The 144179-nt window shown below is 40.7% G+C and overlaps 1 protein-coding gene across 1 annotated transcript; it reads right to left on the bottom strand.

The window, feature by feature from the left end:
* Positions 1-54358: 54358 nt before the first annotated feature.
* Positions 54359-114801, bottom strand: JAG1 (jagged canonical Notch ligand 1). Its single transcript, XM_070933060.1, has 26 exons — positions 114522-114801; positions 113401-113706; positions 99921-99972; positions 88781-89035; positions 85158-85218; positions 80157-80287; positions 79803-79922; positions 78527-78640; positions 77337-77450; positions 76143-76256; positions 75587-75633; positions 72186-72359; positions 71611-71764; positions 69872-70036; positions 69170-69283; positions 67189-67302; positions 64828-64941; positions 64622-64738; positions 63706-63733; positions 62611-62696; positions 60987-61100; positions 60354-60463; positions 60015-60251; positions 59249-59380; positions 58527-58677; positions 54359-56390 (listed from the first exon to the last, which is right to left on the bottom strand). The coding sequence occupies exons 1-26, from the start codon at positions 114600-114602 to the stop codon at positions 55933-55935; spliced, it is 3663 nt and encodes a 1220-aa protein (XP_070789161.1). The 5' UTR covers positions 114603-114801; the 3' UTR covers positions 54359-55932.
* Between the last annotated feature and the right edge of the window lie 29378 nt (positions 114802-144179).

The following is a 144179-nucleotide window of genomic DNA, read 5'->3' on the forward strand; positions in this document are numbered from 1 at the left end:
CAATGTGTTTTCTCTAAAAACATTTACTTTTATTTATTGAGAGTTTTTAGTCCCTGCAGCACATAAAAAGAATACATTTCAAATAATAACGGAGCAAAGACTAGGGTGTACAGCATCTGAAATAGCTGGATTGTAAGGAAGAAAAGGTTCAGTGTTTTGGAAAAGATTGTGGAAAAAGAAATAGGGGTGTGTCAAGTACAAAAACACTTTGAGATCACAACAGGCCTCCATAGGCCTGTCTTGTGGTTTTGGAGAAGACTTTGCTGAACTCAGAACAGAATGATTCAGGTGCCAGATTTTGCTGAGAAGTGAACACCTGCCAGGCCACTCCAGATAACTCAGCCGCTGAAAGGCATTTTCCCAGGCTCCCAGGTGAATGGTCTTTAATAGCCGTGGGAGACAGCTTTCCCCTGTTGTATGCTATACCACAGACTCTTACTGGCAACCACACAGATGATCGAGTCATCAGCAAATAAGTGTTGCTAGCATGCTTATGGAGAAGGCTACCAATCAAGGTGGGGAGACCTCAGGAACTGCTTTTAAAAAAAAGGACTTAAGAGGACCACCAGCTGGAGCCTGTTGAAAAAACATTTAGAATTACATTTCTGGTTCCAGGAATTTATTAAGCCCCACATCTGAATAGAATTTTGGTAGAAAAACTACTGCTGGTTATTTGCCTCTATCCCTTTATTAGAAAGGGCATTCAGAAATCCTTTTTTTTTAATTGTTTAATTTTATTTGGACTGGATGATCAAACATTACAAACTTTAAAAATCCCAAACCTACACAGATAAAATGTTTTTAAAAAATCCTTGACTATATGTTGCAGATTGTTCAGAAATCAATCAATGAAATTAGAACTACTTGCTATCCATCACATTTTTCAAAAGCTCTTGTTGACTTTAAATTTTTTTAAAGTTGCTATTGAATGCCTCTCTTTTGAACCTAATTTTCTCAATTTTGATAAAATACTGTAGTGTTGTGACATAGGCTTACTGAGTCATTTACAAGACACAATTAGTCCCAAACAAACCTACTTTATTGTAACAGCTGAGAATTACATTCATTCCCAGCTGAGTCTCAATTAGTTGCAAAACAAGCCCTTCGGAAGAAGTCCTTCGGGATAACCACCAACCTTTATCTTCTTTCACACCCTGCCAAAGGCCTTACTTGGCAAAGCCCCACGAAGTTCAGAAACAAACAGGAGATGCCGACTGGAAACAGAGTTAGCAACGTTGCTTTCCTGCAAAAAGGCCCAAGTGCTTTTGTTTCTCTTTTAAGTCTTATGGGAGGGGCCAATCATCTCCTGGCCTTACTCCTGAGTCGCCCCTTTTGCTTTAGCTGCTCTTGCCTTCTGGCAGCTCTGCGCATGCGTGCACTAGGAACAGACTCCTCCTGTTCCTCTGCCTCTCTGTCCGACTCTGGGGGCTCCAGAGTCCGCGCATCACTCCCAGATAGATCTGACCCATCTGTGCCTTCGATGCAGAGCTCTCATCGGGGCCTTCCCCAGATTCCAGGACTGGCCCATGTTCCTCCCCAGCCTCCTCACTGTCCGACTCTGCTGCCAACTCTGCAGGCTGCTGGCAGACCACAACACGTAGCTTAAAATGGTGGAGGAAATTTCAGAGACTATTGCTGCTGCTTTTGTAGTAATTCTGATCTGAATGTCCCAAAGATGCTTTTTCAAGAGCAACTGGACTTTCTGGTTTTTCTTTGAAGACATTTTGCTTTTCATCCAAGAAGCTTCTTCAGCTCTTTGAAAAAGCACCTTTGGAACAACCATGACCTGGATGGCTGAGAATCTCCATAGATACTTTGAGCTGTATAAAAGCTAATGTAGATGATGGAAGTGGTTGAAGGATTGAACTTGGATGGGGGAGGTGCAGATTCCATTCCCTACTGCAATGTTTCTCAACCTTGGCAATTTGAAGATGTGTGGACTTCAATTCCCAGAATTCTCCAGCCACTGGAGAATTCTGGGAGTTGAAGTCCACACATCTTCAAGCTGCCAAAGTTGAGAAATACTGCCCTACTGGAATTGGGATTTTGTCATTGTCAGTCTGCATCCGGGTCTTTCCAGTTACAACACAAAACATGCCAAAATCATAGGGTGAGGCTGTTGATCAGCACAGTTTAATTTTCTGATTTAACCACAGGGGTGTGAACAGACTGATGAAGGCCTTTGTCTGCAGTTGTCGTTCCTGAGGCTGTTTTCCAAATGAAATTTGGAATCATATCAGCAAATTCCAACTCTTACCCCACCACCATCTCCAGGGTGTAGATTATCTACTTTCCTTTTAAGTCTACATGCTAATATGAATAGTTTGCTTTGGTAGAAGCTGTTCAAATTTTGGTGGGTATTTTTAACTATTCTAAAATGACAATGGAAACATCAGGTTTTCACATGGTTACAGTAAAAATGTTTTCAGTGACAGAAATATACATGATGCTCTGAGATGTGCTAATCACAAGAGAAGATATGTAAAAATAATATCACGTAGGTTTAGAGTCAGTGAAAATATATTTATTTCTGATCCAAAGGTGTGAAATTGTTACCATGCTTTTTTTGGGCACATAGTTGTGTACATCAGAAACTACATTTCTCCAACGCGCAGCTTGGAGAATCCAAAGCTTCGGGTAGTTCAGTAGTTGGGTAGCCTACACTGAGTGTGCTCCTTTAAGAGATTTCTCTTCAGACACGCCCACTAGCTCAACAGAGTCCCAGTTTAGTTCACTCAGTTGAGCCTGTGACACTGTCTGAAAATTTCTCTGGTTACTACTAAAACTATTCCAGAAGCTTTGGATTCTTTAAGAGTGTTACCACCGTTGCATCAGACGCCGGGCATGGAAGATTTCCCTGAGGCGTTTTCGGCCCACTGCACAGGACCGGTGGACCTCTCGCGCAACACCACTCTTTCTCGGCGGTCTCAGCCAGAGGCAACCTTTACCCCCACGGCTGCGGGATTGCGCGCCACGGAGCCAGCCCCTCCGCCTTTTCAGTATGACATTCAGCAGATCATCTCTGACACGGTTACCAAGACACTGGCAGCAACTTCTCAACATGCTGCACCATATGGGGCTTGGCCTCAGCCACGTTTTCCTCCTCCTCCTCCTCTGGCCCGGGTCTCTCAACAGGCCCCTATCCAGTATCAGGCTATGACGCATGGGTCCGATCTGTATCTGGACCATGGTCACCGCGAGGAGTCGTCTTCGGAGGAGGGATAGTGCGACCCCTCGGATATGGACTTATCTGATGACGCCGATATGCCACCCGAAAAGCCAGCCTTCTCTGGACTCTTTAGACCCTCGTTATTCAAGTCACTCCTGCATAAGGCCAAGTTGGCCACGAATATGGCAGACCCAGCCCCTCAGGTGGATCAGCCTGGTCCTTCTCAACAACATGAGGCTTTATTTACAGCACCTAAGGCAGAAGCGGACTTTATTCCATGTCCACAGCTCTTTTCTGAGGTGGTCCAGCGATCCTGGTCCACGCCTTCCTCCTTGCCCGCCCCTTCGGGGCTAGACAAGAAACTTTATTGTTCGGCGCCTAGTCTCCAGGACCTTCTTCAGTTACCAATAGTAGACGCACCAGTGGCCAATCCAACGGCTTCCTCTGTAATTTCCAACGATGTCGCCAATGGCTTGCGCTCCGAGGATCGGAAAGCCGAGTTTACCTTCCGGCGTACACACAATGCGGCCGCCTGGGCGGTTAGGGCAGCCACCTCGGCTTCCTTCTTCAGCCGTGCCTGCTTAATCTGGCTACGCCAGCTTCACGAGCGCCTTCCGCCCGCGGATTCACGCCTCCGCCAAGATGTCAACAAACTGGTGGCGGCTACTGAATATACGGCAGACGCTTCGCTCAATGCCGCAAAGTTCGCTTCGCGCGCCCTGGTGTCATCCGTCACATCTCGCCGTTTATTATGGCTTAAGAATTGGAGAGCGGATGCCAAGTCTAGATGGCGCCTCGCTTCGACTCCGTATAAAGGTTCCCGCCTTTTTGGAGAATCCTTAGACCCCATCCTTGTCGAGGACAAGGATAAACGAAAGGTAATGCCATCCTCCTATAAAAGGGCAGACCGTAAACCATCGTCCTACTCCACCAGGCAGCCCTTTCGGAACAACGCCGGACCTTTGGGGTCCTTCTCCTCAAGGCACTATTCTCAAGGCTTCGACCGTGCCTTCGATAGACCCTCCTTCAGAGACCGTGGTCGAAAGGCCCCAGCACCCAAACGGCCCTTTCGAGGTACGGGATCCCATAACTTTAGAAGAGGGAAGTGACTACATCCATCTTCCCATTGGCGGTCGTCTGACTCATTTTCTTCCCCAGTGGGAGATCTCGACAACGGACGCCTGGGTGCTCCAGACAATTCGTCTGGGCCTTACCCTGGAGTTCCACTCCAGACCTCCCTCACACTTCGTCCAATGCCCTGTTTCTCCCAACCTGGACAAGCGCCAGCTAATGGAGGCAGAAATCCATCACCTGCTTCAAATTCAAGCCATCGAACCGGTTCCCCACCATCATTGCGGAACCGGCTTCTATTCAATTTTCTTCCTGGTCCCCAAATCGTCCGGGGGTCACAGGGGCATCCTAGACCTCAAGAGGCTGAACGAATTTATCGTGTACCATCAGTTCAAAATGGAGTCCCTCCGATCGATTCTGGCTTCCATTCGACCATCGGACTGGATGACCTCTATCGATTTGAAAGAAGCGTATCTCCACGTACCAATACGGCTGTCCCATCGTCGTTTTCTACGCTTTGCCTACAACAACAGGCATTACCAATACAGAGCAATGCCCTTCGGCCTCTCCTCCGCCCCAAGAACCTTTACGAAGCTCCTGGCAGCAGTGGCGGCCCATCTACGTCAACATCTGATACGGCTCCACTGCTACTTGGACGATATCCTAGTGCTCTCCCCCTCCCCGGTCCGGGACTCTCGAGACCTAGAAGTGGTGTGTCGCTGCCTTCGTCATCATGGCTTCTCCCTCAACATCCCGAAGAGCCAGTTGCAGCCCACTACTCATATTCTTCACCTCGGGACAGTAATAGACTCAGTAAAGGGCCAGGTGTTCCTGTCACCGGACCGGTGCTCCAGTCTCCAGTCATTAGCCCTTCAGGTCTTTTCCTCGCGAAGGGTGACCTTGCTGCTCCTGTCCCGCCTGCTCGGCAAAATGATTTCCTGCCTGTCTGTCGTCCCTTGGGCGAGATTCCATTCACGCCAGCTCCAATGGTTCCTCCTCCCGTTTCAGAGAGCCAGGAGAAGCAACTCTTCCACACAAGTTTCCCTCCCGCCAGAGGTCTCAAGGTCTCTCCTCTGGTGGTCCTCCCAGAGCCTACATCAGGGCAGCTACTTCCAGAATCTACAGCGCCTGATAGTAACAACGGACGCCAGCCTGACGGGATGGGGAGGTCATCTTTTATCCCACGTTGCCCAGGGAACGTGGTCAGCAGAGGAGAGCCTCAACGGGATCAATTGGTTGGAACTCCGTGCGATCCGCCTCTCCCTCCAATGGTTCCAGCAGATTGTGTCGGGACACCATGTCCTGATACGCACGGACAATGTAACAGCAAAGGCGCACGTGAACCGCCAGGGGGGGACTCGCTCGGGTCCATTGATGGAGGAAACGACCCTACTGCTAATCTGGGCGGAGACGCACGTCCTGTCCCTTGTGGCGGAGCACATCGCCGGGACCACGAACATCACAGCGGACTGGCTCAGCAGGCAACACTTGGACCACGCCGAGTGGCGACTTCACCCAGATCTGTTCGCCGAGATCGTCCGCAGATTCGGCACGCCTCTAATCGATCTATTTGCCAGCCGCGACAACACTCACCTCCCCAGGTTCTTCTCCCGGTACCAGTGCCCTCAGGCGGAGGGAGTCGACGCCCTCGCCTCTCCCTGGCCCAGGGGTCTCCTCTATGCCTTTCCCCCTCTACCGCTCCTTCCTCGTCTAATCCGCAGGATAATAGCAGACAGGGCAGACGTCGTTCTGGTCGCACCCCACTGGCCTCGGAGGTCCTGGTTTGCGGATCTGCTGGACCTGTCGGTGGCTCAGCCGTGGAGGATTCCAGCGGACAGGATCATCCTCAGCCAGGGGGTCATTCTGCACCCAGACCCGCAATGGTTGCAGTTGACCGCCTGGTGCTTGAACGGATCTTGCTAAGGAGAGCCAACGTGCCTAGCAATGCGATCCCCATGATTCAGGCGTCACGACGGCTGTCAACATGCCGCATTTATAACGCAACCTGGAACTCCTTCTGCTCCTGGTGTGCTAAATCCCACCTGGATCCAACGTCTGCTTCTGTCCCCGAAGTGCTGGGATTCCTTCAGCGGGGCATGGACAAGCACCTTGCGCCTAACACTCTTCGTCGCCAAGTTGCTGCACTTAGTACGGTCCTTTCGACTTCTGCAAAGCTTCCTCTCTCCCAAGACCCTACGATTCGCGACTTTCTGCGAGGGGCATCCAACCTGCGCCTTCCTGTTATACATCGATACCCGACCTGGGATTTGACTCTGGTCCTTCAGGCCCTCATGCACCCTCCATTTGAGCCTCTCGCCTCCATCAGCCTCCGCTTTCTGACTCTTAAGGTGGCGTTTCTGGTCGCGATTACTTCGGCTCGCCGTGTATCCGAACTAGCTGCACTGTCTGTGAGAAGCGACCTTTGTGTCTTCCATACAAATCGCGTGGTACTAAGACTAGACCCCTCATTCCTGCCTAAAGTAAATTCCACATTCCATCGAGCCCAGGAATTAATCCTTCCGGACTTCTGCCCCGATCCTCGACATCCTCGGGAAGCAGACTGGCACCTCTTAGATGTCCGACGGGCCCTGCGCAGGTATATTAAACGAACACAGCATTTCCGGAAATCAGAATCGCTCTTCGTTTCCTTTCTGCCCTCCTCCATGGGCCGGAAGGTATCCTCCACAACCATTGGGAGGTGGATTAAGTCCTGCATCTCCAAGGCTTATTCAGCTCGGAATAGACCAATTCCGCAGAGGATTCTTCCACATTCTACCAGGAGCGCCGCCACAACGGCCGCCTGGGCCACTAATGCCTCCATCTCTGACATCTGCAGAGCGGCCACCTGGTCATCCTTGAATCCCTTCATCAGGCACTACAAGGTGGACTCCTTTGCCTCGGCGGAGGCATCCTTTGGCCGTCGGGTGCTCCAAGCTGTATGCAACTCTTCAGACGATGCGCAGCAGCCAGTCACCCTCCCTGTATAAACTTGCTTGGGTAAATCCCGAAGCTTTGGATTCTCCAAGCTGCGCGTTGGAGAACGGACGTTGCTTACCTGAACGTCCCTTCTCGACGCGCAGCTGGAGAATCCAACCCACCCAGCTTGGCTGCTGAACCTTCTTCTTTACGCTCTACTGCTCCTTACTTCGTGAACAAAACTGGGACTCTGTTGAGCAAGTGGGCGTGTCTGAAGAGAAATCTCTTAAAGGAGCACACTCAGTGTAGGCTACCCAACTACTGAACTACCCGAAGCTTTGGATTCTCCAGCTGCGCGTCGAGAAGGGACGTTCAGGTAAGCAACGTCCGTTTCACATTAATGGAGCCATTCCTTCCATAATAAGAATGACCAGGAACACTTCAGTTCAAATGTGCTTGGGAAAAACCATTGCAATAATATTTCAAAATTTTAGAACATACAAACCTTTGCTTGTTCCTTCTTTCTGCAACTATTATATTGCTCCTTTGGAATAAGACTTACAAGTCTGTATAGACCTTCTTTCACTTCAGTTAACAAATTAAACTGAAACAGACCAAAGTTTTCTTCCTCTCCATGTCTACCCCCACCCCACCCCCAGGCATTTAATCATACAACCTGATGAAGTACTACAGGTATTCAAAATTATCAGCTCTTTTTAAAATGTTCCCTTAGCCTCATGAAAATATTAACTTCATGAACCTGGTTTGTAATTATGTGACCTTTATGATCTCGGTTTTATTCTGCCAGTCTTCATTGTTCAGTTGTGCTGTCCCTTAATTCCATATATGCAGGAGTACAGCATAGCAGAGTTGATAGTCAGGAAAACAATAGACATGAAATCAAAGGTTTTTCCAGAGACAAAAGTTTTTGTTAGACAACTAACTTGTAAAGTAACGTAAGAGCAATTATCTGAGTCAGAAAAGGAGAGAAATTACTGTTTGGTATTAGCTCGTAAAGAAAGGAATTGCCATGAGAATTGGAAATCTTGAGTTGGAGAGAAAGCTTGTGAGGATACTCCTTTCATCCTTCATCTTTGTCCAAACCAGGGCATCGATGCAGTGATGCTTAAGAGACATTTTTGGCTCCACTAAAACTTTACCAGTTTTAGCCTACCGAGACTGGATTTTATAGAACCGAGCAAAGCTACAGTTCCAAGTCAGGCTGTGTTTGATTACTGTAGCAAGGCCGTGGAATTAAGGTTTCTTTCAGAATAAAGGATGCAGAAATTCCACTGGCCTGTATGAAGTCTATAAATATTATTTCGATCATTTCAGGATTCCATTACGAAATCTTAAAGTGCATTTCATCCTAGCTGGATTCTTTCCAGACTAGCTGAACTTGTCCAAAGAAAATGTAGCCTTTTTGAACCAAACTATGCAAAAGAGTGGCAAAGGGGTATTTTTTTTTCACAGTAAAACGACGGGATTAAATGCTAAAGAGCAGAGCATATCTTTCATTGAATTATTCATGACACTGATGTTCAGCAGATCTTGAGGTTCTTCTGCGCAAACACTCGATGTCTAAAAAAAAAATGCCAATCATTGCATTTGTGTTATTCCAGTGTAATATAGAATAAACTGCAAAGTCACCTTTCAATAGTGTAATATGATCAAGCGGTTAAAAAATTCAGTGACTTTTTTTTTTTTTTTTTTTGAGCGATGGCTTGGGTGCTTTGGCTTATAAAAAGAAGCAAATCAATAACTGTATAAAAATATGCTACAATATTTTTTTGGAATACTGTACCAGTCTGAACCAAATTCTCAAAATGGCTTTTTTTAAAAAAAAAAAAATGACAACAATGAGCATGTTTGGAAATATTTTAACACAACTTTATGATCCTTTATTTTCATGGAAATGGTCTCCAACATTTTTATGATATCCCCTTTTTCCCCTACAGAGTATGTGAAGTCCATCTATGTTAAATTAATCTAAAGAAGGATTCATATATAGAATTTATTATAAAAAAAAAAAAAAGCAAAAGGTTTGCTACATTGCTTAAAGATAGATTGGGCCAAGAATTGTGAAATGTGAGAAAGTGGCATTTGGCAAGCCTGGAGTTGAGTGATATAAGGAATGGATAAAAGGTTGTAGCTTATAACTGGTTCTCAAGCCTGCGCTGGAACATTTAAAACATGCAATTTTGGATTTCGTGGCTAGAGTTAAGGTAACGATGCACATAGCATACTTTTAAAAATATACTTAGCGAATTTTAATTGTGTTTTTGTATATGAATTTTAATCCAGACACATACTTGATAAACCTGTGTTGCCTGTATAAAACCTGCCTCGCTTTTATGTTGCAGCGGACGAGTTTCACATTTCAGCTTACTTTGTCAAAAGATGGGCTAATCTGCGATGTATTGGACAACGGCACAGTGGTAAGCTACCTATGTCTCCCTCTCTGAGTACTTTGGAGAAACAAGGTGAAAAAGCTATGCTTGGACCAATGGTATCTTTCAACAAACCATGTGTGGTGCAGAAAGATTTCAGGGGTTTTTGGTGCTCTCTGAGCTTGCTAGGTTTTCTTGGAGATGTTTCATTACCCAAACTAGCAGCTAGTTACCTAGGACCCCTCATTTTTACCCTGAGCTACAAATATTCTTTTTTTATTGGCAGAAAGATTTCCGTTCTTCTCTTTCTACTGCTTGACCATAACTTGCTGATGGCTTCCTGGATGGAAACCGCTATGTAAAAGTATTTACTTGTTCGGTTCTCTTACAAATAAATTAAAAGGCACTTATAATGCCAGTTTGTCTTAGCAACAGAACTGAAAGGAAGCATCCTTTAGCTTTTATTACCAGTTTTTTTTGACTTAGGGCCACTAGGAAGGTACATCCTCTACCGATGATAAGTGGGGGGAGCATGCTGACTTATCCATAGTTCAGGAACAGAATTACAAAAGAGAGTTGTTTCCTTTTATATCAGAAAGAACAATGAGGTTCAGCTGCTAATTGGCCACTGCCTTCCAGTTGAAACATTTGATATCTCAAGCAGGCATTTTAGGTCATATCAACAGACTTGATATTCATTCTAATCACAGGTATACTCTAAATAAATCAAATATTTCATGTTCTCTCTCTCTCTCTCTCTCTCTCTCTCTCTCTCTCCCTCCCTTCCTCCCCTCTCTCTTTCTCTCACACACATATTTGCTTCCCTTTTCTGAAGAAGCTTATTTCTTTGATTGGGGCAAATGTTTGTGTTATGAATTTCCTGCTGCTATTTTATTCCATGCTATTTACTTACGAATTAGTTCTTGAAAGAGTAATTAGCCCAGACTCCCTGCAACAATGGCTCAGCTCAGCATTTTATTGAGTCTTTGGATTCTGAATCAGTAGAGGTTGCCCTATGAGTCAGGCATATTGTCACAGGGTAGTTCAAATATCTGCCACAGACAGCTTTTGTTTATCTTTTTAAGTGATGTCATTGGACCTGATCGCTTTTCATATTTTTGCACCCAAGGAAGTCTAGAAGGGTATGACATCAAATCTTAGGCTGCCAAAAATAAAATGTTTGGAGCAGTTAATTGTTTGGCTGAAAACTTGTTTGAATCCCATTAAATATGGTATTTACAGTATTGTGAACATTTGTTAAGTCTATTAGACATGTAATCAGTGGTGGGATTCAGCCAGTTCGCACCACTTCGGGAGAACCGGTTGTTAACTTTCTGAGCAGTTTGGCAAACTGGTTGTTGGAAGAAATCATTAGGGCAGAGAACCGGTCGTTAAATTACTTGAATCCCACCACTGCATGTAATCTCTACTTTGATAACACCTTAAATCAAGCCCATTCTGCACCATTGCCTTTAAGCTCAGTGCTTTGGGATGAGATCATCTGTCTTAACTGGTCCCTTTAGGACCTACCCTTAAAAAAGTAGCAAAGACCATATTTACTTATATGACTTTTCCTTAAAGTGGATTTAAATTCTGGTGCTGTTTTAAATCTTACTGTAATCTGCGATGGTTTTCCAACATTTTTATCATCCTTTGAATTATAGCAACATAAGAAACTACTTTTTTGAAACTCCAGAATAACACTAAAATGATTTCGTAAGTTGGCCTACTACTATTCTGTTTAAGACATAATGAAACCTCTACAGGATTCAGCATAGGATTTCTCTGGAATATATCTTCTTCTTTTTTTTTTGTGGTGATGGTGGGGGGGTTGTTTTTGTTTTCATCATGATTGTGGCACAGCAGCGCAATGTCTCAGTGGTTAAGGTGTTGAGCTTGTAGGCTAGAAAGCCAACAACCCGAGTTGGAGACCTGAGTGCTGTGCGACGGGTGCCCATCTTCACTTAGCTCCTGCCCACCTAGCAGTTTGAAAGCATGCGAGTGCAAGTAGATAAATAGGTGCCACTTTGGTGGGGAGGAAATAGTGCTCTATAACGTCTTGCTGGCCACATGACCATGGAAGTGTTTTCAGAGAACACTGGCTCATGTCCTTGAAACAGAAATGAGTGCCACCCCCTACTATTCACTAAGGCTGCATTACTATTACTATTAGTCTTCCTATCGTTCCTATCACCCATCTCCTCTCACTTATGACTGCATGACTGTAGCTTTGTTGCTTGTATCCTTACAATTTATACTGATTGTTTCTTAGTATGATTTGATTGCTTATTTGTACCCTATGACTATCATTAAGTGTTGTACCTTATGATTCTTAACGAATGTATCTTTTCTTTTTATGTATACTGAAAGCATATGCATCAAAGACAAATTCCTTGTGCGTCCAATCACACTTGGCCAATAAAAAATTCTATTCTATTCTATTCTATTCTATTCTATTCTATTCTATTCTATTCTATTCTATTCTACAGTCGGCAATGACTAGCGGAGTAAAATCCACAGGGACTCCTTTCTTTTCCTTTCCATGATTCTGGCAGGGGAAGCCTTGGAGCTAACCTCTTTTATTATTATTAATAATAATAAAATAATAATAGTAATAAAATAAATAAAATAAATAAAATAATAAATCATTTTATTATCATTAAGAGTGGGCATTTATTACAGTCACAACATCACCTTTCATTCCGTTAGCTTGTTAGAGTCTAGTTCTAATACTGTACCATATTAATGCTGAGTTACAGTTCCCATCTGTTCCAATCTTTGCTCACTGAAAGCTGTACAGTATTATTGGTGTACCACCCAGGGCTGCTAACAGGGCTGAAAATCAATAAATACCACAAAGAAATGAAAATAAATACAATTAAAACTAGGCAAATATCTTTGTATTTGCCATAAAACAAATGGTTATAGGAATTCACAAGAATGTGACATCAATCATTTGGTTTTTTGTTTTGTGTCTCTGCTTGCCATCATAGTGAGATGATGTTATCTGCCATCAAACTTGCAGAAACATTGACATAAAAGTGTTTTTAAAATATTTGGGGAAAAAAATTGTTGTAAGATAGAACTGGAATAAGAGAAAAACCAGCCAAGAATTTTTGCATATTCCAATGGAAAAATCTTGGCGATTTTTTTTTTTTTCAAATTTAGTTCTTGACTTTAATCATTTTTGCCTGTCCACCAAAAACGAAACAGAAAAAAAAAAAAAAAGGATTATGGAACTCAATTGACCAAAAAAGGGGGTTACAGTGTTTAAAAACCTAAAGGGTTAGATAATATAGAAAGTGCTTCTGAAGTTTCATTATGTTAAAAAGCCTCCCAAATGTATATGTTCTTATACTTATACAGAATTACGTGTATTTCCGGATCGTTTTGTGATTTATGTCTCAAGATTTGAACCTGATCCATCTTCTTGGGTCAAAGAAAGTGTGGCATTGGTATGTATGAAAAATATTAACAGATAGCATATTTTACAGCATTCTGGTTAGAAACGTGGGTGGCTTCGTGTTAGCCTTTGCCATTCATGGATTCTTGGCATGTGGTTGAGATGGAAAATTTTACATAAATTCTTGAGCCAAGTGATTTAAAAATTGGATAGAAAAATTGTTCTCTGAATTCACAAGCTTCACACCCAGAAAAGAAAAATAGTGAGTTTCTGGTAAGTATTATTAATGAATTCAAATTATCCTTTAAAGGTGCAGAATAAAGAACACCATAGTGGCGTATTTCAAATATGAATGAAATAAATTAATATATTGTTGCCATCCATACAAAATTAAGTACTTTTCATCTTTTCTTTACTTATGGAAGCATTATTTTGGAGCATTCATTTGTTCTGCTGTATTTCATTATTAATATTATTCGTCAGACAGTCAGTCGGATGTTCAGACTGGATTTAGCATTTTAATCTACCTATCGAATCCTCCCCAAGGACCTGGGATAGGCAATTGTTGATGTTTTATGGTGTTTAGAGGTACTGACGCAGGATGTAAGCTGTTTCGAGTAAAGCTGCCTTTTCCAATTGACTGGTGGTGAATTTGTCAATGCCAATGGTATTCAAGTGGTACTCCAGTTTTGGGATTGCACCCAACGTGCCTATTACTATTGGTACTACCTCTGCTTTCTTTTGCCACAGTTGTTCTATTTCTATTTGCAGTTCTTTGTATTTTGTTATCTTCTCCAGTGCTTTCTCTTTTATTGTGCTGTCTCCAGGCACTGCCACATTCTATGTACTATCAAGACTTTATTGTCTTTCTTATCTTCAATGGTTAAGTATAGCATGTTATACCCATCTGTTTGAGTTCTAAAATCCCATAGTACTTTAGTTTCTTCCTTTTCTTTGATTTTCTCTATTTTATAGTTCCACCAGTTCTTGCTTGCAAGCAAACAGTAATTTTTGCAAATTTTTCTATGCGTTGTTGTTGTTGCTGCTGCTGTTGTTGTTGCTGCTGCTGTTTTGTTAGATTTGCTAGGGTTGGACACATGGGTTAGACTGCAACTGTCCTGCTCTTAAAGATATTAAAGTGAGAGAATTAGCCTTCATCTGAGCTGACATTTCTTCTCTGTGGGAGCCCCAGCCCTGTGGAATGAACTGCCCCCGGAAATACGTAAGATCTCCGACCTCCGGGTGTTTCACTGCGCACTGAAGACCCTGTTGTTCCGCCAGGCCAGGCTATCAACATAATAATTTTAAATTGGGGTATTTTAAATTCGGGGTTTTAAACCGGGCCAAATCTATTTAATTATTTTAATTTTTAATCATTGTTTTGTCTTGTGTTTTTAAATTGGCTGTACACCGCCCTGAGTCCTTCGGGAGAAGGGCGGTATAGAAATAAAATTATTATTATTATTATTATTATTATTATTATTATTATTATTATTATTATATTAATATTTATTATTATTAATAATAATAATAATAAATCAAACTGTCATTTTGTCAGATCACTGTCAGGCCTGGAAGCCATCTTTTGCATTAGGCCTTCAGACCTGCCATGTTTACTACGGTGGGAAACTGGGATGGGGATTGTATGGAGCACGGGTGATATATACTGTATTTTTTGGGAGTATAAGACGCACCTTTTTCCCTCCTAAAAGGGAGTGAAAATTTAGGTGCGTCTTATACACCGAATGTAGCCCCGCCCACACACTGGGCCCCACCCTTTGGCCTGTGCCTCACAGCAGTTACCTCCTTGCAAGCAAACAGCAAGAAAAAACAGCTTCTTTCAGCTTCAGCACAGCCTAATTAGCACAAGTTGATTGGATTGGCCTCCCGACTCTCAGCTGATTTGCTCTTAGCTGTTTTGCGCAGGGCTCTGCTGCTTGCTGCAAAGAGGTAAATTTCTGGAGCAGATTTTTTTTCTTTGTGCTAATCAAGCTATGCTGAAAACGAAAATGAAAGTAAAGCAGGCTGCTTGCTGTTTGCTGCAACGTCGCAAAATTAAGCAGAGGCAGAGGGAGATTTCTTTTTCTTCTTTTTCCTCACCAAAAAAGATAGGTGCAAACAATGGGAAATTTAGGGCAAAAGAGGAGAATTCAAGATTTTAAAACACAAAGGAAAAAAAGGAGAAAGAAAAAGGCAAAAATAAAAATGGGAAGGGAGAAAAAGAAATGAAAGAGAAAGATGGTATACATATTTAGAATTGAAATATGAATAGTAGTAAGAAATAAATGGGAAATCATGATTGTAAAATGAAATGAATAATAATTTGAATATTTGTCTTTGTATTTTTGAAATCTAGACAATGATAAGTTTTTATTTTATTTTTTTTAGAAATATGAATACGTATAAACTGTAACAATTGAAATACCTTTAATGGTATATGGTGGTGAAAGTAAAGAGGATTAAGTTGTAGCTTGGATAACAGCTAGAATATTTTTAAATTTAATTAGGGAAATTGTAACAATTGAAATATTGTGATGAAAGTAGAAATGATTAAGTTGTGATTTGGAGGATTATATGGGCAAAACTATTTGGGTTATTGGGAGAGTTTAAGATGTGAAAATGAGTAACATAAGGGGAAAGCTCTATTTAACTAGGGAATTGTAATAATTGAGATACTATTAATTGTATATTGTGTTGAAAGCAGAAATGGTTTAGTTGTGGTTTGGAGGAATATATGGGGAAAATTCTTTGGTTTATTATTATTGGTAAATATAATTAATTGATTTGTAAGAAATTGGATTGCATGGAAATAATTGGAATATTCATGTTCATATTGATTAATATGCAAAAAAAGATAGTTATATAACTAATTGATTTATATTAAAATGTTGAATTTGTATTAAACAATTGTAATATTACATAATTAACCAATGTGAGGATGGATATAAAAATAGATGACAATGGGAAGGGATATAATATAGAATAGAAGGGAAAAATTGAATTTGATTAAGATTAGAGATGAGGATGAAAGGTAATATTGTTTTTTTAAAAAAATAGATGAGGAATAATTATGACAAAAAGGAAATATAGAAATTATAAATTTAATTGAAATGATTAAACACTGTTTAAATTTGTGAACCGGCCAAATACTCTGTTCAAAGAAAATACATTGTATGTTTGTATGTGTGTTTGTCTAAAAAAATAAAAAAAAACTTTTTATAAAAAACAAAAAACAAAAAAGGTAGGTGCGTCTTATACTCTGAAAAATACGGTAGTCATAATAACATTCCTTTCTCAGAAAGTCAAGGACAACTTGCCCTACATCTGGAGGGCTGGGAAGCATCTCCAGTTAGGATGGTGCTTTGATTGGACCATTGATAGACTTATGGGTGTTGGGCAGGGACTTGAACTTTTCTTTGGGTGGGGAAAATCTGGAAACTTTCAGAGATTCGGGTTTTCCCAGATGTGCCAATATGACATCTCTAATAAAATGTAACTTTGAGGAAACTCAACCCTTGGAGGTTTATTTCATTGGGGGCGTTACTTGGAACCCTGACAGTCACTTGGCTTCATAGTACATAGTTGTTGGCACTTTAACCAAGCACAGGGGAAATTAAAGATATTTCAGATCTAGTTTTATTTAATCGGCTTATAACAATTCAAGATACCAGCCTTTTGCAGTTCTTAGGAAGAAAAATGATTCCTTTTTATTTTCTTGGCAACAATGCAATCCTGATTTGCCATTGTCTTCTACCAAGGTGTGGTTTCAAGCTTTTCAATCCAATTTGTACTCCTGGAATTTCCTTGTTATCTCTCCTCCAAGCAGTAGCCAAGCCAATTTAGTTTTCTTTTTAAAGTTCATCCAAGGTCATTTAAAATTGCCATCATAGGAATAATTAACTTCAGGAAACAGCTTTGCATTGATGCTTTTCCCCATGGGATCTGAAGACTGGACTATGCTGCCATATCCACGTGGATTAATAGAGGATCTCATAACATTAGAACACAATAGACTGCCAGAATTTTAAATACAGGTAGTTCTCAACAACTGAGCCCAAAATTTATCTTGCTAAGCAAGGCTGTTGTGCCTCATTTTACAACCTTTTTTTGGTCAAAGTTGTTAAGCGAATCATTGCAATGGTTAAGTGAATCATGTGGTCATTAAGCAAATCTGGCTCCTCCCCCCCCCTTTTTAACTTTGCTTGCTGGAAGCCATTTGAGAAGGTTACAAATAGTATCACATGACTGTGGGACAGTGCAATTATTGTAAATACATGCCAGTTGCCAAGCACCCAAATTTTGATCACGTAACCATGGGAATGCTGCAACTGTCATAAGTGTAAAAAACAATCGAGTCACTTTTTTCAATGGTTTAACCTTGAACAGTCAATACGCAAATGGCTGTAATTTGAGGACTACCTGTGTTGAACGGGCATTTGGGTATCTCTAGATTCCCTGTTGCTTCACTGTATGGCTTCATTTCAGTGTGCTCAGGACTACATTGCTAAATGTCTATGGAGATTCTCAGTCATCCAGGGCATGGTTGTCTCAAAGGTGCTTTTTCAAGAGGCAACTGGATTTGTTTTTGTTTTTTTTTAAGACGTTTCGCTTCTCATCCAAGAAGCTTCTTCAGCTCTGACTGGATGGTTGCGAATGGAAGGCTCCACTCCCATCGGCACTACTCAGGTGACCCTGAAGGTAACAGATAAACCTCCAAGTGGCCTCAATGACTCTCTAAAAAGAATGCAAATGACCAGCTGTCTGCAAGGAATATAAATCCTTTCACTCCCCACCATCCATTCAGAGCTAAAGAAGCTTCTTAGATGAGAAGCAAAATGTCTTCAAAGAAAAACAAGAAAGTCCATTTGCCTCTTGAAAAAGCACCTTTGGATCAGGACTATATTCATATGTCTTTTCAGTCTGGGTGAACCTTATGCTGATCAAGGAAACAAAAGCTTAGGTTTGTTGGAGAGGATGAGGAAGTTCTTCTGTTTACCTCTTGAAGTCCCTGCCTGAAGAAAGAACACACACCTTATTCCTTTCTCTTCGCTTCTTTGTGCCTGATTTTCTGCCCATGATGAGTACTGTGGCATTCACTTTTGACTTGTTTTTGAGGATGCAAAGGGCTTAATATTCACAGGGATAATGACCTTGGATATGAAATACACGTCTGTTGCTTGGGAGAAAAATATGACAAATCCAATCAAAATATTGAATGCAGAAACATCACAGTGACAGCAAAGGTGTTGTCAGGGTTGTGGTTTTCTCATTTATGACTGCGAGAGCCAAGTCATCAGAAAGGCTGAACAAAGAAAAATGGTTGTCTTTGAATTGTGGTGCTGAAGAAAATGGTTGAGAACATCACGGACAATAACAACAAATAATTAAGTACTAGATGAAAGTAAACCAGACTTTTCACCAGAAGCACTAATAATGAAGCTAAAGCTTATGTATGTTGGACATATAATTTGAAAGAAACAGCCACTGGAGGAGACCAGGATGCTGGGAAAAATGAAAGTATAAAGAAGAGCCCAACTGAAGACAAGGTGATTAGATAAGATCACTGAAGATACAAGCTATAAGAAGCTAACAAAGAATTAGTTACTGGCAGAAATCCTAGACAAAACATTGATTCCCAAAGAGTTGAAGCAATTAAAAGACTGAACAATGTACAATCCCATATGTATGTTTAGAAGTTTGAAATGTAAAACAAAAAAAAAAATCTTTTTCTGTTTTACATTTTAGAATTTGTTTCTTTGCTGCTTCTACTATTCATGACATCCTTTTTTGCACTTTGTGGTTAGTAACTGCTGAGCATGGGATGTTCTAGAACAGGGCTGTCAATCTCGCGGCCCAGATGCATCCCGTTCTGGCCACGGCCATGCCTGGTTTAGCGAAGGGGAAAAGGTCACGATATGTCATGTGATGCCACCGTGATGACGTGAGTTTGACACTCCTGTTCTACAAGAATCTGAAAACATTACATTTCTTTTGAATGACTATATTAATTTTTTAAAAAAGCACAGCATCCAGAAGTCTCGATGGAGGTCACAAGACCTCCTGAATTAAAAGAACAGTTGATGGAATCTTTCAACCAACAAAATTTTTGACTATCAGCTACCACTGTTCTCAGTTACTTATCAACTAGTAATTGTGCATTGTTATAAGCCACAATATTTCCTTTGTAGAACATACCGGTAACTTATGCATTCTGTATATTTGAAAGATATTTGCTTACCTCCTCGCCCTTAAATTGACAGCTTAGAAAAAATTCACTGACAACACACAATTACAGTGAAGCTATTTGGATTTCTTTTTAAAATCCTTTTTAGGTTTTATTGTTGAAAGTTGATGGGATCACCCATAACCCTGAAGATACTGTGTTCTAAGTTTTTTAAAAAAAATCATATAGAAATATATAAGTATTTTGAGCTCTCCAAAAGAGGTAGTGGAACATATCATTGAGCAAGTGAACATGGAGTGCTAACTGGAGTTATGTAAGGATGTTTAAGAGGAATTTCCTATCAAATTTTCTCGCTAAGTCAAGTGTTTGTACTTGACTAACCTCAAAATTCAAGAACAGAAACAATAGACTTTCTACTGGTGGTAAAAAAACAAGAGCAAACATGATTGGACAGGAAGTTTAGAACATAACATGCAGTTTTTGTGGCTTGTTGGTTGGAAAAGATCTTGGACTATATTTGTAATTTGTAGTATAAAAGCTTGAAAAAAAAAACAAAAGATAAAGCAATGTATGCCCATATATAAACTGATGGGAAAGAACAACAATTTCTCAGTTCAAAGAAAGGAAGTTTTTTTAAAGTAGAAACTAGCCAAACTAACTATAACTATAAGAAATCAGATAGAATAAACAAGCTCAGTAGATGAGAATAATAACTGAAAACAAGACACCTAGGGAATATTCTATACTTCTGGAACTCAAACATTTTTGGGTTCCTACCATTGAAACAGAAAAAATAAAAGATATTGTAGAGTAGAAGAGAAACTGGTGATCTAACAAATACAGAAGATACCACTGTGTTCTCCAAAAAGGCAAAGAGAAGAGTCAATGGTAGTTTGTAGTTCAGCTACCACAGGTATAAAACAAATCTATAGTAAAGGTAAAGGATTCAACTAATCCATTGAGAGGGGGTATACAGATGGGGACTGCAGCCAAGAAATTAAAAGGTGTTTGCTTCTGGGGAGGAAAGCTATGGCAAATCTAGACAGCATTCTAAAAAGCAGAGACATCTCCCTGCCAACAAAAGTGTGTATAGTCAAGGCTATGTTTTTCCCAGTTGCAATGTATGGCTGTTAAAATTGGACCATAAGAAAGGCTGAGCACCAAAGAATTGAGGCTTTTGAACTATGGTGCTGGAGAAGACTCCTGCGAGTCCCTTGGGCTGCAGGGCGATCAATTAACTAATTAATTAATTAACTAATTGGCATGCCAGGTGATTGGAGGATATCAATTCTTTTCCTGTTTTCCCAGGTAGGGAAAAATAGGACAGTTCGGCAAGCTACAGAGTTAGTCTCAGAGAGATGTAGTACCTGGAAAGATTTGAGAGCAGATGCTAAAGAAATCAATTTGTAAGGACTTGGTTAATAATGTGTCAGTTACCAGATGTTAGCTTAGATCTATCAAGAATGATTCTTGACAGGCTAATCTTATCTCATTTTTTTTAAATTAGGCAATGTAATAGATTATGGAAATGCTACAGGAATAATACATCTTGATGTCAAGCAAATCTTTTCACAAAATATGCCATGATATGCTGATTAACAAGTTAATTGAGCATGGGCTTGATGGCATAAAGAAATATATGAATTGAATACGAATTATTTTCCATTGAATTGGAGAAAGGTGATACAGGATTCTAGGTACTCTTCCCTTCAATATCTTATTAATAAGTTGGGATGAACGATGAAGAGAATATTGTATTTATTAAATTGATGGATAACACAAAATTATTGGGATTTCTAATACTCAAGAGAGAAAAATAACTCAAAACCCAATATATTTCAAGCAGTAGTAATCCTCAGAAGTGCTGCAAATGCAAAAATTAAAAATAAAATAAATATTTGTACAAGGTATCAACAAAACTAGAGACATTCATATATTTTTTTCATATTCCCATGTATTCTTTAAATAATTAAACACTATGAAACACAAATAAGAAATAGGAAAACAACCTCTTATTACTTAACTAATAAAAATATCAACAAAAACTCTCAAAGCATAAATAAAGAACAATTCCCCAAAGGCTCATTATCACATCAATAAATAAATAACTGAGAAACAAAACATTGCTGACAAAAGAAAGAATTTTCAACTATACAGATGTCTTGTTAAAAATCAAAAGTTAAAAAAGAATAAGTACTCCTGACCTTTGAAGTCACGACAGTTATTATTCATGCTACCATAATTAGATTAACAAACAGGCTTTTCTATTTTGAATTATAGTTTTAAAATAACAATGTTTATGACAAGTCCTTATAACAAAGGACTGTAAAATGGCATGTGGAACATTCTGATACCTCTTAAACTCATATTGCTCTAAGATCTGACTTCATTGGTACAAAATTAAGATTTAGGTGATTCTGAAACGAATGGTCCCAGTCTTGTTATAACATGGGACAATCTATGCCAAATAAGAAAGATCACAAGGATTGGGTGGCATACAGGCAAAGAGGCAGTGGGAGGGAGAATATTTAGTCTAGAAACCCAGTCAATATACTGTAACTTGTGTGTCAAACCATAGTTTTTAAAAACCAACTTCTTACATATCAGTGTGTACATATTTGCTGGTTATATTGCTAAACAAAATATTTGAGACGGAAAGCAGTAGGAAGAATGTTTCATGATTCCTTTAACATAGGGGTGTCAAACTCAGGGCCTGCAGCAGAGGACTGCAGGAGGCTATCGCGGCTGAAAATGGAGTCCAGGCGGGCCTTGCGCAGCCTCCCCAAGCTCCACTTTTGCTGGCAGAGGGCTGCAGGAGGCAGATGGTTGTATCCAAAAATGGATCCTCAATGAGTAACATCAAGCTAGCCACAGCCTCCTGCTCCCCCACCCCCACCTCCCAAGGTCAAACACAATCTTGATGCGGCCCTCAATGAAATCGAGTTTGACACCCCTGCTTTAACAAGTGCCTGTACCCCAATTTTATTGAATTGAATTGTGAACAGCTCCAGAAGGATCTCTTTAAACTGGCTGAATGGTCAACCAAATGATGATGGCATATGCATCATCCTGACAGCGTAATCACATTGTGTGAATCAGCATTTCTCAATCTTTCCAACTTGAAGATGTGTGGATCTCAACTCCCAGAATCCCTCAGCCAACATGTTGATGTAAATATTGTGATTATAAAATTATATTCTGATATCTGATGCACTTATGGTTTAGACCACCTCTGTAGGTTTCCAGATAAGGTTTTTCTTATGATCATTATTCCTTTACCAAGATCCAGTTCTTTTTTTAACCTTTCAACCTCTGTGGTAAATGTTCTGTATTTTTTAAGCTCAGAGGTTCTTTGCCTTGTTCCAGTGAGAGATTTTTACAGAATATGCAGAAAGAGCAATAAAGCTCCCTCAACCATTATGAAAGCAGATGCATGCTTATGCAAAACAACTTCCTTTTGTTCTGCTCCCCAAAATATCATGCTAACTTCGAACCCAGCATGTGTGTTGGGGACAAACAGAGATATGTGCAAACAGACACAACGGAATCCATTGTTCAATTATTGAATTCTCAAGATGCTCCCTGCTTAGAAGTGCAAGCCCAACCATGGAAATCCTCCTTAGAATTTCAAACTGTTTCAAAGTAAGGAAAGTAAGTACACAGCCCTCTTTCTGCCTGCCAATGAATCTATTCCAGTGAAGGGAAAACAATATTCAATCTGATGGAAAAGGAGTGGCGTGAGTCTGGTAGCTCTTGAGATCTGAAATTCATCTTCTATTTTGCAGCATAGCTATAGCATTTCAGCAAAAATTCCCGAGCAACGTCAAGAGGTGAATGAGAGATTCTGAGAACAAGAAGAGGTTTTGGCACTCTTGAGATTGATCAGATGGTTCTCTTCTTTGAAGGCCGTGCGAACCTCTAGATGACGTGGTTATATTGGAAACACAGTGTAGTGTAAGCAGGGGGGAGATGTCATTCGTCATCAGTAAAGTGACTGGCCCTTTTCCAATCAGCATCTGTGATATTTGTGCTACTGCTTTCTATGGGACTCTCCGAATTGAGGGAAACACTGAAAAAAAATGGAGGAAATTGAATCTCTTTGTCCTGCTTTGGGCAGGTGGTGCATTTTAAGTTTCATTTATTTGAGAAACAAATAAATTCCTTAAATCATAAACTAATTTTCTGGAAACACCCTTCTTTTCTTGATTGACTACAGTATCTGATTGTATGGTAAGGTGGAAGAACTGATCAGGGAAATACTTACAATATAATTATGAGTGGTAAGGACAGCCGAGAAGATCGTAGGAAGCTCACTTTCTGGTATTCAGGATGCTGCTTCTAAGCCAGTGGTTCCCAATGTGGGGCCCACATCCCAAGGGGGGGGGGATTTGATTTTTAATGGTGGCAATTGGAACCTTGTTTAAACCAGGTTAATGGCCTTTTAGGCTTCCTCCTGTGAGTAGGCGTTCACTTTTTGAATAGTAAGAATTATATGTCACAGAGGGGGGGCAGGGGTGAAATGCTCCTGGTTCGGACTGGATCACCCGATCCGGTAGCGATGGCGGCAGGTGGTTTGGAGAACCGGTAGCAAAAATCCCTGCGCCCCCCCCCCCCCACCATGGCCAGCTGAGCCGCACGATCATCAGAGGCTTTTTTTTTACTTTTAAAAGCATTTTTTCTACAACCTCTTCCGACGAAAAAATGCTTTTAAAAGTAAAAAAAAAAAAGCCTCTGATGATCACGCAGCTCAGCTGGGATTGTCAGAGGCTTTTCAAAGCATTTTTTTCTGCAACCTCTTGGCTGAAGAGGTGGTAAAAAAAAATGCTTTGAAAAGTCTCTGACGATCCCAGCTGAGTTACCTGATCGGCAGAGAGGTATTCTTAAAAAAGCCTTTCTGATGATCCCAGCTGAGTTGCCTGATCGACAGAGGCTTTTCAAAGCATTAGAAAAAATGCTTTGAAAAGTTAAAAAAAAAGTTGGCGACGCCCACCCCAGTCATATTATCCCCCCCCCACCAAGCCATGCCCACAGAACCGGTAGTAACAAATTTTACATTTCACCCCAGGGGGGGCATCAGGATTTTTTAAATGCTTAAGTGGGGCATGGCCAAAAAAACATTGGGAACCACTGTTCTAAGTGCTATGTGCTTAGAGCTCAAAGCATTGTTAGAGACCCCATACACCCACTTTATGGCCTGTTTCTGTTGCTCACTTCAGAGAGGAGGTTTTCGAAGTATTTCTAGCAGGACTACCAGATTCTGTAATAGCTTTGTTCCCTATGCCATCCGTCTGGTAAACTCGCAATGTACAGGTATCTGAACTAGACTCTGTATATGTATGTATGTATGTATGTATGTATTTATTTATTTATTTATTTATTTATTTATTTATTTATTCTGTTATATTACGTAGAATATATTGGAGGTGGTAACCCTTTGAGAATTGTATGTAACAAAATTTCACTTTAATGTATGCCGCTTAGTGTACATTCAAAGTGACAATGTTATTATTCTATTTTATTTTTATTATTCTATTCATGGGATATTCCCGCTGCTTTTCTGTTCAATACTCAGTGACTCTCAAGCCCAAGTCTGCCAAATGATCTAGAATGCTATCTGGGCACTGAGAAACTCAGAACTGTTAGGATCACATGATCTTAATCTACCTTTCTGCATAGATCATCTACTAAGAGGATAAAGTAGAGATGGTACCAAAACAATCACCTCCTTTACAACCTTACTCTTCCTAATCATTAATATTCCGCTTTTCTAGTTTTTTTCTATACCATGTTAACGGTTCATATAACGCTTATAAGCCTTTTTTTTATATTTGTATCTACTCTGTATACAGTATGGTATGGTGTGTGTGTGTGTGTGTGTGTGTGTGTGTGTGTGTGTGAGAGAGAGAGAGAGAGAGAGAGAGAGAGAGAGGGAATTTAGATAAGTAAAAGAATTTGGGTTTACTCAGCAGGATAAGAACTCGTGTTATATTGTCTTTCTTTTTTGCAAGCCATGTCATTCCCACAGGAAATAAGCAACTGTGTTCTCAAAACAAATCCCCTTAACTCTGTAACCATTCCTCTCTGCCTCCCTGATCTCCCAGTTCTTTAATTATGAAAATATCATTGTTAATACCATAATGGGTATTTTATGAAATGTCTATTCTGCTTAATTGTTGTCTTTATTATGGAATCATTCTATTTTTCAGGCAATTTATATCCCTCTTTTAAAAAAATGAGACTCTTTAGTTCTCACAGTGTCATTCAAAGAATGACTCACATTCCTCACATTAATTGTTCAGTTCTCAAAATATAACACAGGCAGGGTGTGGTTCCAAGGGGAAAATCTACTGTACTTGCAGGACATGTTGGGAAGTGTTTCACATAAAAATTTGTTATTTTGCAAAACATTAACTCCTTTTTGCCACTTTTTGAAAAACGGGCAGTTATTTTTCTTAACACAGCCAGTTTCAGCCACAAACAATTAATTTCAAAGCAGATGGAGGCAGCAGGTGAAATTATAAGCTTTATCAAGTGTCCTTGAAGAGTCTTAGTCATGTTACTAGGACCGTGGGAGAGACACAGGAAATATCCCAACAGAGTTTCCCTTGTGAGAGAAGCCTTCTCTAAACTTTGAATGGAACACCAGGGGAAGATAGATATGTCATCCCTTTCCTACAGGCTTAATTTATGGTCAAAATAAATCCTGAGGCTTTTCTCCCCCATTCAAATGCAAAAACAAAACAAAAACCCAATCTTTCTTTAGTAGGAAAAAACATCTTGAAAAAAGGAACAGTTTTGTTTATGAAAATGGATTACATGAAAAAGATAAAACATTGTCTCCTGCCTCTACAATTATTGCAGTTGAATTCAGAGCCCTTTCTAAAATTGCATTAAAATATAATACAAAACAAAAACAAAAACCCACCTATATGGCACTCAGGTGTTTTTCACATGTAGTTATGTAGACTAGTTAAATTTTAAGTAATATGTTTCAGTTATGGGTTAACTGTCTTGGGGAAAGCCACCCCAATGGGCCATAAGTTTCAAAAGTGGGTTTGCCATACTGTATATCACAACTGAAATTTGGTGAAAAATATTAAGGCCATTCTCAGACTTCTGCTTCCAGTTGTACAGACTTAGCTGAGTAGTTATTCAGATCTGAGGAACCATGATCCACGTAAAAACTATTGAATGTGCTCTTGGTGTGATACCTTCAAACGTGTTTGTTGCATTTGTACCACCTGTTGCCACAGATGCTATATTCGCTTTTTGTTGAGTTCTAAAAAATGCATTCAGTTAATTATATTATGTATTGATTTGCTCCCTGCCTCCCCCTTAGTTCAAGCATGAGAATATTGGGCTAAGAGAATGATCTTGAAATGCTCAGAGAACTAGTAGAATAGTAGAGCATATAAACAGAAACCAGAATGTCAGAAAATGCATTAATGGCAACCTATTTTGCTTCTTCTCAATGAAATGTAACAAACATTGATATTTACAGTATGTACTGTTCATGTGTACTTCAGATGCAGAGATAGATTTACCTGGCTGACACACTATTCTTAGGCATGGTATGATTAGGTTTAAAACCCCAAACCATAGATTAAATTGTAGTTAAAATGGAATCCCTTAACCCTCGTGGATTATCCTCATGATCTGGTTTTAGTTTACATGCCTTAATCATGGTATTGAACGTCATTGAAATCTCATCTTGGGCAATTACCATCCACAAGTGAGAGGTGAATAAGGGGCCCTTGGCATTGGCCATTTTTTGTTCCCCTGATGTGTGTGTGCCAGATGTGTGTATAGAGAGTGTGTATAGTGGTTAACAATGTTTTCACAACCATATAATGTATGGGATATTTAAAGATAGAAATGCAAATGGAAAACTTCTGGCATAAGATGATGGATGCAATACCTCTAGACGTATTTTTCCACTGTTCAGTTAATCTTAGCATGAAATATGAATCTGAAGGTAACTTACAACATCCCATAGGTGATAATGGGAATATTAAGAGAGTCATTTACCACGCCATCCAATTTCTTTAATAATAATTGGTGAAGTATGCTGCTGACTGTTTTACAGACTTTTGATAAATGTCATAATGTGAGCCATGCAGGCCCCAAGTATTTCCCAACAATTTCTTAGTATGACTGGAGTCAGGTTTATAGACCATATTTATTTGTGGTTCAATTTAATAGCTGAAAAAAATGTACAGCCAAAGAGTATTGCTAGCGGTGCAGAAAGCGTTTCACAGAATCAAGCATGTTTCTCTTCAGATTTGGCTTATTGGCATTTGAAACTATAATGAAGAGCACCAGTATTGTGTAACATTTGGATTAAGTAAAATAAAATAATGGATTTATATTTCAAACACTAGTATTAGGGTCTTTTTTGTTTTGTTTTTTTGGATAGGAGGAGAATCTATTCACCAAGGTGTCTGAATATTTTCAAGGTTCAGCTGAAGATAGAAAATGCCAGATTTCCCTGACTCAACAGGAAAAACAAGACACTCTAAAAAAGTTGTAAGTGCTCTTCCCATACGCCCCACAGCATGCACTTTTTATATAACCAAGATGTGAATACAAAATTTAATAATGTCAAAGCAGCTGTCTCCTTCACTCCAGGAGTATGTGGGGGTAAAGTTAACTTTGAATAAAATCAACTTTCTAAAAATAACGATTGTCTGGAATCAGCAGCAAAGTTAAATTATAATGGAAGTTGAGGGTCCATGATGGCAAAGCTATGGTACGCGTGCCACAGGTGGCACGCAGCTCACTCTCTGTGGGCACGCAAGCCATCGCCCCAGTTCAGTTATGCTGTACATGCGCGTGTGCTTCCCACCAGCCAGCTGGTCATCAGGTCTCTGCATGTGCAGAGGGCGGGGAACATGCGGGGTGGCCGTGCACGCATGCACTAGAGCGCATGCAGGGGGTGCATGCACGGGGTTGGGGCGTGTGGGGGGGTGCACACATATGTGCGGAGAGTGGGGTGCATGCATGGGAGGTGCACACTCATTGCATTTTGAGTGTTCCCAGGCACATGCGCGCGCTTTGGGCACTTGGTCCAGAAAAGGTTAGCCATCATTGTTCTAAGGTCTAAAGGCAAATTATATTTATATTAAGGGCTAATTTCACCACTACCCCATGCCCTAATTTCTTTCCACATGTCATTTAATTGTAAGTACATAGATGGTGGTAGTAGTACGATATCTATTTTTTTTTAAAAAAAAAAAATCTTGCTACTTTATTTTTGTAGATTCCAATATATTGTGCTTATTTCTAAAGAACTGATTTGATTAAATGTCGACTTCATCACAAAAACAAAATCAATATTTTCCAAGATATAAGAAAATTAGCACTGTTCTTTTATAATGGAAGATTTATTCTTCGGTCCAGCTAGGTGGTGGCATTTATCCAACCTTGTCTGATCTCAAAAACTTAAGCAGTCTCAAACCTGGTTAGTATTTGGAAGTATGAAAAACCTAAAATAATTGTTGTGCTATAACAATATCTATTATTTTTAGAAATCAAAGTAGAAAAACCACTAAACTGTTGAAAAAAAGACAACATGTCCAAACACACACACTCAAACATGGTGAAGAGTGAGGTAGAAACCTATTCTTCCTATGAAAGTATTTTTACTGTTAGTAGTCTGATTGTCTTTATCCTGCCACCTTTCCAATCTTTAGGCTATTGTAATGGTCTTTCTTATCCGAATCTTCATCTGCTGTGGATTCCATCAGCCAGGCTGATACTTACAGGTCCTCTAGTGACTCAAGAGTCCATATCCACTCTGAATTATCTAATTCCGCATTATGGATTTACCTGGACATTTAAAATACTGAGGAGAAACTTGTTTAAATTGTCTCTACTGTTCAAGGCCCATCTGTCACATAGGCAGAAGTGAGCTTTCTCCAATACTGTAAACTAAGGAATGCATTCCTCCATGCAAAACTCAACTTAGTTTACAACTTTCTATTGTTAGAACTATGAATAAGGAATACAGAGCTTTTGGACTTTAAAAAAAATGATTTGAGGTGTTACAGCAGCTCTGTTTTTGAGTAACTCTTAATTTATTTTTCCTTATTTTCCAGTTTTATTGTTAGAATATTGTAAGCTGTCTTGATTATCCTGCTTAGATGGAAAGATAGGATGTAACTTGAATGATAAGAGCTGTAGAAATAATTATATAAAATAAAATGGGGTCCTTTGATAGTTTGGAAATCGATGAGGGTCCTTTAGGCTGAAGAAAAGACTGCATAGTTCTTCTAATTCAATATATTTGGCTCAAAATAAAAATTTCTGAAGCTGGAGCAATGTTCGTCTTACTGTAGTTTAGAAATAACTAATTTATTATGACATAAGCTTTCATTAATTAGAAATATTCCGTGATAAATTCTTTAATCTTTGAGGAACTTCAAGACTTCTGTGTTGATCTTTGTAGTAAAAAACATTAAGATGATTTAAACTTCAGTTTCAGTTATTGACTTTTTCATTTCTGAGAAAGCTAATCTCACAATTCAAGATCCAGAGCGCTATTTGGCTGTGCTTGCGGTTAACACTTAGGCTGTTTAAAGTTCAGTTGTGTGTAACAGATGGTGCTATTTAACTTCATATTGCTTAAGAGTTTTCTTTTTCTACTGCTGCTCCCCGAATAAACACCCAGCATCTCAATTTTATGATTTTTTAAAATTTTGTGTCACTGGTTGCTTCTTATGAGTGTTTGTGACGGAGTTGAACAAATCATAGCAAACCAGATTCTTGTTTCATTCATTCAAGTTATCCAATAAACAATGTGTCATTGGGAAAAGGTACAGCCTTTAGATTCCGTAACTGATCACAGAACGTACAATCACACTCTTATATTGCTGTGTAAGAAATTTATCCTATTCCGCCATGGCAAAAGGCTTAAACTTATTAGCATTTAGGAAATTTCGAACGTTAACAACCACTTAGGCTCCAAATTCTACCTTTGACTCATCTTTCCATAGAATATTCCTATAAACAATTATCCAGGTGCTTTTTAATAAACTTGAAATGAGCATCAGTGTTCATTTTAGAAGCAATCAATGGCTTCTTTTCTCCCTTGACCTCCATTTGAACTTCCTTGAACTTCACTGTTTTTCAGTCATGATGACTGAAGTTACCTAAGGCCAGGGAGATCAACAGATCCATCGTGTTCTTCTGGGATTTGCTGTAATATTGTAGACAATTTAAACCTGCACTCTTGCAGAGGTTTTGACCCAGTGACCACTCTTGGAAAGATTAGCTATTGTATCTAATCTTCTCCAGCTCAAGACTTTGCTTCCAAATATAGTATAGAACCGTGATGGCGAACCTATGGCACACGTGCCAGAGGTGGCATGCAGAACCCTCTCTGTGGGCATGCGTGCCACCACCAGCTTCTCTTCTGGTTTCCAGCGCGCCGGCCAGCTGGTGTTCGTAGGTGCCAGAGCACTGGAAAATGGCCCAATAAATGGCCGAAAAACAGGCATGTGCGTGCCAGCTAGCTGGTCTTCGGGTTTCCGGCGCTGGGTTTTGGCACTCAGTGCCAAAAAGGTTCGCCATCACTGGTATAGAACAATGGAAACCTAGACTTTTAGAAATAGCTTTTCTATTTTTTCTAGACCCTTAGGCATTTATACCTTTTTATAGAAGTCTTCAGAAATTTCTTTTGAACAGGGCTTGATGTGCCTATAGGCTCTGTGTGCTGAGCACTTCACAGGAACATAGGGAACACGGCTTTATTAAATTTATATATGTATGAGCCATGGTGGCGCAGTGGTTAGAGTGCAATATTGCAGGCTACTTCTGCTGACTGCCGGCTACCTGCAATTTGGCAGTTCAAATCTCACCAGGCTCAAGGGTGACCCAGCCTTCCATCCTTCCAAGGTGGGTAACATGAGCACCCAGATTGTTGCGGGCAATATGCTGACTCTGTAAACTGCTTAGAGAGGGCTGTAAAGTACTGTAAAACGGTATATAAGTCTAAGTGCTATTCCTATTGCTATATAGGATAGGATTGCCCCAAATCAGGAGGTGGCTTATTGGCTAGGCAAGCAATCTCCAAGGAGCTATTGCAGATGTCCTGTTATGACAACAATGTTATTATGTTTTGAATCTCTGCTAGCCTTGTAACTGGAAGAAGCATGTTGAATTAGTAAATAGATACACCTCTAATATAAAATCAAGGCATCATAAGGCACATATCTTTCGTAATTCGATATATGCCGTATTCGTGAGAATGGAATGCTAAATACCCTAGAGTATCAAGGTGTTGAAAAAAGAATCCACCCCACTTAATTGAAGGCAAGTTTCCATTCTGAATGTTTGCACATCTTGCTTTGTTGGAAGCCATCGCTTAAGGGAAGCATTTCAAGATGACCTACATTGTGGGTTATAACTTCTGCATGGAATATCAATCTGTCCTGTGGATTTAAATTTTAACTCCTACAGAGCTCATTGTTTTACTAAATATCACTTCCCTCAGGGCAGATGGATATCTCTTAATCTGATGAATAATGGGGAAAAGTCATCAAGATCATTTTAACATTTCCAGTAGTGGAGGTTCTCCAAATTTCTAGAAACAATGAAGTGTTAAGACATCTGCATTATGAAAATAAAATGGTTTTAATTATTTTTATTTTTATTATTTAGAATGAAGAGGGCAACACATGCTAACAAGAAGAAACCTCAGCCCAGGGTGGCCACCACGAAAGTATATCTTGGCTCACCAGATTCAGACACGGAGTAGGAAGAATGCATTTCAACCAGTTTGATGCTCCAGCCTGAACTGAAAATGTAGGCGTAAAACACAATCAAAAGATTGCATAAATAGAGCTAAGAGCAGCTTGGGACTTCCTGTTTCAGAATGGGCAATGATGTGGACTGGAGACAGCCAAGCAACGCTAACAGCCAGCAAAAACTTCATTTGTGGAGTGGTTAGACATGACTTCTCTGCAGGAACCCTCAGCGGTGCTATGAGTCAGCACTGCCACATCCAAACCGAAGTCAAAGGGTGACTGAAAGAACTGAAATAGTGCGCTGAGCATGCAGGAGGAAGAAAGATGTCTCCAAGGCCAGGATCACCCGGTTCCCAGATGCAAGAGTCGTACTTGGTAGTTCAGAGCCCTCTTCTAGAGAAGTCCCCACCAAATCCCACATCGTGATCCGAATGAGGCTTGGCAGTATTCACGTCTGATGGAGAATTGCTTACTTAAAGAAAAATCTTCCCTTGAGACTGGTTTTATGAGAAGTGCTACAGCATTGTGCAGACAGACCCAATTCAACCACAGACACCAAATAGTCCTTAATGTTTCACTCCTGAAATATGCCAAGCCAGGGTTGAGAGAGAGGGAGAGATCCAAAAACAGGGTGAAAGGAAAAAGGTAAAAAATAAGGCAAGAAAATCTGTGCCTTCCTCTGGTGCTACCGTATCCCTTTTACATGTGTCACATGTAATGAACAAGTAGACTTTGCTGAAGATTTGAAAGCAATTCCTGAACTAATTAAGAAGTCTGAGATTTTTAGGGACACTGAAATAAGCAAAATTCAGGATGCATGGCAGTCAAGGATAGCTCCATAGCTTGAATCATAAGGAATCATTCTGAGTTCTGTTTCCTTGGCATATAATTGACTGATTTGAAGTTTCTCCATAACAATGACAGAAATCTGTTTTATGGTCCTTTGTCTGTTTAGCTCTTCATAGTCCTGTTTTTATTTAATAGTATAATGGAAAATAAATACTTTCCTTCTGTAAAATGTGTTTTTACACATCTTTTTTTCCCTGTGTCTTGTCTGATAAATCACTTTGCATATTCAAAACTTCTTTTGAAGAAATGATGCCGTATGCTTAAGTGAATAGATTTCCACAAGACACAGATTAAAGAATCGAACCATTAGTGCCTGAAATCCACATAAAGAACCTTTTTCTAACTATGGTCCATTTGAGGTTATCAGCTTTGCTGTTCCGTTGCCTCATTTTTCCTGTTGCAATAAATGTTGATGAGGAAATTAAACTGCATCAGGATTGCTTCAAGCAGGCTTAGCACCTTAATAGCTGGAGGGCTCATTGTCTAGACTCTAGGACAATCGATCCTAACAATAATATCCTTGGTTTGTTTGTTACTCGTGCACATTTCTTTTTACTCTTTCTAAAAGAAGTGTGGGAGAATGTTATTTCCCAATATAATCTCACAACAGCGCTGTACAGTAAGCCTGAAAGAAAGAAAACAAATGCCCCAAGATAAATGAAATTTAGGGATAGTGAAATTTCTGATCTAGAAATTCACTGTCCTCTTTGGTGCTGTGAACATAGCACCATCCTATGAATGTCAAAATGATACTTTTTTAAAAATCACATAATTGTTTCAATACAATGATTTAATGCTTTTAAAGATCTGTAGTATAAACTGTTACAAATTCAATCCAATGACATTGAAGATCTTGTTTACTTTGCATTTGAATTAAAACAGTACTGATACTATTTTAAAAAGTATATAAACTTCACTGTAGGTCCCTCCCACCCATTTTAAAATTCCTTTTGTTCCATTAAGAGATTCTCTGCAGTTGTCAAGATTCATTGACTGATTTTATTTTATGTGCCTTAGCATGTTTGAGCAAGCAAAACTGAAATGTTTCAGCATTCATTTCTTAAATAGTTTAAAGCCTTTCCATTTATACCAAGGAAAGTGAACAGAACTTAGAAAAGTACTTCCTTCTAGAAGGAAAATATCTGATCTCTCTTTCATGTACATTACTAACCCAAATATATTATCAAGGACATAGTTGAATCTACTTTCTGGCAGATGTTTCACCTTCATTAATCAGACTGAAAGACACGTGCATTATAAAGTTTAAGAAAGACATGAATCGGCTTCCGGTTTGGCTTCCATCGTCGCTAGACGGTCTTTTGGGACCGCCACCCCCCGCCGCCCGTAAAGAGCCGCCTTCACAGCTGAGAGGCGGCTCAAAAAACTCCGTTTCCTTAAGGAAATGTGAGGTGAGCCGGCGAGAGCAGGTAGAGCCCTCTGCGAAGTCCCCAGAGTTTTTTTTTTACTCTTGGGAAGGAAGCAGGATGAGGCTCCCTATCCAGCTCGCCACTGCTCCGGGCTGCGGGAGAACTCTGCGCTTTGCAGAGCTAGACGATGTGACCAACCTAATTAGCAAAAACTAACAGATTGCTCGAATAAGCAGGATGAAATCTGGATTTGGGACTAAATCACAAGTATTTGTAACAACCCTATGATTGATTTTACGAATGAGGAAAGAGTGAAAAGGGGGGGGGAGTTTAAAATGGCGGCTGGCTGAGGCTTGAGAAGAAAGCTGAAAGCGAAAGTCTTTCCGTTTGAATGGTTTAACTTGCTACAAAGTATCTGAAGCAATAGTGCTGGCTACAAGGGAAGAGAAAAATTTCTGTTTCATGCTTCTTCCTTTCTTAGAGACTTGATATTGATATTGTGTGGAGAAAAGACTTTTTCTTTCTTTAAAAAGAGTCTGTTTGGGTGGCAGGATGGCGTTAAAACTGACAAAGCCAGACAACCAAGCTGTGGGGGGGGGGGGGCTCCCCCATTTATAAATCACAAGAGCAATTTTTGAGCTCGCAGATGCAGAAGAATGGTTTTAAAGTTTTAAAGGAATTTGTTGTGGAGGAGTTGGCAAGACATGATGAGATTATGAACCAGAATCTTGAAAAATTTAGACAGGAAATTAAAGAGTTGGTTCAACAAAAGTATGATAACCTGAAGCGATATAACAGCTTTGAAAAGCTTTTCAGAAGTAATTCTAAAGATGGATAAAGATATTAATTTAGAAATAGACTCTAAAATGAAGGAAGCTGATTATAAGATTCATAATCTGGATAATAAAATGCAAAGAATTGAAAATGATTTGACAATGATTCAAGAAAATAGCTCAGAAGTAGAGTCTAAAATGAAGGAAGCTGATCACAAGACTTACAATGCAGATAATATAAAGCAAAGGATTGAAAATGAAGTTACAATGATGCAATTTAGATCAATGGAATTTGCAATCAGAATGAGAGGAATACAGGAAAATAACAGGGAGGACTTGAGAAAGATGTCTGCTGAAGTTCTGGCTGTGATCTTAAAGGTCAGCTCTGAAGAAGTATTTTGTAAGATTGATAAGGCCTACAGAGTAAATTCTTGGGTGGCAAAGCAAAGACAATTGCCTAGAGATGTGGTGGTTTATTTTACTGATAAAGGAATAAGAAATGATATTGTGCAAAAGTCTTTTAACTCCACCTTAGAAATGAATGGAAAGAAGATCTGGATATATAAAGAGCTGCCGTCCAAGATGTTAAAAGATAGAAAGGATTTTGGATTTTTGGTGACTGAGCTAAAGAAACAAAACATCCCATTTAGGTGGGATGCTCCAGTTGGTATAATATTGAGATATCAAGGAGAAAGATATCAATTCAACACTGTTGAAAAAGCGGAAGAATTTTACTACAAGGTTTTTAAAATGGGCCCAACATCTCCACGTATATCATCAGTGTCAGGAATACAGGAGGGGGATAAAGAAAAGCAAAATGAACAAGAGATTGAAACTCAGGCTAAGCAGATGGAGATGGAGGTAATGGAAAAACGACAAGTTATAGAGGGCTTTTTGGATGAGCCGCTTTTGGATTCTCCTTCAGAGGCTATCGCTGGATCACCTATAAATACAAGAGAGGCGGCTTCGGATCTCGATTTGATGTCTTATCAAGTTAAAGACCAGCATGTAATTCAATCAGCTGATATACAAGTCCTAGAAAGGCAACCAGGGTGGAGATTTAAACCACAACAAGTTAAGAAAAGAAGACGCAGGTTCTACAAAACTAAAAAATTTTAAACTACAATTTTTTTTTAGCCAACAGATTAATGCCAGTTATTTAAGAGACGATTAAATATAATAAGCAGGATTTATAGAAGGCTGATACATGAAAATATAGCTGAGGCAAATTACAGACTTATACTATTTTGAGAAGAATAACAGATCTCTGCAGTGCTGGTGCTTTTGGGATGTGGAAGATGGCCTGTGATTGACCGGATTGGAACTTTCTATTTTGGACTCTTTGAAAAATGGATTACGTATATGTTGAGCTACAAGGCAAGAGAACTATGGAATTGGGGCATGCAGATGATCTGGCTGTTACCCTAACGTGGTTGTCGGAATTAATAATCTAGACAAAAGACATTACAGAAGATACCATATGGAACATAAATATAAAGTCACTCGGGGGGGGGTGTTTCATATACAGAAATACTTATTAATGATGGGGGCAGATGGTAATTGAAGATACTGAATATACTGTTGGAAGCAGGACTTGATGTTACCTTAACATGGTCGATGGAATTAACAATCTAGTTGAAAAACATTACAGAAGATATTATATGGAATACAAATTTAAAGTCATTTGAGGGTTTTATTTATATATGGAAATATATTTTAGTGATACGGGCAGAAGAATAAAGATATTAAATATATTATGTATGGTAGACCTGTAGGAAAGTGGGTGAAATAAAATTGATATGGTACAAGGTGATAGGTAATGTTACTGATTGCTTAGTTTAGGAAAAGGGATGTTATGTTTAGATATTAATATACTTAAAAGATTTGTGTTAAGAGATATACGTATGGGGGTGGATTATGAATAGAATAAATGCCAAATTAGGATTTATTATATAGTTTCATAGCCGAATGTTGTTTGAAATGTATAGTATGCGGGGGACATAATAATAATGTTAGAAAGAAATGTTTAGCACATAGGAGGTGATGTAAAAGGGTGGTAAAGTATTATATAATGTGATATTAATTTGGATTTCATCTTGCAGAAGCCATGGGGGGAGGGGAGGGGGAGGGGGGTTAGGGAGTGGGGGGAAAGGGGGAAAATTTGTATTTGAAAAACTTTTTCAATAAAAAAAAAAAAGAAAAACATGAATCAATAAAATAAATGTTTGTATTTAAAATATACTGGTACATGTTGATAAGCTGTTTTGAAAGCTAAATAGGCCGAAACAATTAGAAATTCAGAAACATAGCACTCAGCTCTTGATTCTTAGCTGTCAGAAAGGTTCAGCAGTTCTACAAATTTGTCATACAAATGAACCATATTTTTCTGGGATCTCTTCAATTCATTGAGGCCTGGATTGCTTAATCTAGCAAGATTTGTGATCCTTCTGAAAGAAAGTATCTAAAGTTTGCAAGGTCCCACCAATAGTATTCTACTTTCCCATACAGTATTCTATTTTTACGAATCTGGTTTTATTACTTTGGTCATCAGATACATCAGACAATTGAATGCGTCATCCAATGATCCTGCCATTATTGCTACCCCTCCTTTACAACTGAATTCCGAATTGATCAAAACTCCTTTTCTTTGTTCTTTTTAAAAATCTGGTGGTTCTCCTTATCTCCTTCATGGTACCCATTCATGTCCCGACTCATATCACCAATTTTACTAGAGGTTTTAAAAATAATTGTAAGAAACAAAATTTGTTATTGTTTCTAACTGTGTAGCATGTTTCATTGTAGTGGAATACTAGTCTTTAATCCAAAAATATTGATGTGTGATTAATGAAATTATAAACACGTTGAATATGAAGAAGGAGAAGGAGAAGATGACGACAATAAAGCCACGGTAGTACTTCTTCATCTTTCCAAGTATTGGGGTAATCTCACCTTCTGGCAAGTGAATGCAGTTAGACAGAACCACATTTTGACCCTTTATTGAGGAATAGCATGGGAATACTTTGGTTTCTTCCAAAGCTTTTAACATCACGCCTTGCCCAAAACATCATAATACTTCTAAGCACTTATTGGGTTGGGAAACCCAGATCCTGGCTTGTTGGGCCACCATTTTTCAAGGTGATACCAAGAAGGTGAAAGGTTTGGGGATCTCTATGATACAATAAACAGTCTTCCATAGCATTAGGACAAGTCTAGGTAGGAAGAGGTTGTAATATGGCAGGTGGGCTTGCATAGCTAAATATATTGGAATAGAGAGCAATTAAGTGGATAAGATCAGCCATGGATGGGGGGGAAAGTGCTGTGAAGGTACTTAATAAAAAAAAAAATCCAATCTAGAAACCATAACTTAGATGAGTGGGTGTGCACGGTTAATCATCATGGAATGCTGTGGTCCAGATGTTTCTACAAGACAAGGGTCTGCCAGAAAACTAAATCTCCATTTTGTTGCAGGTCAGTGCCTTCTGAAGTTTGGCGCCAAGAAACCTTTGAGTTCCAGTGCAAACATAATTTGTATGCTTGCAGGCAATTCTGATTCCAAACTGATTCTGGCTTAATCTTGGCAAATTAAGAGCAGTGTGTGAAGAAAAACACTTTCTAAGAACATTTTCAGCAGCAGTTTGCCATTCTTTTATACATTAAGAATGGTTAAGGGATACATATCAGAACAATAGCATAATATTGTTGTTTCTGGAGCATCCTGAGGAATCTGGAATTAAATATTCCAGAAGGAGAATTGCCAAATTCAACTACTCTTTCTGCAAGAATAAACAGCTGACAAATACAGGAGCTTTCATATTCCTTCACTCAATTTTCTAGTAGTGGGGTTGCCATACAGTCCCATTCATTTTAGCATGACTGATGGAAGAGGTTCCCTGGGCAATAACACTGACTTAGCCTGTGATAAATAGATAATAACCTATTTATTTTAATACAAGCATTTGTATGCTACCTGATTTCCCAGAGAGTTGACATCTAAATGATTATGAATTATAAAAGTTGTTCAGCATTCCATATTAGAGAAGCAAGTTGAGGGTGGCACCATTGCTAGAGAAAATGCCCAAACTGTAATCTCATTTATTTCAATCAACAGAATGGACTAGAATCTCTTTTTCCTCCTTTTAAATGCTCTCTGGAAAGACTTTCCCCTTCTTGGCAGAGTCCCAATTTGAGCGACTTGCTGTGGAGTCTGTCATGGGGGGTTTCTTTGCTCTGAGTCCAGAGAAAACTTTGCTCCTGGTTATGCTGGTGAACCCGTCTGCATATGAAGACGCCATTTCAAAATTTAGTGTGGAAAGAAAAACATCTCTCAAGAGCGTGAGGGGTGGGGTAAATCTTTGCAGAATATTACTGGGCTGCTCTTGGCAAAATCAGTCAACAGTGTGGGAGAAGAAAACTTGCTGGAACACAAGAACATCAGAAGAGTCCCGCTGGGTCAGGTCAGAGGTCCCGTTAGATCAACACTCTGCTCCCACAGTGGCGAAAGGAATGCCAGTAGGAGGACCCAGCTATATGATCAATACAGGCCTCTTTAAAAAAAAAAAAAGCCAGCAGAATTTATGAATTTAACACATCTGCTTTGTATTTAAAATCTATTTTGCTGTTGCCAAATCTCTCCCTCTTATGAGATGATGTAGCCTCTTCAAAATCTATGGGTTTCTCTCTAGTCTTCATTCACTTGCATATTCTAGGCCCGAGCATGTACAAAGTTCAGTTTGAGAATTGGCTAAAAACGTGTATGTGTAAAAATCCCTCACCCATTACAACTGGATTTTTTTATAAACAAAAAAAATCACGAAGAATGAGCTTCGGTCTTAAAATTGAATTACATAAAATGATGTCTCCTTTCAGTTTATATACTTACTTTTTATATACTTATTTTTTATACTTATTTTCTTATATTCATGTTGCTTGTATCTATACAACTTATATTGTTTTTATTGTTTCCTAGTATGATTTGATTGCTTATTAGTATCCTATGACTATCACTAAGTGTTGTATCTTATGATTCTTGATGAATATATTTTATTTTTTCTTTATGTACACTGAGAGTATATGCACCAAAGATAAATTCCTTGTATGTCCAATCACACTTGGCCAATAAAAGAATTCTATTCTATTCTTTTTAAACTAATTGTATTCATTTTATGTATTCAATTCATGCTTATAACTTATATATATTATCTAATATGTACTCGACAAAATAAATAAAATAAAATAAAATATTATGCTTTATGGGGGCCTCTGATAGCATCTTTTCTCACTACTTGTTACAGCAGCTAATTCCACCCTTTGAAGGAAGGATCTGTAGGCATTGTCTACATTATCCAGAGCAGGGGTCACCAACCTTTCAGACCTCAGGAACCACTAAATTCATAATTTTAAATCCCACGGACCACTAATATGATCTGCCTATTGATAGGCTGGTTGGGTGTGGCTAGGTAGTCATGTGACTGGGTGGGTGTGGTCAACTCAATGTCACTCACGTTGAGGGGCACCTTGCCAGCCTCTCCTCTCCCCTCCTCTCCCAGCCCCTCCTCGCCTGCCCACCTAGGCTCCTTAGTGCCCCAACAGGAAGCAGTTATTGGAGCTAAGCAGCCACCATGAGAAAGAGTTGGCAAAACAGCTCAGTTCAAATTGGAGAAGGAAGCAGAAAGTGAGAAGGAGGCTTAGCAGAAGCACCTCACTGAGGACTAAGAGCATAGGCTTTCCAAGCAGAAGGAAGACCTGCAGGAGTGCAAGGCCAGGTACCGGCGCCTGGAGGCTCAGTGGGCTGAGATGGTCAGCCAGTTCCAGGCCATGATGCAGTCCCACTGGAACAAGGCCCTCCGGCTCTTCGCCACCAGGGGCACTTTCCTCCAGCCTTCACCCAAAGCCCCACACCAGGAGGCTGAAGCCGACCCCAAGTTGGAATTTCTGCCCCACTCCAACTCACACAAAAAGACCCTGAAGGGGGAGACTCTCCACAGCAACGCAAACATTTACTGCATGTATCTGGCCCAGAGGCCATAGTTTGAGGACCCCTGATTTAGTGCAATATATAAAATGCGAATAATTTTTCTGTGGACCACCAAAATTTTCTTGCGGACCACCAGTGGTCCATAGACCACCAGTTGGTGATCACTGATCCAGAGAACCTCATGCTTTCCTGGAGAGGAAGATATGAAAGTTGTGGAATAGCAAATTCAAGTCCCCAGACTCTATATCCTGCTCTAGGCCAGCTTTGTCATCAAACAGCATCCCAATAAACTTAAGAGGCACTTATTTTCTTCTCAAATTAAACCAAGCTGTTTGCATCAGATGTGGAAATTTATAAACTTTAGACAAGAGAAATTATCTTTTACTTGGACACAAGATTCTCGTTCTTGGTACTTAGCTCTGCTTCCACCCAGCTCTTGCCTATTGTATGTGTCTCTGTGTTAGAATGCTTCTGCTGGCCTAATTGGAGACCCAGTTTGGTCTAGTGGTTAAGATACCAGGTTAGAAACCAGGAGTATATGAGCTCAAGTCCTGCCTTAGCCATGAAAGCCAGTTGGTTGACTTTGGGCCGGTCACCCTTCTCAGCCCAACCCACCTCACAGGGTTGTTGTTATGGGGGAAAATAGGAGGAGGAAGGTGTGTTGGATATGTTTGCCACCTTGAGTTATTTGTAAAAAATAGTAAAAGTGGGATATAAATTAATAAGTGCTTCAAGGCCACAGGAATGCTGTTTACCTCATAGAATGCCCATTTTTGTCATGAAAGAAAGCTGTGCTATGTTGTGCTCCTTAGCTGAAAGGTTCAGGGCTGAACTGAGAAGTGAGCCTGTTCCTCCAGCATGGGGTGATTCCTTGGCTGTCATGGCAGGTTTGGGACAACTCGCCGCAGCCAACTTGCGGGGGCCATCTCACTGCGGCTAACTCACCATGGGACAACTTGTTGCAGGATAATTCCAGTGATGTTATCCGTCACTGTTTCTTTGATACTATTTTCATTTTTGCCCATTACCACAAAAATGGAAATAATGTTGAAGAAACTGTGGCAGATCACATTGATATTATTATCTCACATGGAGTTGACCCACGACGAGATGGCTGTGGTGAGTTGGCCACGGCATGTTGTCCCTTTCCAGTCAGGGCAGCCATCTCATAGGGCCAAGTTATTTATGGAACCATCTGCCCTCTATAGCTTCTGCTTGTCTATCTGATTGGGCAAAGTTAACATGTTCTAGTTGCAGGGCCGCCGAGAGGATTATTAAGTGATGGAACAAGACTAATATGCCCCCCCCACGCCCCCACGCCCATGTGCGTGCGGTCACCCCCGCACGCCCCCCGTACATGGGCGGCAGAGATCCAAAGACCATTTCCACACAAATTAAGTGTGTGACATCCACATGGACTTCCAAATTCAATAAATTACATAAATAACCGTTCACTGAGTTTCAGATTAATAAAGGTTATGTCAAACAAGGCTGCAAGTTGGTTTTGCTATACACACAAAGTATAGAGTATGAAGTATATATCCAATATTATTTTTCTTTTTAAAAATTTTGTTTTGTAAAAAAAATTTTTTAAAAAATTTCCCCTTCATGGGCCCCCTTTGAGCTCCATGGGCCCCGGAACAATGTACTGGTTGAAATCCCCTCTCCTCAGGCCTGCCTAGCTGCTTCTCTGTTTAGCATAGTCATCTAATGAAACATAGGAATCATGACTTCTCCATCACAGTGCCAGCTCTCTAGAATAACATTCTCCCTTAAGTTCATCCAGCTCTCACTCTGCTTGTCTTTAAAAGAGGTTTGAAAAAAATGCTTCTGTACCGGAGACAATCTCCAAGAGCAAAATATTTTCTTAATTTTTTTTTTCTCTCTCTCAACCCTGCTAACATCTTCCATCCATGCCCACTTTTTGGGAGCTGGCCTGTATGGAACAGTGGATTGCAAACTTCTTTGGATTTGAGGCTCTGGTTTGCTGCTCTGGTTCGGCATGTGCAAGCCTCCCAAGTTGAATTAATCTCGTGGACATGATGTCCCAGGACCTTTTATTTCTTCCTCTGGGCTTTCTCAGCCTGAGCTAAGTGCTATGGCTCAATCAAGAGTAGGATCATCCTTTGGTGCTCTGGTGAGAGTTCATTTCTTTCAGCTTCTGCTTGGGAAAGTCTCAAAACAAAGATTGCTTCAAATTTGTTATGATCACAACTGACCCTTGCTTGCCCTTGGTGTGGAAAGGAAAGCCCACTAAATGAAATAAGCAACTATATGAACTTCCTCCCAGGGATGAGAACATCATGAAATAAGGGTGAGTCTTGGATTTTTAGATTACTGGTATTAAAAGAGTCTTTAAAAAAAAAACACCAAAAAAACCCACCAAGAATGAAATATAGCTTGTTTCAGTTTACAAAGGAAAGCTGCCAGAATTTCTTTAAAATGCCCAAGTGTAAGCAAGCTGATCTGGCAGTCACATACTTGATTTGCTCTTTACTCCCTAACCCTCTGTCTGTGTATATGAATTGTGACTAACCAGGGAGGAGGATGACGCTAAACAGCACAAAACCTGATGACCACCAGATGGCAGCCTAGAGGTGTTTCTTTGTCTGCCCTCTAGTGGTTCCTCTGGATTTTTACAGCACAGATATGATATGTACTAGAGAAGGATACAATCTGCTTATTTTCAAATGCAGCTTTCCCTGTTCTTTTATTCAAGGGCCAGAGCTAAGCCCAAACACAGGTTTTGACCTCCTCTGTTAAATTCCAAAACATATTCCTTGATTCTATTTGGCTTGTAGTACAGAAGCATGGCTTCTGATTATCATTTTGTGGATAGGAGTGGGTGGGTTAATAAGAAGGATTATCTTACACGAGCATTTGAACAGTGCCCCTGTTATTTTTAGGATTTAATTCAAGATGTCTGGGCCTCACATGCTTTCTCTGTCCTTAAGTTTCTCATAAATGTTCCAATGCGCTATGCTGTTTTTGACCTATCACCATGTGTGTTCCAAGTTAGAACACCGAGCACAGCTGGAGAGATTTGTTCATTGGCTGCCCCTTGAGCGTTGTGGAGTGTTGGGTAATATATGTCTCTTTTCACTTGGAGAGCTCCTAGCTGGTTTGCTGTTCAGTCCAATCATCCAGTGTGCTCTTGGGTTGGCTCAGCACCTCAGCGAAATCTGGAAGTAAAGCAGGCATGACATTTGGCTCAAATATGAATCATGCCCACTGAAGTAGGTGAGCTTTGGTTTGGAAGCCTTGGGTGTAAATTTCGCAAGAACTACTCAGATGGAAAAGAAACTGGTTGGTTAAGTAACTCCAGAAAGAATTTTCCCAGGTTTTGGGTGAATCATTATCCAAAGTGCAAATGTGTATTATTTTATCCAAGGCCTCTTCTTATTTAAAAACAAAAACAAAATAAAACCCTTTCCAAATGTATCTTTTATTCTATAAGCTGCAAATTGGCAAGGGGCAACCCTTGATTGACTGACTGATTTACATCAACAGAAATTTACATGGAGCCAGTTAAGCAGCTTGCAAAGTGAGATAGAAAAGAAACAGCAAGTATCAAAATAGTACAGCTAGTCCTTGACTTATGACCAAAATGGAGCCCAAGATTTAGGTTCCCAAGCGAGACAGTGGTTAAGGGAGTTTGCCCCATTTTGCAACCTTTCTTGCCACAGTTGTTAGGTGAATGCAGTTCACTGCCGTTGTTAAGTTAGTAACATGGTTGTTAAGTGAATCTGGCTTCCCCATTGACTTAGCTTGACAGAAGGTCGCAAAAGGGGATCACATGATCCCGAGTCATCGCAACCATCATAAACATGAGTCAGTTGCCAAGCGTCTGAATTTTGATCACGTGACCATGGAGATGTTGTAAAGAGTTGTAAGTGGGAAAAGCGGTCATAAGTCACTTCTTTCAATGCCGTTGTAACTTCAAACGGTCACTAAATGAACTGCTGTATGTCGAGAAGTACAAATGGAATATAATCCATTTTCTTTGCCTGACTTCTGAAGAAAAATACATTATAATAACAATATCATGCTATTCCAAAGAACTTTGGCCCAACCGTGTCTTCATTGCCTTCCTAAAAACTAACAGGCGAGAGGCCAGTGTCACTTCCAAGGCCACAGGTAATTCCATAAAAGGGACCCTTACAGAGACTGCAGGGACACGGTGGCTCAGTGGCTAAGATGCTGAGCTTGTCGATTGAAAGATCAGCAGTTCAGTGGTTCGAATCCCTAGTACCGCAGTAATGGGGTGAGTTCCCGTTACTTGTCCCAGCTTCTGCCAACCTAGCAGTTTGAAAGCAGGCAAAAAATGCAAGTAGAAAAATAGGGACCACCTTTGGTGGGAAGGTAACAGCATTCCGTGCGTCTTTGGTGTTTAGTCATGCCAGCCACATGACCATGGAGACGTCTTCGGACAGCACTGGCTCTTTGGCTTTGAAACGGAGATGAGCACCGCCCTCTAGAGTCGGGAACAACTAGCACATATGTGCGAGGGGAACCTTTACCTTTACCTTACAGAGACTGCTCATATCTGCACTCCCACTTGCTGGATTTTGTGGTAAGTGGGGATTCTCAACATACCCTACCTATTAGCATAAATTGTGTACAAACTGCTAGCTAATACTGCTCCTGTAATACTAGTGTTACATGGCAATAACTGGGCTGACCCAGTAGTAAACAGGCAGCCATATTCTGCAACAGTTGATCTTCAAGTGCAGCTCTACATTACAGTAGACGAAGAAAGGTTACAATAGGCATGCCAGTCAAAGCTGGGCAAAGGATTTTACTCCTCTACTCTTCAATCAGGAGGCAAAAATCTAGGGCTGCTGTCAAGCCTCTGACAGCCACTCATCACCATGACAGTTAGAGTCTAACAGTCTTTTTAAACGGGGTTAGATTACAAGATATGATTCCACTTACCAGCAATTTAGCTAAGGTGGGGAATTCTCCAGTTCTCTTGCTGACCAGCTCTAGAAACTGTGGAGAGTAGTTTTTCACATCTGCAATGCAGGAGGAACATGTAGATATTCCAACAGTGTCATATTTTGCAAACCACTATCCTCTTTCCTGTGCGCTAAGAAGTGAATTGCAACTACCTCTAGACCAGGGGTATCAAACTCGATTTCATTGAGGGCCACATCAGGGTTGTGTTTGACCTTGGGTGTGTGTGTGTGGGTCGGGGGGGCATGGCCAGCTCGACGTCACTCGTGTCAGGGGCGATTGTGGTGGCCCAAGCACTCTACCAGCGAAAACGGGCTCCCAAGCTCCATTTTTTTCTGCAACGGCCTTCTGCAACTCTCTGCCAGCAAAAACAGAGTTCGCGAGGGCTGCGCGCGGCCCTCCCAAGCTCCGTTTTTGCTGGCAGAGGCACTGCAGGCTGGTCCTTCACTGTTTCCAGGGTGGCCCCACAGGCCAGATTCAGACCACAGGCCTTGAGTTTGACACCCGTGCTCTAGACTATGGACCTGCTTGTTCAGGGAAAGCACAGCTCCATCAAGAACCAAGTTGGGACCATTATGGATTCAGTCATTCCATATTGTTTGACTTGTGTCTGAGCCTTAAGTCTGTTTTATTCTGTCCAGCTCCTAATAGCCTTCAAGCATCAGAATAAGATTTCTACGTATCAGCCCGATTAGGTAGACCAGACCACAAATCCATCTTCACGGAAAAATACTTCATTAAAATGGGCTAAATTAACAGAATCTTGCAAGGCTGATTGTACTTACTTCCCTTTCTTCATATTCCACTGAATCAGGGATGAGACTGATGCTTCCAAATACTTTCTTGCTGCTTAGGATTTAAAGAGTATTGCAGCCCCCTTTGCTTATGAAAAGGTTCTTGTATATTTCTGTCAACCTCATCTCTCTTGCTCTTTATACCGGGGGTCCCTGACCCCCAGGCCATGGTCCACTACCGGGCCGTGGCCTGTTCGGAACCACTCGTGCAAGTGGCAAGTGCTTGTGCGTGAAGCTCCACTCGCATGCTGGCTGCTCACACAAGTGGAGCTTTGTGCACACACGTATTCACCACTCTCAGAGAATCATCCCCCCTCCCCCCCGTGCCGGACTGCCAAGCCAGAAAGATTGGGGACTACTGCTCTACACTGTCACATCTCCTGTCCCAAAGGTGCTTTTTAAAAGGCGATTGAGTTTTCTTGATTTGCTCCTTGAAAAAGTTTCGCTTCTCATCCAAGAAGTTCCTTCAGTTTTCCTCAGAACTGAAGAAGCTTCTTGGGTGAGAAGTGAAACATTTTCAAGAAACAAACGAAGAAAGTTCAGTTGTCTTTTGAAAAGTACCTTTGGGACAACTGTGACCCAGATGATTGAAACTCTCCATACACATCACATCTCCTATGATGCTTCATGCTGTTCTGACAGATGACTTTTGCCTCAGTGCCTGCATTTAGATGTCTCTCTCCCTCCTTTGTTTCACAAGATCCAAGGTCAACATATTGGATTGCCTCCGCACATATAATTACCACCTGAATGGCCCCTGAGGAAGGAGCAGAATCACTCTAAAAGGGGGGCCCTTTGCCCCAACCTTCAAACCTTGCAGGTGATTCAGAAGAATGCCATAGTCAATGGCATCACAAGTCACTGAGAGATGCCAAAGAACAAAGAAGGTCATGGAGCCCATCCAAAAGATGTCCATGAGAGAAACTAATGTGGATTCTATCCTATGCCCAGGACTAAATCCTAGCTAAAAAGTATCTAAATGGCTCACTTCCTTCAGGGCTTTTTATAGCTGTCATAAAACCAAACCAAACTTCTCTGTAAATGAAGACAGGTAGCCTGTCTCAGTAAGCATTTGTAGAGGGATGTTGATGTTGGTCCTGTGCTCAGAAGTGGATTCTGGATTCTGTTAGCATTTCAATAGCCTATCTCAAAGAAGACACAAACTTTACAAGTTATATTTTTAATTGATAGATGTTCCTCTTTTCCTTGCTCATCCTCATGAACCTTTGTAGATCTCTGGACTATTCTCCACAAACGTCAAAACATTTATTTTTCTGACCTTCAAGGAACAGAGCTGGGGGAAGGAGAAATCCAAGAGGAGAGTATGAGGAACTTTATCCTTTACCTTCCTTTTCTATTTACCGTATTTCTCAGAGTATAAGACACACCTTCCCCCCCCTCCAAAAGAGGGTGAAAAATTCGGTGTGTCTTATACACCCAATGTAGCCCTGCCCACCCACTGGCCCCCACCCTTTGGCCTCTGCCTTGCAGCAGTTACCTCATTGCAGCAAACAGCAAGAAAAAACAGCTCCTTTCAGCTTCAGCACAGCCTAATTAGCACAAGTTGATTGGATCAGCCTCCCGACTCTCAGCTGTTTTGCTCTCAGCTGTTTTGCATGGGCCTCTGCTGCTTGCTGCAAGGAGGTAAATTGCTGGAGGAGATTTTTTTTCCCCTTGTGCTAATCAAGCTATGCTGAAAATGAAAATGAAAGTAAAGCAGGCTATTTGCTGTTTGCTGCAACGAGGCAAAATTGTTCAGAGGCAGAGGTAGAGGCAGATTTCTTTTTCTTCTTTTCCTCACCAAAAAAAGTAGATGTGTCTTATAGTCCGGTGCGTCTTATACTCCGAAAAATACGGTACCCAAGACACCGATGAAGAACCTGTTGGGGCACAAGAGCTTGAGGGCTAACCAAACCAAGTCTGATTAAATCCCAACTTTCAAATTGATTCAAATATTGATTTGAACATCTGACCTGATTTGTAAAATCAATGCGATTCACTTGAGCTCGCTCAGCTGATTCAGACAGAAACACCAAATCTGAACTGACTTGATTGGATAATTCACTCTATAAAAGTGCCCAGGTCAAGCATGGAACATATATAAGTTGATCTAAATCAGTCCAAACAATTTGGATACATACTGTTTGATTTAACCGATCAGATTGATAGGAATGTGTAAAATATATCTTGTATGGATCAGAGACGTAAAGTTAAAGGTTTCCCCATTCCAATCGTATCTGAATCTAGGGTTGGTACACATCTCCGTTTCTTGGCCAAGGGAGCCAGCGATGTTCAAAGATACTTCCATGGTCATGTGGCCAGCATGACTATATACCAAGATGCATGGAACGCTGTTACCTTCCCACTGAAGTGGTATCTATTTATCTACTTTCATTTGAATGCTTTCAAACTGCTAGGCGGGCAGGAGCTGGGGCAAGTAACAGGAGTTCACCACATTGCATGGTGCTCAGGTCTCAAACCTGGGCTGACAGCTTTCCAGCTGACAAACTCAGAGTCTTTAACCACCAAGTCATTGCGCCCCCATGGATCAGATAGCATTAGATAAATTGTGCACCAGAGTAAAACAAGAATTGCTTCTTTCTATGCATGGACCTAGAATGTGTATGTTTTGCCAGAGAAGTTATGGGGTAGAAAACATTGGAGAATAGAAAGGCCAGTGGCATAGAGCAAGGTAGGATGGATGGGTCAGATGGCTGTAGAGTAGTAGCAGGGAAGGATGGTTCAGAAAATTGGGTGGTGGGGTGGCATATAAGACACCTAGAGAAGGGGGAAGGGAAGGATAGCAACCTTGCTCTGTTTTTCTTCATAACAAAACTATGGGATGTATCACAGTCAAAACCTGGATTAACACTAATCCTAGTTTTTCTTTGGCTAAATCCCAACCCACCCAGAGCAGCTCAGCCAAAACAGAATTTGAATCATTTTAGTCTGACCACAGTGTGGCCAAATTTTGTTCATTCTACAAATCTGTTTTCTCATTTTGATTTGTTGAACCCAAAGCTCTAAATGGAGCTGGAATGTTGAATACGCATTCATACCTATAGCCTTCTATAGTAACCCTTAGAATATTAAAGTAGTAGTAAAAACGGAGCATAATATCTGAAGTGTAAAGAGTGGAAATAAATAATGCATGAGAATCTAATGAGCTTCCTAGAAATGGTGAAACATTGAGAAGGGATAATAGATGATGTGGGTCTAGGACAGTGATGGCGAACCTTTTTGGCACCGAGTGCTTAAACCGGAATGTGCGTGCATGTGTGCGTGCCAGAGCGCCAGAAACCCAAAGACCAGCTGGCCGGTGTGCATGTGCGCTCCGGCCAGCTAGTCTTTGGGTTTCTGGCATGTGCATGCACACCGACCAGCTGGTCTTCGCACGTGCCGGAGCACTGGAAACCTGAAGACCAGCTGGCTGGCATGCACATGCCTGTTTTTTGGTCATTTTTGGCTGTTTTTCAGGGCGTTTTCTGGCACTCCAGTGCCCGCGAAGACCAGCTGGCTGGTGCGCATGTATGCACTGGAAACCAGAAGAGCAGCTGGTGAAGGTGCGTGTGCCCACAGAGAGGGCTCTGCATGTTGTGGCTCCGTCCTCTGAGCCTATCTTATCGGAGGAAGAAGGCTCCGAACATGAAGGAGAGGAGCTGGCCAGGCCTCCCTCTCCAGGTCCCTCTTATCTGCCAATGCCTCAGGTGTCTGCTGTGGAAGAGGAGATTGACCAGGAGCCAGGTGTCTCCGATGACAGCGATGGGGGTGATAAGTCGTTCCTGGATCCACGCCAACGAAGGTGAGATAAACGTTTGCAGCAGATGAGAAGGCGTGCCAGGGATTAAGCTGAGTCACTGGACCACACCCCACAGGCTATATAAGAGAGTGTGGTGGCCATTTAGACTCTGTGACGGACAAAGCTAACTTCTGGCTAGTCACTTTGTACAACGCCAAATCTGCTGAAGGTTTCATGTTTGAGCTGGACTGTTTTGAAAACTGTGTGTATTCGTTAGTGTTATCTGGTGGAGGAACACTCCCTCTTCTTGTAGTAAAGCACTTGGCAGACGGTTATCGTATTGCTGCCAAGTTCCTGATAACGAACCTTGTGTGAGTACTTCTTTAACCCCTGGCTGGCTGTTTGTGTGTGTGGGGATGGGGACAGAACACTGCGTGCCACCTCTGGCACACATGCCATAGGTTCGCCATCACAGGTTTAGGACAACTTGCTGCGGCCAACTTGCCACAGTCAATTCACCATGGCCAACTCGCCCTGGGACAATTCAACACTGTATTAATTGTTTCATTCAGATACTTTTATTATTGATGACCATTTTCTTGTTAAAATTATTGTAACTCTTTTATTTCTGGATTGATTTTTATTTTATTATTACTGGCCATGGTTCCATCAAAACTAATTTAACTTTTGCATTTGTTGAATTGTCCCAAGGTGAGTTGTCCCACGAGTTGGCCGCAGCAAGTTGTCCTGTGGCAGGTTGGCAGTGGCAAATTGGCCGTAGCCAATAATTAAAATCTAAGGATGCTTTATAGTAGATGAAAGATAGCAATGATCTTCGCAAAACTGTATGGCGAAGCAAAGATGCAATGGAATGCAGAAGAGAAATGAATGATCCTCTCAAGTAATTAAAAATGTGATTTCATTTCAGGGCTTTGAAACAGATTTAGCAAGGAAAAAAGTTTAGCAAGGAAAGATACACATCAGAATCCTTAATGCATCAGGAAGCTTGCTGTCTTTGGGGCAAAGAGAAAGAAATCCACAATAAAATTGGTTCCTGCTTGATACATTGCTTTTCATTTGGAAGCCGGAGCAGCAACTAAGAGAGATATGGTAGTAGCAACCCAGTTGAGCTGCATTGCAACAGGGACCTGTTCTAATGAAATATGACACATATAACCTTAAGCTGCTGTTTCTGGTCTTAACTGCTGCATTTTCCTTATTTCCTTGCACTCAGAACGCAAGAGTGTCCACCCCCACTTGGAAATCCATCAGTGAGATAGGGCATCATCTCCAGACAAAGAGAATGTGCTGTTCCTTCCTTATCTGCAAACATTTCTCCACTTTCTTACCCTAAGGTCTTCCCATGTCCCTTGGTAAGTCACCATCAAAATATTGTTTTGCACGACGAGCCTGTATTTTACAGGATTGCAGCTCAAGGTAAAAAACAAACAAACCAAAACCCCGAAGTTTTATCAGAAAAAGGTATAGTGCAAAACGTTGCTGGAGGTATCTAACCCAAGGAATTTTATCCACCCCCCCACCACGCCAAAGGCTCAGGGTTGACAAATTTCCCATTCTTGGTGGATCTTCATGATGATTAATTGCAGCGAATGCAATCTGGTAGTTTTGCGCCCCAAACTAAAAACAACAGAGGAGATTCATCATCCTGCCTCCAATGTCTTTCCAAAGGTTAAATTCATTCTGCCTTAATGTGCTGTTCCTCCTCCAAAGTGCTGGGACTTCTGTTCAAGAATTCTTAATTCACATAGTCCCAGCATGGTTAGAAGATAATGGATTGGGAAAAGTAGGCCGAATGGTCACGGCGTTTTCTTCTCCGTGGTATGTCCACCAACCATCAATACACATTTTGATGGAGGAAAGGATATGCCCAGGGCCTGTAGCATTCCTGTTTTTGCTCAGGGAATCCATTTGAAGTGCCAGGGGGAGCAAGAGACGTCCAATCATGCAAAGGCACAAGCCTCCAGAGTAGATGAGCTACTAGTAGACCTCTTCCACCTTGTAGAAAGACCCCTTCCACAGGTCGGAGACCTCATCCACCGAGCTAATCCACTTTGCTTGAGTGAAATAGGGTGGAATGCACCTGGCAGGATCAAGTCATTTGTTCAATATTCACTGAAGAGAGCGAGAGATTTCATAGAAAGAGATTTCACCATTAAAATTATCATGACTTCTCAGCTTTCTACCAGCTGGCACTCTTCAGGTGTGTTAATTGGAAATCCTGGGAGTTGTAACCCCAGCATATATGGGAAGTGCCAAGTTGGAGAAGACTGATCTCTTAACTGATTTTTATCAAAACCTAACCCTGTAACGCTAAGAAATAAAGGATAATGTTGGTTGGTTTAGTTTACGTAGTAGCAAGCAATAATCAGAAAATACCGAGTTCAAAGTGTTTGCTCATGGGGAAATTGAAATTGCTCTTGCCTAAGTTGTTTTGCAACACAGGGCAGGCTTGTTTATCTCATAAACAGCCCTCTTGGCTTCAGGCGTTCTTTTCAACACGGCTTAACTTTGTTGGAGGAGGCTGAACCACCTTTTTAGTTGTTTAGAACCACATCGGCTTTTAGTAACCACAGCCGCTCTTGTTTGATAGATCAGGCAGGGAAACCAGCCATCTTCTCTTGGTAGTCTACTAGAAATCAACATCTTAAAAGAATGCTTTATTAGCTCCTCCCCTGCCAGCCCTTTCTTGTTCTGGTGTCCTGGAAGGTAAACTTGGGAGTTCTACCTCCACAAAGGCTGGAATTGCAAGCCCAGTGCAACTCACAAAAAGCATTGGTAAAAGCAACAAAAATACTTTCTTATTGAATCGTTCAACGGGAACGCGTCAAGACTCATTAAGCCAAATAGGTCCAGCCGCAGTTCAGATATCCTCTGTCCCACCATGAGCTCCATGATGGAAGAAATCTCCGAATCACCAAGTTGAAAGGAGTTGGGCCAAAAGTTAGGAAAATATGGCCATTCTGCAGATCTTGGATCTTCAGTCCAAGACTGATGGTAGCAGTCAGGGAACATACAGAAGAAACTTGGAAAGTTCATGTTGAGAAAAACAGACATTTAATACGCTCCAGGGATGTAGTTCTGCTGGCTTGAGTTGAACTATTCCATAATCAACCAGATTAACACACATAATTGCTGAAACCTGGTATAAGGCAGACGGCATAAATCCACTTATTGGAAATACTGACTGGATTCACAAATCACATTAAGTTATAATTTGCTTAATCATGATTTAATAAATGATAATTTGCTAGGTTCACATAACACGCAAAAGCAAACACACCATATTATGGCTTCATATGCTGTCTGAACCCAGCCAAATCTCATATGTGAGTTGCACCATCATAAAACTCATAACGAAGAGAACACCATTGTGCAGCCTTACATTTTATTGTTGAGCTCTGTGAGATTGGAGGACAATCCTTCCTAATTGGTTGAACCTTAATTACGCTAAATTACAATTTCCAGATAGGACTGTAGTGAAGTGACCACTCCCCATTCCCACAACAGTGGCAGTGGGTGCACATGACCAATTGAGTCCCCAGTTTCTTCCAAGCAAAGGAAGCTGGGATCTAGTGCAATTACATGTACCTAGTGAAGACATAGTTGGATTGAATTTATCTGTGGAGACACAAATGCCATCTTGGATTATTGATGGCTCTATACCCTTTTAAACAGAGTAGAAGGTTCTACTCCGTATGTAGCATCAACCTGGCCAATTTTTGAGTTGTATTCCAGCGTATAGATGGCATTGAGTTGGGAAAGGGTCTTGATGCTAATGCTATGAAAAATATCTTTGCCAGACACTGAAGTCAGCAGCTCAATGAAGCTCATTTTTCACAGTTTTATACAAAAAAAAATTTAATAAATATTTTTCAAGATTTATTGCCAGGAATAACACATCAAGAGATGTATTTTCATGTTCATGTAACACTAATATTATCATACAAGTTATCTCTGTGATCCAAGTGGTCAATGTTTGAATCCTTTTTTTTTTTAATTATTTGATCATCCAACTTTTGTAATAGCACTTTGATTTCCTTATTTCTTTTAAGGCGGGCAGTGGAACCTATGCAAACCTGTACAGTGGTCTTACTGGACATTCTACTGTTCAAGTATTCAACGACTAGCTTATTAGAATACTTTCTACATACAGTAGATTACAAAAAAAAAAATCAAATCAAATCTACAGGTGGTTCAGTTTTATACTATTTTTGGTGGGGGGGGAAATCAAGAGTTTACAAAGTAAGATTTTGGTGCTTCCAACTTCACACACTAATTTTTTTTTTAATTACATGCAACCACTCACAACTCTCACATTTCATCTACAGAAGTTATAGCTCCTTTGTGTTCCCTTAAGCTGCTCTGAAGCAGATGATCTGCCTGTCATCCTTTCCTTCCTTCCCTCCCACCCCATCTTTAAAGCAGCCAGAAAAAAGAGAGAGAGAGAGAGAGAAAAAAAAACAAAAAACTAGATCTAACTGCCTTGGCTGGTATTTTACAAAAAAAAAAAAAATATGAATGTGATACTATGGAAGATGTTTCCAAAGGAATAAAAGAGACACATTTGACATCATACAAAAAAGTCAGCATCGAAGGCTCAAAAGCCCTTCCTATTGTTAAAAATTAAAAATAAGACAAAACAAAATTCAGAACATTTAAATTTTGGCATGTAGGCAACATGTAACAACGAAAAAAAAAAAAAGGTAAAAAAGTAAAGAAGCCATAAGCAATACAATGCTATGAAAAACCTTCAGCTCTAAACACATACATATAAATAAAAAAAGGAATGATATTTAAGGCTCTTGATTATTAAGTTAATAAATCAAATATACACAGTGATTAATAAAAAAGAATTATTTACATAACTATACAAACTTCTACTTTTGACACATTTTCCTCTCAATTCTTCATTTTTTTTTTTTACCAGCAACTGCTGACAATGAATCTTCCTGGTCCCTCCCTTCCCGCAAACAAAACAAAACAAAACAAAAAAAAATTACAATAAAAAAATAAATAATAAACTTTTTTTTTTTTTGATAGTTGCTGTGGTTCTGAGCTGCAAAGGCACTTTCAAATACAGAACTAGTTGCATGTCACCATAAAACCAATATACAAAAGAACTCTAATTCAATAAATAAATAAAACATATTTTTTGTTCTAAGACTACAGAGTGCGATGTCTCAAAAGAGAAGGAAGGAAAAAAACTAAACAAAACAAACAGACCCACCAATATGTATATATTTCTTTCCTGCTCCAGGAAAAAAAAAAAAACCAAAATAAAATCCTAGCGATTCCTTATGAAACCTTTCTGGGATGCGTCAGCTGCGGCTGAATTGACAGAGGGGGCACTTTTTGACTAGTTTTGCATAGATGTGAAATGCAGCACTTGGTAATCCAGCCAACCACAGCAACTATCACTGCCAGTGTAAGCCAGCTTGTCAAAACTTTAAATTAACACAGGGATATTAAGCAAATAATAGCCTTAGACTCAAAATATTACACAACCGTTTTAAGAACTACAAGCTCCGAGTTGCCTTAGATTGATAGGTAAAGGCCCTGCACGGCAGCACCTGCTGTCTGCTATACAATATATTCCATTCGATTTAGACTTTGTGCGCTTTCCAAGTCCCGGTTGTCTTGTTTGTTTGTCCAATTTGGGTGTTTTGTAGGCGTGCCGTTGGGTGGCTTTTCATCTCTGTCTACTAACGTGTAGGTTGCCTGTTTGGCAAATCGGGTTTTCTGCTGGTGCTTGTCCATGTCATCTTCTTCCACCTCTGAGTTGTGTGTCCTTATTTTGGCAATTTTGGAGTTCTTGTTCTCATAGTCTTTGATCGGCACAGCGTTGGCCCCGTGTTTCTCTATGGGGTTCTTGATCTGGTTCAATTGCTCCCGCACGTTGTTGGTGGTATTGTCTTCCGAGGCGGTGTGTGTATGAGTGCTCTGCTTTCGCCGCTTCCTGATGCACCAGTAAAAGGCAGTGACCAGGCAACAGATCCAAGCCACAGTTAAAATGGAGCTGAGTAATGGAACCAAGAAATCTGGAAGGCAATTGAGGTTAACCGTTAGTGCTTCAACAAGTGGGGCTGCTCCTTCCTTGAATGACAGACCTCTTTGCCAACCTTCCCCTACCTGGTGCTTCATAATGTCAAATTTGATCCTGGTGCCTGGGGAATTTGATGGTTGAATGCCAACATACTAGGGGTGGGTGGGGGGTAGAAAACATTTTCCCCGTGCTAATGAATTCATTGGCTTTTTTAACTTTTAAAAATTATTTGTAAAAGATGCAGACTACGATGTTACACAAATTTTTAAATACCAAAGCTGTGAGCAAGGAAGGCTTCCTTTTCCTTATGTTAGCGACAGGATTGTGCCATGGGAAATTCTGAAGGGTTGACCTAACTAGAATTGGCTCATAGGATTTGGGTCCAGACTGTCTCATTTACAGAAAACCTACCAAAATCAATGGAATCCAGACTAATTATGTCTAACATGTCTCAGAGATTTATAAAGGTGTGACTTAAGTATTACTAAGCCTGCATGTAATCCTTGATATCGGATATTGATCTTCCTACTTAAGGGTTATCGACATAGCCTAATTAACATTCTAAGAAGAGCGATGTTTTTCTTTTATTTCCTTGTTGTAATGTTAGTTCAACCAATGGGTTGAGGTCATATATGATACAGGGTCTGGTTACTTACTGCCTGTCACCCATTACATCTGTCTGGCTGATTTGATCCTGTAGCGTTGACAGGTTCTAGGTTCCTTTGATTAAACAATGTCTTCGCTCAGGACCTTGGAGCATCTGCCCTCTAGAACTAGGTCCCTGCCCTCCAAGATCTAGATGGCCTCCACACTGCTGTCGTTTAGAAGAGCTGTGAAGATTTGGCTCTTCACTCAGGCCTTCAGGGAAAGGGGGACCCTTCACTTCATTGCACTTATCTTTTCATTGTTTGTGTTAAATTTTAATTTGATTATTGTGAACCAGCCAAAATCATGTTGCATACAAATTTATTATTATCATCATTATTATTATTCAATTCCCCCTTCTATTCAAGACCAACATCTTACTCATTCAATAGTATGTCATTTGCAGAAGCTGAAGAATGGGGACAGTGTTTAGTAAGTTTCAGTACCTGAGCACAAAAGAAGATTATATCTATGGTCCTTGTAAGGCTAGTTCAACTTTGAGCTCTACCTAAGAACAACTTTTATTGGATCAAGCCAAAGGAGATTCGTCTCCTGTCAGCTAGAAACAGGGGCATTCAAAAGGGGAATAAAACAAAATTAAAAAGTTCGACTATTATTGTGCAATCTGTGTCAAGAGGCAGGGAAATCTGGTGATTCCGGTAGTTCAAATGAGTATAAAGATTTATTGCAAATTTGAGCTCTCTACAAGAATTGGACCGACTGATGGTCAAAGGAAATTAGGAGATAAGAAAGGCATCAAGATGGGCTGAACTTAGATCTCTTTTGGGCACACAGGGACTCCTGACTGATAACGCACTTGATCCCTTCCTCGAGCTCAGCCTGGTCATCTCCTACAATCAAAGCCTCACCAATGCATATAAAAGGGAGTCGGGCACTGGCAGCTTGCCTTTTCTGACCCCCACACCTAAACATGCCCCTTGAACCAGGGTGGATAAAAATCAATGATTTTTTTAAAAAAATCAAAAAAATCAGATTTTTTTGATTTTTATTGAATTTATTTTAATAAAAAACTTTTGGGGTAAAAATCTATTGTAAGATAGTTTTCTATTTAAGATACATAAATAATTTAGTTTATTCAGCATGAAATGGAGCTTAGTTATGTAGCACAAGGCTGTATATTCTGCAACACTGGGACTATCGGTGAGTAAACAGCGGGTCAAAGGAGTAGCAGAGATGACAGTTGCTCTTTAAAAATTATGATTTAAATCGAGTTGATTTAAATCAAGTCTTTTTACTAGTGATTTAAATCATGATTTAAATCGACTCGATTTAAATCAAATCCACCCTGTCTTGAACAAAATAAATTCAAGCCGTGTATTAGAACTACTATTATATTTGGAAACACTTTTATCTTACAGTCATCAAAGGCACCACTTCTAAAGCAGATTTGAGAGAGACTGGTTTGTCGACTTTGTTTAAGAAAAAGAAAAAAAAAAGTAACCAACCACGTCTCAAAATAATTTACCTGTTTTGCTCTTAATTGGCCGCCTCTGGACCCGGACTTCTGCAACAGCTGCAATAAGTGTGCTATTCCCATCACGTTTGCTGACCAGATCGATAATTTTATCAGTTATTTCCTTTACTGGATTATTTTCCTCCTGGATATCTTCAGCAGACTGAAGGGAGAACAGTACAGCTATATTTTAGGGAAGGCAGAGTTTAAAAATCAGCTGCTACTTGAAAAAAGACAAAGGCCTTTGAGAACAGTATGGAACCCAGGGTAACCCAATGTGGGAAGCTTTCGTCTGAATCAATACAGTACAGGCATGGATTCTGCTAATTCAGCAAAAACAAGACTATTAATTACATGCAATTAAAGTTACCCTCCTACTTTTCAAAACCGTTCAACACATCCAAACGCATTGCCGAATTTACAAAAATGCCCACTGTGTTTCTTTTATTAACTCAGATTACAATGTCCCATTATCAAGCTTCCAAGGTGGCTAACACAAAACCGCTCTTGCGTAAAGAAATTGATCTTAGAAAACAACAAGAAACAAGGAAAAACAAAAGCCAGAGAGCCTGATTTTTCCCTTGTTGGAATTAATACCATCCAACGCAGTGGAAAATGGCAAGGGGAAGCTCTCCTTTTCTCTCCTCTCCAGAGAGCGGCTGGGGCAACAATCTCCTCCAGACATTTCAAAAGCCAGGCTAAAGCACCCAGGCCCAATCACGGGATAGACTTACAATTGCCACGTGAATTTCATTGCTTGCCAAATGCGATGGCTCACAGGTGATATAGAGAGCATATTCAATGGAGACATTCCTCAAGATATTCAGATTCCGCAGCTCGCTGCAGATATGCTCGGTTGTCAGACCCTATGGGGGTGGAGTGGGGGTGGGGTGGGGAAACAGCATAGGCAAGAAAGCATGAGAACCTGGACAGCAGAAGATTATGAATCATTCATTTTATCCGGCTATAGTTACACAAGACTCCTTGTCTCCATGTTATAACTGGAGCTGTATATTCTGCATTTGCTATTTAGCAAAGAGGATCATTATAAAATAATCAACCTGAGCTTGCAAAAGTAAACTCAGTACAGAGACACACTTATCATAGCTGCCCGATGAGACTTGCACCAGGAGTGCATTTGCAATTATATTCCTAGAGGGTTTTTTCCGAAAAAAAGTAATAAGCGAAATGGCTTTGAGGCACTTTGCTGACTTTGGCAATAAGAAAACCAAATTAAGTCACTGCTGACCGAAGCTTCTTGCTCAGCCCTGCAGGAGTCATCTCTGCCTAGATTTTGTCAAAGATTTGATGTAAAGATATGATGAGAAAGCCCCATGGAGGACACTCAGGGCAGCTTGGGAGAAACCTGAAGTACCACTGTGTGCAGATGGAATTTTTTTTTATTGGTTCTCTAAGTTCGCAGGTGAAACAGGACTGCTACTGCAAAGCAGATTGTTACTAGGAATTTCTTGGGTCCTTCCCTGGAATGGGCTAACTTACCGGAGTCATCATCTCTTTGTTGAAGGTGAAGGTAATGTTAGCACAATGTTCCTGATAATAAGAATCAGAACTGCAGGTCATTTTCACTGGCTGTTGATTCGATGGCCAGCATTCGCCCACATTGTCACAGGGTGGGACAAAGCAGTGATCGGCTTTAACAGGATGACAGGTGTGGCCTGCGGGACATTCACTATGGCCCTTGGCGTTTATCACACAAGGCTTTGGGCCGCACCAGACCTAGAGATAAGCGAACAGTTAATTGTTAAGTGCCCCTCTGAAACAGGGGGGAGCGGGGGGAAGCAAAGGAACATGTTGGTCCAGAGATTTATAGGATGGTACCTTAGAACAGGAGACTTTTCCATTCACACACTGACAGCTATTGCATTCGTCATCCCACTTTGAACCATCTGGAATAATATGCCCACTGGCAACGCAGGGTCTTCCTGAAACTAAGATACAAAAAGCGTTTAAGGAATTCATCTTCAAGACCTCTGATTCAGAATAAGACTTTAGATGAAATACACAGGAGGGAGGAGGAAGGGAAGACAAGAAAATCATTTACACATCTTTGCTCCTAGCTAAATGAAATATGGCCCGTCACAGATGAGAATACTTGTCTACGAGGCGGGGTGGCGTAGTGGTTAGAATGCAGTATTACAGGCAAACTCTACCCGTTGCCAGCAGTTCGATCCTGACCGGCTCATGGTTGATTCAGCTTTTCATCCTTCTGAGGTAAAATAAGGACTCAGATTGTTGGGGGCAATACGTTGATTCTGTAAACCGCTTAGAGAGGGCTGTAAAGCACTAGGAAGCGGTATATAAGTCTAAGTGCTGTGGCTATTCAGCCTAATAATTGATCCAAAAAGAGGAAGGAGGCTTTTAAAATGTAAGTGGCACCCCAGCTCCTAATTTAAACAATGCATTTTGCTGCAGCTAACTAGAATTATGCAATTTAAATCAGGCATGGAATACCTTCTTGACATCTGGGACCACCACGGCCAGGAGGGCATATACAGCGATATCCATTGATTTCATCTATACATGTGGCTCCAAAAGCACAAGGTGAAGACTGACATTCATTGATATCTGGAGGGGAAAGGAGGAAGATGAGGAATCATAGGTTTACACACTTTAGCCGAACTATCGAGAGTCTTAATCAGCCTGTAAAACTTGATTGTTTTTATTATGAAAGGTTTATTACAGGCAGTCCTTGACTTACAACCATATCTGAGCCTGGAATTACGGTTGTAATTTGTTGAGCTTGTGAAATGAAGCATACCTGTGACCAGAAGTAATTTTATGGCCTTTTTCACAGTGGATTTTAAGCAAACATCACGGTTTTTAACACAACAGTCATTAAGCAAACGCATTCCTTGGAAAGAGCATTTCTTTTTTGCCACAAACTGCTCCTATTTTCTGTATCAATGAGATGGATGGCACCTGACCACAAAATGCTGCAACCAGTTGTAAAGCTGACCCTACCCAACATGCGGTCATGTGACTGGATGGCAGCACACGTGACCATTTACTATGGCCGGGGGGGGTGTTTTATGGGATGCAAAGTCCACTGTGACTTTGAATGATCATAAAAATCACTGGTTATTAGCTGACAATCCCCTGTATTACATTTATTATTTTTATATACTTATTATATAAAATAACAACAACAACAAAGGAATGCCGAATACTTATTTCAGAAGTTCCAATAATGCAGGAATCTTATATTGGGCTATTAATAATGTTCTTAGATTTTTGGCTAACAATGCCCCTTTCAACATATTGACTCTTCTGAAAACAACAGCTTCAATTACATTTTGTATTCTATACACCTGATTGGATTTCTGTCTCTTAGGACGTACAGCTTTTCTTTTATTGGTAAGTTTCTATCGACAGGGAGCCATGTTCGCTATTTGAAGGTCTGAGCCCAAGGCAAAATGTATTCTAATTAGAGAACATTTCCTTCTGAGCAGTTTCTTCGCCATAAGAAAGTCCATTCTCAGAAGGAAAGGGCAGAGGAGAGAAAATGGTTTATCCCTTGCAGCCCCTCTTGAAATGCCTTTTCCTTGGAAGGAGGAAACTGTGACTTTTGTGGGCCCAATTCAGAAGGAAAAAAAATGGGTAGCTTTTGAATACAAATAAGGAAGAACTTCTACACCACACATTCTTAATTTGTGGGATTCTATTACAGTGGTGTGATTATTCATTTATTTAAAACATTTATATAGACGTCCCATCTTTCAACTAACTCTGGGTGGCTCCCAATCAAAAATTAAGAGTCATATAAAATATTTTAAGAACTGGAAAACCCAACCAATTAAAACATTAAAAACAACAAAAACTGGTGCCAATCAATTCTAGTGTGCGATCGTCTAATCTCCCAATGCTTGGGAGATTAGCCAGGTCTTTAAAGCCTTATGGAAGACTAAAAGGGTGGAAGTCCGCCAAACTTCAGGGGGGTAAAGTGTTCCCATAAGGCAGGGCCGCCACAGAAAAGACATTGAATTGAAGACCACTTCCATGGCAACCACTACTCAAATGAGCCAATTTGCAAAGCTTTAAACCAACGTTTTTGAATCAAACCATTCTAAAAACTTACTTATTCTGCAGTCAGGACCTGCAAAACCTGGAGCACATTCACAGCGGTACCAATTTTCTCCATCCACACAGATTCCATTATTGTAGCTGTTTAGGAGGAATAAATGGGGAGCAGGGGAGAGAGGAGGGAAAAAAAATAAAATAATGAAAAAACTTTTGGTTTTTACTTCCACAAAGTACAGGGTAACTTTCAAAATGTAATAGATTTCTAAAACAGGAACTTTGCTGCCTTGAACTACAATCCTTAGCATTCTTTAACATTGACTCCGCTATCTGTGGCTGCTGGGATTTAAAAGCCAATGACGCCTGGAAGGTCAGATTGTCCATTATAACCCATTCTATATATGAACTATTTTAAACATACAGTTGGCAGTTAACGACAGTTGGCAGCCAGACATCTTTGTAGAACTCCTGGCTCTCTACGGATAAACAACTATAAGCCCATGTATTTGCCATATGCTAAATAATTTATCTAAACATACACACATGAGTTGTATTCTACTACAAATTGCACTGGCTTAACAAGGCATAGTTAACTATATATAGTTATATATAGTGTGTGCTGACTAATCAGTTTGTTATTTAATAGAACAATAATAAACACTGCAAAGATGGAGGATGTCTTGAAGAATTTGATAGGACATTTTCAGAGAAATTCAAAGGCTTTGGAGGAAGGAGAGGCAATACCTATCCAAATGTACAACACATGACTAATAAAATGGAATCTTCTAAGTCAGGGATCCCCAAACCCCGGGCCGTGGCCCACTACTGGACCGTGAGCTGTTCGGAACTGGGCCGTAGTAGTGGTGTGCAAGCTAGCGCATGCACATCCCCACTTGTGCAAATGGTGGGCATGTGTGCCCACCACTTACGCATGCGCACAAGTGCAAACCATCCCCTCTTCCCCACCCCTCCCCTCCCCCATTGGTCCGCAAAATTGGAAAGGTTGGGGAACTCTGTTCCAAGTAAAGATATCTACAGCATAAGTAGAGATGACAGTCCAGGGAAAAAGGAAATGGCTTGGGTGGAGGCTTTTTCTTTCCCCATTCATCTTTTTTCCCTCTGGGCTTTATTCAGATGCAAGAAAGTGACTTACCAAGGATGTGGACTGCAGTCATTTGTATCTGCAGAGAGATCAAAGAAAGGCAAAGTTAGGGGAAAGTATGGTAAGAGAAGCTGGGCAAGGCATGAGTGATGGATTTTCTTGCGGATGGCCTCTAAATCTTGGTTTCATTCTTTAAGCTGGAAATTTGGATCACACAGATTTTTAAAAAAAGGCCTTGCTGACTACTTTCCAATTAACAAACCACTGACAACATTCTACTTTTGTACAGTAAATGAGAAGCCCTCCTTCAAAGCTCTATTACTCACACAGAGTAATTTTTCTCTTTCTCTCTGCAGCTTTTGAAGCGACTGGCAAGGCTTTTAGACTCTTAGTTATTTAACAGTGGCAACAGCTACAGGGCTGTCCCAGATTTAATGCATACACACAGGTATTTTTAAAAAAATCATTCTGCTAAAATACTCAGAATAATCAGGAACGAATCCCCCCCCTCCCACAGAAAGACAGGGTTCAGTATGGACATAATAGAACTCCTGGGCTCAATTGATACATATTTAGAATGGTAAAGAATGCTAACTTTTGTATCTAGGCTCAAATAGAGGGACTCTTGTGCAATTCCAGAGCTTGGTCGGCATCCAAAAGGAGGATTACTGTAAAGAGTCTCCCAGGGAACTGTTTTGAATGGTGGCTGCGAGGGAAGAGGGAGGCAAAGCCATGTGGAGAAGCAAGTCCACATCTGCCTCCACTTATCCTGTTTGCCACTTTTCTCAGGCCCAGGTCAAAGCTCCATCCTACACTGTCATTCAAGCCAAAGGAAAGAGGTGAGGTTCAGGTCCCACATCCAACAGCTTCCCATTTCTGGTTTCAATCTCCAATTCCCCAGAGCACCGTTGGCTCAACAAAACCCCTCTAGATGTATTTATGGAAGGAGGGGAGGGAGAGAACTTACTCTGCGTGCACGTAGGTCCTTCCCAGCCTTCTTTGCAGACACACGTGAAAGACTCTCCACTTACAACACACGTCCCCCCATTATGGCAGGGGCTTGGCAGGCAGCTGCTGTTCCGTGCTGTAAAAAAGAAACATAAAAAGCTTTGCTGCCGGTCTCTTCGGCACACACCTCGGGAGAAGGAAAGGCGAGGAGCCACAGGTTCGTACCTATATTGCAAGTGGCTCCATCCCATCCTGCAGGACACATGCACTTGAAGACGTCGCCCTCATCGTAACACGTCCCTCCGTTGTTGCACGTGGCTTCGTCACACTGACTGTCACCTACCCGACAGGGAAAAAAACCAAAAGAACTTTTTTTTTCTCCCTCAATAATAATGCTTACTAAAATTTAAAAATACAAAGATAAAGAACTAACATGAACTAAGAAGGAAAAAATATATGAAAATGACATTATAGTAAAAAGTGCAGAGAAAAAGAAAAGAATATGTAAAGAGAAAAGAAGAAAGATAAAGAAATGATTTCCTCTTTTATCAAGACAGGCAAGAACAATTTTAGTAAATTATCACCTACTTTAACATTTCAATAAAAGGCCTTTTCTTCTCATATCTCACCTCCTATTTATAAGCAAATTATAAAGCCTCATAATTCAGGCCTTATCAGCAAAAGCCCATTAAGAGTTACCAGAAATAACAAGATAGCTATTTGAACCTCAATCAAATAATTCAGTTACATATTTCTTTCCTTTAATACAGTAATTTATCATTTCCTCTAAAAATACAACCTCCCCTCTTTGCCATCTCTTATCTATAAACAAATCTTTAAAGCCTCATTTCAATCTAGTCAAAGCTACTGGAAGGGAAGCAACATGTTAAGAATCTTGATCTTTGATTCCTTCAAATAGCATCCCACGTTAACTTATCATTTTCTCCTTCTTCCCTTTCATAAATTAATTCATAAATTTAACACATACCAGGAAGAACATATATAGTTTAACCTCAACCAAATAACCTAACTTTTATATTCTTCCCAAATCCTGTCTATCAACAAATTTTGAAAGCCTTGCCATTCAGTCCTGGTCAAGAAATTCCCATTAAGAGCAATTGGAAAGAACATCATATATATTTTAACCTTGATCAACTTTACAGTCCTTCTTTTTACTTTTAAAAAGTCAAGTGGTCAAAATGGGTGATGGGAGAGCTGTATTCAGCTTAGTTCCAAATTCATCAGGATCTGACACACCCCTTTTGTTTTAAACAATCTATTGCTTAAAGCTTATTGCAATGTTCTCTCTCCCATTCAGCCATGGTAACTTACATGGGCTAACTGTGTCCCTCCCTCTCCCTGTCCCCCTCCCCCCAATATAAGCCCTAGTCCCTCAAAGTTGCTGGAATTTTCTAACATATAGGGAAGGTGTAGAGCAGGGGTCTGCATCCTTAAACACTCAAAGCCATTTGGACCCATTTCCCACAGAAAAGAAAACACTGGGAGCTACAAAACCTGGGTGGGCATGGCCAACTCAACTCCCACCCAGTCACATGACACATACCCCAGCCATACCTACCCAGGTTTTGTGGCTCCCAGTGTTTTTTGTGGGAAACAAGTATGTCTCTCTCTGTGTCTCTGCCTATATATATCTCTCCTCTCTCCCAGGCCAGGCAAGGAGTGACTGGAAGGGGAGGGCGAGGGGTGGGGCCCGCCAGTGGTGGGTTCAGCCAATAGGGAGCCACAGCAAGGGAACGAAAGAGCCACATGCGGCTCCAGAGCTGAGGGTTGCTGACACCCAGTGTAGAGAAAAGGAAACCATCAGGTTGTGGCTGGGAACATTTCCCCATTGATCCCTATATTCAAATTGATGCAGTTTTCTGACAAGAAATGGGCTCTGAACTCATGAAAGGCAGAGATTGGCATTATGTAACTTCAACACTGGCATTCATAAACCAGCTGGCCTTGAACCACAGGATGCTTTGTCTATGGAGATTCTCAATCATCCAGGTCATGGCTGTCCCAGAGGTGCTTTTTCAAAAGGCAACTGGACTTTGTTTTTGCTCCAAGACATTTTGCTTCTCATCCAAAAAGCTTCTGAAGATCTTCAAGCAAAAAACAAAGTAAGTCCAGTTGCCTTTTGAAAAAGCATCTTTGGGACATAGGGTACTTTGAACACTTCAAGGGCAGAAGAATAGAAATCCACCTTCTACTTGGAAGACTATCACCTCACTGAGTGAATTCAGGCACAAAACATGACATTCTGAATACCACTACCCTGTTTTCCCGAAAATAAGACATCCCCTGATAATAAGCCCAATTGGGCTTTTGAGCACATGTGCTAAAATAAACCTCCCCCTGAAAATAAGCCCCCCCCGAAAATATTTAAATGCAGAGCTGGAAATCAGGTAAGATGGCAAGAGGAGCCCCATCTTGTTCCACGCGCCCCCAAAATAATAAGACCTCCCTGAAAATAAGGCCAAGCACTTATTTCGGGGTTCAAAAAAAAAATAAAAAATAAGACAGGGTCTTATTTTCGGGGAAACACGGTAGTGGAAGTCTGGCAAAGCTATTAAAAACACTTACGTGAGTGGCAAGTTTTTCCTTTCCAGCCATTTTTGCATTCACAGAAAAAGTCATTGACCAAGTCTCGGCACGTCCCTCCATTGTGGCAAGGGCTTTTACTGCAATCATTGATATCTGGAGATAACAGAGGAGAATGTCAGCTGGTTACCCATCTGTAGTAGCTAAAACTATTTATAGTGTGTGCTTCGTCTGCGTATTCATATTCCTCTTTCTAGCCTGTAGTTCCTAGATTAAATGGTGCAAGATCTTGATGCCTATCGCCTGTATTCTGCACTCCGTCCCTGGGTTCTCTTTTGGAATCCCTTGGAATGAAAAACAAGACCTTATAATTACACCTTTTCCAGGCCAAAAGGGTCCTGGGTGTCCTTGGGACACTGCAGGCATGTGGCAAACCCCCCTTGAGGTTAGTATTATTGTCACAAAATTAAAACTGAGGACAACAGTAATATGGCATTCAAAAGGTAAAAGATTCTTTTCAGGTATAAGCTTCATAAAATGTAAGTCTGCTAGATGCCTAATGGTGTTAGGAGAAGAAAATACCTAGGGTGTAACTCTGCAAAATACGTCAGCAATTTATTCAGCCCCTAGTGTACAGGTAGTCCTCGACTTACAGCAGTAGTAACTGTTCAGAGTCATAACGGCACTGAAAAAAGTGATTTATGACCATTTTTCACACTTACGACCTTGGTAGCAACCCCATGATCATGTGATCACAATTCATATGCTTTGGCAATTGGTTCATACTTATTGCAGTGTCCCCGGGGTTGTGTGAACAGCTTTTGCAATCCAAGCAAAGTCAATCGGGAAGCCAGACTCAATTAACAACCGTGTTACTAACTTACCAAACTGCAGTGATTCACATTAACAATGGTGGCAAGAAAGGTCATAAAATGGGGCAAAACTCACTTAACTAATGTCTCACTTAACAACAGAAATTTTGGGCTCAATTGTGGTTGTAAGTCGAGGATTACCTTTATTTGCTTTGCAATGAAAGCATTCCAATACTTTAGCTACACCAACTTTATACTAAACTCAGATCACTGGAAGCCAACATTCCCTTAACCATATAGCAAGTTTAGACAGGGCACTTCAGGCACACAGATAACTAGATGGAGCAAAAGGACAGCTAGAAGAAAGTTTCTCCTGTGCACGATATCCTTTTTGTTAAAGAGCATTTATTTCATGCCTTATGTGAGCACATAGTGAGAAGAAAAATGAAATGCAAAAGTTGCCCTTCCAGTGGTGCAACAGCTTGGAACTTATACTCAGATTTCTCTGCCAAAAAAAACCCTCAAATGCCTTGGGAAAACTACATTTCCCAGACTTCTTGGCTGGCTGGAACATTGTTCCAAATCTATATACTGCTATTGATTTGGATGTTGAAGCCGTTGCTTGGGGCATTATTGTTTCGTTTCTGTTAATGCTTTATGATAGCTCTTATTTTATTTATCTTCGGTAAGCTGCTTTGAGCTGCCTAAAAGCGGCAGTGAATAAAACCAATAAATAAATAAGCGCTCTCAGCTATTTAGAGAGAGATGAACGTAAGACAACCATCCTGAGTATCTCAACAGCAAGAAAATCAAGTAAGTAAACATAAAGCATCAACACATAAAGGGCTTGTGCCCACATAAATGGGCTCAGGCGTGAGATCAGAAAAAGCAACTATTTGGCTTTGTGAAAAGAGAAAGAATTCCTCTTTGCCTAGCCCAACATCCAAATTAAGACGAAGGAGGGTACAAAAGTGGGCAGGATAAACCATTCATTTCCTATTTCCACAACCTGGGGTAGAATACACACTTGCAACTTCTAATGTTGTATAGCCTACAAACTCAGAAAACTATTTTCTCCTGATCCAAATCAAGATCCCCAATTCTCTCCGATATCTAGGCGGGCTGCCCAATAAATGAAGCCCATGGTTGTTTTCAAGAGATTTCTCCTCCCTTCCATCTTCCCGTCCGCTGGAAAAGGAGGAGCCGCTTACTTGCTTCACAGAAGGTGCCCTCCCAGCCGTCACTACAAATGCACTTGTAGGAGTTGATGCCGTCGATGCATGTGCCCCCATTTTTGCATGGGTTGCTCTGACAGTCATTGATGTCTGCAAAACAAGGATTGAAAAAGAAATGAGTAGACTGACGGTGCCCTTTAAAAAAAAATTAAACAGGGAATCCAAGTTGAAAAATATTGTGTTCCCCCCCCCCCCCCGAACAAAGCTATTTTTAGCCCAGTCCCTAGAGATGTCAAGATTAAATCTGTTGCATTCAACATGCAACTGCTCTACCCTTTGCCTGGCCCTTTGTTAAAAAATGGAAAGCAGCCTAATAAAAAAAGAGCTTATTTTTTAACACACACACCCATGCTTTAAACATTATGTAAGGCAGTCAATAAAAATGGCAGGGTAAATTTGCTGTATGCTAGTAGAAGCCTTCTGTACACAAGCCCAACTTAATGTTATAATTTATTAAAAAGTTAAATATTCTAAGTCGGAGACTTCTTAATAAACAATTTTCCCAAGGCTCCAATCTCAATTCACTGCAGCAGGAGGAAAAAGAGAACTCGGCAGGGTTGAAAAGATGTATGAGGGCCAATACCATATCCCAAAGACAAATGTTCTTATTATTTACACAAGGAGTTGCAAACTTGGATGTAAATGAGAGGAATCAAGATAAGCATCTCCAAATCTTACTTTCATGACAGTAGGTGCCAGTGAAGCCTTTGTTGCATTCACAAGTAAACTTGCCGCCCGCTTGGCTCTTGCACTTGCCGTGGGGGCCACAAACATTGGAAGAGATATAGCGGACCCCTTCTGGGGTACTGTTAGAAGCGACAGCAACAGTACAGCTGTCAATCACTGCAGAAGAGAGACAAGCAAGCAAAAAAAATGAGCCCTCACTGTCTTACCAGCAGCTTTATGGATTCTCCATGGGTTGTTGCTGATGCGGGGAAAGTACATTCAAATTAAACTAGGTTTTAAAGCAGGGTTTTTCCCAACCTCGGTAACTTTTAAGATTTGTGGACTTCAACTCCTAGGCATGGCTGGCTAGAGAATTCTGGGAGTTGAAATCCACAAGTCTTCAAAGTTGCCAAGATTGGACATTCCTGTTTTAAAAGCTTGATAAGAAAGCAGAGGGTAGATGAGGAAATGCAACACAGTTCAACTTGGGAAGAAAAATGGTTTCCACTTCGGACGGATCCCATCACTTTCTACTTTGAACATATCCGCTTCTCCCTTGCAATGTCTTCCACCCAGCCCCAATATTTTCCAGAACGTGGTATGCGACCTTCAGTCCCAAAGAGCAGTATACCTACATCTTATGACTCCCTCAATATTGCTATTAAAAAACCCTTAGAAGTGTAAAAAGATGATTCTAAAGCACTTTGTGTTTCTAAGTATCCCCAACTCTTTAGGAGCAAGAGCATCACGTAACCAGGAAGGCCTCAGGACTAAACAATTTTAGAATGGGCTTTGAAGCAGATAATTTGGATCGGATGGGTTTGAATTAGATTTCTCCAAGTGGGCAGAGCTGGGATATTCTGCGGTTTTTAAACTTACTTAGAAATGAATGCATGATAAAGTTACTGGGCCTTCCTCCTCGAAATAGCAGGAGATCAATGGCTACTAATGCATTTAAAGGGCATAACTTAATATTCAGTGTAATCACAGAAAACGGGGTCTGAAGGACCTATGTTGCCTCATGGTCCATGCCTGCTAACCAGGGATGAAATTCAGCAGGTTCTGACAGGTTCTGGAGAACCAGTAGCGGAAATTTTGAGTAGTTCGGAGAACCGGCAAATACCACCTCTGGCTGGTCCCAGAGTGGGGTGGAATGGAGATTTTGCAATATCCTTCCCCCAGGAGTGGGGAGGGAATGGGGATTTTGCAGTATCCTTCTCCTGGAGTGGGTGGGAATGGAGATTTTGCAGTATCCTTCCCCTGCCATGCCAAGCTGATCTGACGGGATAAAGGATTTTAAGTTGGGTTTTGATAGGGGTTTTAAAATGATTTTAGTTGGGTGTTTTAAATTCGGCCAATGATTGAATTATTTTAATTAAGTTTTTAAAGTTTTGTTGTATATTGTTTTTACCATGGCTGTTCACCGCCCTGAGTCCTTCGGAAGAAGGGCGGTATATAAATATAATAAAGTAACTAAACTAAACTAACTCACCAAGCCATGCCCACCAAGACACACTACGCCCAACAAGCCATGCCCACAGAACTGGTAGTAAAAAAATTTGAATTCTACCACTGCTGCTAACCTAACACAGCACTGATTACGCTGAGTCACCAGAAATATCAGACCGACATCTAGCTCAGGTGATGTTGGAGACTGAATTTGGGGCGTTCTGCACAAAGGGCATCTATCATTGTCCCCGGGCGAATGAGCGACTGCTACACTTCCTAGCGCAAAGGTTCAAAAAGCATACCTTCACAAGGAGTCGAGCGGCAGTGATCTTTGAGGTGGGAACAGTTCTTGCCCTCGTAATCATCCGGACAGTTGCTGCAGAAATAATCGCTCTCGTAATTGAAGCACTGGGCCCCATTCTGGCAAGGGTTGGGCTCGCAATAATCTACGTCCAACTGTCAGTGATGATGGTGGAGAGGGAGGAAAGAAGAGAGGATCTAAGTCAAAGGCTTTATTCATCTTCTTCCCACGGTCACAGGAAGGAAATGTGGAATCTGACCTTTTTTATCTGCCACCTCTACTGCCTTGTGTATGCCAGACACAATGCAGCTCTCACCAGCCTCGCTAAAATAATACGGTTATCAAACGGCATGCAGAGGCTGGGTAGAGACACACTGAGCGCTTGCAACCTGAATGCACACAAACGCTCCCCAAGTTATGAATTCCCACACCTCACTCTTGATGGCTGTTTTTTTTTAAATAAATAAATAAATAAAATAAAGCGTCTATTAACACTTGCTCACTTGAATGCAGGTATTCAGCCTACAGATCCAGGAACTGCACACTGAGTTAGCTCTTATCTGGAACCTGCCTCACCTGACAGATGTTTCCCGAAAAGCCAGCCAGGCAGAGACATTGGAAGCCATTGATTTCATCTTGGCAGTGGCCCCCATTCAAACAAGGGTTGCTTGCACATTCATTGATGTCTCTCTCGCAGTGATCCCCGATATAGCCAGGTGGACAGAGACAGCGATAACCGTTCACTAAATCCTGGAAAGACAAAAGGGTGCCAAAACAAAACAAAATGAGATGAGTTTACCTTGCCAATAAACACAAAGCATTCACACATGCAAACAATGCAAAACACAGAGAAAGGGCGTTTGATGTCCTAGGACCGTGATGGTGAACCTATGGCATGCGTTCCAGAGGTGGCACAGAGCGTCCTCTCTGATGGCACCCGAACCGTTGCCCCAGTTCAGCTCTGCTGCGCATGCGCACCTCTTGCCGACCAGCTGGTCTTCGGGTCTCTGCCACGCATGCGTGGGGGACAGGAAATGTCTGGGGGACAGGGTGCATGTGTGGGGGCCACGCGCGCATTGCATTTTGGGGGGTTCAGGCGCATGCATTTGCGCATGCGCACTTTGGGCACTCGGTCCGGAAAAGGTTAGCCATCACTGTCTTAGGATGGTGTTAAGAGCACAACTTTACACAAGCCCTTCTCTTTGGACCATGTGCGCTGGGACCGCTGGGACTTAGAGGGAGTCCTCAAATATGAACACCACTGGGACCAGAGTTTCCAGGGTTAAATGAAATGGTTGTGAAGTGAGTCATGCTGAATTTTATGAACTTTTTTGCCACAGTGAACTGAATCACTGCAGTTGTTAAGTGAGTCACATTGTTGTGAAGCAAAGCTGGCTTCCCCCCCTGACTTTGCTTGTCAGAAACTGGCTGGGAAAGTGGCAAATGACCATCACATGACACCAGGACGCTGCGACCATCGTAAATACAGGTACTCCTCGACGTACGACCACAACTGAGCCCAAAATGTAGGTTTTTAAGTGAGAAATTTGTTAAGTGAGTTTTGCCCCGTTTTACAACTTTTCTTGCCGCATTTGTTAAGGGAATCACTGCGGTTGTTATATTAATAACACGGTTGTTAAGTGAAATCTAGTTTCCTCGTTGACTTTGCTTGTCAGAAGGTCGCAAAAGGGGATGACATGACTCCGGGACACTGCAACTGTCATAAATGTGAGTCAGTTGCCAAGCATCTGAATGTAAATCACATTACCATGGGGATGCTACAATGGTCATAAGTGTGAAAAATGGCCATAAGTCACTTTTGTTCAGTACTACTCTAACTTTGAATGGCCACTAAACGAACTGTTGTAAATTGAGAACTAATCCCGCACATGCTGATTACCAAGTGTCTGAATGTTGATCATGTAACTGTGGGTATGCCGAACTGGTTGTAAAACACTTTTTTCAGTGCCACTGAACCTTCAAAAGGTTGCAAAATGAATGGCCATAAATCGAGGACCACTTGTGCGATGCAAATCCACTGAAGGGCAACGGGGAAGAAATCAAGTTGCTGCATCATCAGAGCTAACCAGACAGGATGAGGCAACTGACGCTGGTTCATTCCTGCATATGCAGTCTGAAATTCATAGCCTAGAGCAGGAGTGTTAAACTCAAGGTCCGGGTTGCAGGAGGCAGTCGCAGCCGAAAACGGAGCTCGGGCCTGCAGGCACCCCCCACACTAGTGATGTCAAACTGGACACGCCCACCCTAGCAATGTTCACCCTGGCCCCCTAAAGTCAAATAGAACCCTCATGTGGCCCTCAATGAAATCAAGTTTGACACCTCTGGCCTAGAGGGATATACTTAAGTTTACAGGAGGACGACCCTAAGGATGGACTCATGGCACTATAAAACCCTGTTTTTGTTCTACAATTTTTTACCACTTTGATAACAGCCTGATCCTCCTTACTAAACTAAGCTGAGAAAAAAGGAGCAGAATAGAAGTGGGAGGAAATTCAGGCCTCTCTCGCAGCCCCCTTCCCTGAAAAAAAAAAAGGGAAAAAAACGTATACATTTTGTGCTCACTACCTAATTTGTGGGTGAGCAACAATCTGTTCCATGTCAGGCTGAACTCCCGTTTCATGTGTAGAAGCCCTCCTCTTTCTAACTGGTGAGAGAATTAAAATGAGAAGCCAGCAGGAGCAGAGCAGAGGGAGAAGTGTGCCAGTTTGAATGAAGGATAGGCTAAAGATGGAATCCATTAAAATATAGACAACTGCTGGTAGCAACAAATTATGCATTCCCGCATTGAGATTGCTGAACATGCTTTAATAGCATGTGATTGTGTAGCTTTCTAAAGTGTGAAAAATGACATAGGAAGGGTGTTATGAAATTGAATGTCCCTGCAAGGGAGCCTATACCATTAACCTCATTTTGCGCTTATTTAGCATAAAATGATTTTCTCTTCGTATGCAAGGGTCTAGTTCACGCATCATGCTAAGTCTTAATGTGATCATTTCACAGTCGATTAATCTGATGGAAAATCCACCCGTTATACTTATGGTGTGTGCAAACTATCCATGATTGTAACCAAACCATGGTTATGTGCTTCGTGGGCAGGTTAGCGTGTTGACCCTAGCAGTAATAATACTAAGCAAGACAAGCATTGAGCATTAACATTCATTTCTAGAATGATCAGAAAAGGCCTTTTCTACGAAACAATGTGGTAATAAAATAAGCTTCCACAGATGGACCAATGAGGGAGGCAAGTGTATGAAATAGGATTCCTTGGGATTTAAAGAGTAAAATGGTTGAATTTAGATTTGACTGGCAACCTTTCCGAAGGGGAGATTTTGTTTCACAGCAGGAACGCTGGGCCGAAATAACATGCAATCCAGCGCCACAACCTTTCTGAACCAAGTGAGTAACTCTGGCTGTTGTAGGGTGCTTTAAGGAATTTGATTTTTGTGAATTCAATTATGGAGCCTCCCAATCTGTTCCCTGGATTTGCTTGTTGACTAGAACTTAAAATTATCTGTGATCTTTCTCCAACTGACCACTGTGGAGCTTAACTTAAAAAAGAGGAGGAGAAAGATGGAACCTTAGAGGCGTATTTTGAGAGAAAAGATTCTTTCAGTGAGAATAATGAGGACTTCACTCCAGTGGTGGGTTGCCCCTGGTTCCGACCGGTTCTATAGAACTGGTAGTAATAGTGGCAGGAGGCTCCGCCCACTGACCCGGACGTCATCCTAAGTGATCTGCGCATGTGCGCGCGTGGGCATGATGCGAACCGGTAGCAAAGGTAAGTAGAACCCACCCCTGCTTCACTCCTCTCCCAAATCCCATTCTCAGATTAGCAGAAATCTAGCCAAAAATGACACAAATTCTAAAGAGATTGTGCTGCCTATTCATTCTTCATCACTATTCCCTGCTGAAAAATGGCACTAAGACCCATCAGAAGGGAATCAACCCTTACTTACCTTACAGGTCCCTCCATTCTGACACTGTCCCACACAGTCGTCAATATCTGTAATTAAAAGAAGAAAAAGAAAAACACAAGCTTGAGTGGGAAGGCAACACAGCAACTGAAATCCAAGATTGAAAAGAGAAAGAAAAAAAAAAAAAATCAGGGGGCTCTGTAGCTCTAGCTAGATAAACTCTGTGAAGTTTCCTGCTTGCTTTCCTTGAGATAACGTTATTGTAAATGGGTGGGAACCTTCAGCAATTCTTCCAGTAGAGTTAAACTGAAACTTCACATCATTGTTTCAAGGCACCTTATCAGAACCTAGCCATATTGTGGACTAATGGGTCTGATAAAATTGCTTCTTATTCTTGCCAGATTGACTACTCCCTTTCTAAAAACATCAGTGACTCTTCACCCCCCCCCCCCAACCTTCCCCTCCCCTTTCCTCCTGGCTGAATTATGCCAAAATTTAAACTCCAAGCTTGGTGCCACATTGCAACATTTTGCCCTTCGACTCCACCCCCCCCAAGCCACACACACACACACACACACACACACACACACACACTTACTTGTCTCACAATTCTGGCCAGTCCAACCAGCAATGCAATTGCAGTAATAACTACCAATCAGGTTCCTGCAGGAATTGGCATTGATACAAGGTTTGCCCTCGCATTCATTGGCATCTGAAAGGAGAAAACGAATTGCTCAATGCTCAGCTGTGGGTAGAGTGAAAGAGGAAAGCACACCCCTCTCTTGTTTTCACAGCAGGCACTCCATGTTTATTAAAAGCTAGCAGACTCTGAAAGATTACACGGATTGCACAAGCAAGAGGAGAACAACTTCAGGGCTAGGCAACCTGATGCCCTCCAAACATTGGGGAATACAACTCCCAGCAGCCGCAGCCTGTCATCACAAACTAGAGGAAATACAGTCCCAAACTTCAGGAACGGCACCAGGCTGCCTAGTCCTGTGCTTAAATCACTAAAGCATATTCTGATTTTTCACAATGGCATCAGTAGCATTGAGGCACCGGTCCCCACGATTAAGAGCAATTACTTTTAAAAGGGAAGGGGGAGGCAGGAAGAGGTGAGTGAAATGGAGATTAGCTAAGGAATAGAGCATCCCCAGTCTTTGGGATTAAAACACGGCCTTCGAAGTGCAGGGGACTCATTCTTCCGAGGATCAAGCCAGAGGTTGGAATGCAGCTGCAAATTCTCCTGGTTGAATGAGTTAATAAGGCTGGTGGGATGCCCCGACTTTCCCACGAGGCCAAAAGAGAAGGAAAAACAGGGAGGAGAATGCACTGCCTTGAGAAGGAATATTTGCCCTTCACAGCAGCCAATTATGCATTGCAGCCGATCCCAAGATAAGCAAGCAGTCTCAAGAGTTGCATAAAGGGGGCTACTCTCCTACCTCCCCCGTGCAGGGAGATGGGAAGGGCTAAGATAATTGCACAGGTTAGTCTTGTGTCCTTGGGAAAATGGTAAGGACGTTCTCCTCCTCTGAATTCAAGCAACTCCAGAGATTCCCAGATTAGCCATATCTGAATTTCTCATATAATGAGAAGGCTCAGATATTCTGACATTTCCTTCCGTAATGCACGGGGACGCATGAAAATTCTGTTATATTATGAAAGTTAACAATTTCCACAGACTGAACATCATATCTGGGAAGCTGCCTTCATCAGTTTTGCCCACGGAAGAGAAGAACCTGTGGTTTCCCTGATAAACTCAAGGCATAACATCTCTCACCATCATACATACCTATTTGACAAGTTTTACCAGTCCACTGAGATGGGCAAACACATTTAAATCCATCAACTAGATCCTGGCAAGTCCCTCCATGCCCACAGGGGTTTGGAGAACAGTCATCAATATCTGCCAAGAAAAGATTTATTTAGCCTTAGGTTAGGGCCATTATCATCTGATCAACATATTAGCAATTGTGCATCTTTTTGCTGTATGCCAAAGGAAATATCCAACTTTTATATTGTGCCCTTCACTTTCCATTCCTCCCTGCCCCCTCAGCTTTCTTTTGTGCCTCCGGCATCCTTAAACATTAGTTATGAATTTTGGTAAGAAGAAACTTTCAAAACTCCAGGAATATTCACATTGGTCAGGTTATCTGGCGTTAATAGCCTTCAGAAAAAGCACTAGTCAATTTCACATTGTCTTCAAACAGGAGGCAACTACTCCAGCCAGAATGCCAGTGAAAATATTCATTCATGGATATTCACAAAAAAACATTCCTGTCCTGCTTTTTAAGTGCCAAGATTAGAAGCTCAAGCCTGAAAAGGACTCCAATGAATTCAATTTATACTTGGGAGAAGTTCAAGTGGGGCCCAGGAAAACACAGAGCGCTGTTTTATTATCAATTCAATCCTTCCAGCCTTGTACTCTTAACCCTAAATGGGACTCCCCAGGGTTTCACACACTAGTATCTCCCCAACCAACCTGGAACGTTCTGTACACATTATTTTAATATAATAATTTTCCTTATAATAATTTTAATAAACAAGGAACAGTGCCATTCTATTTTCCTTTGCATTCCTGCATATTCCAAAACATCTTTTCTGGGATTATATGACAAAGTACTGCCCAGCTCTGCTTTTCAGTTCTAATCTGTCCTTAACTGCAGTTCTAATCTCTCCTGAAGTACAATTTTTTACTTGTCCATGGACACTGGAACTGAAAGGATAACACATGTAAGACAGAAGAACATGCTCTTGTTTTCTTCTTCCAGCCTCGCAGTTAATACTGGGCAAGGTGTACGAGTAACAAACAGTTTAAGGATTTAAGAATTCTTAACGGAGAATCTTTAAAAGGTAGAAACTGGTCCTGTGTTTTGGTTAATTGGCATGATATCTGACAGTAGTATGAAGAACCACTTGGAAATTTCTGTGACGCTTAAGGAGGCGAGAGAGGTTAAAGCTTTATCATTCCAATTCACTTACTAAGCATGCAGGTTGGTGCTGCCCAGCCTAGTGCACAAACACATTCAAATCCAGTAGGGGTCTCAAGGCAGCTTCCTCCGTTGTGGCAAGGATCCGAAAGACAGGCGTGTTCCGCTGCAGCAAGAACAGAATTCCCTTCAGTTTAGCCAAAGCTGCCAAGGTGAACCACCTCTCTTACCCTCAAAGTCATTCCTTGCTTCCTTTGGCTCCTCCATCTTGCAGTAGACCTAATACTCTGCCCATCTTTGAATGCTACCAGGTTTACCCTGAAACCAATGGCAGGTTACTAAGCTAGAGACCACTGACTCACTTCTCAACAACCACTTCACACTTCCTGATCACACATTCTTCCCAGTGCCATCTTCAAGGACTAGGGCAGGGGTCCCCAGGCCATGGCCCACTACTGGGCCTTGAGCTGTTCAGAACTGGGGCACGGAAGTGGTGGGCGAGCACGTATGCACATCCACACTTGCACAAGCAGTGAGGGCACATGCACTTTATTTGTGCGAACGGCGGGTATGCGTGCCCAGCGCTCACACAAATGGAGCTGCGCATGGGCGCTTGCCTATTGCTCGGACGGAACCATCCTCTCTCTTCCCCCCCACCCTCTCACTGGTCTGCAAAGCTGGAAAGGTTGGCGAAATCTGGTCTAGGGTGTTATCTGGATTGGATGGTTTGGAAACACACCTACCAGTTGTCTCATTACACCACACATTTCTGAACCAAGTTGATTTTAACTGCATGGTGACTAGTGAGCATTTCCAAAAGATCCACTCAAGGCAATGGCCTTCTCCAGAAATTTCAAGTCATCATATTGCAGACATTTCATTACCCAACTAAGTAACATTTTCAGTGCCAGTATTATTCTAGTATTTTACTACTATACTAGTACTACATTAGTACTTCAGTGTTGTATTTATATTTTAATTGATGCATCCATGTGTCTATAACAAGAAAATTTTTCTTAATGGGAATTAACCTTTAATAAACACATGAAAATAATGGTTGTGGCTGACTTCCTCAAGACTGGAAGCCATATGGTATTTCTCCAGCTCTTTTAGATTTCAGATCCCATTATCCTTGCCATTAGCCATCCTGGGTAAGCCAGATGAAAGCTGGAATCTGAAGTTCTGGAGAACCATTGTTTCCTTACTGTGTACTGAAATGTAATTTTGCACTCCCCCCACCCCCCAATCTCTTGTACTGCCCAGAAAATCCCTAGGGGTGCAGGCATGGTGCTTGAATACAACAAAGTAGCTCCTAGAGAATTTCTTACCAATTTCACAGTTTTGTCCCGAATAGCCTTCAGGGCAGGAACACTGGTATTTGTCAGGGCCTGTGTTGCTACAGGTCCCTCCGTTCAAACAAGGCGGGTGAGTTCCACAGTAGTTGAGATCTGCAAGGGATAAACAGGAGCCAAAGAATGAATAAGAGGGTTTCAAAACAGATGTTTTGTGTCCTCTGCCATACTATCCTCCAAGACAAAGCAACCAGATGGCAGCAAGCTCATAAGCAGAATAAGGGAGCAAAGCCAGCAGGGCCAAAGTGCACTTTCTACCTACCATCCCAACCTCCATGATATTTATCTGCATTTCCAACCCCCTCACAGCTCCTCCTAGATCCAGCCTACCTTTATTGCAGAATTGGCCACCCCAGTTGGTTTCACAGAGACATTGCCACGGTTCGTTGCAAGTGCCATGGACACAGCCCGGGTGTGGAATGCATTTATCGCAGTACTGGCCTTGCCATCCATACTGACACCTTCAAAGAAAGAGAGCTTGGAATTATATCCCGAAAGGAAATAAAAGGACCAGCGGTTGGAAAGTCCAAGTTTTGCTTTCCTGTTTTTTTTTTTAATGGCAGCATTCTTTCTGAGACTTATTTGGTGGCTTCTTGTAAACAAATAGTTTTAACCAAGGTCTGTAAAGGCAGCCTTTGTACAAAAGAATAACTGTTCTGGGAGGCTCAGTGTGGAGCCATTGAAAACAAGACTCTATGCTATTCTGAAGCTCACACAAACGCAGGAGGGAGAGTGGGTGGGTGGACACAAGAGATCAATCTCTGGGCCTTGACAAATGGATTAGAGAAAGGGATCAGGGTGAAAAGAGAAAAGAATGAGTCAGGAGGAGCGACAATTATCCAAAGACCCTCATGAATACAAGGGGTTAGGGACATTTCAGCAGAAAGGCAAACAGCCCAGCAGGATGAAGCAGCTAGCTAACTAGGTTTCCCTTTGCTCACAACTCTGCTCATAGATGTACCACTGTTTGGGGTATGCACTATGCAGTTACTAGGAGTCACAGGCTGACATGAGAAGGAAGCCACTTTAAGACAGATAACAACAGAAGTTCTAAAGCAATATTTCCATTTGATAATTGATATTTCCATACACAAGATGAAAGGAAAGGGATGGGGTGGGGGGGGTTGATATAGCTGCCCCAGACATAGCTCAATAAAGGGACCCCACTTCTATGATGATTTTATTTAAACTTTGGCTCAAAGGCGTATGTAAGTTTAAAACAAACAAACATGTACTACAACACAAGTTGACGTAACAACAAAATCTGGGAAAAATCATTTATTATCCAAATAGCCAGTCTCCCTCCGCGTTCCAGCCCTTGTGCACTAGGGCACTGTCAATTTTTTTAAAAAATAAATAAAATAAAATGTACTATCTGAGGTGGTAATGAAAAATTTGCAAGTGTGAAATTGTAAGTGAACAAAAAAAAAAAAAGGCATTTCATCATGCCCAATATCTGGAAAGAAACAATCAACTGCAATTACTCAACTCCACTGGACCTAACTTTCCAAAACAAGCCTTTTCATTTGATTTTCAAAGCAATACCCTGCCATACAGCCTTGTGATGAGGGGAAAAGAATGACAGGGATATGACTGGGGAGCTAATCACTTAGCGCTAATATCATGCTTCAATTCTCCTTAAAAAAAAAAACAACCTCAAATGGAAAGCCACTCCCCCTAATTATCATCTTTTTTTTTTTGACAGCAGCAGCAGCTTTGAGAGAGACAGATGCCTTGATGCCACTGATAGATTGAAAACAACAGGTATTTCAAGTCCTGACTGTGGGATCCTCTCTGGGAGCAGCAGAGCAGAGGAAATGGAAGTTCCCCTTTGAATAAAGAAGGCCCAGAAGGACAAAAGACAGATTTCAATCCTTGCACAGAACAAAAGCTTTATAGCGGCTTCTCTCCTGTCCCTCACAAAAAGCTGCCTGAAAGCTTGGACTACAGGCCCCATCACTGGCAGCCAGTGCTGGAAAGGAGAACGTGATGTTGGGGAAGAGGGACTTCCAGAACAGACCGCTGTAGTTAACTGCCAACAGCCTCTTGCAGCACACACAGCTTCAACACAGAGCAGCATAAAGGGGGGGAAAAAAAACCAGCCTCCAAAAGTCCTACTTTATTTTTAATGTTAGGCAAGGCCCATCTTGATAGTTCAGTTCCAAAAAAACAAGCCAAACTGAAGCCAGGCTAATTTTAGCAGAGGAATTTATTAGGCCTTTTCCACATTAACGTACATCCAGCCATTGTATGCTTCAAAAATAGAGCCTGGCTTACAAAATGGGCCCATTTCATCTTGATCAGGTCTTTTTTTTTCCGGCTCTACATCGCTTCTAACGAGAATGAGAGAAACTTCTATACATTTTTGTTTTTAGGTCTTAAAAGCAGCTTTGGCTGGGTTTTTATTTTTAAACGGCTGCATCTGTAACATAGCAGACTATGACTCATCCCAACCCAGTGGGAAAAAAAACACACCGTATAGTTTGGTTTTCCCCGAGTCCAAGAAGATAATTGAGGCTGGGGTATCAGGAAGGGCAGCTCTGCTGCTGGAAGTACTATATATATATATATTAAAAAAAAGAAGTGTGGGAAAGTTGCACCTTAAGTAAATAAGGGCAATAATGCATGTCTGGGCAGCAAGTGGGAGGCGAGAGGCACAGGAAGGCTTGAACTCTGGAAACAAAGCCTGTTGTTCTGGCTAGCAAGGAATGCAGGCAAACCCTCTAAGGCACATTCAGCTGGATGACAGAAGCACAAATCTTTTGCTGCTTTGGCTTGTGCATCTCTTGGGATCCAGCCCAACCAAAATAGGGCAAAGAAATACGACAGGCTGACTGAGGGCGAGTCTGCACGGAGAGACAGTCAGAGAGCAAGAATCTCACCACTTTTCTCTTCAGGATAATTCTGTTAGCACCACTTGGATTGATTTTGATCCTATTTTTGTGTAAAAGGGTCCATTCACTCCTTGCCTTTTTTAAAAAGCAGGCACGCCTGTTTTTCAGCAATGTCTCCACAACAAAGGCACGGGATGGGGCCTACCTGCCCTGCCCACCTCCCTCCATTCCAGGCAGCCCTGGGATAGGGACCACCTTTCGTGGAAGGAGTCTCAAAGAAAAGCTCTGATGGCTGAAAGGGGAAGGGCACTCAAGCTCATTGCCTTCGGTCGTTGTGGCTGCTTCATCACTGGAGGTTTTCAAGAAGAGACTGGACAGTCACTTGTCTGAAATGGTATAGGGTCTTCGCTACTTGAGCAGGGGGCTGGACTAGAAGACTTCCAAGGTTCCTTCCAGTTCTTATTCTTATTCATAGTTAGCATTTCTCTTCCCGACATAATCATATTCCATTCCTGCAACTGAGAAAGCCCTCAGGAAAGCAACCATGCTTGGGTCGTCCTGTTCCAGACAGATTCCTCTTTTTTGCAAATACTGTGGCAGCTACAAGGTGGAAGCCACTTCTAATGTGGAGCAAGGACCCCGAGAGCGCACAGAGTCTCCTACTACTGCTGCTGAATGAATGTTGTGTACTGCACAAGGGCTCTCCTGGGGTGACCAATTGGCAGCCTCACTGACAGGTAGTCCTTGACTTACGAGCACAACGGAGCCCAAAATTTCTGTTGCCAAAAAAAACATTTGTTAAGTGAATTTTGTCCTATTTTATGACTTCTTGCCGCAGTTGTTAAGTGAATCACTGCAGCTATTAAGTTAGTAACGCGGCTGTTAAGTGAATCTGACTTCCCCATTGATTTTGCTTGTCAGAAGGTCACAAAAGTTGATCGCATGACTTCAGGACACTGGAACCATCATAAATATAAGTCAGTTGCCAAGCATCCAAATTTTGATCATGTAACCATGGAGATCCTGAAATGGTCGTAAGTGTGAAAAATGGTCATAAGTCACTTTTTTCAGTAATGTTGAAACTTTGGTCATTAAATGAACTGTTGTAAATCGAGAACTACCCGTACATTCCTTTCCTTTTCAGGATCTTCTCCAAGCAGACACGGATCAATAAAGGCTTGAAAGCTGCCAGACATTGTTGTTCTCCCCCCCCACCGCTACAAGTAATAGTCCTGTTTTTCTACAGAGGGGCAAGAGAGGTACTTATGGAGTTATTAGCAGTGGCCCACTCCTCTTCCGAAAAACTCGAGAACACAAATGGGGTGGGAGCTGTTACCAGGGAGAGAAAAGCAGGGAATTGATTGGCTTTGAGATTAAGAAAGAGGAAGGAGTGTGTTGGCTTGGTGTGATGTGATTGGGCACAATGCTTGCCAGTGGAAGGGGAAGGACGAGGTCTGGTTGACCCCCTTTTCACTGTGCTTGCCACCACTTTTTGGAATATAAACCTATCCTTTGGATTCCGACTTGCAAACCTCCAAACCTCAAGCGGTTCCCTGAGGCCAGAGATTTTCCTGACCTCCCCAAATGCTTCTGGCTTCGGTGACCAAGTCTCGAAGTCAGACTAGGGAAGAAACCAAAAACCCCACAATATGTCTGATTACACAGCCAGCTTCTGGAGGGCCTCTGCCTACCAGTCTCAGGAGCTCCCTTTTCTGCGCCTGAAACACAGGCAGCCAATTACTCCAGAAAGAAAGGACGCGTTATAAAGCAAAGGTTCCTAGCCCAATAATACTCGCCAGCCTTACCTTAATGCAAACCCAATTCAAGGATACAACATAATCATCATTCTTGGCTTTCCGAGTCTGGCTACATGCAAGCTGTTCTCCCTACCTACCACTCACCCCAACCTTGTCTGCTTGCCAGAAAAGAAAGGAGACATCAAAGAACCACAGCAGCCCTCTGCCTCATCAAGAAGATCTACGGACGGACAAGATTCCATCCAAGCTATTAACCTCTCATCACTCTGAAGTCTGGCTCCCAAGAGCAGAGGACCTAAGGAGGAGGCATTAATCCCATCTCAAGAATGCTCAACTTGTGCCTACTGGTGGGAAACGTTAGGGAAAGGAGGGGGGGAAGGGGAGGAGATGGCGAAAGCTAAAACCAGTCATATAATTACACTTACTAGAAGTAAGTAAATGGATTACACACTAACGTTGGGCCAAGAGTTTAGCTGTCATTCAGAATAGAAGATTCACAATCTATTTGACTTCCTGCCTCCGGACCCAAAAGAAATATGTTTACATGCAACAGGCTTTTCCAAGGCATCTCCCCAAAACATTGTTTTCTTTCCCGAGCCCTGGGGTCGAGAATATTTGCTTCGAAATTAAACATCAAGACTGCCCTAATGCTAACTCCTGCGCTTTTTTTTTTTTTTTTACTTTTTAGTTTTACAGCAATTCTGAATCATTTAAGGAAGAAAAGATTTCTTTGCTTTTACCTGCATTCGCCGGGTATTTTACAAGAACCATGTCTGGGGTTGCAACCCTGACGACAGATTGCTGAAAAGAAGAAAAAATGGAGAAATTTAAAAAGAGAGGAAATTTAGGAGAAATAAAGGCACAAAGTAACATTTCTTGCACCTTGAATCCAGGGGTGAAATCCAGCAGGTTCTGACAGGTTCTGGAGAACTGGTAGCGGAAATTTTGAGTAGTTCGGAGAACCTGCAAATACCACCTCTGGCTGGCCCCAGAGTGGGGTGGGAATGGAGATTTTGCAATATCTTTCCCCCAGGAGTGGGGAGGGAATGGGGATTTTGCAGCATCCTTCCCCTGCCACGCCCACCAAACCACACCACGCCCACCAAGCCACGCCCACAGAACTGGTAGTAAAAAAAATTGGATTTCTCCACTGCTTGAATCCCCTGGAAAGTTTTTAATAGCCCAGTCAGCACTGCAGTGGGGCCCTTGAATGAAGCCTTCTAGAAAAGAAAACTGAATTGCTTCATGCTAGCAACCTACAAAGAAGGGGTCCCAACTGCTTGGTGAAAGCTTCATTAACAAAATTACATGAGCCCAATGTTGAGAGTTCTAAAGACTTTACTGGCCTGCAGCATTTTCTGTCTCTCAACTTAGTCTATACATTTAGGCACTCACGTATTATAGCTGCAAATCATTTGCATAAAAGCACCTTTCACCCACTCCGTCAGTGAAATGTTTTGATGATTGGCAGTGCACTGATAGTACCACAACCAACACAGAACAGAAAAGCAACCAAGGGTCTTTCACTTGCTTTCTTAGCATTAACAAAGGAATTTGGGGTTTTGTTTTTTTTAATGCATGTTTGTGAGTAGGAATGGGAGACGTGCCAGACTCAGAATGGGATTGTTTTCAAATCAAGCAAAATTATATCTAACTTTCAGGAAAGGGGTGCATGCCAGAGGTGGGTAAGGCCAAAAAGCAAGCAGGCATGGCTATCTTAGACATTCACAGGCAATCCACACTCTTCTTGGATGTGCGCAACAATGTGGTCTCCAAAGGCCTTCTAGTGGGAGCCACTGGACTGGAGGCATTTGCTAAGCCTAAATGGCAGCTGCAGGTATCAGAGTACAGGTCATTTTTATCAGAGGTCTCAGCACAGAGGGAGTCCCTGTCCAATTGCAAATTCACTCTACCCGATTTGCAAGCAAGTGTAGACCTCCAAAAAAAACTTCTCACAAAGATTTCTTAAAAAGTAAAACTAGAGAAGAGAAGGCAAACCGATGGAAGTCTTAAGAGCAAAACATTCTTAAATTGACACCCCAAAATTCACTTCTGTTCTGGTTAGTAGCAGGAGCTCAGGTAGCCATCTTTCCCTATCACTCTGCTACCCGCTCCTCCGTTTTGGAAATCTGACGGCTTATACCTGGGACTGTGCTGGACAAAGTTAAACACTCCACAATTGAGATATAATCCTTATGGATGCTTTTTAAACAGAGGACACATTTGGTTATGATTCATGATACCTTCATGCTGAACACTATTGTTTAGGCGTCCCCAGGCTCTGGGGACTAATGGTCACCTCTGTCTGGAATGTTGAGGACATCCTGTGGGTGCTTGCTAGAAGATGGCTACTGGGAGGGGGCTCATTCATTCACAAAATGACTGACATAGAGGATATAACCCCTAATTATGATCCTGCGTCAGGGGTGGGCAAATGTGGCCCTTTTACAACCTGTGGACTTCAACTCCCAGAATTCCTGAGACAGCCAATCTGTCTCAGGAATTCTGGGAGTTGAAGTCCACAGGTTGTAAAAGGGCCACACATAATTTACTACTATCCTTCTTCCAGGAAGGAAGGAAAACTACCATTTTTATTTTATTTTATTTTATTTAAAAAGAGGCCTAATAGCCCTCAGATGCATTCTTGGCTATATAAAGAAGCGTAAGTTTTGTTTTGCAGCTCAATACGTATATAATATTTTTAAAAGTATTCCAAAAAACCACAATCACTCTTTCTCATTCACTCACTCACACATACAGCCCAGTTGGGCAGGGAAATTGGCCTAATGGCCTATATTAAGTGAGGATCTACAAGCACAGTACCACCTCCAAGAGGCCACGTTAGACCAAGTCATATGAGGTACTGAATGGAAGTCACAACTCACAAAATAATCATGCATTATTAAACTAAATACAAACACAGCTTGGGAGGTCTCCTGGATATATCACTAGCTGAGAAAGCTTAGGCAGCAATGTTAAGGAGTTTTGTTTTGTTTTGCCAGCTGCAACTCTCCCTGGAGAAGTCAGTTATTCATGCGCTAGTGGTGTCCAAGTTGGATTGCTGTAACACAGGCTTTATGCTGTTTAAATCCTTTTAGAACCTTCACTGGTAGGGAATGTAACTGTTCAAGGATGGCTGTATCACTAGGTGAAAGAGGTTGGTTCATGTGATATCTGCATTTTGCCAACTGCACTGTGGGCAAGTAAATTTCATTTACTGATCTAATCCGCTTTTCAAACAAGTTAAACTGGTATCATCATTACAGCTTGCAGAAGCAACTTGTTCTGTTTATCTGCATCTTGTATGAAGCAGTACTTCTTTTTTAGAATGAAGGCGAATATACGTGTCCCAGGATAATGTTACAGGATCCAAACTGGGTTGGTCACCGGGACCAGAGGTTTTGTCTTCTGAGCTTTCGGACTTGTGCTGGAGCCCTCCTCTGACCCAGATTGGATCCTGTGGTACTTCTTTTATCTGTTTTGATTTGTTCACCATTCAATTTCGTCAACTAACCTTAATTTCTCGGATTATAACAGAGGAAGATAATTTCTCCATTTATTTATTTTCTCTACATCCAACATAATTTTATATACTTGTGTCTCTTTTGCTTACCCTTTTCTGAGCAAAAGAACCCCAAATATTTTACCTTTCCTACCACTTTCCTCCTGAGTTAAACTAAACTGCATATAACATTCAAAGGTAACCTCCCCATAAAGACATTACATTTCTGGTAACTTAATTACAGTATCTGTTCATTCCTCCATGTTTCCCAGCATGGAATTTGCCTTTAATCACAGCAATTAAAAAAAAAAACTGGATGTTTCCTAGAACCCTCTTGACCACATCTGTAATCATTCTACCTGGTCATTCATGATTGAATCTGACTCCATTAGCACACATGTGAAGTTAGAACTTTTTTTTTTTTGTTAGCGTACACTACATTGGTCACTTAATTGCCTATTCCTCTATTTTAGGGATATTCTTTCAGACCTTTTGTTGTCCTTGTATTTTAATCGCCTTAGATAATTTGGTATCACCCAAAACATAGCCACTCCTGTAGGTGATTTGATGTAGCTGCCCTTTACATTAATGGGTCTAATGTCCCTTTTATTATTTCCATAATAATAGTATTTTGTGACTGTGCTGACTGTTAATTTGTTCCGTCTAAAGCCATCTAAATTTTGGACCCAAAAAAGTCAGCCTAAAATATTTTTAAATAAAACTATATTCTAATTTTGGCCAAGTTATGGCAAAACTACTTTTTTGAGCAGATGTTTAGTTAGCCTAAAAAGATAACCGTTTTTGGTCTCTAGAATTTGGGAGTGGAGGATATATAAGAAACAGATCATGGGTATTACAAACCTTTGTTGCAATCTGGTCCCATCCAGCCTTCCAAGCAGGTTTTATTGCCATTCTGATCACAAGTATAGTGTCCAAAGAAGTCATCTCTTGGTCGACAAAGTTTGTTGCACCCAAAACCATAGTAGTGTTCATCACAGGTGACTCGGATCTGGTATTCAAAATGAGCTACTCCAGAATTTTGCTTCAAGACCTGCCACTGACGGCTTGGATTGATCATCCCAGAATGTGATGCCTTTTCAATAATGCTATCTGCACCTGAAAGAGGAAAAATCAGTAAGAATGGAACAGCCACTTAGGAGGACCTCAATTATAGTGTTAATTCACCCAAGTAGCCTCCAAAAGTGAAAGATGTGGAAGTTAATGTAACAACATTGTCAAGTCTTGAAGCACCAGCCTGCATTGAAGTGTCACCAACAGGGAAACATACATTTTCATAGAAATTTGGAACTACTTCATCCTTTGCTGTTGCTCTCCTGGTTAGCATTTCTCAATACACTATACACAAACAATCTGATAAACTCTTTATTCCTAACACAGTGCCTCGTTGCTCAGTTGTACCAGCTGTGCTGACAACATTCTATCCATTAAACCAAACAATTATAAAATGAACTTTATGAATCAGGAAAGTGCTGCTAGAAAACACATGCTTTATGAAAAAAACTTAACTCTAAATCTGGAGTGGAAGATAAAATCCAACACCAACTGATGGTCAACAATTAGGACAGCAGCACGAGGCTGGAACAGCTTTTCCAAACAAGAAGAGCTCAGCACCCACTTACAATGTCTTGTGCTTTATTCTGATTATTCATCCAACAACCCGATAGCCTTTGCATAGCATTTATAAAGCCTTTGGGCCATATACAGTAGAAATGTTGTAACAAAACCTATTTGGACTTGGAAAACCCGTGCCAAAAATTTCCAGACAAACAGGTCTAAGCAACTTTAAAGCAATGGTTGCTCACCTTCCCAAGTAACTTTTTAAAGCCAGTTATGATATTTATTCATCTTTTTAGATGCCAATTTTCAAGCTACTGTAAGCTGTCATTATATACACACTTAACTGTGAGTAATCCTGATGAATTCACAGGGTCTGCGTGGACATGTAAAGGGCTAAATTGGAAAAATGAAGGTAGAGATAATCTGACAAGATTTCTCCATGATCTCTTTGAAGGAAGGGTTGGTTTCTAGGAAACTCATCCTAGTTCTGAAAGAAAGCCCTCAACTGCTGTGGGGTATACCCAAAAACCTGAAAATTTCACATTACTGTGGAACATTGTTTATAGATCTGTGGTATTTCACTTTGTAGTCCAGCCTTGTGACTTCAGTTATCTGACACTGCCATAAGACTTGCTTGCTAGCAGCTCTGGGATATAGCATGAAAATTTATCTAGGCACGGAAAGGTGCCTAATACATTCAGGAAAAAAGGGGGGGAGGAAAGAAGGAAAGAGAAAATAAGAGGGAAGAGAAAAAGATGGCAATAATGTCAAGATATAAATAAGGTGACAGCAGGGCTAATGACAATAAAGCAAGACAGATTTAAAGAACAAATCAGCTCAAGCAGTTTTTTTTAAAGATACAATTTTTAAAATCATAATTTTTGTTTTGATGTGTTTTGGAACAACAATGAAAAAGAAAGATATGAACTCGTGGTTGCCTACTTTGTAAAGATTATTTCTAAATCTTCCCAGTTTTTTTTAATATATACACAAGTTAATTTGAAGAGATGAATATTCTAACTGTATACTGAAACAGAAGCCATTTTTACAGGCTCCCTTCAGCTATATTGGTAACCAGATCACGGACTAAAAACATCAACAAGCATATAAATATATTCCATAGCCTTAAACTAAGTTAGATGATGATAGTCCTATTTAGCCTAGTATTGTGAATTACAACTTTTCATGGCTGTCTAGGGCGGGTCATAACATTTCTTCCAGCTCAGCTGGGAAATACTTCAGCTGGAAGAAACTGAACATGGACTTCCGTATGCAAATCATTTCTGAAGTTAGTCTTGTTTGCAGAACAGCCATGGCAAAAATGTAATCCATGAAGTTATAAGAAAGGACAAAAGTCAATTCAGGTATTTCAGGTTGACGGCTATGTTACTAAAACAGCCTCCTTGTTTGGTTTATTATTATTTTTTATCATATAAGAGCTTCAGGGAGGATTAGGTGATCCCACTTGATATTGTGGGAGAGGCTCTGCTCCATTTTTAGCCACAGTTCTATTTCCAGCATTAAAGGCTGTTTTAATTATGGGCTAATAGAGGTATTAATACTTCTGAACAAGTAAATGCCAATCAAGCTTTTAAACCATTTGAGTTATCGCAAGAGAAATTGCAACTGAAATGTGGAATAGCAGTATATTCTGTTAAAACTTGTCCTGATTTCACCATGGGACCCAAACACATTAGAAGCCTTCAAACTATTATCAGCTCAGAAGTGCTAAGTTAGACAATTCTAAATCTGCAGGGTTTTTTTTTTTTAAAAAAATAGAGAGTTAAAGAATATTGCGGAGGTATTGAAATAAAGAGTAAGAATATTATTACACCTCTTTAAAACATTAGTTTAACAAATTCAAAAATGGAAGTTTAAAATGACGGGGTCACTTATGCACAAGATTTGGACTTGCATTCAGTTTTGGCTGAATGCTCATCTATTTGTTCAAATGATTTTGGGAAAAGTAGTTACATTGGATATGAGTATTATATATACAATATATAATTGGCTTCCGGTGGTCTTCCGAGTGCGCTTCAAGGTGTTGGTTCTCATCTTCAAAGCGCTCCATGGCTTAGGACCCAGTTATTTACGAGACCACCTTCTGCCTCCGATAACCTCCCACCGGCCAACACGCTCCCACAGAGAGGGTCTCCTCAGGGTGCCGTCTGTCAGGCAATGTCGGCTGGCGACCCCCCGGGGAAGAGCCTTCTCTGTGGGGGCACCCGCCCTCTGGAATGAGCTGCCCCCAGGGATACGACTAATCCCGGATCTCCGGACCTTCCGCCGGGCCCTGAAGACGTTTTTATTTCAGCAAGCCGGGCTGGGTTAAAAAATTTTTAATTGGTGAATTTTATGGGTAATGGGGTTTTAAATTGGAGAAGCCTAAGATAATTTAATTCTGTTTTAATGTATTTTAATATTTGTATTGTGTGTTTTTAATTTTGGCTGTTCACCGCCCCGAGTCCTTCGGGAGAGGGGGCGGTATAAAAATTTAATAAATAAATAAATAAATAAAATATAGAATTATGGATTTTCAGCAAAAAGATTCAGCAAACTACATTATTCTTTTATGACAGAAATACGGCAATTTACAATTTATCTTCAGTTACAATCTTGAACTAATAGTAACTACATGTTCACTCCCTACTTACTGGCTTATTACAGACATGGTGGAAAAACTGATATTATAATACTATACAGTCAAGATTTAATGCTGTATTTAAAAACCGCTTCCTGCAAGGATATCATACCTCTCTTTTGAGAACAGTTATGCTGGGAACACAGACCTAGTTACTTATTCAACTAACAGCTTTCAAAATATTTGTTCCAGGGCAGTTTGTAATGTAAATTGCACCATAAAGGCCCATTGTTGCACACTTCATTTCCCTAATAATGACGATACCTGTAGGGCCAATTCACACATGCAAGGCAACAGTCCCCTTATCCATGGACGCAAGAGCGTGCTGCTAGCAACTGCATGACCTCTATGTCTGCAGACTTAGCTTTATGTTCACATAAAGTTCTTAAGAGACAAGGGGAATACAACTTGTATGTGTAAAATGCTCCGCCTCTGCTCCCCCTACTTCACCTTAGTATATCATAACATCATTGGGCAGTTATTAGCCACCACACAGGAAAAAACAAGCACTCACATAACCAGCTGTGGTAGGATTTTCCACATATTCTTTACTCCTTCTCTCCACTCCCACCTTGGCAGCTTGCTGTACCCAAAGAAAATTAGTTCAGAGCTTGAGAAACCTGCCATTACTAAGCCACAGAAATGGAAGGTTAATGACTAGCAATCCAATGGCGGCAGACAGTGGGGAGAAAAAAAAAGCCTGCCTGCCTAGAGAGAAAGCGATCTGTAGATTTTGCCACTGACCACGCTGGAATCTTACACTTTGAATCAAAATGAGAAGAGGGAAAAAAATGAAAGCATTTGGACACTGATAGGAATGTAGGAAAGAGAAGGGGGATGAAGGTGTCCAGAATTATATTTTTTGCCTAAACTCATTACAAAATGTATTTGTACTGTTTTGGGCAAGTCAAGATCCACAGATAAATTGTTGTTTTCTTCATTAAATGGCAGGTAGTTTAGACACAGTAGGATTAGGGGTGAAATCCAACAGGTTCTGGAGAACCTGGTAGTGGAAATTTTGAGCAGTTCAAAGAACCGGTAGCAGAAATTTTGAGTACCGTATTTTCTGGCGTATAAGACGACTGGGGGTATAAGACGACCCCCGACTTTTCCTGTTAAAATAAAGGGTTTGGACTATACTCGCCATATAAGACTACCCCTCTTCCAACGCACACCAAATAAAAATTAAAAAACATCAACTGGCTCACCCACAATGTAAAAGCAGCTATGCTAGACCCAAAATGGCCCCTGCAACAAGCCTCACACAGCCACAAAAAGCCCAAAAACCCAACTTTCACACTTTACACACACAAAATTCCATATACAGCTTTGTGAGATTTTGTGTGTTTGTGTAGTTAGAGTGAAACACTACAGAAACACACTAAATCTCAGAAAGCTGCACAAATATTATTTTATTTTATTTTAATTTTTATATGAAAGCTTAATTTAAAACTTCCTAAACTTTAAATGGCTAGGTCTAAAAAAGAACAACTAAAAAACCCCCCAATTAACTATTTTTTTTAAAGCTCCCAAAGGGGAAAAAAACTTACCCAATAGAACAGGGGTCTTCAACCTTGGCAACTTTAAGACTTGTAGACTTCAACTCCCAGAATTCCTCAGCCAGCTTTGCTTTGCTGGCTGAGGAATTCTGGGAGTTGAAGTCCACAACTCCCTGCCTCCTTGATTGCAGGCAGGGAGTTGCTTGCTGATGGAATGGATTCAGGCAAGCGAAGCAAGGCAAGCGTTGCCACTAGCAGCTAAGATAAGCAAGCTGGAGGGGGAAAACTTTTTTCCTTTTACATGGCTCTGGCGATCCAAGCTCAGTTGCCTGATTAGCAGGCAGCTCAGCTGGGATCGTCAGAGCTTGGATTGCCAGAGCCTTTCGGGCTGGTCTGCCTGGTTACAGGAGAACGACACCCGGTGTATAAGACGACCCCCGACTTTTGAGAAGATTTTCATGTGTTAAAAAGTCGTCTTATACGCCAGAAAATATGGTAGTTCGGAGAACTGGCAAATACCACCTCTGGCTGGCCCGAGAGTGGGATGGGAATGGAGATCTTGCAATATCCTTCCCCCAGGAGTGGGTGGGAATGGGGATTTTGCAGTATCCTTCTCCTGCCACGCCCATCAAGCCACACCATGCCATGCCCACAGAACCGGTAGTAAAAAAAATTGGATTTCACCAGTGACTAGGATCATTAATCTACCTACTACAATCTGCTCTGTTGTAGTGGGATGCCTGGCTGTTAAGATCCTTTCAGCTTCTGATATCAAAATCCAATTTCCCTCTCGAGAATTTTCCAAGAAGGTATTCTGTACTGTTAAACCAGGACACATTTGGCAATCAATTGTTACTAGGGCAAAAAAAGGGCTCAAGCTGTGCTGTGCAGATTTTTTTTCTATCTGTTAAGGTAAGCAAGTAGGCTACAGCCTCTTAAATTTGAAATAAGGAAGCTATTCCTACTCAGAAGCTCATAAGATTATTACCATATAACATTCATTAGTTAAATCAATCCTCAAGGCCATCTTTACCCATCTAACAGTATCCAGAAAATGGAATACATTTTTTGATTGTGTTAGTCTTGGATTTAAAGACTATAAAGATTAGGATAGGGAGAACTGGACAATACATTATCTTCAAAACGCTTTCCTAAGGTCTGCTTGAATTATTAGAAAATATGCTGACAATATCTAACACTATTCAGAATGCATTCTTTTAAGTTGTTAGTTGAACTTTCTCATTCCAACAAAGAGATTCCAATCTCGCAAAAGATTCCAGACACCTGTAATTTTCATATGTATTATCTCAGCCTTGTTTAGGAAGAATTCCTGTTAACTTTCATTATGTTGCTGATGTGTCCTTTAAAAGGAGATGTTCATGATATGTTCCAAAGGAGGAATGCCCAGTCCTACAGGTTCAGGTCCTTTGAAAGAACCAGCATGGTACCACCCAATGACTTTTGCTATCTTCAGACCCAGTCTTTTACAGCCTACTTTGGATTGCAACTCCCAGAATTCCTATGCACCATGACTGAAACTATTTGTAGGCCAAATCCCATTATAGTCATTGTAGCTCAGGGGTGACAAACTCATGTTGTCACATTGTCGTCACGCGATGTATCACTTTTCCCACCTCCACTAAAATTTGAGGGCGTGGTGGGATGCATCTGGCCTGTAGGCCGTGAGTTTGACACCCCTGTTGAGCTGATTTCCTAGCAGGCATTAGATTGCCTATCCTTTTAGTACATTTGACAGCTCCCATCTAAGAACATCTGAAGAAAGTATTTTAAAACTGTCATACATCTATTTTCAGAGAAAGGACCAATAGAATACCTGCTTATGTATCATAACCACTCCATACCTGCATCTAATCTTATTCTTCAAGAACAATAAGCTCTTCATATGCCATATCTGGAAAGCACATCAAGGTAACAAGATTCCTATCGTTCTTTTGAGATCCTGGAATTTATACAGATTCAAGGCTCGCCCGGACTTGAATAAGACAGTATTTGTTGTGGAGGGCTGCTGAATGTGAGCCACTCAGAAAGCTTTGACTGGACGTTATTAGAAACAAGATGGCAGACTAGACAGTTATCTTCCAGGTATGTTAAGATTACTTCTTCCAGTAATCTATCTCAATTACTAGCTATGCAAGATAGAAGTGCTCAGCACTGAAATATAATTGAGAATGTTTGCTCTTCAATCTGACATTAATAGGGCTTCTGGACTTTAGCTTTAGGGAACAGCATTCTAAAATTTTCCACAAAATATTTAATACTTCACTTAGGACAGATAAATGTATTGTCATCCAGTCTAAATTGTGTTTCTCCAAAAGCAATTTAAAATGCTTTAGTTACATGAATTAATCTATCCCGTTATTTTAAAACAGATGTAAATTATGAATCAATTGCCATTACAATATTGCATTCTAATCTATTCATCATAAAGTTCTACGAGACCTAATAAAACTTTGCAATAGCAGATAACCAACATAATATTGAAAGGAGGAAGTTTCCATTGCCTGGTCACCATTGTAATCAATTATGCAAATTTACTCATGAATAAGTGCAAAGCTCCATCTGGATGTGGTCAAACATGCTTTTCAAAAAAAGGATTTTAAGTAACTTTTTTTTAAGAAGGGGGGTTGGTGAAAAACTTTGCTTCCAGAATGTTCGAACAAATAAAGGATTCATTGTGAAGCTTCAGACATTCTGTTTCATGAAATAAAGATGAGATCTATTCAAAGAGATAGTACAAGATGCAGAATGAAAAGAATTAGGCTCTTCTAGCAAACAAGAGCTTCTTTCAAATGCAGAGTTTCTCCAGTAGAGTTAATGCGGCAACACCTATATGAGAATGATTTCTCTTTCATATGTTGTTTTATGCCTTTATGCTAAGGCCAATCTTCTATTTTCTAATTTCAACATCCACAAAATGCACTTGCTTCTGTAATGGAAGTGTTCTCCATCCTTTCCTGGCAATGCAGAAGAGAACATCCAACCAATGATGAAACCTTGACCATAGTAAGATATACCATGAGTAAATGTTAGCAAGCACGTTTCTCTGGAGGAGAGCTTTCACAACAATTTTGGGAAAGGAATATTTAAGGTTGGCTAGATAGAAATGAGAAGCACAGCCCTGCACAATGAACTCGTCGTTAAATTGTTTTCCTCCTCCCTTTAAAAGGGTGTTTCTGTTTCATTTTTAAGTTTATCCATTCATATATGATAGTTCCTATGCAGAGTTATGTAAATTTCAAAAAAGGAAGCAAACACAGTTGGAGATGAATGGAAGCATTTCACTCAAGACAACACCAGGTGTTCTTAGAGAAGGCATTATCCCCCATCAATTACAATTATAAGGGGATAATAACAATTCCTGAAGTTAGGGTTTTTTCCCCCAAGGTTGAAAAGAAATACCCTAAAAATTTCATAGCCATTAGGAAAGCTGTTTAGTGAAATGGAAGCATAACTGAATCACTCTGATGCAGCGGTGAAATCCAATTTTTTTTACTACTGGTTCTGTGGGCGTGACTTGTTGGGCATGATGTGGCTTGGTGGGTGCGGCAGGGGAAGGATACTACAAAATCTCCATTCCCACCCCACTCCAGGGGAAGGATATTGCAAAATCTCCATTCCCACCCATCTCTGGAGCCAGCCAGAGGTGGCATTTGTCGGTTCTCCAAACTACTCAAAATTTCCACTACCGGTTCTCCAGAACCTGTCAGGACCTCCTGGATTTCACCCCTGCTCTGATGTAACCTATGTTTACCAATGGAACTGTCTGTAAGCAGCAGTCTGAAAAAGCTGAGTATTATCTTGAAGAGGGAGATCCAAAAAGAACTAGAATACAACTAAGTGTTAACTGGAGGAGGCATACATGTGATTTAAATATGAATGGTGGTGGTAGTAGTGATGTACATCTGCCTAAATCAGCAAGACCTAGGAAGACATTTGTTTTTATCTCCAAATCAAGAGCAAGCTTAAGAACATCATGTTGCTTCAAATATGAAGGATCTCTAAAATTTCATCTCTTCCTTGAACTGCATTTGCCAACTCTGAAAAGCCAGAATGACTGCAGATGTTACTCATTCTATCTCTGCAACATACCTGTCACCTATTTAGGTGACCTATATGCTGCCATTTTTTCCTCTAGTCCAGGGGTGTCAAACTGGCGGCCCACGGGCTGGATGCGTTATGCGCAGGCTATGCCCATCCCAGCTCTGCGAATGGGAAAAAACATTGTGAAATATCACGTGACGGCAACGTGACATGGCGAATTTGACATCCGTGCTCTAGTCCATACATAGAACTTCATCTGAGTTGCATGACATAGCATCTTGCTGTGGATCAATTGAAAACATACTCCTAAAGAACTAAGCACACGACGTAAAAATTGTATGGGAAGCAATGTGCACAGACGAAAGAACTGTAAAATCAGCACTTGTGAGTTTACCTGGAAAAATTAAGGAGGATTGCACAGGTGAAATTCTCTAAAAGAAAACTAGGGGAACACATATGGTTTCAATGTTACTTCACTCATGAATTCAGATGTGGTTATATGCTAGGGTCTTCCAGAGATTTTGCCAACTTCATTTCTCTATGGTTTGAATTCCAGTAAGAAACGGAATAGTGGCTAGTGATCAAGATTCATAATCTCACAGGCCAGAATAATTGAACCAATGCTCCATTGCTTATGTCAATCTTAAAGAGTGCTGGGTGATTCTTTTGGCCTCATTGGTCAAAGGATATGCCTGTGCTTTGTCCAATGTCTGCTCCCAAGGAGAAGAGAGAGATAACTGAGTAGGCTTTCACAAAATGCTTGATCTTGATTGTTAGTTATGTTTAATTCTTCATGGCAGATAGCCTTTTATGTCTTACTCAGGGGAGTTTCAGATGCATTCTTTCCCTCAGCCCCATTCTTTTTCAGATCTCTCACCTGAGATCAAAGGCTTGTCCAGGTTCCTATTTATTTTGCTAGAGAAAACCTGACATGCCTATCTCATTATCTCTTGGCTTCTGTATCTACCACCTAGGTAGATACCATCTACCACCTCTGCTAGTAGCTTCATCCCTAGGGAAGACATAATCTTCAGTGGCAAGTCTGTAAGTTTCTGTCATGGCAGGAACAGGACAGTTGGAAAAGCATTTACATCATAGTCCAAGTTATAAACTACACTACATTCAAAAACAAGGTTGGCAGAAAACACCCAGTTTTCCTTATTCCTTGGCAAGATCTTGACTGTATCAAAAATCCCACTTTTAGGAAAGAAGACCATGATTCATTTCTCAGGGACAGGGTCTCTAGATTCAGGGGCTCTGCTACTGTTCCACAATACCTACTTGCTAGTTGTTCTGTTTGCTCATTTTACAACCTGGATATTTTATCTATCCTGTTCTCTGTCCCTGCTTCGTTCTTCTGATTTGATTTTCTCTCTTCTCCAAAAATTTATTATACTAAGGTTCCAGATTTTCCTCTCTGCTCAGTCTCAGTTATAATACAGTCCCCTATTCAGGCAGGCTGGCTAGCAAATGGTCACATTATAGCCCAGGGATACCATCCATAATTGTCCTAGCAAGGATCTTCAGTGCCACATGGGGAAAACTGGATCAACCAATTCCAGTAGTCACCCACAAGAACTTTCTATACATGCTTCAAAATCTTTTCAGCTTGCCTGAAAGGAAATATCCTGGAGAATTTTCTGTCTCATTTTTCTTACTAACGTTCATTATGAGCCATGCAACAATAGACCAGCAGTCCAGATGTGTTTCTCCTGGAAGATAAATTCTCTCTCCCTAATGTAGCAGATTTCTTCTCATTCAACCTGGGACCATCATGGGAAGGAGGAAAAAAAATCCTTCTGTTGTTGTAACAGGATGTCTATCAAAAATGTAAATTTCAGAATAACTTAAGGAACTGTCATCTCTTATCTGGTCAATTTAATCACAGGGGTATTCCCTGATATTGACCTCACCCAAAATTCTGTCCAAGACTGGAGATATTCTACAATGTTCTCTTTAAGAGGGTACCAACAGAGGCATTGTGACCACAGCAGCAGGCTAGTCAGGAATTCTTGGAGCTGTAGTCTCAATGCATCCAGAAGACTCCTAGTGTATGTCTATCAGTTTTTCCCTTTTCCATAGGTGCACACTATTGTGATTAAGAAATGCATGGCAACTTTGCCAAAACATGACGAAGGGCCTCACTGTTGTAATGCCATCGTAAGTGCTTACTCTTATATAATTCCAGAAAAGGAAACAAAAAGGGAAATTGCATACTTACTAGCACTGTCATTGCTGTAATCCCAGGCTTCAACCAGTAACGTGTAGGATCTCTGCAAGATAGTAATAGGAATCAGTCATTTTTGTAAGACACACTTATTCTACTATTGTCCTAAGTTTTATAGAGCACCTTCTGAAAACTGTTGAGCGTCTTCCTTTAAATTGTGACTTGCCTGTAAGCATAAATAGTCAATAGATTATAGCTGAAACAAAGGTGATCCTCTTGCAGCTGCTTAAGATGCCTTATCCTTCCTGGTTCAAGCAAGTTAAGGTGAAAAGTTTCATCTTTGTCACCACTAATGCATCTTACATACTTAGGAAGGAAGTTACCATCTCTTCCAGGGTTTTATTGTTATGTTACATAAAACATGCTGCAAGGAAGAAAACAGCCCTGAGAGAGGGAGGTTTTATAATAATAATAATAATAATAATAATAATAATAATAATAATAACAACAACAACAACAACAACAACAACAACAGCCAAATATTTTACAAATATCAATGTTTCCCATTCAGAAAGCCAGGCATGGTTGCTAGAATTGCAGTGTCAAGGTTCAGAGCCATAATCTCTAAAGATTCAGCTTTTCAGCACCTCTTTGAACACTTTGTCTAAAGCAAAGCCATCACTGCTCCCACAAGGATCAGGTAACGAAAGAAAGGAAAGAGCAGATGAATTTGGAAAGGGAGGGGAAATGGGGGAGAGAGGGAGAAATGTATAAAGCAGCCATGAAAGAAGGGTGGGGGAAAGGAATAGAAGGGTAGTCTCTCCTCATTCAAAACCTACCTGGAGGAAAAGTTTAAAAATGGTTGAACTAGTGGCAACTGTATGCTTATAAACTCATTAAGCTGCCCTGTGAGATCTAAATGCCAGGAGTCATTGCTGTATACAAGGCAAACAGATTTAGGCTGGAAGAATGCCAGCTGTTCTAGCTAAGCCACCTTCTCTTTAACCTTGAATTGAAACAGGAATTTAAAAACTCAAGAGAGCAGAGGGATATAATCTGGTGCTTCCTCAGATTTTGAACTTTGACCTCCCTATCAAAGTTATAAACCCAGCAGCAAGGTACAGTAGGACCTGCAACCCAAATCAACTAGAGGGCAGGTGGTGTCATCTTCATTTGTCCATTCTATACCCAATTTTTAAATTTATCCCACCTTTACTACTTTGTAGGTACCTCAAAGCAGCAAACCTATGTAATAATGCTTTCTAAACCTCAACAACTCTGTCAGATGGGTTGAGCTGAGAGAGACTGACTGCCCAAAGTCACCTAACTGGCTTTCATGCCTAACGTGGGACTAGAACTCACAGACTCCTGATTTAACCATTATACCAACTGGCTCTCTCCGAACTCCACAAAGAATGAATGGTGAGCCAAAATGCTTAGATAAGTTGGACTGCAGGAGTTGGGCAGTAAAACCAGGAAAGATGTCTAGAAAGGTTACATTGTCTATGATGAACATTATAACTGGTATAAACTATGAAATGGAGGGTACTAATAACTACTATGAATGCTGAACGTTGCTTGTCAAACGGTAAAATGCCAGGACAGTACATTCGGACGCGTTTCCCACAGAAAAGAAAACACCAGGAGCCACAAAACCTGGGTGGGCGTGGCCAACTCAATGTCACTCACTTCCACCAGTCACATGACACCGCCCCAGCCACGCCTACCCAACCGGTCATTAGGGCAGAGAACCAGTAGTTAAAAAACGCTGGGAACCACACAACCCTTTTGACATATCTCTCTCTTCTCCCCCTCTCTCTGTATCTCTCTGTCTCTGCCCTGGCCGCTTCTCCATCCCCCGCAATCCCCCTTACCTTCTCAGGCCAGGCAAGGAGTTACTGGGAGGGGAGGGCGAGGCCAGCCAATGGTGGGATCACCTGACAGGGAGCCATAGCAGAGGGCCCAAATAGCTGCATGTGGCTCCAGAGCCGCAGGTTGCTGACCCCTGTTCTAAGCCATAGAAACTTTCTAAAATGTCTTTATTAAAAATGACATCCAAACCTGAGAGATAGCTAACACAATTAAATGAAAATCAATCCAAATAGCATGGAGGAGTGAGCAAACTTTCACATTCTCCAGAACATTTCTTTGGGTATTATTCTCCCTGTTGAAAGTTTTGGATGGATTTTAAAATTTTCTACACTGACTGGCCACAACAAACTTTTCAATCAAAAACTTTGGAATCATTTCAGAGCTTAAAGTTTTTGCACTTACAACAAATAATACACACTTGGTCCCCGCATACACAAAGAAAAAAAGGCTTATTTCTCATGTAACTCTGTGTGCCAAAAGATTAAGAGTCTGCCAAATATTAAAGAGACCAGGTGCAATTATTAGATCATCATAATTTTGAGAAATGTGGGAGAAGTCAAATGATTTTTGGACAACCAAAAAGAACATTGTAACTCCTAAGGTTTAAATTTGCCTTATGTTTATTAACTGCTCTGCATTTGCTAGCCATCCACTTAGAAGACCAATGGGAAGAAATGAAAAACTACCTGAAACAAATAGCTTCTTTGAGATAAAACAACCCCTGTTATATACTGTACACAAAGCTGACTTTTTCTAAACAGAACGCAAATGAATTGCTCTTGACTTTGCTTTGCTTCGGTCTCTGAACAAGAGAAAAAGTTTAGTGTTTCTTTTCTTTTTTTTTAAAGGTACAGTCTTGGACGGCAGCCTAAATATGCTTCATATTGAAAGCAGACAAGGATTCCATTTCGTTCACTGATAACTGTGGGAAAATGCTTCCAAAAGCATGCAAAGTTGGGCAAGCAGAGACTTGTGCCTCGTCTTGCAATGAATGGCCGATTTCTTTTCTTTTACAGCACTCATATTTCATTACCACTCCATTACAGGCCTTTTTTCCTGAGTCACAACTAAACACGAATGATCTTAAAAAAAAAAAAAGGATGAAGTACCTTATTCATATCATTCCTTCTCGCCCTCCCCCCGCCCACCTCATTCCTACATATTGGAAACCCAAGATACCAGCATCAGAATGTAAATATACATTAAGCTTTATGGGCAAGCAGTTCTACCTGTCAAGGCACCCTTCTTCCTTGGATTAATTGCGGCAACATTCAGGCTCTATCAGTGCAGAGAGGCACAACATGTTAGAGCAAGCTGGAAGCATACCACACATACAAAAAAAAAAAACCCAAAAAACAAAAGAGCCAATTATGGCTACTCATGCTACCTCTAGTTAAGAAGATGTTTTCACTGCTGGCTTGCACAATCATTTCAGAAGATACCTTCCTCAAACAGTTCCAGCTCCTCTTAGCATTGTTGGCCAGCATGGTTCATTGCAGGATTGTACTGCTACAAGGGCTACTGTTGCTGTACTAACCACCACACCACATTTTAATGCCACTCTAGCAAGTCTTAATTTGTTTGCATGCTCAATTCAAGAGAGTCACTTTCGTGGTATTGTTTTATCCCTTGATTTTTGTTTGATCGGAGAGTGATAGTGGCCCTTGGCAATCCTATTAGGCAAAAAGGTATTTAACTGGGAGGGTTTTGAGTGGCCATTCAAGAGCTTACATGTAAGTTGGCAAAAACAGGAGGAAAAAATTCACCTAGCCTAGTGAAAGGACTCATTTTTTTTTATTTTTTTTTTACAGTTCATATAGAAGCCTGACTCTCGTGTCCCATGTTTGTTGTTCGGCCTGATCCGTTTTAGTAGTCAGGGTCAGAGAAATCTCCAGTAGCACCCAACTGGAGATTTCTGCTTTAAAAGTCATGCGCCACCAAGACATTAGAGAGTTAAGAGGTGTGCATCAATCCCCACTCTATAGATCAACAATTAAGATAGCCAAGGAATGCAGGCATACAGCACAGAGGCTTAATTTTTCCCATGCCATGTCTGACCTTTGCACATCTTTGAATAAATACACCAGTCAGACACAAGGAATTCCACATCTTGAACACATCCCATCAAGTCAAGGTACTAGGCAACAAGTAGGCAGGCAGCTACAAGAGAAAGTCACATCCAGTTCACTAGTGCAACTCTATCCTTGGCCAGCCAAAGACAAAGAGGCCTCCATACAATTACAGGAAAAGAAAACCATGTATGCCTTAAGTTTAGGCTTGGGAACGAGGAAAAACGCCTGTAGGGTTTATTCAGAATCAAAAACACAAAGCAAGCCTCCCAAGGCATGTAATATGAACCTTCAGAAAGGAAGGAATAGGCTCATACTACTGTTTAACAGGCCAGTTCTCATCAGGGAATCACACTGTGTCTGGCCGCTACCATTTCAGCCTTACCAGGATGATGTGATGATTAAGTTGCCCCAACAGTAACCATCCTATAAATGTCAGAGATAAGGGAAAGTCCCCTTCTCTAAACTCATTTGTTTTCCTTGTGATGGAGAATATATTGGGACAGGCTGTTATCAAGCATGCCCACATCTATATCCGAGACACAAGCTTACCATCGACCACGTTTCTGATTTGTGATATAAGAAAACTTAATATCTGTACAAGCCAGGTATCTAGTCCTTTCTTGGTTCTCTTTTGCTGAGTAAACTTTGTTCTTCCTGTGCAAACTCCCTCTACACAGTTTGCCAGCCATCCCAATCAGATATACTTTCAGCAATCTGCTGTCCAAGGCTATCTCTAGTCGGGACGTACTGACGGAGGAACCTTGCAATCCTGGCCATTACTTTAAAAAGTCTACTTTCAGCTCTTGAGAGCAAACAGTGTTGCTACAAAGAGACTAAGGGTCCTGGTGACAATATGAATGCAATCGTAGAAATTAAATGATTTGCCACTTGCCTCCTTCCATTTTTAAAAATTTCTCAGTCTAGTTTACAGCCTAGAGATTTCCTAGCAGTTTTTTCTATCCAATATTCACCAGCACTGATGCTGTTTAGCTTCTGACATCAGCCTCCAGCTCCCCTGGGTTGTGATTCTGGATCAGTGAGAATGTGTAATGTTAATAAATCAGAATTTGTAACCCAAAATTTCTAGAACGTGCCCATTACCTACTTCTGGTTTACAAATCTTCCTGGGCTTCTGCAAGCAATGACAGTTTGACTGACAACACTTTTGATATTTGTTTAAACTGGGGCAGGCCTTTTATGTGCTGGCATCCAATGAAAATGCATACTTGTTAGGTTCCCACGGCCATAAAACTGACCCCTACCTCTTCCTTCCTTAGTTAACTACACACTCCTAACCCAAGTATATAACCTCAAGAATACAATCGGATTCCCTGGGGTGAGAAAAGCTTACATCAATGGATAAAAGAGGAGGGATTTTTTTTTTAAAAAAAGGCTGCAATTCAGAAAAACCTTCCGAAACAGGTGTCATTTATTCTCTCTTTCCCCAAAGAAAATTGTTTTGTCCCATTTTGGGAGGTGGGGGGGGGGGTTTGTAGTCATGATAGAATCAGAAATAATTAAAAGGCACAGGAATTCCTGAGCAAACCGGAGAATTTTAGGACGTTTGCAGGCAACATCTCCAATGTGCTCTCCTTCCTATCACTTTTTATAACATGAAACCAAGCTCCCTCTTGAGCCAACTCATTTTAGAGAAATTACATCCCCCCCAATTTCTAAATTTGGTACATGCCTCTGTGGCCCCAGCTACATTCCACAAGCCTGGGAAAAGCAGGGATCTAAGTATGACTCTTGCCAGCAATGGTTCTCATTCCCACGCACCTCACCCTTGTTTTGCTTTTCCCCAAAAGAGCCAGAATGCCTTACTGTACTTTATAATAAGAGATTTTATCTCAAGGTCCCAGGTTCAAATCTGGCCTCTGCTGGTTGATGCAGCAAAAATGTGAAGCCAATCTTGATATTCCATCGCACAAGATTTACATCTCCTCCCACTTCGAGTGCCTTTTAAGTGGGAAAAATGGGATGAAAACATTTTACATAATAAATCATATCACTTGGGTTGTTAAGACCTGGCTCTGCAATGTGGTTTTTTTAAAAAAAATATTTAAAACACAAATCTTGAGAAGTTTTACCCTTTTCTCAATCTTAGCCATTAGTTAAGAATGCTTTCTTTTTATACTTAGTTTACACCAGTGGTAAAATCCAATTTTTTTTTACTACCGGTTCTGTGGGCGTGGCTTGGTGGGCATGGTGTGGCTTGGTGGGTGTGGCAGGGGAAGGATACTGCAAAATCTCCATTCCCACCCCACTCTGGCCAGCCAGAGGTGGTATTTGCCAGTTCTCCAAACTATTCAAAATTTCCGCTACTGGTTCTCTGAACTGCTCAAAATTTCCGCTACCGGTTCTCCAGAACCTTTCAGAACCTGCTGGATTTCACCCCTGGTTTACACTTTCTACTTTAGGGCTGTTGTCTTCAACCTCCTTCTGCTAAAGAGAACTGTGGTAGAGGGTTGGGATCTAACAATACCCAGCCAAGTTACTAAAAGTGAGTAAGAGAAAAGGATTGGGGGTATTGTTGGAGAAAAACTCATTTAATTCCCTTGAACAAAAAAGCGTAATGGGAACATTTTTCTTGTTCTAAGTTAGTAGTTCTCATGCCATTTTAGCCAGAAGTCCACCGGGGTGGGACTGGGGGCGAGTTGCTAACCCCAGCTCCCCCAGCCTTGAAAGAAACAGTAAGGCCTATCAAACATCTCTCCCTCATTACAGATGCAAAAAGGGAAAGGAGAAATGTTAACATGCCTGACAGCATGTTGTGGACAAAGAAGAAATGTTCTCCTGCCAAGGCTTTCTAATGGAAGAAAGCCCCAAAGTGGAAGTGATGCCATCATTCCAAATTAATTTCCTTCCATGCCTCTTGAAAGATTCACTGACAGGGTAGAGGCAAATTAAAAAAAAAAAAAACACCTACCCATCCACCTACCCACATTAGTTGTAAATTCTAGATTAATTGGCAATACTTTCCATATACATCTGGCCAGATGCAAGAAAGCTAAGTCAGTCCATGTGGTTACTCAGAATCAAGCAAAAGCTCCAGAGATAGATAGATAGATAGATAGATAGATAGATAGATAGATAGATAGATAGATAGATAAAGTGGAAGAGGCTCTTTTAGTACCTGCAAGGCTGTAAAGAGGCCTGATGGTTTATGGGTGGAGGAAAGAACCATCTGGTTGCAGGACCGAATTAGATAGCTTGAGAGATTTTTGGCCAATATCATTAAGACAAAAGACTTATATTAGTGGCAGGGGCCACTAATGGCCCTGAAGACTACACAGGTCCATTTCTTCAAAACATCTGAGAATACAGGCCACTTCCTCTTTCTGCCACTCAACACACTCCCTTTCGTTCAGATAGCTTTCAAAATATTCAAAGTGTTTCCACCAGCTGTGGAAAATCAGCATTTACTGCCAACCAGCTGATCAGCTAGATCAGCTGGCTGGCAAGGAGGACGATACAATGGCATTTTTTTGCGGCTAAGGAGCAAACATAGCCAACACGTAACTTCTCTAGCTCAGCTATCTGTTCCCAGAGTAACTGAGCAAGCATACCCAACAAGTTTCAAATTGAAATAGGTTTACTAGATCAGAGCAATTCTCACTTGGATTCCCTACAACCATTGGCTTTGCTGTTAAAAAAATGATTTTAGTTTCAAGTTATATATTTTACTGCAAATCAAGTCATCTTTCTAGGATCTTTGGAACTGAAATGAGCATTTATCTGAACATGGTGTAATTTTTAGTTCTAGATCAACAAAATAATACAAATAGAGAAAGCCTGGCTATCTGATAGTCAGCATAGCAAGAAAGCTCTAGGCCCTGGCAAGCTGATGGCAATTTTTTGGGGAAAAAATCTTATTGGACACGGTCTGTGCTGAGTTGTTCCTTTAGTTCAGAGTCAGCTTTGCGCCCCCTGCCCCCCCTTTTTGCAGAAGCAGCAAAGGTTTGTCCCACTCCTAAACACCCCCAAATACGACATCCCCACCCCTGAAATGAAGACACAGTGACTTCTGAATGTGCGTGCTCCGCGTGTAATGAACCAAGTCAATCAGGGCTCTGGCAAGGCTGGTGGAATAATAATCACTATTATTAGGGATGTGCTGAACTTGTCATTGTGTAAAGCTAGCCCACAGTTTGTCTGGGAGCCAAACTATGCTGAGTCTACTGTTGCTTCCTGTTGCTTGCCCTGTATTAGCATTATTTTTGGACTGGCCCCATTATATTCAATAATCCTCTCTGCAGTCAGCATGGCCACGCTATTGTCACTGCTTAATATTAGCCACCAGTGCTTCTGTCTGGGTGGTCAGGCTACAATATTCCAAGGACTTAAAGTGATCTGCTTTAAAAGGGGTGGGGTGGAATGAGAGAAAACATATCATTTTAGTAAGGAATCATTGTACTTTTGCCTAGATAGGAGAGACCTAGATAGTCTCCAAAAAAGACTTCATCTGCTGGCCAAGGGGTGGGGCTAAGGTTTTTTTTAAACAGGTAAGAAAACTGATAACTCTATATCTGTTTCCATCTATCTTCTCCCAAGCATGCTGGACTGCCAGTGGCTAGTTTAAACCTCACCACCAAGATTATCTGCTATTCTCAGCATTTAGCTTCACTACCTGCTTAAAGCACAGCTTTGATTATTCAATGCCCTAGTTAGGATAGGGTGACAAGGTTAATAGGCAGAATACCTAGCAGCCAGCCAAGCAAAAACTTAAGAGTTGCACCCAGTAAGCCTCAAACAGGAAGAAAAGGAGAGAGGGAGAAGAGATAGTATTGGCAGTATTCTGCAGAAGAAAACCATACAAAATATCTGGGCATTTATTTGAGCTAATTTAGCCATTTTATTACATGTTGGGCCATTTGCACTGCATGATCCCATTTCTCCAGTATATCTTATTTTAGCTTTCTTTTGGCACCTTCTCATTCCATCACTTCATTTCCAATACAATCTCATACTACAATAAAGCAGTTAACTACTCAGAGTCTTCTAACCTAAGCATGATGAGCATAATACCACTGGTGGAATATCACACTTCTTTTTTAAAAAAATTGCTGTGTTCTTTCTAACAGCAGAGGTTGCTCATGTACTTATCCAAGAGCAAAAGCTGATGGACTTTCAGCCTGATCAGAAGTGACCCAAAGCATTTATTTGCTAGTGTGCATAAATGCATAACCTACATTGATTTTTGAAAAATGTACTCAAGGGGAAATCAAGAAACAGTCCAATCATCTACAGAATTAGATTATCTTTAAAACTGTATAGACTTATTTACCTACAGTGGGCCTTTGTTTCTGCTGCATGAGGATGTGGGAATAAATAAACCAGTTCCTGTTTTAAAAATGCACACATTCCAAGTTAAACTCGTGGGCAAAGGGTGTAAAAAAATATTACAATCAGATTACAAAGCATTACACATTGTGGGTTACCAACCTCGCCCAATGAGCTGCAATCCGACAAGGGATAAAGCGTTTGAAAAGTAACCAGCTCCATTCAAACAATTACCTGCTCCACTGTAGCCTCTCATTAAAAATAACTTAAGTATTTTCACATTCCACAGTTTTTCCCACGATGTACTCAGTCCTTTTAGTGAATGTAGGTTTGCCCAACACTGCTTAATTCTATGCTTGGTGCTGCAAATTTCACTTTCAGAAAGTTACTTTAAGTGGAGCGACTGGTCTTGCAAAGTCTGAATGGGAAAGTATTCACAAGCTCAGAGATAATCTGATAGCTTTTCTTTTTCCTTCCTCCTTAGGTCAGAGACCCTTTGATAGATCAGACAAAAGGCTTTTAGGCGGACTGGCTACAAATAAAAGCCTAGCATAACTCAGCAAAATGATAGTTTTCCTCAACAACAGATTCTGAAGGAATCTTACCATTTGCAAACTACTTTTAAAATAATCTTCTGAAATAACCACCTGGCCTGCTTCCAAGGCTTTTCAAACCCAAAGGTTCATGCAAATGTAAGACATTTAAAACTTCCATCTTGAACTTTTTCTGCAGCCAGCGAAAGTACTTTAGCACCTTATTCCAAATCCAACAGGTTGATACACATTATATACTAGCAAATTCATCAGGGATTTTAAAAAAAGGACTATTTCAGGTTCTGAGAAATATATTTTAGAAAAGCCAAAAACTCCTAGGACGAAGGGAGAGATGGGGCCCTCATAAGAAAAGGCAAACTTTTAATGCCCCCCTTCATTTAATAAATAATGGCTGCTTACTTCAATGGATCAATACAGTTCAAATACTGGAGATAAATCTATTTATGCACTGGATTGAGGTCTTTAAACAAATGCCTTCTAAGGAATAAGAGCTAAGAATAGAGTCTCTTTAGAGACTAAGCATCTTTGTGAGATTTTATAATCAATACACAGAATGTTCCTTAGTTGAAGTGTTGGTCAAGCTTTCTAAATGTTAGCCAATTCCATTTTTTTCCTGCTTAATTTTAGCCATGATTGCAGGTGTGGTGTTCTGGATGGATCCCTTTATTTCCTTCCTGCTGATTTGCTGTCCTGTTTCCTAGCAACTAATTCAAATCTCCAATCTCTTAAAAGGAAATTTACAGCCCTCCGTCCCCACAATCATTACTCATCCAGTTACATCAAAATCCAGACCAGGCAATGGGAAGTTTTAACAACCAAATTTCAAATCTACTTCCTACACCTCCCTTTAAAACCAAAATAACTGTTTTGATTCACTCAAAGAAAACAAGAATTCATGGTTTATTAGGAAAAAGTGGTAGACAAAATGCTGTGTCACACAATATTATTGCAGCAAGTGTAGTTTCTAAAAAGACCACAGGGAGAAACATCTTTAGTAAATAGAAGATGCAAGATTTTGTTAAAAACAAACTAGAGAGGCTTCCCTCAACATCACTCAAAGCAATAGCAATTCATATTTATGTGTCTCCTACTATTGAAATGGGGGGGGGGATCCAAGTCAAGCAGTGGCTTACACCAACTTTCAAAAAACTGCCCAGTTTGTTACAGGCTAGGAAGTTTACCCACCCATCATCAAAAAGAAGACAATAACTGTTCTATGAGTAACAGAGTAGACACCTAATCCAAGTCTCAGGAACAACTTCCTTGGTTAACAAGTTTAGAGTTGTGCAAGTTATGCCATGGATTGCCTTTGTAGCTCAATATCCCAAAACATGCCTTGGCCATGCCTAACACTTAACGAACAAGAGGTGGCATGAGGCCTGAAGCACGCCTGCAGAAGACAGGTAACAACAAAAGTGAGAGCTGTAATAAGAAAACAAATACGCCCAGCTAGATGGATGAAAGGGAGGAAAAAGCACCACGCCTCAGGAGCACTAGAGGAAAACACAACTTCTGTCCATGCTGTAGAAACTAGCTTTAATTTGAATCAGATTTCTGATTCAGGAATGTTTTGCCAACCCTAAATCCATTTCTGTGTGTCTTTTTGCCTGCATATACTGTCCACCATAATGCTTGCTTTATCTGGCAAATTCAAAATAATAATAATAATAATAATAATAATAATAATAATAATAATAATAATAATAATCAACAGCTAGTAGAGACAGACCTAATAAGGAACCTGGTGAGGCAAAGATTTTAAGATTAAGTCATGTCTAATTCAAAATGCTTTCTACAAAAGGCAGGTTGGTGTTTCTGAATGAGTTGGAAAGAAAAGCACATGGCCATGCTGGAACATAAAGAGAAGCAGACAAATGTGTTTTACTTTTAAATAATCTTCACTTTCTTTCCAGATCAAAGGTTCAATTTTTATATTGATTTATCTGGAAGTAAGCCCCACTGACCTCACTTAGACTTGGTTCCAAATATAGACAGTGATTGTGTTATAAATAAATATGTGTGGAGCTGTATTCTATAGAATTTCCTAGAACCACCAATTTCAATCCTTGCTCTCTTTTTGCAAAAGTGCAAGTCACTGTTTGGTAATGAGGCAGAAACAATTTGCTTTATGACACCTGAGACAGATTTCTTAAACAAGGCATCCTCAACAGACTTCTCTCAATTTAAAGAGAAAAAGAAAAAAAATCTGAATTTGTAATAAAAATGTGGCAATCCCTGACCATTGTCAAACACTACCCTTTAAAAAATGTACCCCTTTGTTGGCATGTTGGCATGGCTGTATCTTATTCCCAGTAAAATTCAACCCACAGCCCTGAATAGAGAACATTTTTATACTAAGTAATATCTTTTTAAATACATGGATTTGGTTTCAACCCCACCCACCCCAAAAAACAAAGAAAAGTTGGGAGGGGGAAAACGCTGAGAAAAATGAGTGAGCTGAAGATTTTTACCACATAGGCAGACAGGAGGCAGTACAGCAGCATTTGGCAAATTCTGTTCCTAACTACTAGAGAGAAGAGGCGGTGGCTTGGGCATCCCTCCCACTGATTCCTCCGCGGCCTCCAATTTAGTAATCTGAGCCAATAAGAAAACACAATCTTGTGTCTGAGACCTCATAGTTGCATCTCTTCCAAAGAACCAATGGGAGGGGGGACCCTCTTCAAGAAGAGGCAGATTCTCATCAGGATTTCCAAGTAACCAGGAAATACTCTTTGAAACCACTCGCAACATACAACTGTTAGCATCTTCAACAAGGATATTAGATGGAACCCACATGTCTGGCCAAAGTTGTTGCTTTTCTGTTTTTTAAATACTGTTCAAGCTTTGGACCTGAGCAAACATAGCATATTCTGAAATAAACCAAGAACCTCAACTTCAAAGCAGCTTCATCAAGAACAAGTGAAATGCATAAAGTACAGATGGATTCACCACTTATTTAAAGACTGGATTATTTAAAGCCAATATTACTCTTGGGCCTGCTCCAAAAGTTAAAGTTTAAACCTTCCCCAATGTAAATCCTTGTGTTTTAGAATAGATATCCCAGTTAACACTAAAGAACCGTGATTCCAGGGGAGAGAGATTTTTACCTAGCCAGCAGCAATCAAATACACATACATATATATGTGTAGATGATGGCTTTACAAGGGGAGATTTGCAAGGTGGGTCTCTGGCTTTCATTCTGCTTTATAAGCATCCAAGATTCTTTGAGAAGGTGGCACTGCAAACAGCTCCGATGAGTACCAGGGAGAATACAGAGAAGAACCCTTTAGGGGAGGACTCCCCAAGCATGCCCTTTTCTGGCAAGCTACATTTCATCAAGGGACCAGGAGAGGCATTGCCCCTCCCTTTTTCCTGGGCACAAGAACTAATTGGGAAGAAAAATAAAATGGTAACATGAACTTGTGACCTTTGTAATTCTCAAGGGAACTCACTCATACTTTCAAAGAGCAAATGCACACAGAGTACATTATACTTCAGGTGGTACAAGCTACCTGAAGTTCCTACTTCTCCGAAACTAAATGGGACCGAACAGTAGGTCTCTAGCCTAGGAAGGTTTTGAATATGCTTGCCAAATCCTTGTTCTTTGGACTGGACAGAGAAGAGAAAGGGAAGCCAAGAACTCCACCAAGAATACTGAAGGCAGCCAGCACTTTCCTACGCATGCACACACATATACACACACACACACACACACAGAAAATGTGGCAGGATGCCTTAAGTGCTTCAACTCACCGGCCAGGCAAAACTGAAAGGGAGGACAATCCGGTTCCTTTCATTATTCCGGCTGTATCTTAAATTAAAGGTATTCCCACCGATGACGGGGGTAGATCCCAATCCAAAACTGCAAGCGCCCTCAGCAGAAACGCGGGACTGATACTCCTTCAGGCAAACTTTGAAATAGGTATCACATTCATCTCTGGTGCATTTTTTATCAATTGGGTTTCGGGTCCCATCACAACAATTTCCATTTTGCAATTCTCCGTTTATATTTTGCATGGATATGATCTCAAACTCGAACTGGCCCGATGTTAGAGTCACCTGTTAAGAGAGACCCTCCCCAGAAGAGGGAGAGGAACAGAGTTTTAGTCACACAGGTTGTAAAAAGAAAACCGAATCAGTGAAGGTTAACATCGCAGATGGGAAGACAGATTTCTACCCTTCCTCTAAAGTACCAAATAAGCTATGATAACTAAAGTCACAAATGCATTTCTTCCTCCCTCCCCCCCCTCCCCGCAAAAAAAAAAAAGAAGCAAGAAAGGAAATTCTAATAATCAGAGTTGGAAAAGGGTGTCATGCTGTAGTCTCCGGAAGGAACAACATAAAAAAAAAAAAAACCATTTCTTCGAATCCGCAATAATCCCCACACAGGGCAAACCCAGTTCTAATTTAGCCCATGCAACCCTACAAATTGTAAGTCACTTTGAAATCAGCTTTAAAAAAAAAAAAAAAAAAGCAGAACTCCTGTAGGAAAAAGCGAAATGGAGCAATCTTTGGAAAGTTTAGTGTAATTAGATAAATCTGCGAAGAGGGCGGGGCAGCTGCTTTAGAAATTTATCTCCGGCTGTTCCAACCGGGAAGATACGTTGCATTTAAAGCGTTTTTAAATGAAAATGCAAGAAGAAAAAAAAAAACCAAAAACCCCGGGGTTTGTAAAGCCACGAGGTTCATCGAAGTCCTCAAAAGCCTCCCTCTCCCCAATTTGGTTGTACAAAATGAAGTACGCCTAATTCTATAGCTAGAGAAAAGAGGAGAGAACCGAGATGCGTTTGTAAATTGGGTTTTTTTTGTTAAAAAAAAAAAAGAAGCAAACTCTTTTAAGCTACAGCGGGGAAGAGAAAGATGTGCAAACGTACCTTTACTCGCAAGCATAATAGCGCAAGAAAAAGACTTAGGGAAAACTCCGTGAGCTGCGGTCGTCTCTTTGATAAAAGCATGCCTCTTTCCTGCAGAGTCCCCTTCGCTCAGAGACGCTCCCAAGGTGCCGCTGCTGTGGCAGCCGCTGTCCGGCTCTAATATACTCCCCGACTCGAAGTACGCGCGGGTGGGAAGACACCACCACTTTTCAAAAGCTTTTCAATAGCGCCCAATCTTCAATGCAAAGCAGCCCAGCCTCCTTTTATTATTCTCCTTGGCCTCCCCTCTTCCCCCCCCCTCTTTGCTTTCTTCTTCTTTTTTTAATATATATATATATATATAACTAGCGATGGTTATTCTGGTCCCTTTCTGCCCCCCTTCTCCGCCTCTCTTTCTTTGCAGATCACTTGCCACCACTCGATCAAGGCCACACAATAACCCGGGCGAGCCCCCCTCCCCACCCCCCGCGACACGCACATAGACGACACCCAAAGACGAACGACCACGACAACACCAACAAAAAAAAAAATTACACGCGCGCAAGAAAAGAGGGGGAGGAGGGCGAGTGGGGACACACACGCACACACACACACGCACACACGAAAAAAAAAAAGCAGCCGGAGAAAGGAGGAGAACCGATCGCCCGTCCCGCAAACCCCACTGAACAGAATGCCTCTTCGCGCTAGCCCATGGCCACAAGAGGAGGGGAAGGGACAGGCGGCGCATGCGTTGCCATTAATATGCATTAAGGAGGAGGGTGGAAAGGAAGCGGCAGCGCCGCCTCGGGTCCCTGGGGGAGGCTTGCCTTTTCCTTGGAAGGGTGACAAGAGGAGGAGCGACGGCCACCCGGGGAGGAGGAGGGGGAGGGCAAGATGCGCGAAAAGGCGAGGAAAGGCGGAGATTTGCAATAGGTGAGTAAAGGCGAGCAGGTGGGGAAGGCGAGCTGGACCGCATTATTTGCGTTCGCGCTCCTGTTCATCCCGATCCTGTAGCTTTGCACCAAGCGGCTTGCTTGCTTGCTTGCAAAAAAAATAAAAATAAAAATAAAACTAATAATCCATAAACCCACCAAGTCTTTGCGCCGTCTGATCTTCTAACTAAGGAAAGAACGTGTGAAAGGGAAAGGGGCTTCCTTTCACCAGCGCCGTCCCTTTTGCAAAGGGCGGGGGGGCGGCTTTGCAATAGGACTACCTCGGATCCTACCCGCGATCTTTTTTCTCATTTGGGGGCTTTGGAAATGCCGCTTCATCCCAACCCTCCGCCCCCCCCCTTCCCGGAGAACATGTGGGAAAGAATGTTCACACACACGCGCGCTCACGCATCTGGCAAAGTGCGTCCCTAGTCAAGAGAAACTTACAGGTTTTTTAGAAAAAAGATCGACGAGACGGGTTATGGTTTTTTTTTTGTTCTTCCTGTAAAGAAAGAGAGAGAGAGAGGGAAAAAAGTGCCCTTTCCTAATCTTTCCGAGAAGCGGAGCCCGTTCTCACAGCCTGGGAAGGCCAAATGAATGCTGGTGAGAAGGGTGGATTTTTTTTTTTTGCTTAAAAAAAAGAAAGAAAAGAAATCGTAGTTACCACGACTCCGATCACAAAGTTTATGAGAGGTGCAAAGAATAACTTAGTGCACGTGCCGGGGGTGGGGTGGGGGCCAGAGCTATAAAAGAACAGCTTTTTAATTCTCAAGTAGGATCCATAGCATTTCTATCCTGATTAAATCACTTTAAAAACTGCTTTTATAGCAGGAAGGAATTTCGTCTGGGCCGTGGAAATTGGAGGGAAACTTGTATTTACTCCGCAGTAAGAAGTAGGGTTTTGGTAAGCCCAATTTACTGCTGAAGAAATCTACAGGGTTGCAATCTTCATGCTGGGCAACTTCAGATTGTAATGAAACGTGGTAGAAAGTGCCTCTCTTATAGTAAAATTGCCCAAAGTTATGCTTCAGGACAAGAAAGCATACTGCAATGGGCCGCCCCCCCCCCATTTTATTGTGAAGAAAGTAATACACAACACTACCTAAAGAGGAAGTCATTTCCGCCTCAATCATTTAATCTGATTATAGTTCCTGGCATCTAGAAAAGTAGTTTATAAGGGACAACAACTAGAATTTTTCTCACACCCTGATTTTCTAGGTGGGAAAATTACATTGTTTAACTTTTTTCTTCTCTAGAGAGGGGAAGGAGAAATGTTACATCAAGTGAATGCCTTTCCCTAGCTGTCTGAAATAGTATAGCTCAAATGTAAGTTAACTTGTCCTGACTTTGCCACTAGAAAGGAATTGCTTCCTGTTCTCACCTTTTAATTTGGTGAATCTGCTGGATTCCCAGGGCTGCTACTTCTTGACTTTGGGTTATGGAGTTGGGATCTACCCGCTTGCTGTTGTTTTTGAATGAACAGTATAGGGCAGTGATGGCTAACCATTTTGCCATCGCGTGCCAGGAGACGAGGGAGGGGGGAGTTGCGCGCACACATACCCACACTCATAATTCTATGTGCCCTGCCCCCACATATGCGCACACGACCCCCCCTGCTCCCCCCTGTTCCTGGCATGCGATGGCACGGTGGACCCCGTAGGCCTGTTTTTCTCTCTCCCCAGGCTCCAGAGACTTTCTAGGAGCTTGCAGAGGGCAAAAACAGCCTCCCCCGCCCCCCCAGAGGCCCTCCGGAGGCCAGAAACAGCCCGTTTGCCAACTTCCGGTGGGACAGAGCTGAGCTCACGTGCCCACCAATATGGATACGTGTGCCACCTGTGGCACGCTTGCCATAGGTTCACCATCACTGGTATAGGGCTTTGAAAAATGAATTGCATAAGAATGTGAGCTGACATGAACAAGCTCACATAGCCATTTAATAAATCCTGTTTCCAAGAGTGGCTTAATTTGGGAGACCAGTGGATGAAGGTTAGAATATATGCTTAGGTGAAGTGTGTTTCTATGTGTCAAGTTTTAGATTTTTTTTTTAAAGCATACCTCTGTACTTACTTATAAAAAAAACCAAATCTATGAATGTACAGAAGCACCTTTCCCTATGCCCAAATGATCCCAGCCATCTCAGGAACTTGTAGGGATCAGTAAAAGTTTCACACTACACTTTTTGGGCTGCAAAAAAACTAGACACCCATGAGAGGCAGCAGGGGTATATTTATTTATTTATCAAACAAAAGTTACCAAAGTGAAAAAAAACTAAAATGTGACAGGGATGATACGCACATTAATGTGCTTACACAGGCCCCCTTAGGAACCTGTTAAATATAAGATGAGGTCCACAGAAGTTAAGTTGGAATTAAAACTCTGAAAGTTAGTAGTTGAGACAAGTGAATCAGATAAGATATTCCGGACTTTGACAACTGTTACAAAAAAAAAAAATACTATCAGGTTTAAAGCTGTTTACATTTAAAGCTGTTGTTTGTATATGTTCTATTACGATTAAAACTAAAAAAAATATATTATTTTGTTAGATTTGTCTATGGTTTGCTGCTGCCTTTTCCTTGACTGGCTATCAGCACAGTCTTCTTAGGGTCTGGCACCCTCAGAAAGTGGGTTTTAAGAAGGCAGCTTAAAAGCGAGAAAAATAATGCTGACCAGGCTAGATGGAAGCCTGTAAACAAAAGGCCCTCACCACAGTTCCGTGCCCCCTTGCCTGAGTACGTATGCTTGAATTAAAGACAGGGTTACCTGTCACAAGTAAACCTACACAAGCTCAAGGCTATATGGCAACAGCTAGAGGAAAGGGTGTGTGTTTGTGTATGTGTGCGAGTGAAGATAATCTCACTGGGAAAAGGAGGCATGTGGTGGAAATCATTGTCTGAAGACAAATTGCCAGCCTGAGGAAAAAAGAGGGTGTGTGTTGGAGAGAGACTTTCTCAGCTGGGAAAGTGGCATTTCAGCTGCAGAGGTTTCCTTTCCTGAAATGTGTTAGAGCACTGACTCTGCACAAGTTGGCTGGAAAACTTCTTTTTGGTAATGGGAGAGCTTTCAGGAGAGTCCAGAAGCCGTTACTCACCTGATGCAATGTGGGGAGGCTGATAAAAATTAGTGCAAGCAAAGGAGGGATTACTTCTGAGTTGTTGCACTCTCCTAGGAGCAGCCAAGAACAACTCTCTTAAGTGTTTCTACTGCTGTGCAATTGGAGCAGTAGTGATCCTACGAGGGAGCCCAACTAGGCAATCTCCTTTTTAGCTGCAGGCGTAAAATACTTTTATTAGGAAGTGAGGCAGACCCAGTTAGAATGGGTTTGGTTTCCTTCTAAGGAAACCAAACACTGTGCCAGATGATAATTTGGGAATAAGGATTCTATGGAATGGAAACACCAATTACTTCAAAGCAGAAAGGACCAGGTTATTTGTACCAATTAGGATTTTTTTTTTTGTCTGTGGACTTTTAATAGTTCAAGAACAATCCCTGTTCATGTTCTCAATTTCTTAAGAGCTGGAATGTACCCAAAATAGAGTAATCCTTGCAACATCCCATTTATTGGTTATTATTTCTAATCAGCCCATTAACAAGGTTCTTTGGACTTCAGAGCTATTAAAAATAAAAACAATAAAAAGTTGACATTATCTACTTGAACACACAGCTGAGCCTGAAAGACAAACCTTTCTCCTCATGAACCAGGAAATCTTTAACTCAGCAACATCATTTCAAACTGCTGTGTGGAGGGACTCAGGTGACATAGCTTTGTGTTAAACATTGCTGAGTTTAGAAGATTCCCACACATGCAGGCAGGGGTTTTTAGTGTAACCATTCTAACCTTGGGCTTTTTACTTGCCAATATTTATTTACAGAGAGGAATATGAAAACCCTGAAGTCCCCTGTCTGTAGTATGAAATGAGACAGCCTAAATTGCTTTAAGGAGAACTAGGCCCAAATTTACATACATACATACATGCAGGCATACATACATACATACATACATACATACATACATATGAAAAGCTGTATATTTCCTTCAAAGTAGACTGAATAATCTTGGCTACTCTCAGGCATTACATTAAGCCGCAGCTTGTTTAAATGGCTTGGTAAATTTATTTAATCAAATTTTGATGATACCCAACTCTGTAATGACTGGGTGGATTATAAATTAAAAAAAATATATGGAAAAACACACACAACTGACTGGGTATGTGTCTTAAGTCCTGAAGGTCATCACACATCTCACCAAGCCATCAATGATGGTTTACAAACTACAGCAGCTATGTTTTATGGAACAAACCAAAATCAAGGAAGCCATGTTCTGGCTTAGCAGGATTGATCACAAACAATCCTGTTTTTTTGTTCCATGTGTGTTGCAGAGGGGTTTCAGCAGGTTCTGACCAGTTCTGGAGAACCGGTAGTGGAAAGTTTGAGTAGTTCGGAGAACCGGTAGTAAAAATTCTGACTGGCCCCACCCCATCTATTTTCTGCCTCCCAAGTCTCAGCTGATCAGGAGGAAATGGGGATTTTGCAGTAACCTTCCCCTGGATTGGGGAGGGAATGGAGATTTTACAGTATCCTTCCCCTGCCACACCAACCAAGCCACGTCTACCAAGCAGCACCCACAGAACTGGTAGTAAAAAAAATTGAAACCCACCACTGGTGTGTTGTACTGTTGTGGAGGCTCTCTTGACACAGACTTCACCCTGTGAATACTCCTTCCACTGTGGGTCCGGAGCTATCTCTTCACCTGTCCTACTCAAAGTATTTAAGACGATGCTAAAAGGAGAGAGGGACAGATGGCTAATTCCTGGAGTTTCTTCAATGAAAGGCAAAAATATAATAATATCCAAACATGGCTTTCTTGAAGGACGCAACCTGAGACAATAACTTTGTCTCTTCAAGAATGGGGGCTTAAGGCTTTTTAAATGAATGTCATTCCCACTGGGGCTGCTTTTTTGTCTATTGGAACACACCCCAATGAGATTATTAAGAAATTAAGTATTTTTCTATGTGAGCTGAGTTCATTTACAGCATTAAGCTAAGCCATAGTGTGGTTTCGCTTAGTTTGCATGTGACCCTCGCTTTGCAAGCCATGGTTAATTGCCTCCTTTACCAATCCTGGCTAAACGTTTAGTGTGACCCCCTGCCTTGGCTTCCTATCCCAAAGCTGTATGGCAGTTTCCTTGAGCATTTCCTGACTGTGCAGCCCTTCCAACTCCACCTATCCAGCCTTACTAACTCCCTTGGCCTCATCACATGTACCCATCCTGAGAGCTGTGAATGCTTTGCCAAAAGAAGACACCCCCCCTCCCCCGCCAAAAAAAAAAGTCTGTACTGTCTGCTGCTACCTCGGTTGCTAAATGCAAAGCTGGTGTGTATACTGAATCAGATTCAGCCATGAAGGTTATTTAGATGCATCTCAATTTCCTGTTTATTTTGTCAAACATCTGCTGCAAGAAATGTTGTAGGGTTTCTGTCCCTAGAGCAGGTAAGAATTACAGAGCATTCCAACCAAATCCAGGGTTTTGTTTCCCACAGAGACTAGCCAGAAGCTTCTGAATCAGGAGAGGTGAGACTCCTGTGAGAACCTGATTAGCTTTTGATAAGAGCTCACCCAAACCCACAAACTCGTTTTTTTTGTCATAAACGAGCCCTAAAAGCACCAGAAAAAAAAAAAAGGTATATAGGAGAAAAACAGGTTGGGCAGATAGAGCCAAGTGCGTCGTTTTGAATTCCTGTGCATTGAGCCATGCTGGTTGTGTTGGCAAAATAGGGTTGCCAATCTCCTTTTTGGGAACAGGTTCCTCCTTTCCTACAGCAGACAAGTATAGTGCGGTCCCCTCCAGGCTCGGAATAGCAGTACCATTTTAATGCTGAGGGTGCAAAGAAGTGAGATTTTTTTTGTTTGTTTGTTTCGTTAGGAATTTCCCAAGCTCTACAGAGCTCGTAAGTGAGATGATTAAAAGTTGCATTTTTAAAAGATGGGATGTGGGAGAAAACAAAACCCAAGGAGCTTCTACTACATCCTTGGAAGCTAATAAGGCGTAGCCCTCTTATCATTTTCCAGCAACTATGATTTACAGGTATACTACATCTGCTCATGGAAGTTCCATTTCTTTGAAATGCTTAAATAATCATTGATAGAACTCTTCTTCCAGAAAAGAAATTTGCTTTTACAACCACTCAGCAGACATTGCCGCTGTGGATGCCAGAAATCAGTAAACAGACAGTGTCACAATTTCTAATCAATTATATTGGATAAACTCAACATTATTAAGGAAACAAAACAAAACACCAAATTATCAGCTTCTCTACGCTGCCCCTTGTATTTTCTGACTTCCATTCTTTACAAGCCAAGGTGATCATGCAAATTTTGAGGATCACAGAAATATTATAATTATTACTACTAATAATATCTAAATTGAGTAGCCTGAACGTGAATACAGGAAATAAAACTGTTGTATCTCAAGATGAGGGACCAATATAAATTGGTTTAATAAAATAAATGATAAAATACTAGGAAAGGATTTGGCTGGAACCCCAATGGGGCAGATTACAAGTTTATTACTTTCCAACTTTATGGCTCCTCACTTCCTTTAGGGACTTATTGCCACTTCTTGAGGATCTGGTGAAATTTATGCTCCTTCACATACTTTGTCTCTAAAAGATGGGGATGTTATGAATTGTGGGGCAAGGTTTTGGTGGCACTCCTTGCCTCCATTCAGTTTCAAGAACCAGAGAGATCATAAGATTACTCGGTATACCAAAGGGCAGAGATATAGCAGTTTTATTACCAGCAACAATAATCAAATTACTGGTTACTCATGGCTTACCTGTATACAGACTTTGTTTGAATCCTAAATGTGGTTGGAACAATGCTGGAGCAAACTGACTGTAATTTGGCCTTGGGGGCCCGGAAGTGCCATTCAGTTTGCTACCAGCCTTACATGAGATGGAGGTGCAGAGTAAGTGAAGGAACCTCATGGGTAATTGATCTGCTAAATTTGTTATACTTCAAACCAGTTGATTCTTTTTTAAAAAAATGTATTTTTTTTAACCATGGAGGAAAGAATTTGCAGTAAAGCTGCTGTCAGAGGGGTTTCTATAATCTATAAATATATTTTATCTATCTACCTGCCGGTCTCTGCTGCAGTTGCAAGACTCTCAGCAGTTTACAGTAATTTCAAATAGCCCAAGCATTTAAATAAAATGTCCACCATAGGAATTGAAATATATGCCATTCTAAAACCAGAAACGTCACCAAAACCAGACACCTTGCCGCTTTCTAGCGGCCCTCTGGAATATGTCTGTTTTCAGGAATTTCCGGAAGATCGAGATGAGGAGGCCAACCTTTTTTCTAATGGGAGGCTGTTCCGTGAAATAAAGTGTTGCCACTGAAAAGCACGTCCTCCTCTGGGAAAATAGAAACAGAAAATTGGCCAGAGATGGTCTTATAGGTATCTTGGTGGCAGGGCCATGTCAGGCTGTACAGAGACAGGAAGGATTTTGATTGCATCCAGAGGCTAAGAGGAAGGCCAGTACAGGGCCTGGAGCACAGGAGTGATATTCTTGGGGTGGTGAGTGCTTAGTTGTTGCTGGGCCACTAGATCTAATCCTGTCTGCACCCTATTTCAGGTACCCTATTTTTCCCAAAATAAGACATCCCCTGATAATAAGCCCAATCGGGCTTTTGAGCGCATGGCAATAAGGCCAAGTGCTTATTTTAGGGTTCAAAAAAATATAAGACAGGGTCTTATTTTGGGGGAAACACAGTAGTAGCAACCATTTGTTTAATGACTGTTCAAAGTTACAATGACATTAAAAAAATATGCACTTTTTGACCAGTCCTTGCGCTTATGACCATCACAGCATCTCCACGATCACATGTTCAGAATTTGGGTGCTTAAAAAGGTAAAGGTAAAGGTTCCCCTCACACATATGTGCTAGTTGTTCCCGACTCTAGGGGGCGGTGCTCATCTCCGTTTCAAAACCTCTGAGTAAATCTCACCTCTGTATAAATCTGGAGCGGTTTGCAGTCATTCCATCAATGAAGAAAGGAGCTAGCAATCTTTTGGGGCATAAGAGCCTTAGGGAATTTCACAAGATCTTGGACTTACTTAAATATTTTTTTACTTACTTACTTACTTACTTACTTACTTACTTACTTACTTACTTACTTATTTTTAAGGTAGGTTGAAGCTGCTGAATGTGGAGGATCATTGGACTGAGTATGCCATACTGCAGATTCCTGAGTAAGATATATTAGTTGCAGTAAATATAATCAGATCCATTGAAAGAATTAAAGCACCAGAATTGAGGTGCTCTGTGTTTACAAGCGATAGCACGCCAACTCTAGTTTTAATTGTGCAGCTTCTAGCTGCTGTCAGTTATTATTTTAATATTATGCAAACTAACCCGTGCCTTCTCAACATTTTGTCATATTTTAATGGGACCAAGAAAACAAAGTCAAGGCAGAATTGTGCCGCATGCTGGCTCGGGAATTCTGGGAGTTGAAGTCCATAAATCATAAAGAACAGCTGCCTGCAATTACTGCAAGTTCGAATCTCGCCAAGGCTCAAGGTTGACTCAGCCTTCCATCCTTTCTAAGGTAGGTAAATTGAGGACCCAGTTGTGGGGGCAATAAGCTGACTTTGTATAAATATACCAAAGAATGAAGGCTATTGCTTAGCGCATTGTAAGCCGCCCTGAGTCTCCGGAGAAGGGCGGCATATAAATCAAATTAAAAAAATAAATAAAAATAAATAAAAATAAAAAAATAAAGGGGCCATTGTTCCCCACCTCTGTTTTAGACCACCAATTTAAACACCTAATACTAGAAAACCTATGTGGCCCCCAAGCTCGGATGAATGCTAATATGGATGTGACCAATGGTTGGAGGGTCATCACAAAAACAAGTTCACAGGTCAGCAATCGGGATTTCAGAAAGAAAAGCCAGGATCTTGCTCCCTAATAAACCATAATGGGATCCTCTCTATACTGAGAAGCATTCATTTATCCATGAGTCTCCCTCATAAAAGTCTAAACCTCAGGAATTCCTCTCTTGCCCAGACAGAAGACAAAATGCTAAGGGGATTTGTTTGCTTATTAGATTAACCTAGTAAGATTTCAATCCTGTCTTTTCTTCAGGAGAAAGAAAACTGGCACACATCATGTCTTCTCCTTCCATTTATCCCACAATGTTCCTATAAAATAGTTTCGGCTGCTCCATGGCTGAGGAGAGACTCATATCTGACTCTCAGGTGAAAGTCCAACATCTTAATTTCTGCATCTTGTTGGCTCCTTTTTGCCTTTAAAGCAGTGGTGAAATGTAAAATTTGTTACTACCGATTCTGTGGGCATGGCTTGGGGGGGGGGGTAATGTGACTGGATGGGCGTGGGCAACTTTTTTTTTTTTAACTTTTAAAACCATTTTTTCTACAACCTCTGGCCGAAGAGGTTGTAAAACAAAATGCTTTTAAAAGCCTCTGACAATCCCAGCTGAGCCACGGGATCATCAGAGGCTTTTTTTTTCTTTTAAAAGCCTCTGACGATCCCAGCTGAGTTGCCTGATCATCAGAGGCTTTTTTTTTTTTTTTACTTTTAAAAGCATTTTTTCGGCCAAAGAGGTAGAAAAAATGCTTTTAAATTTTTTTTAAAAAGCCTCTAATGATTGCGCGGCTCAGCTGGGCATGGGGTAGCAGGGATTTTTGCTACCAGTTCTCCGAACCACCCGCTGCCATCGGGACCGGATCGGGCGATCCAGTTCGAAACGGGAGCATTTCACCCGCTTTAAAGTGTACAGGTAGTCCTCGACTTACAACAGTTCATTTAGTGATCGTTCGAAGTTACAACAGCACTGAAAAAAGTGATGACTGTTTTTCACATTTATGACTCTTGCAGCATCCCCATGGTCACATGATCAAAATTCAGATGCTTGGCAACTGACTCACCTTTATGACTGTTGCAGTGCCCTGGAATCATGTGATCCCCTTTTGCGACCTTCTGACAAGCAAAATCAATGGGGGAACCAGATTCACCTAACAACTGTGTTACTAATTTAAGAACTGCAGTGATTCACTTAACAAAAGTGGTGAGAAAAAATCGTACAGTGGGGCAAAACTCATAAGAAATGTCTTACTTCACAACATAAATTTTGGGCACAATTGTGGTCATAAGTTGAGGACTACTTGTACTAGTGTCCCTTTGCAAAAGGCTTCCATTTATGAAGCGGAGTGCTGCAGAGTTGTAGTCCTACACATAGCTCCAAGTCTGTCCCATTAAACTGAGGTTTAATTTTGAGTAGAAGAGCATCCCACTGCGTAGTAAAGGTTGTGTGAGCTTGGCAAGCCCACTTGGCAAGCCCATTGCAGGGCAGCCGCGTTGAAGGCTGTTTGTCATTATGACTTTGGCTGCTGTTTAAAGATCCTCTGTGTAGCAAACCCAAACTGTCAAAAGACAGCTTGATTACCTTCCCAAATGATGACGAGAGCTGCAGATAAACTTGGGTAAAACCAAAAAGGCAGACTTCTCCATCGCTTGTTACAACCGCCAGAACTAGGCGAGAACATGATATGAGTGAAATCACTGGAGCCACCCAAAATTGACACCAGCTGAGGTGCTCTGAAGCTTTAACAATATTCATTGGCATTAAACATTAAGGACAGGGCTGCTATGACAACTGCTGGAGTCTTTTTATCACTTACAAATTGGAATGGGCATTTATTTATTTATTTTCATTTTGATTTTGATTTATATGCCGCCCTTCTCCGGAGACTCAGGGCGGCTTACAGTGCGTTAAGCAATAGCCTTCATACTTTTGTATATTTTTACAAAGTCAGCTTATTGCCCCCACAAACTGGGTCCTCAATTTACCTACCTTAGAAAGGATGGAAGGCTGAGTCGACCTTGAGCCTGGTGAGAATTGAACTCGCAGTAATTGCAGGCAGCTGGATGTTAAATGCTGCCTCAGTAGGAGGCATTAGCCTCCTACGCCACTCAGGCTCCAAGTTTTAGAAAAAATCTTGTTCTTCACTCTCAATAGATGGCTTATCTATAGCTTATAGCCTATGTATATTGATTGAAAAGTTAGTCCAATTGATTTTAGCAAGGCTTATGGCCAGATGAGTCACTAAAGGACTGCATTTACCATGTTTATAAACAACTATATTTCTCTCTACTGTTTTTCTTGCCTTCGATGCCTCTAAACTACAGAGGAGACATTACCATCCTGAGTGTATCAACCTCTAAGTAAATCTCACCTCTGGAGGGTATAAATCTGGAGGGGTTTGCAGTCATTCCATCAATGGGGAAAGGAGCTAGCAATCTTTTGGGGCATAAGAGCCTTTGGGACGTTCACAAGATCTTGGACTTACTTACTTAAATATTTATTTACTTACTTACCTACTTACTTACTTACTTACTTACTTACTTACTTATTTTTAAGGTATGTTGAAGCTGCTGAATGTGGAGGACCATGGGACTGAGTATGCCATGCTGCAAATTCCTGAGTAAGATATATTAGTTGCACCAAGGAGCCTTGGTGGCGCAGCAGACTAAACTGCTGTTAAAGTAGCACTTAGCTGCCAGCTGCCTGCAATTACTGCGAGTTCAATTCTCACCAGGCTCAAGGTTAACTCAGCCTTCCATCCTTCCGAGGTAGTAAAATGAGGACCTGGTTTGTGGGGGCAATAAGCTGAGTTTGTATAAAATAGAACACCGCTTAGGGGGGGCCAAAAAGCCCTACTAAGCAGGTATAAACAAAAGTATGAAGGCTATTGCTTAATGCATTGTAAGCCGCCCTGAGTCTCCAGAGAAGGGCGGCATATTTGTATTTTGTATTTATTAAATTTTTATACCGCCCTTCTCCCGAAGGACTTAGGGCGGTGTACAGCCATATTAAAACAACATATACCCACAAAATTTAAAAAACAGTTTAAAATATATTAAAAATTTGGCCCTTATATTAAAAACTACAAACACCCAAGAAAATTAAAATTCAGTTTCTAGGCCAGCCCAGCCTGTTGGAACAAGAGGGTCTTAAGGGCACGGTGAAAGGTACGTAGGTCGGGGATCATGCAATTCTCCGGGGCAGTTCATTCCAAAGGGCAGGTGCCCCCACAGAGAAAGCTCTCCCCCTGGGTGTCGCCAGTCAACATTGTTTGGCCGACGGCACCCTGAGGAGTCCCTCTCTGTGGGAGCGTATTGGCCAGTGGGAGGCTATCGGCAGAAGGTGGTCTCGTACATACCCAGGTCCTAAGCCATGGAGCGCTTTAAAGATGATAACCAACACCTTGAATATAAATCGAACCAATATATAAAATAATTATAATAATAAATACAGTCCGATCCATTGAAAGGGTTAAAGCACTAGAATTGAGGTGCTCTGTGTTTACAAGCAATAGTACACCAACTCTAGTTTTAATTGTGCAGCTTCTAGCTGCCGTCAGTTATTATTTTAATATTAACCCTTGCCTTCCCAACATTTTGTCATATTTTAATGGGGCCAAGAAAACAAAGTCAAGGCAGAGTTGTGCCGCATGCTGGCTCTGGATTCTGTTAAGTAAGGACTACTGTAGTTGTAATCTTTGGGAGTTGATTTCCAGATCTGCTTTTCCTAGTGGAGCTAACCTAAGAGTCTCCAGAATTCCAAGACAAGAGGAGAATTTCTCTGAGGAAGAATTCATAATGCAACCAAGCCCCGCAAGCTGCATAAATTTGTATTCCAAACCAGGCAAGTGGCAGATAATTGACAGCATAGTATCACTAAACTTGTCTCAACCTCAGAAGGATCCCAGCAATCATTCTAGATTGAACAGTGGCCCAGTGGGAGCCTTCAGCATTTTATGCAGCTTTCACTCTTCCTTCCACTCAGATCTTGTTCATCTTCCTATTCTGTAAAATAGAAACTGCCTCATAAGATTACCGTCATTCTAAAACATGCCATGGAAACCATGAGCATTAGAGCGGTATGAGGTATCCAGATGTGATCACCCCGACCCGAGGCACTTTTGTTCCAAATTAGAAATAGGACAGGTTTAAGAAATGAAATAATGGAGCTCAGTTTTGCAAGAGACAGTAAAGCGATGCTGTGAAAACCAATAAAATAAAAATCCAATGTTCTCTGGGCTAAAGAAATTGTAATTTTCCTTGCAATTTTGGATGAGAGCTGTGACCTGGCTGATAATTATCATCATAATGCTAGGCATGTGGATAGTTCTTCATGTACAACCACTTTTGACTTAATATGCCTTATATTAGAGAACGGCAGGTATTCAACAACTGACTGGGTTGCTCCACCCCTTCTCATTTAAGAGATGTGTGGCAGACCACAATTTAACTGGTATGGTTTCTCTCCCAATGTATTAGAAAATACACCCTGTTGAATTTCTGAGTGGAGAGTAGATGCCACCCATCTAGCTAATCCCTTTACGAGGATTTAAAGCTACTGTATGTCAAGGTGTGCTTTCAGAGAGAACATGTTGAGCAAGACTTCCTTTTAGTTGAAGAGGCCTCCATAAATGCCCCCAGGCCACTTTTATCTTGCTCTTATGCTGAAACTGATCTCCTTCACTTGAATGAATGTGGTGGTGTCAAATATAAGAATAGGGCCTCTCCAGCTTCATGGTTGACTGATGTGCATTCCACCTGAGGAGCCCATTTGCACAGCCGAGTGATCTAAACTTGAAAGCTAATTTCTGTAATTACCAAGTGCAACTGAACTCCAGCAAAACTTTTCATCGCCAGCATGGAATGAGAATTGGGCCTCCATAACCATTTAACACGGGAGTGGGTTAAGGGGGCAAGGAACTAATTGGAAGGTATTTAACTGGGAGATTTCCCTTCTTAATTGTACTATATTTAACCAAGGGGAAATTGGTATCCATAATTAGAAAGTTGAGTGAAGGAAGGAAGCTTTCATAAGACCGATATGTCAAACAACCCTGTTCTGGAAAGCCATCTTTGGGTACAGTATTCAAGGATTATACTCACAAAGAGTGGTTGCAGACACCTCTCTGCTGAAATGCCAAGCCGATTTGCGACAGATAGGAAGAATGGCTTATTTCTGCAAAGTTCACTATCCCATGGAGCACCCCATTTTGAATTCCTGCATTTTTCAGACCTTCCGTGTCTGAGAGTAACTAGTGGATGATTGTGTGTGCATCACAAGCTTTCCAACTACGATTAAAGGGATTCTCCTTTCTTGGCTTTTTTTTTTTTTTTTTGATTGCCCAAAAGGATCCTAGAATGAGGGCCTTCTCTTCCCCAACTTGTAAGGATAAGACATTGCCCTGTGTCCAGGTCTGTAAACTCTCAAGGATCTACAACAAAGTTCTAGGCATAAAAATATTGTATGATACGATATGTATTATGGGACAGATGCCATGTATGGAGTGCACATATTTATGAACACATCTACTTGGCCCTGTGATTATGAGAATGGCCAGGGCCACAAAGTTTTTGAGATGTGGGTATAGCTCTTCATGGATATAATTACTAAAAAGACAGGCTTCACTCCAGTGGAACTTTTGAAAAGTTTTAGTAGGGGCTTCAAAGGAAAATCAGTATGCATTATACTAGTTGACACAAATGGATCTTTCAACACATGCTGACATGCCTATAGATGTACCCTCCTTCTATCACCAAAAGGTCACTAGCTGACCTTCAAAATCTTAGCCATAAAAATCTGACAGCCAAGAATTCAACACAAAGTGTTCTTAGGTGGCCACCTAAGACAGCATGAGTACTTCCTAGCTGCAGAGAAGCTGCTCTTGTTTGCTGCCAGCTCTTAGAGAGACCCTACCATCCATCCATTATGGAGAAATCTGCTCAGATATGGTAGGTGGGGAGAGGGGGGTTACCCAGAAACATCTGCTCAAGATCTTCAACAATATTGCATGAAGAACATGGGTTTTCTAGCACAAAGACAACTCCATTATTGGATAGAATGAGGCAGCTACCTTAAACAGTATTCAATAAGAACAAGAAGCCACAGCAAAATGTTGGAGGGTGAAAGCGCTATACTGTGATGCTTCTTCACTTCAAGAGAAGGGGAGGATGATGTACACTCTGTCTGTTCTTGTCTCTGATATCATATCAATTTCCTTCCTGAACAGGAAAGATTGGGAGTTTCTAAGCAAGCAATGGGTTATGAATATACTGTAGCTGTGTCTGATTTTAGCCTGCCATCTTTCCAGTGGGTTGTTTGCCAATTCAGACATTACTACGACCCTGTTTTCAGACATTAATTCATCCTTGATTTAGTGTGATGTCTGAATGGAACTCTTAGAAACAAAAAAATAAGGATGGTTGGTCAGGAGGCAGCTTTTGTGGATTTAAGACGACAACATTTAATATAGTTAATAGAGTTATGGGAAGAAAAGCTCTTTAAAACCAGTGTAGTTTACGGTGCACTGATACTAATACAAATCTTTTCATTAAACACTACTGAGAACATAAATACCCAAAGAAAATAATTAGCCCAAGGTTAACCTTTCCAAAGTAATCCCTTAAAAAAGAAAACCAAAGTTTTTGTTTGTTTGCTTTTGCTGTTCAGAATTGGAAATGTTTGGAAAACTGCATAAAATAACCCAGAAATGATGAGTAGATTCAAAGTCGCATTCTGTCAACTGTGTGCCAAAAAAGCTTACTGCATCTCATTTGGAGTGGCTGAAACCAGTGTTTCTCAGAACTTGGCAATTATGAGATGTGTAGACATCAACTCTCAGAATTCCCTAACCAATAATTCTAGGAATTGAAATCCACACATCTTAAAAGTTGCCAAGTTTGAGAAACACTGGTTTAATTCAAACTCCTCCAAAGCGATTCTCTCATCTCCCCAACAAAATAGCAAATGTTCACCTGAGCCAATTCCATAGTTTCTCTGTAAATTATAAGAATTAAGTTGATGGCTGACTAAATGAAATAAAAATTGACTGAGTGATATATTTCAGCTCAGAGATGTATCTTTATTGGCAAATACTGAGCAAGTACCTTGGTGCTCCATAATAAAAATTGTATTATGATTTGAAAAATTACCTATTGATCTGTTTAAGTCTGCTTTGAGATAATCTTTATTAAAATTTCAAGAAATAGTCTGGTGCTTTAAATGGGACAATGTCGCCATCTGATTTACTATTCATGTCTGTGGTGAAGCAATCATTGTAAATACTATGTGGTCTATTTGTGAAAATGGGTTGAATAGTTTTTCCTTACTCCATTTGTGGAAAGTTCATGAATGTGGGAATAAATACTTGCTTGTTTCTAAATCTGTTGAGGAAATTATTCAAATACACCTTTTGTTTTGGAAGCTGCATTAATACCATTTTGTAGAAATGTTCTCAGCTGGCTAATGTGGTTATCTGAAAAGAAGATTTGTTTTCCTCAAATATAATCTCATTTTTTTAAAAAATGGAGAATTGTCTTCTGGGGGAAATCCTCTTACATTCAGAACTTCGTGGCCAATAATATGTTGTCCTTTTGAGTAAACACAGTATTCATTATAAATTGAATATTTAATGTATTGAATACGTTAGCATTGCTTAATTGACTTTGTAGATAAGTCTGAGGTTTAATTTTATTTGCTATTCTGATCTTCTGTGTTTTAATTAAATATGACCCGCATAATGTGCAAGAGATAAAAAAATCAGCCTGCAATCTGATGTGTGCGCTTGCATGGAAATACGACTTAACTTGTGGCAGTATGATTGTTAAATGTCAGATTTGACCCTTTAATGATCTTCTATCCTAAACCAGGCTATCTACAGTATATTGAGAGGAAAGGATGAGTAACATTGAGACAGGAGAAGTACGGCAGGCTTGCAGCTCAAAACCAGCATGTTTTATGTTAAGATTGGTTTGTTTTCCTCAGCTGCTTTATTAAAACTTTTAAAATGTAATCCTAAATATTGGAAAAATTGTATTGCTTCAGCAAAAGCCATTGTATTCTACCTCAAACTAAAATACCTCCTTCTCTGACTACATTTCTTTCTTACGTAAAATTATTTCAGGTCATGTTGATCTTCTAAGTTCTTAGAATGCAAATTGGTGTTCTCTCTTAGGTGACTGATTACCTAACCAATACACTTGCTTTAATATACAGATATAGCACCTGCATCTGGCTAAAACAGTGCAACTCCTTTAGCCAAGCTATGCAGCTATGCAAAACCATGATCCTTTCACATTCCTAACATTTTGAGATTTTCATTTACAAATAATGTATCCAGAGGAGATAGGCATCAAAGATTCTCTCCTTCTCCACGGTAGGAAAAAAAACACCCACATTTCTTTAGTTGGTTTCTTCAGATTATTATTCTTGAGGCAGAATTGTTTTGGAAGTCTTGCCTGGAGATCTGAAGATATGGATCTGCTACTTGTCAGCCAAAATGTATTATTGGGGGTGATGGCAATTATTAGAATTCCTATCCTGCTTTTAAATGCAGCCTAGCCTTTTATGTACGCATTGGAGCAGCTGAAGCTGTTCTACTACAGAGAAAAATGTTCATTGCCTTTGTGCACATCAGATTAGTGGGGGTGAGCTCCTGAGCTCAAAGCAGGATATGTATCTAGCAAGTTGATAAATAAATGCACGAGCAAAGCTGGCTCTTATCTTCTCCCTTTCAGTTTGCTCTTTTGTTTTGGGGCCACTTGAGGAAGCTCACCCAGGGCAAGTGTTTTATTTGGGGTTACTACATGCAGGACCTACAGTAATGGAGTTCTGCTAAAGGTATGGGGGAAATAACTAAATCTGATGCAACTTCAACTAGAACTAGTGTGTTTTGTTTGGTCCTGAAATTGTACAATGTAAAGGAGGGCAGGTGTTCATCAACCTGCTAAGTAGACCATCCTCTGTGCAATTCAAAACTGGGACTTCTGTCCCATCCCCTTTCAAATATTCATTGGAAGCACATGCTAAGGAATCTGCACTATGGGGGTTGCTAATATGTGTGCAAGGCTTCAGATAGGAGCAAAACCTGGGTTTTGGTGGTTGTGGGGGAAGAGCTCTTCCCTCCATCAGAAGCTCTGCAGACCCATCTGTTGTACTACATGGCGCCACAATAGAGCCAGTTGTGAGAAATGGAGGAAGAGTCTGAAATTACCCAAATGGGTGCATCTGATTAATTTTCAACAAGTGCAGTCCTGCAGAGAGCAGCTTGTGAGTTTGGGGGGGGGGGTCGCTTTTGTTATTTCTGCTAGATCATGTGAGCCTGAAAAGCACATACCACAGTTCAAAAGAAGGAGAACTGCCCTTCCCTCCTGTTCTCCTAACCTTGGGCTGATCAATAATAGATCCCGCAACACAAAGCCTGCATTCTTTTATTCTCAAATCAGAGCAGCTGTTGTAGCAACAGCACAGCTTATTCCAAACCTATTCGCTTTGGAAGGACATAATCCAGTTTGGAAATACTAGGGCTTCTGACTTTCTCTCACACTAATTAAGAGGCAAGGTACAGGATGGAACTTTTGCTAATGTCATTTGCATGTTTTATTCTCTGGCCTAGTTCTCATAATAAAAGTAGATTATATTGTTAAGTGATAACTTGAATAGTACCATTACAGACAGTTGATTCCTCTTTTATTAAATGTTTCCAAACCCCAATGTACCTCTTCTACACAAAACACACAGGGCTTCCAGTCCATGAATTTTTAACGTGAATTTTAGGTTGAAGTTATCCGGTGATCATCTTTCCTGCTGCAGATTTTTAAAAAATAGTGAACAGGATTGTATAAAGTTTGTATCCTCTACCCTCATGCCAATAAAAAGAGAAATAAAACGTATTGCTAACATACTCCTGCCCTGTCCACATTTTCAGTACACCTGTCTTCTTGGTTGTCAGTGAAACAAAACAGTAATAGCTAGGAGGGAAAGCATCCTGCATTCTTCTCCACCATTTTTTTCTGCTCTTAAAAACCCATTGGAGCCATCAGGTTGAAATGAGGAGCTTTCCCCAATAGCTTCAACCTTGATTTTCTGTTGCTGCAGTGGTTAGGGTGGGCAAAGACAACTTTAAAAGTCAGTCTTCTTCTTGCACCACTCTAAGATGCTTCTAGGCGCATGTTAAGATGTCCTGTGTGGGGGAGAGCAGAGAGAAAAAGTAATGGCCGCCTTAATCCAGGAGCTGGACAATAGTGAGGTAAGAACAGACTACCCAGAGCTTTCCACAGGCACAGTTTAAAGGGAAAATCCAGTTTTCATACAAAATCAGAGCTAAATTGACTTAAATCCCAAACCCTTCTATGTTGTGCCCCAAATAAGTGTGGAACTAATTCTGGACTGGTACAGTGCCATAGACAGCGGAATGAGAAAGTGGGAAGAGAAAACATGGACTTGAGAGTGATTCTTTTCTAACCTTCTCCTCGACACACTGTCTTTCTGTGGTTGAGTTAATGTATCCCACTAAACTATAATGCAATGCATTGGTTTGGGCTTAGAGAATTAGCCCAATGTATAAACCCAGCCCATATGTTGAAATCTTTTATCTGTGGGAAACGTGTCATCATATAGGTTCTTACCTTTCAGATAACAGAATTCAATTATCTACTGTTTTGAGAACTTTACAGAGAACATGTTGCATGCATAATGCCTAAAGGAAAGGAAGCATGTTAAAACATGTGCCTCTTATAAACCCAAAAGTGACATGGGAATTAGGTAAACTTGGAACTTTGCTCCACTACAGAAGAGCTAGTTCTGGAGGACAATCCATTACAAGCTCTATTCAATGACAAGCGGCTGCAGAAGAACATGGTATCCTTCCCTTGTAGTTCTTGCTCATGCCAATAGGATAATCACTTGGTTCATACATAAGGTAGTTTGTCTGATTTTGTTTTAGTGTGTTGGGTGAAGCCAGCCAGGGTGGATTGGATCAGGAATAGCTTTGGATGTTTGATGAATACAGCTAGTTGTGAATTATGCAATGAACTGTGGTTAAATCATGACTCAGTGTGATGTGAGAATCCAGACAATGAACCTTGCAGAACTGCCCTCTCATGCTTTGTAGGCATCAACTTTCTTGATCTTTGACTGAAATTAGCTATAAAAGAGGCTAGAATTTTATTTCCTTAATTCTTACTATCTTGGTAGATTCAATGAGCTTAGTAAAGTCAACTTATTAGTATCAGTGCATAGCAGAGGCATTGTGTGTGTGTGTGTGTGTGTGTGTGTGTGTGTGAGAGAGAGAGAGAGAGAGAGAGAGAGAGAGAGAGAGAGAGAGAGAGAGAGAAAAGGAAGGAAGGAAACAAAGAAAGAAAGAAAGAAAGAAAGAAAGAAAGAGAAAAGCTTGAAGCTTTGCCATTTAGGGTATCAACAGCAGTAAAATACTCAGGACTTAAACCATGAAGTCATAGCCACCATCTTGACTTTCTTGATGGAGAACACTCTGTGGACATCCCTGCACAGGTCAGCATTAAAGGATGATCTCGCTATGCTTGACCGAGGTTGCTTTTTAAGAGAGATTCTATCGATACAGCATGTCTCCAAATAAAGATGCAGATGCCATGGAAAGTTCTCTCTACCTTTTTCCTCTAATTTACCCCTAATATTTTCCCTTCTATTATGAGTGTGATAAACATAATAATTAAATATATGAGCATGATAACAATAACAATAATTTGACATACTTTAGGAGTACAATCATCTGAGAGGTAGATGTGCAGTACCTACATTTGACAAATAAATCATAATCATAGTCAACAGTGAAAAAAATATGTTCATCATGACTTTGTTCTCACTGTCTAGTTCTCCTTTTGCTTAATATTGTCTGTAAGATGCTTTGCCCCCTGCCATCTTTAATTATACAGTTGTTAAATCCCATTTTTGTTTTCTTAACCAGGAATTTTTCACAGTGAAAAATGGGTATGCCCAGACACAGGGGCATAATTTAATGAGAACAGAACAAAGGCTGGAGCTGCATGTTGGAGATCAGGCCTAATGCAGTAGAATAGTGGGTGACTGAACTAAAGAAAATGCAAGGCATTAAAGATGATTAGAGGATACAAAGCAAAACAAAAACTCTCAAGCAACAGTGCAAGAAATGAACAAGTAGCAGAAAGAGAGGATGCCAATAAAAAATTCAAGGTTTTTTTTTTTCAAGATTGTAAATTCAATCTGCTGAAAGGTTGGCTACATTTTGAATGAGTTCTTTTTAATTTCTGCAATGAGATGAATGAGGAAGAACGGCTGTCTTAACTATTCAATGATATGCATACACACACGGACACGGTGTATACTATAGCCTGGTAATTTACTCTGCTGTTGTTTGCTTTTCTCTACTTTTGGGACAACTAAATGTTTAGATACAACTTTAAAATGAAGCACTATCCTACACAAACAAAAGAAAATGCAGTCATTATTGAGTAGTAGTTATTACTCTCTACAGCAATTTTCTGGAACCTGGTGCTGTCCAGAATTCTCAATGAATATGGTTGGGCTAGAAATTCTAGCATACAAAACATTTGCAAGACCAATTCTCAAATACAGCTCATCTGTCTGGAACCCGCACTGCATATCAGACATGTATACAATTGAGAGAGTCCAGAGATATTTTACGAGAAGAGTCATCCACTGCTCTGTTCGTAATAGAATACCTTATGTCACCAGACTTGAAATTTTGGGCTTAGACAATTTAGAACTATGCCACCTTCGATCCGACCTAAGTGCAGTATATAAAATTATCTGCTACAATGTTCTACCTGTCAATGACTACTTCAGCTTCAACCACAACAATACACGAGCACACAATAGATACAAACTTAACCGCTCCAAACTTGATTGCAGAAAATACAACTTCAGCAACAGAGTGGTCAATGCCTGGAGTGCACTACTTGTGGTTTCTTCCCCAAACCCCCAAAACTTTAACCTTAGACTGTCTACTGTTGACCTCACCCCATTCATAAGAGGTCTGTAAGGGGCATGCATAAGAGCACCAGCATGCCTACCGTCCCTGTCCTAATATCCCTTTTTATTCGTAAGCATCTCATGTATTCATAATCATGTTTATACTTTTATCTGTAATCTAATATATGCTTGACAAAATAAATAAAATAAAAATAAATAAAGAATTCTAGGAGTTGCACTCCTAACTCATTTACATAGCTGCTGAATTTGGGTGGGCTCTCTAGAAAATGCAGCTCGCTAGTCACCTTTAAAAAGAACGTCCAACGGCTATGTGGCTTTTCCATTGCGATATCCTGTTTTGTAGTGGTCCTTGCTTTTCTCATATTTGCAATATTGAGGACCTGTATACTGCACGAGTCAAAAAGAGCTGTGATTTACATTTACAGACCCCTCGCATCCTGGACATAAACTGTTTCAACTCCTATCCTCAAAATGACGCTATAGAGCACTGCACACCAGAACAACTAGACACAAGAACACTTTTTTCCCAAACGCCATCACTCTGCTAAACAAATATTTCCCTCAACACTGTCAAACTATTTACTAAGTCTGCACTACTATTAATCTTGTCATCGTTCCTATCACCCATCTCCTCCCACTTACAACTGTATGACTGTAACCTTGTTGCTGGTATCCTTACGATTTATATTGACTGTTTCCTAATATGATTTGATTGCTTATTTGTACTCTATGACTATCATTAAGTGTTATATTTGTCAAGAATCATTATGGTTCTTGACAAACATATCTTTTCTTTTTATGTACACTGAGAACATATGCACCAAAGACAAATTCCTTGTGTGTCCAATCACACTTGGCCAATAAAGAATTATCTATCTATCTATCTATCTATCATCTATCTATCTATCTATCTATCTATCTATCTATCTATCTATCTATCTATCTATCATCTATCATCTATCTACCTATCTATCATCTATCTATGTATCTGGAGCTGAGTAAGAACAGCATGGAGATACCTGTAGAATCAGAACTACCTGATTCACCCAATGGAGAAGAGACTGAAGAGACAAACATATGGGCATGATTTTCATTTGAGGGTGGGCATTCTTCAGACTTTTTCATAGCAAATCAACCCTTCATGGCTAATGAAGAAGAATGCAACTGCTCAACTACCCAGAAAGTCTGTTTCAGGACCAGAAACGGTGTTTGTACTAACGTTTATCTGCACTTCTTTGTATTTTAGCTTGTCCCAATTGTTATTGATTTATAGAGACTCATACAGGGATTAGGATAGAGAAGGGATATTTTATTGTTTGACTGAGAGTTTGAGTCCCTACTGATCAGGAGGGGATCCAGATCTCCACTCAGTCCATCGTGAAATTGTATGTCCTTGTGATTTTCAAATGTTACCACACTTCTGGTTTTTGTATTTATTTTTGCTCCATCAACATTTTGTCTTTGGCTTCCCCTCCTCCTGTTCTCCAAAATAAATTTAGTTCCTTTTATAGACCCACCTCTGGGCTGCTGCTCTGTTTCTTAATGTGAGGTGCATTTAGAGCTCTTAAATTGCTTTAAAAGATGTGTATATCTCTCAGTGTGGCTTGTGAATCTTTTTTATTGTCACTGCATATAGTTTGAGTTCTCTGCTGTTTTATGGTTGATTACTGTATTTTAATATTTCACTGGCATGATAAACTATACAGACAACTTTGTTACTGGGTAGACTGCAAATACTCTTAATAAATAAATGATATGTCCCTTGAACATTTCTTAATTTTTCACATTTCCCTGCCTTTTTATGCCTCATCTATTTAACTATAAACAACATTAACCATCTGGTACTGTCATTTTATATAGTTATCTATTTTTACTGTTTATAAAGTTGATACAGTTTTATTTTTTTTATCTTTGATTTATTTTTCACATGTATCTTTATATTACTCTACATTAGGGCAGTATCTCTGATATTAACTGGAAGCTGTGCATTCTTTTTCTTATGAAAATAGCATTGCATAAAACTTGCTCAAGAATGAGTACATTTTGTCATTCTGATTTTTTTAAATTTTTCCTATTTATATTTCTATAATACTTTTTTCTACCTCCCCTGGTTTTATGAATCTTCTACATAACTTTGAGTTCTTCCTTCCTTCCTTCCTTCCTTCCTTCCTTTCTCTCTCCCTCCCTCCCCTCTTTCTTCTATCTATCTATCTATCTATCTATCTATCTATCTATCTATCTATCTATCTATCTAATCTAGCCTGTCCTCATTCAAACAGAGTAAAATCAACAAAATCAGACAGAATTTAAAAGCCACAACAACCAAAATAACATAAAAGTAGCAGTCAAGAACGCTCATAAACACTGAAATGAATGGTGAAATAATTAATTGAATGAATATGGTTCTTTAACTCACTATAGAAAAATTAATGAGGTTTCTCTCCATAAATTTCCCATTTTTATCAGAAGTCTCTGATTGTCCTTATTTAATCATTCAAATAATACCTAAATTTAAAACTATGATCCCAATGAAGGTTGGAATCCTAAGCAAGTTATTCCGCTGGCTCCTACCTAATCTTGATTGGCTGGATGATGGTAGGAGGACATAAAATTAAACCGATAGGATAGGATAGGATAGGATAGGATAGGATAGGATAGGATAGGATAGGATAGGATAGGATAGGATAGAATAGAATAGAATAGAATAGAATAGAATAGAATAGAATAGAATAGAATAGAATAGAATAGAATAGAATAGAATTCTTTATTGGCCAAGTGTGAAAGGAGGAAATTATGGTAATAAATAAAAGCTCCCCTTTCCATTGCTCTTCAGGAGACGTTATCAATGTGGTTGGATCCCTAGCAAAATGATCAGGGGCTGAATTCACTGGTCTATAAAAGGAACCTACAGCTGTTTCAAGACTCAAGACTTCTTGCTATTCTTTGATTTCTCCCCAATATGTTGTTTTCACTCTTCATATATTGATACATGATGGTGATATAGAATATGAATGTAGAACTGTTCTCCCTCTGGCAACAGTTCTGGGCCTGAAAACATAGAAGTGAGAGTCACTTCTTGTGCCATTGGTCATGTATGCTGGTCAGCCAACATAAACCTGAAGTCTTCAAATGGTTTCAATTCTAGCTGGTTATTAGGATTTTAAACATTTTTAAAAATACACTCTTAAGTTTGCAGTTTTCTTCCTCTTCCTCTTTCTATAGATTTCTTTATATTGCAACTTTTAGGTTGTAAACCTGTTGGCCATGACAATTACTGATCATACATAAGCTTTGTAGGCTTATGCAAGCTTTAAATACAAAACAGAAATATGTCTGAAATGATTGATTGATGTTATAATCAAAGTTGTCTTTTTTTTTTAAATGGGTTTTACCTATAGCACACTAGTGAAAATAGCCTTGGTGGAAGGATTTAATTCTGCAAAAAACTGGTGTCACGGACTCAGTTTAGGAATATGGCCAAATAAAACCCATCTACTTAATTTTATTTGATTTGTTGATACAAACACAAAAGTTTTCTCTATGGACCATTTCCTCTTAGGCGGTAACATTCATTAAGGTATAGGAAAAAAAAATACATTTTTGAATGCAAAACCAAATGCATGGAGCTAGCTTTCTTAGGACTTTCTGCTACAAAAGATAGAAGGAGTATTCTATGCATATAGAAATGAAGGCTTGTGCCAATGTAAGTCACTTCATATGATACTGGAATGGCCAACTGGCATAAAACTGAAATTTATATAATTGAGTGCAAAATTGCTATACATTTTAAAATTTGAATTTGTGGTACCTAATTCCTGTCACTTTCCAGTATCGTTCCAAACTGAACCAGTGGCCCCATATTTGTGAGTATTGCATTTCAAACGGAATGAGAGATGCTGCACCGTAAAATATATAGCAGATAAACACATGGTCGTATCTCTTAAAGTAGGATAAATAGTTCTGCCTGACAATAATATTAAAAATCTACAGCTAATGCTGGTACATATCACAAGCTCCCAGGGCCTATGACAAGGTTTTAGGACCCCAAACTACATTCACACACACACACACACACACACACACACACACACACTTTCATATCTACACATGAAATAGATCTATAATTGCATTAGAGAACCAATACACCATATAGAACATAAATATTTGTTTAGATCTCCCTTGGGGCCTATGATTACAAACCATCTGAGAATTTACAAAGACTTAATTAGTCATATATATATCTGGATTCTAAATAAATAGTTCCCCCCCCCCCATATTCTTTCTGTTTTAATGATGCTGCACTGAAGTATATTGAGTTTTTGAGCAAACAAGATTTTCAGCATTTAATCTTTCTAGTGGTTAACTGCAGCATGGACCTGGCTTTGCAACTCAGTCTAGAGAATCTCAGAACCAGATTGACTTGGTGCCATGTGTTTAACCATGCCAGTTAGAGATGCCACAACTGCATTTGTCCTAAATATTAAACTTGGTTAGTTTTAACCTTGATTCCCACTTTTCCTTTTTTACATTTAGTGTGTTGGGCAAATCCTCAGGATGCTAAGTATTGCAATATTTTATGATCTGCCACATAGTGCAAATCCTGAAAACTGATTAATTCAATAGCCAAATTAAGCAAGGTTGTCCAGAGCAGTGTAAAAGCATCAATAGACAATGTTACTTAAGGATAAAATTCTTAAAAAAGTAAGAGACCCAAAGAGTTACACTAGCTGATGTCTAATAATGGATAATAATGGAAAAATACACACACACCCCTCTCACACACACATGAAGATGCTGGGGGGACAGAGAAAGACAGGACTGCCACTCTTACTTTGAATTAAAAATAGATGCTTTTGCCCTATGAACCTTCAAACCTCTTTTTCAAACAAACTGGTTTTTCTTTTGATTAGCTGGAAAGGAAATGGCACATCCAGGAGGAATGCACATCAAAGAGAACACTCTAAATGATGCAGAAATGCATAAAACAACAAACAAGGCCAGCAGGGAAGAGAGCGATGCCATAAGTATATATGTCTTCATATTACAATGAAAGCCAGTTTGCCGAAGAACTGCAAAATGAGAACTAAAACTTTCTCGTCTGATGCTTTACTAGAAAATTAATGGCTATTCCCTCTGCTGCCAAATTGATACATAATGGCCCCCTTAAAGAAACTGCAGTCCTGTGTATCTGCACTTTGGCATTTTCTTCCATGCTAGATTCAAAGGCATGTTGATTGCATGGAAAAGATATCCATGCTTAAGTAGGTTGCCTACTTTGGTGCACTGTATAGGACGGAAAAGTAATAGTTTCTCCTGGAAACATTGTTGTAACCAATTTTTAATTTTGATTCCAACATGGCCTCCTAAGTCAGAAAGGAAGCCAAGAAGCAGGGGAGTGATTGGATATGCCTCTTTTGGAGAGGATCAGTGGTTGTGAGGATGTTGTTGCCACCCTCCATTCTGCTAATCCTGTGAATGCCTCATGACTCTTTGTCACAAATACCTTAAAGATCGGCATTTGCCCTAGCTTCAACTAGTACCATCCTCAGAGAGATCTCCCAGGATCAACTGCAGAAACCATTGGTCAGAAAATTGGATCTTTTATGTATACTTTAAGGCTGTAGAGTGCATTGGCTCTATCTAGAGCCCAGTTTTCTACAAGGCTTCTAATATGTATGCAGGCTTTTCTCGTGTTTGGCGGTAGCGCTGTAAGGTTGTTAGAATAGCACCAGACCTGTCTGTTTTATATACTGCAGTATAGGCTCCACTTAAACTGATCTTGAGGATTTTCTATTGTACATCAGCTTTGCTGTGTCCTGGGAAGGCCTGAAACAAGCCCCAATTAGCCTTATCTGTGGCAAGCAATGCAACTTTGTACTTCTAATCCAGGGAAGACTAGATTAGACATGCAGTAACTGCTGTGTATGCTGAGTGCAAAAGCCACTGTTATTGCCTGGGACAACATGGGATTACCTGTGATACATTAAAGTGCAATGAAGCCATTGGTCAATAGCTGACAGAATAGATTCCTAACTCTGTAAGTGCACTCAACCATTTTTAGTGGGCAACTATGTCCCCTTTACAACCTGTAGATTTCAACTTCCAGAATTCCTGAATCAGCCATGAAGTTCCATGGAACTTCAACTCCCAGATTTCCTGAGCCAGCATGGCTGATTTAGCATGGGAGTTGAAGTCTACAGCTTGTAAAGGGGACATAATTGCCCATCTCTGCTTTAGAAATAACTGTATTAGACTTAACAATGTCATAGTGTGAGTTGGACAAGTCAATGTGAATTTTGCTTTTCCCATGAAAATTGTTGCATATTTATAGATATCAATGTGCGTCAGGGCCTAGGGTCATGGCCATTGCATAGCAACAGGATACCACTCATGAAAGAATGGGATAAAGTCTTAGGAATTCTATCTTCTAGAAAGCATTGGATGATTAGCGGACCAACAGAATGCTGTTCATTTGATTTCTAGAATTTCATTCAAGGTTCATTCAATTTAACTGCTGATCTATGACTAGTTATTGATAATAATTAGCAGATAATTCTACTAGGTATACGTTGCAGCTATGATGTGGATATTGTCCAATTATCATTTGTACAAAATGCACTTAATAGTAATGCATCTCAGGGGACATGAAAGGTTACATTTAGATATTTCAAATTCTGAAACCCCCTCAGATATTTTGTTTTGCCAGTATTTCATATTCTGTGCCAGAAATCCTCTAACGATGGCAGTGGATGAGTCAACTTTAGCAGAAAACAGGAATGTCCGCAATATGTCTAAAACAACTTACATTTGTTTGCCGGGTCAAAGCTATAAAACTGAAAGCGTCAGGAGAAGAATAATGGAAAATAAGATTTGCAAAAAATCAAGTGAAGAAAACCC

Source organism: Pituophis catenifer, unplaced genomic scaffold (genome assembly GCF_029215685.1).
Source record: "Pituophis catenifer annectens isolate HBS135680 unplaced genomic scaffold, rPitCat1.0.hap2 SCAF_1, whole genome shotgun sequence".
Classification (NCBI taxonomy): Eukaryota; Metazoa; Chordata; class Lepidosauria; order Squamata; family Colubridae; genus Pituophis; species Pituophis catenifer.

Bases quoted from the DNA above. Each gene is read 5' to 3' on its own strand.
- JAG1 (XM_070933060.1), bottom strand. From the start codon at position 114,602: ATGCTTTTATCAAAGAGACGACCGCAGCTCACGGAGTTTTCCCTAAGT. The intron at 61,101-62,610 runs GTAAGTTTTTAG...TTTCCCCTCCAG, and splicing joins AGGTCCTGACTGCAGAATAA to ATATCAATGAATGTCAGTCT. The intron at 60,252-60,353 runs GTACCATCCTAT...GCTTATCTCTAG, and splicing joins GAAAAGTCTCCTGTTCTAAG to GTCTGGTGCGGCCCAAAGCC.